Source organism: Bufo bufo, chromosome 2, assembly GCF_905171765.1.
Source record: "Bufo bufo chromosome 2, aBufBuf1.1, whole genome shotgun sequence".
In the NCBI taxonomy this organism is placed as follows: Eukaryota; Metazoa; Chordata; class Amphibia; order Anura; family Bufonidae; genus Bufo; species Bufo bufo.
In genome coordinates, this window is record NC_053390.1 from 756272429 (window position 1) to 756416607 (window position 144179).

Genomic DNA, 144179 nt, shown 5'->3' on the forward strand with positions numbered 1-144179 from the left:
CTTAGTTCATAGTGTAATAATCGGTGAAAGGTCCTCTTTAAGGGTGTTTAAGCTAGGGGAGCTGAGGTGGTTAAGGACAAAGTCTCAGCTGTCACAGCAGAGATTTCTCTTAAACATTCTCATCCCTAACAGAAAAACCCCTCCAAACCAAACAATGCCAAAACCTTCTTTGTCTCATATCTTAGGGCGCCTTCACATGTGGCAGGTTTTGTGGCAGAAAATTCTACAACTTAAAATCAGTTCCATGGAGCTTGCAGAAATCCATGTGCTTGCCGCCCCCATTCAAATAAACAGAACTGATATTCAGTCGCAGAATTCTCTGCCACAAAATCTGCTGCGTGTGAAGGCACGCCTACTAGCCTCACATGAGCAGGAACGAAGGGCCAGCTCTCCTAGTTTAAACCTTCCAGTTCCCCCTCCATGTGTCCTTGAAAACCAGTAAGAGCTCTTTCACACAAGCGGGTTTTCCGTCCAGACCGAATCCTGACCCATTCTTTTTAAATGGGTCTGTGTACGTGCGTTTACACACATTGGGCCAGATTTATCATTACTCTGACAGCTCACTCCACTTTCACATATGGCTAAAGTCAGATTTATGATCGGCCCTTTAAGACTGTGATAAAGGTGGTTTGACAGTAGCAGTTTATCCTTCAGTAAGCAGCTTTACAAAAGTCGCACGTCTTTACGAAAAAGTCGCATGTTCTATTAAAAAGTCGCATAAGATAAGCATGGTCCTCACTGGAGTGAAATTGCGCTTTTGTTTTTGCGACTTTTAAAAATAGTCGCAATAGTAAATCTGTCTAGAGATTCATTTACATAAGAAAACACGCCCACTTTCAGAAAACTGGCGAGCATAGTGCAGAGCCAATAAAAGTCGCACATTTTTGCGCAGTTTAAACGATTCACTCCATTATTCTGACTTGAGCTAATGATAAATCTGGCCCATTGTCTTTGCATTCAGGAAAAATCACAGCATGTTCTACATTGTGCATTTTTGACACAACTCTGGCTCCATAGAAGTGAATGGGGCTTGTGTGAAAAACAGAAAGCATCTGGATGCAGTGTGTTAGTTTTCCGTTTATTTTTCATGAGCTTAAAAAAAACTGATATAAGTTGGTTGGAAGAAAAGCAAACACTGAACGCAAACGCAGACAAAACTGATTGACCCTGCTTGCAAAACCATCTGTTGTTCCCCGAACAGATCATGAAACTATTTGTATCGCTCATGTGAAAGAGGCCCATGGGGTGTAACGGGTTATGGCAAGGTCTGGGCTAGTGATATTTTTATTGCACATGATTCCTCTTATCCACAATCCGCAACATTAGCAGATTAGTGAGAAAAAAGCCTGGTGATCACTCCAACCCGCTGGCGGAAAATAGGTTCTGGGCCACCTTGCCCTGGAATGATTTGTGAGGGTATAAACTCACCAACTGCTTGCTCGTTAATCGGGTGATTGGCAGCACCTTTACACGAGGCAATTAGTGGGAATGAGCATTCCTAAGAATGCTTTGTCTTCATAATAGCCTGGTATAAATTGGTCTTTAGGTCAGGCCATCAATGTTGCTGGATCCACTTATGGCTTTGGCTCAAGAACGTCATCAAAACTAGTATGTGTGAAACCACCCTAATGGTGATAGCCATATCTAATTACTTATTCCACTTGGACCATATCTGAAGCCATGCTGCTCCCTCGCTCTGCCCGACTCTATACTAGGCTGCTAGTTTGAGTTTTACAAGCCTCCATCTGACAAACCATCAGAGAGGCAGTTTACAGATTCGTATTCAGAGTCTGGAAAGAACAGCCATGTCAGACATGGACATTTATTGGTGTACAGTCTACTACTTGCTCAGTATTTTCGTATCACTATCTGTAAACCAAAACCAGGAGTGAAACATACAGAGTCCTGGAAATACAGAGTTCATCTGCAGCACCATCAAAGGAAAAATAAAGCATATATGTAATGCACAGGTACACCGTACTAGGCCTCCAAGAGCAGCATTTTGTAGCCACTCTTTTCTCAAGCCAGTGTTTCATAACTCCATCCTGTTCCTGAGCATGGAAAGCCGGTAATTACTAACCGGTAATTCTGTTTCCTCATGGTCACGACAGCAAGACCTGAGAGGTGGACTCCTCCCCTAGGGACAGGAAACCTGGAGTACAAAAGGAAGTACTTCCCTCCTATACATCAGTGAATTACAGAGATTTAGGAAGCCTTTCAGTTAGTTAGCATCTGAAATAATACAACTTAAGCAAGACCAGAACAGAACAAACATCTTTTTTTTTGCAACATCACGTGAACACCAATTGTTACAACCAAGGTAGAAAGGGTGGGAAGCCGTGGTGCTGTCGTGACCATGAGGAAACAGAATTACCGTTGAGTAATTACCGGCTTTCCCCCATGTCATGACAGCACCACCAGAGAGAATACCAGAGAAGAAATTTAGGCTGGGACCACGGCCTGAAGCACCTTACGCCCAAAAGCTAAGGAAGAAAAAGAGCCCACATCAAGTCTATAATGACAAAATAAAATGTGCGTGGAGACGACCAAGTAGCCACCTTACAAATCTGATCAATGGAGGCACCTCTCTTTTCTGCCCAGGAAGATGCCATCGCCCGTGTTGAATGGGCTTTCAGATTATCCGGGGGAGATAAACCTGCAGAAACACAAGCCGCATAAATACCCTGCCTGATCCATCTAGAGATGGTATCTCCCCTCACTTTATCCCGTTTATTTGGCCCCGACACCTGAATAAAGAGTCTATCAGATTTCCTGAAGTCTTTAGTCCTGTCTATGTACTCCAGAACACATCTGCATACATCCAACATATGAAATTTCCTTTCTCCGTCAGCAGAGGGATTAGCACAGAAAGAGGGCAGCACAACCTCTTGGGACATATGGAAGATGTCGACCACTTTAGGTAGAAATGCTGGATCTGGCTTAAGGATAATTCTGTCCTCTAAAAACTGGGTATAGGGCTCCCTAACGGATAAGGCTGCTAACTCCCCTATCCTACGCGCTGATGTTATTGCAACTAACAGGCAGTTTTCTGAGCCAATACTTTGAGGGGTATATCAGATAAGGGTTCAAAGGGAATTACACATAAGGACTGGATAACAACTGAAAGGTCCCAAGATGGAGCACACATTGGTACAGATAACTGCAGTCTCTTGGCAGACTTAAGGAATCTGATGATCCAGGGATGATCAGTGACCTTCTGGCCAGACAATGCATCTAAGGCTGACACATGAACTTTGAGTGTGGCCCCTTTCAACCCCTTCTCCAGACCTTTCTGCAGAAAGTCCAAGATGTCCGCCATGTTAGGTCTGTCCAGGTCAAGGGAAGCAAGATTTATCATAGAAAATATTTTTTTCCAAATTCTAAAGTAAATTCTTTAGAATTCTAACATCTTTCTTACTGACTTGTAAGGTGGAGATAACCGCATCAGACAACCCTTTAGCCCTTAATGTCAACCTCTCAAAAGCAAAGCAGTCAAATGGAGATTTCGTACCTCTGGATGACATATTGGGCCCTGCATGAGTAGATTTGGAAGCTCTGGAAGGACCCAGGGATCCCCCAGAGACATAACCCTCAGACAGAAGAACCAAGCTCTCCGCGGCCAGAAGGGAGCCACCAGGATGACTCTTGCTCTCTCTTCCTTTATCTTCTTAATTACCCTGGGAATAAGTGCCAGCGGGGGGAAGGCGTACGCTAGGTCCCAATCCCAACTTTGAAATAGAGCGTCCACTGCTAGAGGCCTGTCTGCTGGTGATAGGGAGTAGAAATTGCTGACCTGTCTGTTTATCCTTGTTGCGAAAAGATCCACTTGAAGACTGCCCCATAAGGCCGAGATCTTCCGGAACACTTCTGGATTTAACTGTCCTTGACGGATCAGATTTCTGCTGAGGTAATCTGCCCTAAAGTTCAGATCTCCTTTTAAGTGGGTCACTGATATCGTGTTTAGCTGGGATTCTGCCAGAGAGAAAAACTGAAAAGACAACAACAAGAGAGGGAACAACAAAAAGTTTAATAAAATCTGGTGTGCATGGATTGAACACTTTCACATCGTTGTCTAAGATAGGGTTCTAGGGCTAGAGTAGACTGTGACAGGCAAAGGTAATAGGCAGTCAAGATATAGCGTAACAAACAAAGGGTAGAGTGCGTATAAGCTGGAGTGTATGTGGTACGATTGTAGGCCGGAAATTATCATGGACTCTGCTGTGGACTATTTCCAAAAAGGACTGCACCTGGACTCTGGGCTGGGGGAGGAAGGTTGGGAAGGGGTTCTTTGTGTTGTTAATTTTGTCCTAATGCAAAATGAAAAATTGATCTCAAATAAAAAGAAAAGACAACGACATTAGACCTGGACACCTGGTAGTTCCTTGTCTGTTGATCAGGGATACTGTAGTAGTATTATCGGACAGAATCCTTACATCTTTACCCTGGATAAAAGGGGCTAAGAACTGAAGGGCCCTAAAAACTGGAAGGGTTTCTTTGTAATTTGAGGATCTAGCTAGAACCTCTGGCAATCTAAACTGCCCATGTGCACCCCCCAACCATATGGGCTAGCATCTGTGGTTATTGCCACTGAACACTGGGGGCCCAAATCTAGACCCCTGGATACATTATCTTCCTGTAACCACCAACCTAAGGACGAGATTACCTCATTAGACAACCTAATTTCCCTATCCAGGTCTGAGTACCAACCCAGGTATTTAACAATTCGAATTGCAACCTCCTGGAATGCAGCTGACCCCATGGAACCACAGGGAAAGCGGCGGTAAAAAGACCAAACAGAGACATCCCTTTCCTAAAAGTAATAAAGGGAGCAGAGGAAACTTCCTGAATTAAAAAAAAAAAATCTTTAAAATTTTCTGCCTGGGAAGGAAGTACTTCTGAGCCGCAGAATCTAATAAGATTCTCCAAAACACTTTGTTTTGTAGGGAGAGGAGAAGATTTTTCCCAGTTGATTACCCAACCCAGCTTTTCTACAATTCCCTGGGCATGGAAATTTTGTACCTTTTCCCTTGGATTCTGCCACCAGCAAAAAATCGTCCAAGTACAGGATAAAGATGCTGTCTCCTTCTCTGATGTGAGCCGCCATCTCGGCTATGATCTTTATGAAGACTCTTGGAGCGACAGCAATCCCAAATAGCAGGGCACAATACTGTTGGTGCATCAGATGGGAATTTATATGAACTGCTAACCTCAGGAACTTTTGGAAGTCTTTGTGGGTGGGTACATGGAAATAAGAGTCTCTTAGGCCTCATGCACACGACCGTTTTTGTGGTCCGTATGAGAGCCGCATTATTTGTGGCTCGAGTGCAGACCCATTCACTTCAATGGGGCCGCAAAAGATGCGGACAGCACTCCATGTGCTGTCCGCAGCCGTTGCACCGTTCCGTGGCCTTGCAAAAAAAAAAAAAAAAAAAGCATGTCATATTCTTGTCCGTTTTCCAGACAAGAATAGGCATTTCTACAATGTGCTGCCCGGACTGCAAAAAACGGCACGGTCGTGTGCATGAGGCCTTAAGTCTAGAGATGCCATATAACAGTCCTTTGTCAATAGATTTATTGCTGACCTTAGGGACTCCATTTTGAACCGATGGTAAACAAGAAACTGATGCAGAGGTTTCAGGTTTATAATTACTTTGAACGTTCCATTTGTTTTTTTTACAAGGAAAAGAGTGGAATAAAATCCTTGACCTATTTCCTCTACCGGAACCGGAACCCCTTTTTCCATCAGGGACAAAACCTCAGACTCCAGAGGAGACTGACCTGAGGGCCCCGAAGAGCACTTTGTGACTATGTAACGGGTAGGTGGCAGACTGATGAACTCGAGACAGAGACCCTCTTTTATAATCTCTAGAACCCACGAACTTCCTGCTATGAACTGCCACTCTGCAAAGAAAATTTTCAGTCTGCCACCCACCCGCAAGACCCAGTCATTGGGAACTGGGTTTCTTGAAGGTGGAGGGGGGGTTCTTTGAACATAAGGCCACTACTTTTATGGGACCCCCTCCATCTGTTGCCTGCTTGGCCTCTGCCTCTAACCTGATCCCCCCCTTCCCTTAGCACGAAAGGGCCGATACTGTCTAAAGGACTGCGGAACAGGAAATCCCTTCCTTTTATCTCCTGTTTTTTTTCCAATAAATCAGTGAGAACGGAACCAAAAAGGAACTTGCCCTCACATGGAGCCGAGATCCCCTGACCAGCTCTTCACTCAGAGTGCTCGCATAGCAAAGTTCATTAAGGCTGCAGCCCTAGCTGACAGCCTCTAGGTATCAGATGAGGAATCTGCCAGAAAAGCGGCTGCCTTCTTAATTGCAGGGAGGGAGGCCAGCAGCTGATCCCCAAGCACATTATTTTGGATGTCGGTTGAGAGTTGATCAATCCACAACATCATGGACCTAGCTACTGAGGTACTCGCTATGCTCGGTTTAAGCGCTGCCCCAGTGGTCTCCCAAGCTCTCTTAAGGAACCCTTCCGCCTACTTATCCATGGGCTCTTAAAGAGTCCCCAAGTCTTCAAAAGGCAAGGAACTTCTTCTAGAAATTTTGGCTATAGCCACATCAATTTTAGGCAGACGATCCCAAGGTTTGGTCTCCATCTCATCAAAGGCATACTTCCTTTTGATGGCCCTGGGGATAAACTACTTCCTGTTTGGGTTCTACCATTCTGATTTAATAAGCTGGGACACAGTCCGGTGAATAGGAAAAACTTTCCTTTTCTTTATCTCAAGTCCTTCAAAAAGAGATTTTTGTATAATTTACCAGTAAAATCTTTCTCGCTCTTCATTGGGGGACACAGGAACCGTGGGTATAGCTATGTCCTCTAGGAGGCGTTGACACTAGTAAAAGCTGTTAGCTCCTCCCCTGGCAGCTATACCCCCTCCAGCCTGGAGAGAGAGCTTCAGTTTGTGTACAAGAAGTAGGAGAAGCAAGCCAACCAAGAAAAAACACGGAACATCAACCATGCTGAAAACCCAAACAGCGTTCTAACCAGCAACAGCCACATCTGTGTTTAAACAATAATACTGGGTGGGTACTGTGTCCCCCAATGAAGAGCGAGAAAGAGATTGTACTGGTAAGTTATACAAAAATCTCCTCTTCTCGCCCATATTCATTGGGGGACACGGAAACCGTGGGACGTCCAAAAGCAGTCCACAGGGAGGGAAAAAACACAGATCCATGGAAGCAAGCGTCCCTGCAGGCATCTAAGAAACTGCCGCCTGCAAGACCATGCGGCCTAAGGCAGTGTCCGCCGATGCATATGTATGCACCTGGTAAAATTTAGTGAATGTATGTAAGGAGGACCAAGTAGCCGCCTTACACAACTGTGCAGCCGAAGCTCAATTCCTCCGAGCCCAAGATGCGCCCACCGCTCTGGTGGAGTGAGCCGTGATACCTAAGGGCGGAACCCTGTCCCGGGCGCGGTATGCCTCCGCAATTGCAGCCCGAATCCAACGTGTGATTACCACCGTGGAGGCTCCCAATGCCTTGCGAGGACCCTCTGGAATGACAAAAAGGGAGTCCGTACAGCGGAAGGGAGCGGAGGCTGATAAATAGATCTTCAGAGCTCTGACAACATCCAAATGGTGCAACTCTTTTTCCTTAGGGTGTGAAGGAGAGGGACACAGTGAGGGAAGGACAATTTCCTCGTTGGTATGGAAGTCGGTGACCACCTTCGGAAGAAAGGAAGGAAAGGGCCAGAGAACTGCTTTATCCTTATGAAGAACCAGGAAGGGTTCTCTACAAGAAAGCGCCGCCAACTCAGACACCCGTCTGATGGAAGTGATAGCTACAAGGAAAACCACCTTCCAGGACAGGAGTCGGAGAGAAATTTCCCACAGGGGCTCAAAGGGGGAAGCCTGGAGCTCTAAGAGGACTAAATTCAGATCCCAAGGCGGTAAAGGAGGATGGTACGGAGGAACCATATGTGCCACTCCCTGAAGAAAAGTTCTTACAGGCCCGAGGGGGGCCAGAGGACGCTGGAAAAAAAATGGAAAGCGCCGAGACCTGACCTTTTAAAGAGCTAAGGGCCAAACCAAAAGGTCCAACCCTGATTGAAGAAAGGACAGGACCGTGGGGAGAGAAAAAGGAAGAGGAGGAATGTTTCGGCTTTCACAGAAACCCAGGAAGGAGCTCCAGGTCCTGTAATAGATCCTGGACGAAGCAGGCTTCCTAGCCTGAATCATAGTGGGGATAACATCCACCGAAAAACCTCTTCGCTTTAGAATGGCGGTTTCAAACGAAGAGACCTTAAATGCTTATGGAAGACCGGTCCCTGCGAAAGCAGGTAGTCTCTGAGTGGCAGTGACCAAGGAACATCTCCCAGAAGGAGAACGAGGTCAGCGTACCACGGGCGACGGGGGGCCAATCTGGGGCGACGAGGATAGTCGGAATGCCCTCCATCTTGATTTTCCGTAGAACCCTGGGCAGGAGGGGGAAGGGGGGGGGGGGGAAACACAAAGGAGGGCGAACCCCTGCCAAGCGATCAGGGCGTCCACGCCACAAGCTTCCAGGTCCCTTGCGCGGGAGAGGAAGGTGGGAAACTTCCGATTGAGCCTTGAGGCCATCAAGTCCACGTCTGGGCGACCCCAACAAAGACAGATCGCCTCGGATACCTCCGGGTGGAGGGACCACTCACCCGGATCTATTGTGGTCCTGCTGAAGAAGTCCGCAGTCCAGTTCTCCACACCCGGGATGTAGATCGCTGAAATTGCCGGTACATGGGCCTCCGCCCACTGTAAGATCTCGGCAGATTCCTGCATCACCGCAAGGCTGTGTGTTCCCACCTGGTGGTTGATGTACGCCACCGCCGTGGCGTTTCCGACTGGACTCCGACGGGGCGACCCCTCAGGAGGTGGGTCCAGTGCCGGAGGGACAGAAGAATCGCCCTGAGCTCCAGGACATTGATCGGGAGCTTGGACTCCGACCGAGACCATGTGCCTTGGGACTGTCCTGGGAGGGAACACCCCTCCCCAACCCAGTAGACTGGCGTCGGTGGTGACAACCGTCCAGGAGATCGGAAGGAAGGACTTTCCCAGAACTGGAACCGACAGCCACCAACGAAGGGACGACCTCACCTGAGGAGAGAGGCGGATGGGATAGTCCAGGCTCTCTGAAGATTTGTCCCAGGAGGACAGGATCACTGGGCAAAGGGAATCGCCTTGAAACAGGCGACCATCTTCCCTAACGTCCTCATGCAGATTCGAATGGATGGAAGTCTGCAGTCGAGAAGAACCCTCATGGAACGGTGTAAGGCCAGTCGCTTGTCCGGAGAAAGGCGAATCCGTGCCGCGTCTAGAAGCATACCCAGAAAGACCAATTGTCTGGAGGGTGTCAGAGATGACTTCTGCAGGTTGACCAACCAACCGAAACGTGCCAGTGCTTCCAGCGTGATCTGTACGCTGTTCGATGCCTGAGAAAAGGAGGGGGCCTTGACGAGGATGTCGTCCAGATAAGGCATAAGGAAGATGCCTCTGTAACGGAGCAGGGCAAGAAGAGGAGCCAGGATCTTCAAGAAGACCCGGGGTGCGGTTGCCAGACCGAACGGGAGGGCGACAAACTGGTAATGATAGTCTCCTATCGCAAACATCAGGAAGCGCTGGTGACTCCACACGTTGGGAACGTGGAGGTATGCGTCCTGGATATCTATGGCCGAAAGGAATTCCCCCTGCTCCAGAGAAGCAGTTACGGAATGAAGGGATTCCATCCGAAACCGCTTGAGACGGAGAAACTGGTTTAGGAGCTTAAGGTCCAGGATTGGGCGCACAGAGCCCTCCTTTTTGGGGACCACGAAAAGATTGGAATAGAACCCCCTGAATCTTTCTGATGGAGAAACAGGAGAGATGACTCCCCGATCCAGAAGAGACTGGATGGCCTAGAAGGCGGCTGCCTGCTCGGGGTCCCGTGGAAGACGGGATTGAAAAAAATCTGTCTGGGGGAAGAGACAGAAACTTGATTACATAACCCAGGATACAATCTCGAGTGCCCAAGCGTCGGAGACATGGGCCCACAGACGTCCTGGAAGAGGAGGAGGAGGCCCCCCACCCTGTTGGGCGGGGGCGCACCTTCAGGCTGAAGACTGCTTAGCTGCAGGAGGTCGAGCAGCTTGAGCTGCGCCCGAAAGGACCGTTTCTTACGTCGATCTTGAGAAGTAAACCCGCCTCCCCCGGCGGAAGAACCAGTCACGGGGCGGGAACCAACGAATCGACGAAAGGGCCTGCCACGTGAGGAACCCCAAATGTGAGAGGCCCTCCTGACTCTAGGCTATAGAAGATGGGTGCTCTTGCCCCCAGTGGCCTCAGAAATAATTTCATCCAGCCGAGAACCAAAAAGTCAGACTAAAGAACGCTTGGAAGTCGCGTCAACTGCCCACACCTTCAGCCAAAGCTAGTGGCGTAAGGTGACTGCAAGAGACGCCTCGCAGAGGAACTTCCCCGCCTGGATGATCAGCTGCGCCAAGGATCGGAGATCCTGAGCAGGGACCTTGGATACCAAGTCCTGGTCCAACTGGTTACCCCATTCAGAGATCACCTTCGCCACCCACGCGGAGGCGAACACGGGCCTAAGTGCTGACCCTGTAGCGGCAAAGAGGGACTTAGTCAAGAATTCCATCTGACGATCTTAAGCCGACTGAAGGGAGGATCCATCGGCTATGGGAATAGCCATATTTTTGGCGAGCCGCGCCAATGGTGGTTCCACCTTGGGAGGGGACGCCCACGCTAAATCACAGTCCTCTGGGGATATAGGATGTCCAGTTTTTTGGGGGCGGTCACCCGAGCAAAAGGCTCTGGAGGGTGCATCTGAGGGAGGTGCAGCCGGCGCCAGATTCTCAACCAAGCGACTAACTATAGATAGGGTGGATTGGGAGATTTGAGCAAGGGTTTCCACCGCCTGAGAGAGCGTTCTGGCCCAATCGGGTAACTCAGATGCCAGAGGGGGAGCAGCAGTATGGGCTGAAGGGGGGGCCCTGCCTGGGCGTATGACAAGCATTGCAGACAGAATCCTGTTGCCCGCAAGGGAATTTTGCCTGACATATAGCGCAGGCATAATGGATAGCTATTGGCCGCGGAAAAACCCCAGAAGGATCAGACATTGTGTGACCAGGAGATATCTGAGACTGGAGGGAAACCGTGACCTGAGGAGAGGAGCAACAGCTCTTACCAGGACCAGGAGACGCTGTCCGAGAAGTCCGGAGAGAACTGGCTGAGCGCTGAGGCGACAAGAGAAGGCCCTGCCATCTCAGGTCCTGCATCCCTCCAGAGAGCCGCTGCGATGCGCGTGCATGTCCATTAACCCCCACATTGCCGGAATCACCCCCTCGCTATGTCCCCCTGTGCCAGGGCAGCACCATAGAGCAGGCTGCCGACCGTTCGTCTGTGGAGCAGAATCGCCGCCGGCCCAAGTCATGGAGTTGCACTTGTAAGTGCTCCCGTCTGAGCTACTAGGCTCCGCCAACTACCAACCTGATGCGGCCCATGTCTGTGTCCCAGCGCTGCTGAGGAGCACAGGATGCCGCCGCTGAATAACAGACACCGCGCGCCTGGTCTTCTGCCACTGGTGGGTCTCAGACATGGTGTGACCACTTTCAGAGTAGATATGCTACGGTGCCCTTCCATGGGAGGGAGGTAGATAGTGCAGAAAGAGCGGGTGAGCGGCCGTGGGGGGGCATCTGTCCAGCCACCCTCTTCTCCAGCAAGGTCACCCTTTCAGCTACTGGCAGGAAGCTGGAAGAGGGATTGGACGGGTGACCCTTCAGCTGGTGGGATGCAGAGGAGCGAGGCTGCCCTGGTCCCCTTGTCGGGGAGGAGGCAGCGTGGCAGACCAATGCTGGTGTGCTCCCCCGGGAGAACAGGGAGGCTAGGCGACCGCTGTTTCCCATCTGAAAGAGAAGGGGGGAAAAAAAAAAAAAAAGGTCTTGCCTCCTATTGACACTAGAAAAAACTAAAGCTCTCTAGTATAGCTGCCAGGGGAGGAGCTAGCAGCTTTTACTAGCGTCAACGCCTCCTAGAGGACATAGCTATACCCACGGTTCCTGTGTCCCCCAATGAATATGGGCGAGAAACATGATGTCCTGGATAGACCTCTGTCTCCTAGCCTCTTCTAGCCCCATAGCTGATCTTACTGCCTTGACCAACTGATCCGTATCTTCACACTGAAACAACGGTCTTCCTGATAAATCATCCTCAGACACCTCTTCAGCATCTGAATGAACCACAGTTAAACAGTCCTCTTCGTCAGATGTAGCCGTTACAGGCGCTGACCGAAAACCTCTTAAGGAGGCCTTCATCAGATTTTTGACCATCTCCTGCAACTGCAGTGAAGGAGTTTCTTGTTCCATAACTTTATTTAATACAATTAGGTTTGCTGTAGTCAGCAGCAAGACTTACTCCACACATGGCGCAGTCCTTACTTCTAGACCTTTTAGATGTTCTGGAACCCTCGCCTATAGATGGGACCTTGAAAGAAGATTCCGAGCGAACCTTCTTGGAGCTTGTATCCTTGCTGGAAACATTAATTTTAGACACAGCACCCCCTCCTTGAAGCAGATCACACCTAATGGCTGTTCACTTGACACACGGAGGCCGACTGCAGCAAAAAGACTTTCTTTTATATCTGCCGCTGAGAGCAATTGCGTCTGACGTTATAATTCTGCACCAAAGTCATCCCCCCTTCTCCCAGCCATCATCATGTGACTCAGACCACACCTCCAGATGGCCGCAGACACTGGAGCTCCGGACCCTCTCCTAACTCCACCGGCCTACAGCTTCTCTTCGGAGTCTCCCCCCCCCCCCCGAACACAGGTGAGCTTACCTTAACTACCGCGGTCTACCTTGGAACCGCAGCAGTGGAAAGGAGCAGGCAGGAAGTACTAGGACCTGCTGCTGGGGAAGGTGAAGGAACAGACTCCACACTAGGAGCCATATGGGAGGACCCAGCCACCCTGAATTTTCCAGCCTCCCAGCCATATACTCAACACAGCCACCAGGCTATGGAACACTCCAGGCTTCCTAGGGACACTGATGTAGAGGAGGGAAGTACTTCCTTTTGCACTCTAGGTTTCCTGTCCCTAGGGGAGGAGTCCATCTCTTTGGTGGTGCTGTCGTGACATGGGGGAAACTACATGTAACCACAAACATACAAGCACCTGGGTCCAAATGCTTAGGGGAGCCAAAGATCGTCATTTTTTCGTAAAAGATTTAGGCAGCGCTATTACGGTTTTTCCTTGTAAATGCTGTAGACCTGGATAGTACTGTCTTCCTGTGCAGAGCCGATACACCGGGCAAACACGACTTTAGTATGGGGATGAATGATCATTAGTACAATTGTTTGTCTCAATACAGTTTCATTATTTGGCGGCAGAGCAGCCTTGTTACCCGACAGCTCGGTCATTTGTCAGGTGACCAGGCAGCACTTTTTACACAGGGCAATCAGGAATGAAAATTCGTTCCCAAGAACTGTCCTGATAATCTTCCCATGTAAACAGGTTCTAAGCAGTGAAAACAGGACCTTCCTGATAGAAAAGCCACAAAGCGTGGCTGCATGGCTCAAATAAAAAGATGAATATTTCATATAGTGTGTTTTCCTAGAAGCTGTGAAACCAGAGAATTATGGTGTGAGAGACTAGACCAGGGATCAGCAACCTTTGGCACTCCAGCTGCTGTGAAACTACAATTCCTAGCATGCAAACATGCTCTGCTGTTCTTCACAGAAGTGAATGAAGCATTCTGGGAGTTGTAGTTTCTGAACAGGTGGAGTGCTGGAGGTTGCTGATCCCTGGACTAGACCTTTCCTTCACACTGTGTAAGAAAGTGGACATTGAGTTGCACATCGGCGCTACGATTCCAATATTCTGTTCTGACATAGGAACAGAATACTGGAACCATCGGATCCGGCACGCGTCAGACACTCATTCACTATACTGTCTGTCTGTCAGGTTAGTGCCGTGAAACAGACAATATGTGAGGGAGGCTCCTGCCGGAACCGCCGCCGAGGTGCACTTAACCTTAGGAATGTGAGCGCCGACGTTCTTCATTAATAAGGAATAGGACACACTTGTCTGTGGAAATAGAGCATTAACAAAATTTAATGTGTAAAATTGTCAAAAATATATACACAAATAAAACAGTTACAAGGATTAGACACAATGGTATAAAAATGTAACCTTGCTGCCAAGGTCTAGGAGAATAGAGTGCACCTTGAATCCAGACTAAAGATCTGGTTCACATTAAGCAAAACTAATGACGGAAAGCTTTTTAACAGCTGTTAGTTACTGTGTATTATGTGGCTGTGCTTTATGTAATAGCGAGACATCAGGAGAAAACATAGGAGGTAACACGGGTCTGCATTTAACCTTTATTCAGACTACCCATATGGCAGGAAAAAAGTTTTTTCTTTCCCAAATAAAAACTTGAGCATAATCCTAAAAATAAAAATCATAAAAACAATTGCTGCTGAAAGATTTTATTGCTAAAAAACCAGACGCACGCTTGTACCTCCTCACAGACTGGACAGAAAGCTGGCTTCTTTCTAAGACAAGTTTTACAAACACTTGAGCAGTTTACCAAACTAACGATAGGACACACGACGCTGGAGGGAGAGAGACGAAATGGGGTCACCCAGCAACCCCACTTGTATTTAACCATTAGCATGCCAGAAATGCTGTAAAACAGGAGGACATTGTTTTTTTTTCCCCATCTCTGCAAAGCCAGGATTTAAAGTGGACCTGTCACCTATATAGAGTGGAGGCCATAATTCACGAGGACGATTCACCAGGAATTTGTGACTCGTGAATTAAGCTTTGACTTGGGCGTCATGCAAATAGGTTGTATGGAGTCGTAACAGGGCACCCATGCGCTTCTGCCTGGCCCTTCACAAGCAGTAAAGAGATTTCCTTTCTGCCCGATTTGATATAACCCAGGCAGAAAAAAATAAAAAAAAGCCATAATCTCGAGAATTTATCTTCTAGGGGTGAATAACTCCATCATAGGACACCCCACATGGTTGCACAGGGAGTCCTTGTACCTCCGTACGATGGAGATGGGGCGTCATACGCCTCTTGCACATGGCTCTGCCAAGTCCATGAGACGTTAGAGATGAATTGGGTTTTTAAGAAAAGCAATAGGTGCATTCACACAGCATTTGCAGTGTAGACTGGAGGTGTACGTCAGCAGAACTACCCGACGGCTGCTTCCAACGCATGCCACTATATAGGAATATAGTGGCACACATGCCCCCCACAGACTCCCAAGTAAAAATACATCACAAAGTAGGCTTGTCTCTGTATAGAATAGCATAGCCAACTACACTATTCTGTACAGGTAAAATAAAATTGTTTAATGTGCACCAGCCCAACAGAGGCCAAAAAGACAGACATTCTGTTGGCCTCCGTTGGGTCGATGGGGGCCTATGGATATGTTTGACATATATGCCAGGAGCCACCCTGGTGCACAAGTCAAACATCCACTGCAAAGAGTGAATGCTCCCTCACTTGTACAGACTCCACTGCATGTGGTAAGTACTTTTAGGGTGCCTGCACACTGTGTGAATTATGCAGAGTAAGGCCTCATGCACACAGCCGTGTTCCGCGGCCGAGAGTGGTCCGTGGTAACCCGGCCGGGATTCCTTCTGACAGCAGGAGCGCACGGCGTCATTGGTTGCTATGACGCCGTGCGCTTCATGCCGCCGCTGCTGTACAGTGATACACTCGTATGATCTATACGAGTGTATCACTGTACAGCAGCGGCAGCATGAAGCGCACGGCGTCATAGCAACCAATGACGCCGTCCGCTCCTGCTGTCAGAAGGAATCCCGGCCTGGTTACCACGGATCGCTCTCGGCCGCGGAACACGGCTGTGTGCATGAGGCCTAATAGAGTACCAGCAAAGCGTATGAGAACGGACAAATCTCATGCACACTTTTTGTTTTTTCTTAGGTGCGGAAATTGACTTGCTGTGCGGATTTTGAAACCTGCAGTATGTCAATTGTTGTGTTTTTTTGCGCAGATTTCCCCCCTTTAAATAGAAGGGGGAGATCTACAGAAACACTGCATCAAATTGGCATCACAAATGCTTCAAACCAAAATAGATGGTGTGGATTTATGTGCAGATTTTCTGCACTGTATGCAGCCACCCTTAGGACTTTTCTTACATGACTGTATACAAGGGGAAAAGAAGCGATTACGACCCTTAGATACATTCATGTGAATGACCCCTGCAGTTTGCCTGCTGCTCTCATGTAACAGACTGGTACAATTCACAGCTTATTCTGGGCGTATGTGAACTAGGGCAATCCCGTATGTATGAATACAGTTAGTCATTTAATCCACGGAGATGCACCCAGCTTCTAAAAATAAAATAATAAAAGTGTTGGGTTATATTCTCAATGACATACCACAAAGAGAAATCTCTCAACAACATCTGAAAGAATATTTCAATTTCTCAACCAAAGGGATATCTGGCAAAATAAAAAATATATATATACACATTTCTTCAATACATAAAAGGCACACACACAAAGGAAATACAATACAAATTTGCTATCTTAGAACATGAATCATTTGCAAACTTATTTGGTATATATCAAGCTTCCATAATACAACTGCTCGGGTTTTCATACAGAGGACATATTGTAGTACTACAAAAAAAAAAAAAAAAATTTACGATAAACTAAAACAATTATCCTTGGCGCTGGAGTGATTGGCAAAATGTACACAGACGAATCTGACACTTTAACATTGAAGAGTTATTGATTAAAGTCATAAAAAAAAAAAAAAAACGGGAGATATAGAAGTACACTGAACACAAATCACCCAGTAGCGGAGTAAAACATGGCCGATACCAACGTGTCCATCCATTCAGCTTAGACGGGTTTGCCAACTCACATTCTACATAGAGGACCACACACAGGCACAGTGCAGCAGACCATCAAGAGTACAGTTGCTGGGAACATTATGGAGCACGGGCTATACATCTGAGATATATAGGAGGACACAAACTATGGAAGACAGCCCTAGAGACACAGCATCATCATAATCTAGCTCAGGCAGGCACAACATTACGCGTCAATGTCTTGTAGTGTTTGGGTCATATCTGCTGGTGATATATACAAGAGACAACATGAAGTAACAACATTGCTGGTCTAATGGTCTAACCTTCTGCTTAGCCACTCAAAGGTTGTAAAGATAACAGCCGCAACCCCCCCCCCCCCCCCCCCCCCAATACCACGAAAATAAAATAAAAAGTCCTTTGGTAATTATAATACAAAGAATTATAACAATTTGCAATGCTGAACCAAGTGAAGACACAACCGATTCCCGCCTACAATCCAACCCACTAGACATTCACGTCACTAGCGCAAAGGAAAGACGAGACAACATGGATTCCAGTAAACTATTCACAGGAAAGGAGAAGCCGAGAGATAAGGCCACGATGGATTCAGTTCTTGGTCAATGACAAGAGATGAGGGCAAGGCAGTTTCTTTCTAGAAGCGACGAATAACCAAAAACAGCATATAAAAATACAAGAAAAGGCTAATGCCAAGATATATTCCCGCAGATCAGACAAAATTAAGCTGTATTTTTTTTTACTTCATTTGCACCACATATAGAGGATACACCTTAGACACAGACAACAAAACACCACATCAGATTATAATGCTAGTGAAAAGATTGGATTTTTTTTTCTCATTTTTTTGCTGGTTAATGACGATAAGAAGCACACCGAGAAGGCACGTGATGCTACGTAAATTAGCAAAATAAAAAAATTAGGCTTAGTCAAATGAATGACCTTGTAAGAAGGCTTCTTATAATGGGATCTGTTTAGGGACAGGCACAGTGATAGGTAACGCAACCTAAAGTATAAGAAAGGGGTAAAGAACTAAAAGGCAAACAGAGATGTCTACCAGACATGGTCAAGGGCAACGTGCAGTCTTCCACTGCCTTGAGGACAGATACATATGGAAAAAGGTATATGAAAAAAAAAAAAAAAAAAAAAAAAGATCAGGCTAGGCATCCTATGCCAGAAACCAGGACTATGCTACAAAATCAAGAGAATCAGTAAACGGTTTGACCTAATGAGTAAAATCCTAAGCCAGACAAAAAAAATAAAAAATTAAAATGATCAATTAATTGAGTTGAGTTGTCAACAAAAAGTTCACGACATGCGGATATATTAAAGGGCATCTGTCAGCAGATTTGTACCTATGACACTGGCTGACCTGTTACATGTGCACTTGGCAGCTGAAGGCATCAGTGTTGGTCCCATGTTCATGTGTGCTCGCATTGCTGAGAAAAATGAGGGTTTCATATATAAAAATAAGCCTCTAGGAGCAACGGGGGCGTTACCGTTATACCTAGAGGCTCTGCTCTCTCTGCAACTGCTGCATCCTCTCCGCTTAGACAGGGCCAGACAGACGTGATCACACATTTACACTGCCTGGCCCTGTTAATCAAATTGCAGAGCCTAACACCCCCATTGCTCCTACAGGCTCATTTTTCTCAGTAAAGTGGTCACATATGAACATGGGACCAACACAAATGCCTTCAGCTGCCAAGTGCACATGTAACAGGTCAGCCAGTGTCATAGGTACAAACCTGCTGACAGATGCGCCCTAAAGCAGCCCGGGTACCCTCAGAGTGAACAGCACTGAGGGGAAAACACATATCAACTGGACCCACTGACAACACTAAGATACGTGATGTCGCCCCTACCTGTGAATTGATAATCTGCATTGTGCTGAGTATCCGTGTCAGCAGCATGTACCAAGACTAACAGACACTCCCACGGCATACTATTATTTTTAGAGGGGTTGCAGGAGATTAGAAAAACATGACTGCATTCACTTTCTTCTTAATCTCAGTCAACGCCATACATTTTGCATAGGAGGTCCATCCAGACAATTTACAATCAAGAAGCAGGGTCTCCTCAGCAGTTGACCTATGAATGGAACTGTTCTAGTGCAGCAACTGTGGGGCGTCACTGAACATCCAGAGTTTATGTCAAATCACTAAGACTTATCTTCAACGATAAGGCTACGTTTTTTTTGAACCGGTCTCTATTTAGGATAACTATACTTTCAATAGTTATGGTAATCGGTAAAGTACTCTCCTCCACCACTTGATCCAGGGAAATGTTTCTCAAGAAACCTCAACAATTCATTACTTTTGGAAAAATTGTGAGGACAGCTTCTCACATCCCATTCTGCCAAGAAGGACTTGCAGTCAGCTTTACAGTTCCCCAGCAGCGGCCACTACAGGCGAAGTGAAGTATTACATGGCAGTCATTCAATGGTCTGTTGGCAATTGTACGGGTCATAGAGGGGGCACTCGAGTGGGGGACACGCCTCTAACATCCAAATGACTTCTTTAATACTACATAGGCGATTTAGTGTAACTATCAGTACTTGCCACAGACTTATTTGGGAGCTGTTCAGTGATTTCTTATACCTGAAATGGAGATACCCTTATTTAGCAGTACCATAGTCACAGTGCAGGACATAGCAATGGGTTATGGATCCCAGGTAGAAAGCTCAAACATCACACTGTCTTAGGCATCTGCTGTCATGACTGGAATAAAGTAGGGGAGGAAAGTGCTTTACTAAGTGCTTAACAAGTCTGCTAAAAAAAAAAAAAAAAAAAAAAAAAAAATAAAAAAAGCCTCGGAGCCGACAGAAGATTGATAATCTTGTCAGTGCTATCCAGACTTCTATAAAATAACTGACCTCATCCATATACAGCACCATTTGATATCATACCAAAGCTAGGAGAAAAGACTACAGTTCTACACTCTTGCACACATGTGGTAGGCCTGTGTTTCAATGAATTTGGAACCTCTTAACCTCTATAACATTTGCTATAAAGTTTACAACAATATGAAAAAGCCTGTACCTACATAGGGGTCCTAGTATCATTGTCGACCCTCATTACGCTCTTACGTAGGAAATGATTGGCACAACAATGTGCTTCTTTCTAAAGTTTAGTGAATGACTGCATTGTTAATGGTCATATTGTTAAAGACCATGTCCACCGTCACAGCCAAAGCTTTTTTTTTTATTGCATCCGAAATTTAAACTGAAACTACTGTACAAAAGGTCCTACAATCTCCTAAAGTTATGGGTTTACAGCTTCTATACAGTTCTACTCATCTCCATGGTAACAGACTACAAACAAGATGAGTGTAGTCTTATTAAGTCCAACTCCCCTTCCATCCATCCTCTACAGTAGGGGGCCACAGGATCAGACTACTAACAGTTGGTTTATAGTCTGTTACCACAAAAATTACAGTTCTGTATAGGAATTGTACACAGACAATGATTGATTTTTAATTAGGACTATTCGCAATCTTGCTTCAGTTTAAATTACAAAAGCACAGGGCCAATATCTGAGCTTGTTCAGTCAAATATCTGGCTTAGGGCTCATTCAGACGACCGTGCCCTGTTTTGCAGTCTGCAAAACACGGATGCCGCCCGTATGTGTTCTGCAATTTGCAGAACAGGCGGCCCATTATAGAAATGCCTATTATTGTCTGCAAAGTGGACAAGAGTAGGACATGTTCTATCTTTTTTGTGGGGCCACGGAATGAAGCAACGGATGTGGACATCATACGGTACGGTGTGCTGTCCTCATCTTTTCTGGCCCCCACTGAAATGAATAGGTCCGCACCCGTTCCGCAAAGACGGTCGTGTGAATGAGCCTTATTGAGTGCATGAGTGCAACTGACCTAGCATATAATTTGACAGATTGAATTCGGCTTCCAAAGAGTGGGGAATTTCGAATCATTTTTGCATCCAGCAATACAGTAAAGGTTATTTTCAGATACAATACGCTAACTTTTATCTAAAATAGACCAGGCGGAACGTCTGCGGGCTGCAGCCTATCAATTCACTCAAAACAAGGGATGCGACATCGAGGGGAGTAAACCGTCAACTGATAGGCTCGCACAGATTACAACCCACAAAATGACTCTCCCCCCCCGAACCTAGAGACAACTATCTTCTATAACCAGTGCAGAAAGATATTTGGTAACCTGCTCACTTCTCAGCTTCATCTTATTTTACTGTACAGGTTTTAAAGTCCCATAGCCTAAAAGCCTGTAAGGCAAAAAATAATAAAAAATGTAATAAGACACTTAACTTACACTTAATACATGTTATGTACAAGATATAAAAAACCTGAACCTCAAAATGAAAAAAAAAAGTTATTTCTTTAACGCAAAAATAATTAAATAAAAATATCCGTATCTGATGTATGGAGTTGAACGATATGAAAGTGATTGTTTAAATGCCATGTGTAGTTTGCATGTTTTTTTTTGGGGGTATTCTGGACCATAAATAGTCTCTATAAATACACCAGCTTCTTCACTGACCAGAGATATTAACTCTTTTCAATAAAAAGCCTACAAGAAAAAAAAAATCATATATACATTTACATACATGGGGGGGGAACGACTACCCAGTGTGGGTCTTCAGTTGCTGCTCTTCGAACTATTAGGCATTAGCAATATGAGAAGATCCCTTTCAGCAACAACTGGAAAGCCACGGGTTTACCACTCCTGAACGACACCGAAAACTGGGTATATCAGACAATGACTGAATAGAGTACTATTCATATACACGCGCTTGTATTGCAGGCAAGGTAGAGGCATCTTTTTTTTTTTTCCTTTTTTAAAGCTTTTGCACAAACTTCATATAATCTTAAAATAAAAAATAAAAAAATGCTGGCCTTTACAAATTTGACATGCCAAAATAAAAAAAATATATATAAAATGAAAACAAAATTCCAGCCATTGACCAAAAAAAATATAAAATCATTTTTTTCTTTTTGTAACCGAAAGATTATAATTAGATTGGAAGCTTGGAACCTGATTATACTTTTGAGAAAGGAAAAAAAAAATAAAAAAAATCTGAAAAAACTATTTGGTAACAAAAGTGTACCATATGTCATGACTTAAAAAAATAAAAAAGTTATGGTGAAAATGTACCTTTTACTAAAGCTTATACAAGTTTCTTGGTCCATAAAAACTATAGTCATGCATTCTAGTTGGAGGTTTCACCTCCGAGCCACATTCTCTATTTCTGGCCATTATTTTTTTTTCTTCTGAATGAAAATACGGCTTAAAATAGATTTTCAGTGGTGATTTGTATCTACATCATTTTTTTTTTACCCATTTATTATTGTGGCTTAAAATTTTTTTGCTCGGCACTTGCAAGTTCAAAAGGTTCGGGCAATATGAACAATTATGGAGAAACGATTTTCCTGTAAAAAAGCTCAAAATTAATGTTTGAAATAAAAATAATAAAAAAAAAGGGAAGGAAAAAAAAAACTAAAAAGGAAAAAAAAAAAAAAGTTCATTTTACATGTCCTTCCATGTAAAAACTTAAAGTCAGCTGAAGTCCAGGTAAAAAAAAATAAATAAGTCTGTGGTTACAACACAACGGCTGCTGCATTTGATGGGACATTGGTAGAATTTGTGCTGACGCTTGTGTAACTTCCCTCGCTGTTCGTGTTTGGATCGCTGGCTGCCAGGAGGCTTGAGTTGGCTCGCAGGATCGCTCCAGCTGCACTACAATGAGGCCGAGGTCCAGGCTCTGGGGTGTATGTGAAAGTAAGGCTGGTGGAATATATTATGCCATCGTTCCGGACCAATGTCACCGGGACCTGCACTGGCTGGCGAACCCACCTCCAGCCCTCTCGGAAAGCGGAAATGTCAGGGACGACACACAACATACTTTCTGCACACCTGGGTGGAGGACACAAAAACAGCAGTGTAGTTAGAAGAGAATTTCTGTCTTTGATAGAACATTCTTTGCGACAAAGTGGAAGGAGGGTGCCTTTCTTTCTCTCACTATGGCATACAGCACCAAGCGAGCTGATGGTGTATGACTGCTACATGAACTAAAAAATAATTTGACAAATTAAAAGAATAACCTGTCACCTCTCCTGACAAATTTTAGTAACTACTTGCATACCCCATGTAATAGCAATTCTATTCTTATGAATATATTGTCCCATTCCTCTACTACTCCTAAAAGAACAGCATGAATTGCCAATAAAGGTCCAACTGGGTGTCCGTGCACAGTGACACTGGCAGCACTGATTGGATAGTGTTGGACGGTGCAGGGACACCCCCCCCTACTGGTAGCACTCAGCTGGACCTTTCTTGCAGAATGCTAGCAATAGGTTTATAATATACAGGGGTGGCACGATATCGTCATAAGAATAGATCACATTTCTATAGCGCCAAAATATTCCTCAGCGCTTTAAAATCAGAGGGTTCAGGTACAAACTAAAATGTATTACTAATCAACAAGCAAGTCAACAGTGAAAACAAAAAGGTGAGAGAGCTCTGCTCACAAGAGCTTACAATCTATGCTTCTTTTGTACAGTGGCACAGCCCTCTTAACAAAATAAGGAAGTAGATGTAAAGGTCCATGAGGCAGTCACTGGCCAATATCTGTAGTGGTCCCGAGTGCATGGGGTGTGGTGGATACAGATAGATCAGGTTTAGAGGAATAATTCTGAAGGGGAGAGGGGTAAATGCAGAAGAATTAGATCGGGGGATTTGAATGGCCACACTGAAAACTTTTGGAAAGGAAGGGGGGGGGGGGGTTGCTGGGGGTGTGCCTAAAACTGGAGAGCTTTGTGGGTGAGAATGAGAACTTTAAATTGAATCCTATACTATATGGGTAACCAGTGGAAAGATTGCCACAGGGCGGAGGCATCGGAGTAGCTGTTAGACGGATAGATAAAGGCTACTTTCACTTTCTGTGTTTTTTCTGTCTGGTTTGGAGATTCGGCATGGGATCTCAAAAGCACAGCAAAACGCATGCATTTGAATAATACAACCATCTGTATCCAGGCAGAACAGATCCGGTTGTATTATATAAAAACAAAAAAGAAACTGGATCTGGCGCCCATTGACTTGACAATGGTTTTAGTTCCAGATACGTTTTTTTTTCAGTTTCCCATGCCACACACGATTTTGTGTCCGGCATGGGAACACAACAAAACGGAATTCTGGTGCACTCTGTTCCCATTGACAATGAATGAGGACAAAACTGAAGCGTTGTGCTGTGGTTTTGAGACCCCGTGCTGGATCTCAAAACCGGACAGCACAACGCAGATATGAAAGTAGCCTAAGCCTGGCTGCTGCATTCAGGAGCATAGATTGGAGAGGGGAGAGTCTGGTGAGGCAGAGGCCAATTAATAAGAGTTACAGTAATCGAGGCGGGAATGGATCAGGGTAACAATGAGGGTTTTGGTTGTTTCCACAGTAAGAAAGGGCGGATTCTAGAGATGTTTTTGAGGTGCAGGCGACAGGAAAAAGGCAAGAGATTAAATATAGGGGTAAAGGAAAGCAGTGTCAAGCATAACAAAAAAACTGTTACTTTCTTTTTTTGTTTTGATCAGTTTTACAGTAGGATGCAGCAGGGAACAAACACTATGCAGGCTCCTTGTTCTGTTGAACAGGATCCAGACCAATACGGATTTTTGCACAACCAAAGTCGTCAAAGGCAATAAGAATAACCATCCCGGTCCTCTGGTCTCCAGAAGGAAAGAAGTTGTAATGTTCTGATATAAACCCAGTAGTGTTAAATTAAAGAGAACCTGATGTTGCTATGCAAATTCATGTCAGACCCCTGTTTTGCACCCGGGGGTAGAGTTCCGCTCACTAAAAGTGCCAGATATCACTTTATGATTGATGGTGCTTATAAAAGTGAAAAATGGAACACAGAGCTACAGAAAATACATGAAATAAAAGTCAAAACGTACCTATACATTGTCTCTGCCTCCACATCCCCAAACCAAACTCGCAAATTTGGCGTGAAGTTCTGACCTGTTAGTTCCAACATTGCTACATCTCCACCTCCATTCAGCTGCAAGACAGGGACAGAATAAGTATTTCTGCAAACCTTACAGATACCAAACCTAAATAAATGGCTGAGAAACGTCATCTGTATATGAGACCTATATACACTGCTCAAAAAAATAAAGGGAACACTTAAACAACACAATGTAACTCCAAGTCAATCACACTTCTGTGAAATCAAACTGTCCACTTAGGAAGCAACACTGAGTGACAATCAATTTCACATGCTGTTGTGCAAATGGGATAGGCAACAGGTGGAAATTATAGGCAATTAGCAAGACACCCCCAATAAAGGAGTGGTTCTGCAGGTGGTAACCACAGACCACTTCTCAGTTCCTATGCTTCCTGGCTGATGTTTTGGTCACTTTTGAATGCTGGCGGTGCTTTCACTCTAGTGGTAGCATGAGACGGAGTCTACAACCCACACAAGTGGCTCAGGTAGTGCAGCTTATCCAGGATGGCACATAAATGCGAGCTGTGGCAAGAAGGTTTGCTGTGTCTGTCAGCGTAGTGTCCAGAGCATGGAGGCGCTACCAGAAGACAGGCCAGTACATCAGGAGACGTGGAGGAGGCCGTAGGAGGGCAACAACCCAGCAGCAGGACCGCTACCTCCGCCTTTGTGCAAGGAGGAACAGGAGGAGCACTGCCAGAGCCCTGCAAAATGACCTCCAGCAGGCCACAAATGTGCATGTGTCTGCTCAAACGGTCAGAAACAGACTCCATGAGGGTGATATGAGGGCCCGACGTCCACAGGTGGGGGTTGTGCTTACAGCCCAACACCGTGCAGGACGTTTGGCATTTGCCAGAGAACACCAAGATTGGCAAATTCGCCACTGGCGCCCTGTGCTCTTCACAGATGAAAGCAGGTTCACACTGAGCACGTGACAGAGTCTGGGGACGCCGTGGAGAACGTTCTGCTGCCTGCAACATCCTCCAGCATGACCGTTTTGGCATTGGGTCAGTAATGGTGTGGGGTGGCATTTCTTTGGAGGGTCGCACAGCCCTCCATGTGCTCGCCAGAGGTAGCCTGACTGCCATTAGGTACCGAGATGAGATCCTCAGACCCCTTGTGAGACCATATGCTGGTGCGGTTGGCCCTGGGTTCCTCCTAATGCAAGACAATGCTAGACCTCATGTGGCTGGAGTGCGTCAGCAGTTCCTGCAAGACGAAGGCATTGATGCTATGGACTGGCCCGCCCGTTCCCCAGACCCGAATCCAATTGAGCACATCTGGGACATCATGTCTCGCTCTATCCACCAACGTCACGTTGCACCACAGACTGTCCAGGAGTTGGCAGATGCTTTAGTCCAGGTCTGGGAGGAGATCCCTCAGGAGACCGTCCGCCACCTCATCAGGAGCATGCACAGGCGTTGTAGGGAGGTCATACAGGCACGTGGAGGCCACACACACTACTGAGCCTTATGTTGACTTGTTTTAAGGACATTACATCAAAGTTGGATCAGCCTGTAGTGTGTTTTTCCACTTTAATTTTGAGTGTGACTCCAAATCCAGACCTCCATGGGTTGAAAAATTTGATTTCCATTTTTTTATTTTTGTGTGATTTTGTTGTCAGCACATTCAACTATGTAAAGAACAAAGTATTTCAGAAGAATATTTAATTAACTCAGATCTAGGATGTGTTCTTTTTGTGTTCCCTTTATTTTTTTGAAATATATATATATATCTCTCTATCTATCTATATCTATATATATCTATCTTGCAATGCTGGAGTTCTCTCCGTGCCAGCTGTGTTGTGTAGATTGGGACAGAAGTAGGACTGTGCTGCTGGAGGCCTGGAAAATGTCCGCATCAGTTCTGCAATGTTGCAGATAGGCTGTGGACCCATTCATTTCAATGGTTACAGTAATGTGCTGTCCGCATCAGTATTTATGTTCCGTGGCCCAGCAGCAAAAAAATAATAATTAGAACATGTCCTATTCTTGTCCATATTTGTGAACAAGATAGAATATCCTTCTCCATGATAGAAATGCCTATGCTGCAAAATGCAGAAGGCACATGGCCGGTAGCTGTGATTTGTGGATATGCAATTTGCTGTCTGCAAAAAAGGATACAGTCCTGTGAACGAGCCCTTAGGCAGGACACTAGCACTACACACAGATACAGCTTTGTGTGCATCTCCCCCATCATTCCATAGTCTATGAGGAAGGAGCCGTGCTCCATTATATCCCATAGACTGTAATAATCAGACGACATTTCTCTGTTAATTAAACCTTACTCTTTGCAGCAGCCACAAAGCATCCCCCACCCCGTTGTACTGTCTGAACAGGAAGTTTGTGTGTAGGCAGATTAAAGCAGAAATCCCCTTTTGTTATCAGAGGAGTCTGATCTATCAGTAATTGTGTTTCATCCAACGCAGAGTTTCGGTTTTCCATTATAAAAGGTGACTAATGTCGTTTACACCACAGCACTATAATGTTTGCAGTCAGCCCTGTACTTCTATTTCTGTACAGTATTCATGTAGCTTCATTTAACTGTCAGCTCCTGGAGCATCTCTTTGTGCATTGTGATGTTTCTCTATTATTCCTCCTGGAAAAGTATACATTATTATACAACTGTGTGTTATTATTCCCCTTATTAATAGGGTGTGACACGGTGTGCTGATGACTGGATCAGATTGTGTCAATTAATTAAGGGACGTCAACTAATTCATACATGTCCAGGAACAGCAGCAGATCCACAGGTTAAAAGGGAAAAAAAAAAGTTGCAAGGAATATAGGTTTCATTATGGTATCCCCATGTGGAAAAGCATGGCATACGCACAGGCTATGCCATAAGTGTCCTTCAAGAATGGGGTCCTGTCTCACATAGGTGTTGTGTTTTTTTCTACGGATGTTCCGAAAATCATACTCTTGGCTCCTGTGGATATACCATAAATGTCCAGATGGGAATAACCGTTTAATTTCTAACCCCAAAAAAAATTATGTACACTTAATTCAGTTTTTTGAGGCAAACTCCTGCATACATGTCCTTCAATTTGGATCCATGTTCTGCTTTTTGCTCAAATTTTTTTTTTTTAAATTAAAAAGAAAAAAAAGACTGCACCCAAAACAGCATGTGTGAATCCAGCTTAATATAGCGTAGTATGGATGCCAAAGATTTGGTGCTAGGAATGAGACTGAGGGTCTACGCAGGTAAACCTTTTCCAAACAAAACCTCTAGTGACAAATCCTGAGGGGACCTGGCCAAAATGTTGCCACCCTGATATGGAGCAGTCATGTGTGTTCTCCAGCTTCTCACACAGGAGCAGCTGTAGGACAGCCTTAATCTGTTAGCTATACTGACACTTATGGCGCAATTTTTTGTCACTCCGACACCCAGCTCCCCCGCCAAGCCGGTGTATGAAGTGTGCCATCTCCAGTCTCTTCCTGCTTGCTGTAGATATAGATGCGATGAGCAGGAAGACAGACAGGAGACAGCACGCGCCTTCTCTTCCTACAGCTGATACTCTGATACTGAGGATAGGTCATCAATATTAAAAAAGCCAGGAAAACCCCTATAAAGGCTTTATTATACAGCCGAAGACGCGGACCCTGAATAGCATTTCTGTTCAATGGAAGGCCTGAGGAAGCACCTCTGCACCCCTGATGCCATTGCATTGGATGAAAATAAAGACCATTTGGACAATATGGTGAGTGCCATCGTTACTCTTGCATGTTGGAGTATTTCTGTTCAATATTCTGAAACTGAGCATTAAACATCGGAGTATTAGAGATACTTGAAACCCATTCCCCAAAGCATCCTTACCTGAAGACTTTCTACGACAGGCACAGGGGTCACGGGTGCGTGTACTGGCCCCATGCCTTCATAGAACGTGTATTCTGCCTTATCCGTGCTAATAATTGTCCATGAAGCACCGTCATTTATCATCTCTTTGTTTGGCTCTTTGGGGCATGGAGTGGCCTTATGGTGAGAAAAAAAAATTATAATTTCACAGTCAGATGCACAAAACGTTAGACAGCCGCAGAGTCGAAGGTAAGTGATGAGAACACGTGGCATCAGCAAGACCCTTGGGTCCATGGAGGCATATCGTGGTAGTGGACCTGTAAGGTATATTTTCAGTCGGTATATTACAGCTCCACCTACTGACATGATTTTTACTGAGGGGTAAGGCTTTATCTTGTGGATGCATTTTTTGATCAAATATTTGTTTTATTATCCCAGTGGGGGTTTGGATCTGTTAAATTATAGCATGAAATTGAAATAGCCCAGTTTATTGCTCTGAAAGTGCCAGCTAAATAAAAAGTGCACAAACTGGGGTCTCGAAACACAGATGCTGCTACTTATTTATCCCTGTGAAATTTATGACAAAAATAATGATTTTTTTCTGGTTATTCCTCCCTTCATCTCCTCAATTGTGTCCATTTTTTTTCTCAGAACTTAAACTGAGAAATATATAAGGAAATATTCTCTACGTTTCCCAAGAACCCAGCCATGTCCCCACTCCTCCTCTTCACTGTCCTGTATGTGGCTATAAGACCACCTGAAGGAGCAGCAGCATTCCCCCTGCCATCCACCGACCAAAGATGGAAGAGATCAGCAGGAGACTTCTACAAGACTGTGTGAGGATCATGCTGAAAATGATCAATTTTAAGGCCCAGTTCACACGTCAGACATTTGGTTAGTCTTTTCCATCAGTGACTGAGCCAAAACCAGAAGTGGAGCTACACAGAGATAAGGTACATAGTTAAGACTGTTGAAAAAAAAAAGACATAAGTCCATCAAGTTCAACCAAGGAAAAGATGGGGATGCGAATCCCAGAAGAAATGGTCTAAAGGAAAGATTTGCATCTGCTCTGTGTTAATAACTTACTCCTGTTTTGGGCTCACAACCACAGATGGACATTATTGACCAAAACACTGAAGTGTGACCTAGTCCTTAGCGTTCTTAACTTGTGTAGTCCGGTTATCAGAATATTTACCAAAGTTGTAAGGAGGGCAGTTATCGAAGAAAGAACAGAAGCTATTTACAGGAGAAGCTATAAGGCAAACACTCACTTGAAACTGGATTATTCGTTCCTGAGAAAGGCATAGGTACATTCTCTCTGTGTCCTTCAGGTAGAATGCACATTTGTGGAGCTGAGAAACAGGATCATCTGCATCTAACAAGGCCGTCTGTTTATCCACCTTCCGGATAATCTGCAAAATACGACACACGTGTGACAATGGTATTCTAACAAACGCCAGATGAAATGTGTTAAAGGGAGTCTGTAAGCACATTTATGGCTACCAAGCTACTCCTAATGTAGAGCAGGACACCTAGGAACATGTCCAAACCGCAGCGAGCATACACTGCACGTGTCAGGCACCGATCTCAAACAGGATGGAAATTACATCCTATAAGGCTGTGCAATGTCAATTAAATCAAGGGATAGGGGTTATGAACATGTCTACCACACCATCAGAGAATTTGATGGGATTTGGAAAACCCTTAGAGCACCAGATCATTTACATACAGAATTAATTGTTTTCTTGGATATTAGGCCCCTTTCAAACGAGCGAGTTTTCCGCGCGGATGCGTTGCGGGAGGTGAACGCACAGCATCCGCACGGAATCCTGACCCATTCATTTCTATGGGGCTGTTCACATGAGCTGTGATTTTCACGCATCACTTGTGCGTTGCGTGAAAATCGCAGCATGCTCCTCTTTGTGCGTTTTTCACGTAACGCAGGCCCCATAGAAATGAATGGGATTGCGTGAAAATCGCATGTATCCGCAAGCAAGTGCGGATGCGGTGCGATTCTCACGCATGGTTGCTAGGAGACGATCGGGATGGAGACCCGATCATTATTAATTTCCCTTATAACATGGTTATAAGGGAAAATAATAGCATTCTGAATACAGAATGCATAGTAAAACATCGCTGGAGGGGTTAAAAAAAAAAAATAATAATAATTTAACTCACCTTAGTCCACTTGATCGCGTAGCCCGGCAACTGCTTCTGTCTCCTTTGTTGAATAGGACCTGTGGTGAGCATTCATTATAGGTCAAGGACCTTTGATGACGTCACTCCGGTCATCACATGGTATGTCACATGATCTTTTACCATGGTGATTCACCATGGTAAAAGATCATGTGACGTACCATGTGATGACCGGAGTGACGTCATCAAAGGTCCTTGACCTATAATGAATGCTCACCACAGGTCCTATTCAACAAAGGAGACAGAAGCAGATGCCGGGCTACGCGATCAAGTGGACTAAGGTGAGTTAAATTATTTTTTTATTTTTTTTAACCCCTCCAGCGATGTTTTACTATGCATTCTGTATTCAGAATGCTATTATTCTCCCTTATAACCAGGTTATAAGGGAAAATAATACAATCTACAGAACACCGATCCCAAGCCCGAACTTCTGTGAAGAAGTTCGGGTACCAAACATGCGCGATTTTTCTCACGCGAGTGCAAAACGCATTACAATGTTTTGCACTCGCGCAGAAAAATCGCGGGTGTTCCCGGAACGCACCCGCACATTTTCCCGCAACGCCCGTGTGAAAGAGGCCTTAAGGTGGTGTCCATGAATGTGTTGACAGGAAATAAATGACTACTTACCAGCCTAGGGAGTGCCATGCCCGTAACCGAACATACAAGTTTTACTGTCTGGCCATAATGTATGTAACCATCACGCACTGTGAATTCCTCTCCTTCAGATTCTTCATCGTCCACTAGAGAAACCACATAGAAATATCTTACAGCCCCAGGAGATGGTTATGTAATAGCCGGAGTCATCAGTGACCCACTGTCCTTACAAGTCAATCATACGTCAGGCATTACTAGCACCTGTTATGTCAGGTGAAGCTAGGACCAAAACACAAGGCTGCACTTACAAAGATGGATGTAGAACGCTCCCCACTGTTGCGAACTGGCATGGAAATTTCCACCTTCAACGTGCAAATATCTTGTACTGACCGTCTGTGATCGCAGGCGGTTGAACAGTGCCACTTTTGTCCCTGATGCAATACATACTGCAAGAGAGAAATGTCCCAGAAATTACAGCACAGCCGATGAAATACTGCAGACTATTAGGCATCTTTCGCACGAGCGTGATGGATTGGCTCCGGATGCATTCAGTGAAACTCGCACCATTTTGCAAGCAAGTTCTGTCAGTTTCGTCTGCGAATGCGTTTTTCATGCGCGTGATAAAAAAACTGAAGGTTTACAAACATCTCTTAGCAACCATCAGTAAAAAACGCATCACACCCACACTTGCTTCCGGTTGCAATGCATTTTTCACTGAAGCCCCATTCACTTCTATGGGGCCAGGGCTGCATGAAAAACACAGAATATAGAACATGCTGCGTTTCTCACGCAACGCTGAACTGATGTGAAAAAAAATACACAGACCCATTGAAAACGAAAGGGTCAGGATTCAGTGCGGGTGCTATGCGTTCACGTCACGCATTGCACCTGCACGGAAAACTTGCTCGTGTAAAAGAGGCCTTAGACTTTAACCTCAGTCAGTTAGCACAATAATACCTTTATAATGAGCGACTTTTTTGCAAAAATCTGGCTTACTGATCACATTAACCACCTGTTTTGCCCGAACTCCGCTCCGGCTGTTGGAAAAGTACTTAATTGTTCTGTCGGAGCTGAGCATGGGCAGAAGTGGAAGGGGACTGCTTTAGCTGCTCATATCTCATGATTGGTATCAGCTAGAGACGTGGTCTTGTTTGAAAGCTGGTATTCCAGGCTTTTATACAACACCAAAATGACAGCATTAGCCAAAGATAAGAAGGAGATATCACTGTTAGAAATCAAGTCGGCAATAATGGCTAGTAAAACCTGCTTTTGCCTTCACCTGTATTCACTGCGTCCCGATTTCTAACAGTGATATCTTCCCAAGTACCAAAGATTATTCTGGTATTGTTTGAAAGCCCATATCTCTAGCTGCTACCAAATCAGAGAAATGAGCAACTAAAGCAGCACTCCATGTCAGTCTGGAGGAGGAGGGGGAGCAGCTGCAGGTACTGACCCACATAATAAAGTTATGTTATTTTTACCACACAGTGAACACCGTAAATAAATTCCACAAAATGTAAAAATTGCTGCTTTTTTTTTTATTTCCCCCTAAAAATAAATTAATAAGTTATTTAATACACTATATATACACCCCAAAATGGTTCCTAGAAAGCTTACAACTCATCTCACAAAATAAAAAAATAAATTTAGAAGAAATAAAAAAAAGAAAAAAATAAAAGTTATGACTGCTGGAATACAAAAGGAGGAAAACTCCTATTTTTGGTCCTTAAAGGGAGTCTGTCACCAAAATATGACATTGTACACCACTTACATGGCTCTCTAGCACACCTATCCATGATTCAAATGGTACCTTTATAATTTTCTTCTGAGTTTCACCAGCAGGAAAAACGCACTCTAATCCAAATGCAAATGAGGGCTCACAAGTGCCCAGGGGCGGCGTTCTGTGTGTAGGTGCCCAGGCTGCTATGCCTTCTTTTTACATTACTCCTCCCCTGCCTCTTCCTTGGCCCGCCCTGCAAGTCCCTTGCGTCATCCACAGGACTGGCCGATATACCGTGCGTGCGCAGTGCACCGCGGCCTCTAGTTTGCTTCTGGTCCACCCTCTAGTCACTGGTTCCATGCCCGTGCTGGCGCATGTGCACTACATGTAGCGATGCCGTGCCCACAATTGGCATCACAGTGCGCATGCCCGTGCCGGCGGTGCACTGCGCACACACGGTATATCGGGCGGTCCTGTGGATGACTTAAGGGACTTGCAGGGCGGGCCAAGGAAGAGGCAGGGGAGGAGTAACGTAAAAAGAAGGCAGAGCAGCCTGGGCACCTACACACAGAACGCCGCCCCTGGGCACTTGCGAGCCCTCATTTGCATATGGATTAAAGTGCGTTTTTCCTGCTGGTGAAACTCAGAAGAAAATTATAAAAGGTACCATTTGAATCATGGATAGGTGTGCTAGAGAGCCATGTAAGTGGTGTACAATGTCATATTTTGGTGACCGACTCCCTTTAAGGCTAAAATTAATTATGTCACTAAGGGGTTAAAAATAAAATCATGTCCCCTGAGTTGTGTCAAGATTTACTGCAGACACATTTAAAAAAAGAAATAAAAAAAAAAAAAAAAAAAAAGAAAGACTTTTTTGGGAGGGTTTTTCCAATGTTAGGGCTCATTCAGACGGCCGTATGCTGTCCGCAAAAATACTGAATGCTATCCGTTTTTTTGCGGATCCGCAAAAAAAATGAAACATGTCCTATACTTGTCCGTGAAAATCAGGACATGGCCCCATTGAAGTCTATGGGTCCGCAAAAATACTGAATGCTATCCGTTTTTTTGCAGATCCGTTTTTTTGCGGATCCGCAAAAAAACGGATAGCATTCAGTATTTTTGCGGACAGCATACGGCCGTCTGAATGAGCCCTTAATGTGACTTTTAGGTGGTTAATACATACACCTAAAGTCTAGTGGGGTCATTTATCAAACTGGTGCAAAGTAGAACAGGCTTAATTGCCCATAGCAACCAATGAGATTCCACCTTTTATTTTCCTAAAGAGCTGTGAAAAATGAAATCTGATTGGTTGATATGGGCAACTCAGCCAGTTCTACTTTACACCAGTTTGATAAATGACCCCATAGGTTCCCATGGAATTAACAGGGCACAAAACAAAACCACAGTCCCAGCTGACATGATAGAGGGCTAGTAGTAAGAAACATTACTGACGACTGAGCCACCGTGATGTCCACGGGCTTTTAATTTAATACACACGTATTGTAAGCATTTACATGACAATATCACAACTTCCATTAGGGAATGATCACACAGCGGTAGAAATCCAAGGCTGACCCTCATATTTCTGCATCTTGCATGCCGCGGGTCCGCCCGCACCTTAAAGGGAATAAAGGGAATGTGTCATCAGAAAATGACCTATTGTTTAAATCACTTTTTTTGATAAAACTTTTTTATTTTGTTTTTTAATTTTTCATGTCACTATGTAAAAAAAAAAAAAAAAAAAATCCTAAAATAGTTTCGTTTTCCCACTGACCACTAGTAATAAAATCTTTTAAAACTTCCTGTTCTGTACAGGTCACTTTTCAGCAGTCATCACATTATCATTAATACAGTGACAGTCCAATGTATAGGTAACACAGGATCCACCATTCACAATAGGTGATAGAGCTTATCTGCTCCCTCCTGACCTGGTCTACAAAACTCTCCCATATAAGCGACATCCAGTCTACTGTCTATGTGGATGCTCTCAAAGAACGAGAAGTCTTTTAGGCTTAGTGGCCAGTGCGAAAAATGCAAGATTTTAGGATTTTTATAAAATATTAGTATAGTGCAATGAAAAAATGAAAAAATTAAAAATGTCTAAGATAAAAACTTGATTTAAACAATAGGTAATTTACTGATGACACATTACCTTTAAAGGGGTTGTCCACTTTTAACTATTGATGACCTATCCTCAGGATAGGTCATCAATATCAGATCAGCGGGGGTCCGACACCTGGCACCGCCCACCGATCAGCTGTTTGAAGAGAAGGCAGTGCTCTGTTTACCTGCTCACTGCAGTGTAATTACAAGCATGGCGTCCCCATTCACTTCTAGGGGATGGCTCGGTCTGTTCAAGTGAATACTACAGAGTAGTCTTCAACCAGCTGATCGGTGGGGGTGCCCGACACCCACCGATCTGATATTGGTGATCTATTCTAAGGATAGGTCATCAATAGTAAAAAGCAGACAACCCCTTTAGGGTCCATTCAGTGGGGGAAACCAACATGCAGACACCCTCCACAGTTAACAGTGGTTCCACACAGACATGTCCCTTCTTGACTTGGTCTGAAAATCTGCATGGAAATCATCCAAATCCTATTAAAAGGAAGCGCCGATTTACGTTGACAACAATGGAAGACATATTTTGTGGGATTCTTTGCAATGAAATCTAGAGACCAAAACCTCTGTGTAAATGAGCCCTTAAAAGGGGGTTTGTGTTCACGGCTAAAACTTTTAGAGGCAAGAAATGACATAAAAGCAACACTATGACCAATACTGACCCAGTAACATCCCCCGTAGCTCCAGCGCTGCCCATTAGTTTCTGTGTGCAATACAGCAGCAATGACATGCCTGTCAAACCACGTGACCACTGCAACAAATCTCAGGGTTCAGTGGTGCAGGGTACTGCGATTGGCTGAGGTGGTCACGTGGGTAGACAGGCATGTCTGCAGTAAAGTATACAAAAACTGGCAGGGACCACAGGAGCGGTGGTAATGGGCAGCAGGAGATTTAACAGGTGAGTACTGGCCATTTGTTTTAATTTACCTGGAAAATTCTTAAGAATAAGGGTTAACCCTAGGGATGAGCGAATAGACTTCGGATGAAACATTCAAAGTCGATTTGCATAAAACTTTGTTCTAATCCTGTACGGAGGAGCAGCTCTGGGTTCTGAGCGGAGAGAATGTATCAGACAAGCGGAGGAAATAGAGTGGTCCCTCAGGATCACCATGGCCATGTCTGTAGTGGCGGTCCAGCAGCTCCTCTTTAAGGTACAGTGTGGTACTACATGTTCTGTACTGCCCCCTGTCTGTACCAGGATGAGCTGCTCCTTTCAATGTCAGGTAAGGGCGGCTGCATGTTATTTTTCTGGTACATCAATGTACTATGCAAGACCCTGAAGAAGCTCCTGTCCTCACCATGGAAAGTGATTTACATCTTCCAGCAGATATTCCTGACTGTTATACAGAAGGACTTGTTTTACATGTCAGGGGTTCTCTCATTTTTTCTGATTTTAGGATGACATTTTTGGGCTTTGGAGCCAATTACTGGTTTTCCAGAGTTCAGGACTCGAGTTACAATGGTTCCAACATACAATGGACGTCCCGGAACCAACTCGAGGGACCACTATTTACAATGATCCGGACTGATGGTGGAGATACTTACAGTCTGCATTCTTCAGTGACTGCTTCTTTTTCGATGGCTTCGAGATGACCTTGATACGTTTGCTGAGGAACACACCAATGTCGTCACTATTCCCGTAGAACATTTTTACCGATAACATGAAGTGCTTTCTCTTGTCAGAGTCAGATATGTACAGGGTTTTGGCAGTGCAATAGTTCTGGGGGGAGAAATTAGCACATTTAATAAAAACTAAAATACGTAACCTCTTACATAAAGCAGATGCCTCTAGCGTAGAAGGATCTCCAGTCCAACACTTCATGTGTGATATATCAGGGGACCTTCTAAACGACTCTGTTCTGGGAGCTTTACATCCCGTGGATCTTTCACAGAACTGACTCACACAGCATTATAAGAGCGCACTGTCTGCATTTAAAGTTCTCCATTGTGTCTGGCCCTAGAGAAAAGGCTTGGCTTGTGGTTACTTTCAGCTCCTATATCACATCAGTGTGTGCTCGTATTCATTACGGGGACCCTATATTATATGTAAGAGGGTAAAGCTGCCAGCAAGAGAGGAACGGTCCCACTATTGACATGTCTGTCTTAGTAAATGCTAGTCTTCCCCATAAAATAATCCTGCAGCATCTTTTCCCATAACTCTGCAGTGCGCCATTTCTCTGTGTGAATACTCTCAACTGGGAATTACTATTAACCTTGTAGGAAAGGTTTTCACGGTCCCCTTCTATTGATGACCTGTTCACATCTGATTGGCAGGCGTCTGACACTCCGCTGATCGGCTATTTTGCAGTAGCTCCGAAAGTCAATCCTGGAATTACAGCTCTGTCCATTGTGTTAGTGGTCCCCATTCACCTCAATGGGTAAGCAGCTCTGCCCACTACACACAAGGGTGGGAGCTGATTGGCAGAAGTGCAGGGTATAGGACCCCTGCCAATCAGATACTGATGGCCTATCCTTAGGACAGTCCATTAATAAAGAATCAGAAAGACTCTTTAAAAGGTTGTTCCCCTACACAGTCTGACACTGTCCAAACATTGACCTTCTGTCTGATTTTTAAAAAGGATTTTCCGATAACTTTTTTTTTTTACTGATGACCTATCCTCAGGTGGGGCCTGACGCACGGGACGCCCGCCGATCAGCTGTTTGAGAAGGCACCAGCTTCTCCAGGGCCATGTGACATTAAAGGGGTTCTCTGGAAATTAAGAAAGTGAAAGTTCTTAATTACTACTTCATTATAAATATATTACCAAATACCTTTTATTAGTTATAATAGCTCGTTTTGTCAGGGGAGCAATCATTAGGAAAAATAAAATGCCCACCATCCTACTAGTACACACAAAACCTGTCCTGATTACACAGGAGGACAAGTCAAAGAGCTGCGTCAACTTCCTCGCTTACTTGTCAGGGGTTATGATCCTGAATACAGTTTAATATGATCTTCAGCTGAATCTCTGTAGGAATGGAGTTCATTAGGAGATATGAAGTACAGAGGATGGTGGGGGTGTAGATAATGAGCAGCAGCACTTGTCTCAGTCTGTCCTCTCTGTACTTAATGTCTCCTCATGAACTCCATTCCTACAGAGATTCAGCTGAAGATCATATTAAACTGTATTCAGGATCATAAATCCCTGACAAGCAGAGAGGAAGATAAGGCAGCTCAGTGTTGTAAAGTAACTTGTCCTGCTGTGTGATTAGGACAGGTTTTGTGTGTGCTAAAAGGACCGCGGCCATTTTATTTCTCCTAATTTGATTGCTCCACAGACAAAATGAATCATTAAAACTAATGAAATGTATTTGGGAATATATTTATACTAAAGTAACATTTAAGTATTTTGATTTTCTTAAATCCCGGAGAACACCTTTAAGTTGATCGGTCACATGGCTTAGGCGCAGCTCAGCCCCAGTGAAGTGAATACCTAACACACCCAATATACAATGTATGGCACTGTGCTTGGAGAGCAGAGAAGGCCGTGGCGCTACTGCGAGAGACCCTGCTTTCTCAAACTGCTGATCAGCAGGGGTACCAAGTGTCAGACCCCCATTGATCAGATACTGATGACAGAAGATAGGTGATCAGTAAAAGACTCTCGGAAGACCCCTTTAAGGTGCATACCATATTGATAAAGGGAATGGTAACAACCAATTGTCCATACATTGATACCCTTACAGGAGGAACTACAGAGGAACAATCCAATGCAGACAGTCTGGTCAAAAGAGCTGCAGGTCCTTTGCCAAAAGACTCACGGAATCCGACATCTACTCAAGGAGTGAGCGAAAAGTCTTCTCATCTATGACTACTTACCTTTCCTTCCAGGTTCAGCTGCTGCATCTCTTGCTCACTGTTCCCGATGCCAATGAAGGCACAAGGCTGGGACTCCTGCTCAGAGCAGCCATCTCGCTCCATCTGTTCTTTCTTTTTCTTCCATCCGCTACCCATGAGATAGACACAAGGGGGAGGGCAAAAAAACCTGCAAGGGGTTAAAAGTAGAGTTAATAATCAGAAAGGCAGTCCGCATCAGATCCAAGTCCAAACTTTGGCAAGTAGTGACGCAGAGGCAGGAATATCCTTGACTGGACAGAATTGCTGAGTCTTGGAAAGTGGGGTCGGATGCTTTGGGGAACTACATCAGTGGGCAAACCCGCCTCATTGGCCACATTTACTAATGCGTATGCTCCTAGATTCTGGCGTAAATTACACCCATAGCACAGTTTTAATGTATGTTTTTTGGCTGACCCATTGACTTCTTTGGATCCGTGAACAGCATTTTGCAGCCAAGTACAGAACATGTTCTATCCTTGGCGGAACAGACATACGGATGTCTTGTGCGCTTTCCATATCCGTTCCACAAAGTATAGAACATAAGCTTTTCTTGGCTGCAAAACGCACTGAAGTCAATGGATTTGCAAAAAATTAAATAAATAAAATGTATGCAACAAGTCATCTGTATTTAGGGGATCTTCTTTTTTCGGACCTCAAAATACCTATGGTTGTGTGAATGCCGCCAATAAAGGGTGCGGCTTACTAGAAAAGGGCGCAACTGCATGGTAAGGGAGCAGGGCCTAATAAGCACCACAATTCTGCCGTAAAATTGTATCTTAAAGTAAGCCAAGCAATAGGTAGTGCGCCTATCCCTGCACCAGATGTATCACCCGGCCTGAGCCGCGGTGATGTTCTGTCTAATCTTAAACTATCTATAAGATTAGGAAATCTGCCCCATTATTTCTGAATGGAAATCTGTCCGGCAGGGAAAATGGCGCCAATTGTTCCACACACTGATCTGAAATCCATCGCAGAAACAAAACAAAAAAAAAAGGGGACATGATAGTTCTTGGGACATGTGAGTTTCTGACGCAGATTCTGGATTTTTCGGAACAGAAAAATAAAATACAGCCAGATGAATATACCCCTGTAGAATGGCACCACCTATATCTATACATGCGTAATAAAGAAACGGCATCAGTCCAGTTCAGCATGAGCTCAGCACAATTACATACCGCACACACTGTATTCTCCAGCAGGAGGAAATTACACAAGTCCCTGTGGCCCTGCAACACTTGGCTAAAGAGTCAGAAAAAGTTCATCAGAATTTCACGTCAGTGGGTAGCGCTTTCCTATAGCCACTAGGTGGCGCACTTGCATACATTTTTTTTTAGGTTTTATTAGGAGGTGAAAACAACTAAACAGTCAAGGTCAAAATATAACATAACTGATATGGAGTCAAAGGTTTTAAAGTTTTATCTTGAAGTGCTCATGGATCTACAGACACAAACTAATTTCAGCCTCTAGGGCGGAAACCAGGAACAATCTGAAAATATGCCAACTTAGGCTACTTTCACACTTGCGTTCGGGGCGGATCCATCTGGTATCTGCACAGACGGATCCGCACCTATAATGCAAACAATGGTATCCGTTCAGAACGGATCCGTCTGCATTATATTTCTGAAAAAAATCTAAGTCTAATTGTTAGTCAGACGGATCCGTCCTGACTTTGCATTGAAAGTCAATGAGGGACGGATCAGTTTGAAATTGCACCATATTGTGTCAACGTCAAACGGATCCGTCCCCATTGACTTACATTGTAAGTCTGGACGGATCAGTTTGGCTCCGCCTGCTGAGCGGAATGGAGCCAAACTGATGCATTCTGAGCGGATCCTTATCCGATCAGAATGCATTAGGGCTGTACGGATCCGTTCGGGGCCGCTTGTGAGAGCCTTCAAACGGAACTCACAAGCGGAACCCCAAACGCAAGTCTGAAAGTAGCCTTATACAGCGGTATATTTTTTTTTACTGTCGTATAGCTTACAAAAAAACACGCATACACACAGAGCGCACAGAAACCCCCGTGCAGATATTGCCCTGGTCGGATAGTCCAAATGTAGATCCACCAGGTCACCTTAAATATGCTGACACGGTATGGAGAAAGCAAATCAGTGCTGAGAAGAGTGCTCGGGGACATGTCCTATTAACAAACCGTCTTGTTCATAGATTTCAAGGAGGAATAACAGAGGAAAGACAATGCACACTCCAAAGAAAAGATGCTCTGGAGTTATTTCACGGAGAATAAATGTACTTAAAGGCGTTGGCCCATCATAGACAATGGGGGCATATCGCTAGGATATGACCCCATTGTCTGATATGTGCGGGCCCCACCCAGGTTCTACATTTTGAACCTTTTCATTATAAGAACCTGGTCATATGTCCTCAGGTCTGACTCCTTGCTCTAATGTGTAAACAGGAACTCTGTCTATCCCCCAGTGGCTGACTTCCTGTGAACTACAGGATGACATCATCACCAATCAAATCCCTCTGGGCTCTGACTCTAAAGCACCAACGCCCCCTTGATGTTCCTCTGTATATCCCTGTATTCTGGTGAAGATTTAACGTCTCCCCTATCTAAAGTACTAGGGGTGCCGATATATAGTAGGTGAATGTATACAGTGATTAGCTGCAGCTATATAAACCTGCTGACTCACACTGCCTGTCTGTACCATCTGTGTGTGCCAACTCTCCAGTGTAGGCTTCACTCTGGTCTCCCTGCATGTAAAAGCTGACACGGGAGGGAGAGATGACAGGACAGAGAGGTCGTAGCTGCATCACATAGGAGAACATAAAGACCATGCAGTGTGAGGGGATAGCAGCTGTGTCACTGGTCTGTCATGGCTGCCCTTCGAGCACTGCAGAGTAATAAGACTCCCTCCCTCATCTGTGTCGTAGGGATTAGTTAGGAAAACCATACCTGTGGGGAAATGGAATCAAGATGGCTGATAACCCACAAATTACACCTCAAATAAAACAAGAATACACAAGGCATACATCATAGCTTCTATCTTATTCTTTAATAGCCTAACCTGCACTATACAGGCAAAATAAATTAAAAACATCTCAGAGTGCTTCTTTAAAAGAAAGGATCGGCTCTGCAGATATATGAACAGGTATCAATCCTGCTTTCTTATTTTAGGACTTCAAAAATAGCAATTTTAGTGGTTAAATACCAAAACGAATGAAAACCTCGAAAAAATTCCCTCCACGTGTCACAGCACTTATTCTGAAAGTGTCTTGTCCGACAGGGAGTAAAGCCACGTCTACATGTTGAGTTCTGGCGATGCGCACAAAACCTGCGGCTCATCCCAAAAACGCGGTGACTGCCTCATTCAGATGCAGGTAACATACGGCCGCTGCATTTTTTTTCCTGCTGCCCAAAATCAGAGCTGGGAAACAACTACAGAAAAAGCCATGGGCAGCTACACGGCAGACAGCTATTCTCACATGCAATGGTTAAGTCCGGCAGTATTGCGCCCGTCTGGTTTTACAATTCAGACACAAAACACAAGATGAGGCCTCCCGGCTCCTCTGTGCTCACAAAACCAGAATTCAATGAGACAGAGGCGAGGAATTTACAGCCGGCAATGTCTGGAGTCCCTAGTGGTGACGCTAGTAAGAAATACCCTGCTCAGACACAGAGCAGGGCCGTGTTAACCATTTCAGAACCAGAATAGCCTTCATTCCCTTTAATTACCAGGCAAGGGTTGAGCAATGATTTTGGGTCAAAGGCCACAAACGGCACCTAGGGGATCACATCAATCCAGAAGGCCTGCAGAGCTACAGAAGGACCATCCCGACATGTCAATAAATTGTGAGGTGTACAAATAGTCAAAGAGAACCAGTCATCACATGCCAAAAGTTTTCATCACAGGGGGTTGGGGTGCCGAGTTTCCTAACGTTCAAGACAGTCCATGGCTAACAGGGGTCCTATAGGGCCAGGAGTGGCGAGCCCCTGCAGGAGGTCCTTCTGGAAAAACGAGCATGTGTGCCACTACATATCCACAGCATAGGCCATGGGTTTCTGATAAGTGCAGGCTTCAGAGACCTATGTTAAGGATAGGTCTACACGACGACATTCGTCGCGTGACATTTTGTTGCACCAATGTCGCGCGACAATTTTTATAATGGCAGTCTATGGTGTCGCACTGCAACATGGTGAGACGCGACAGTGGCAGAAAAACCATTCGAGATGGATTTTTCTGCGACTGTCACGTCTCAGCATGTCGCATGTTGCAGTACGACCCCATAGACTGCCATTATAAAAATTGTCGCGCGACATTGGTGCAACAAAATGTTGCGCGACAAATGTTGCAGTGTAGTTGTGCCCCATCTGTCGCGCAACTTATTGTCGCGCGACAAATGTCGTAGTGTAGACCTAGCCTAAAGGGGTTGTAATATTAACATAACTTATCCTCTATCTACAGGGTAGGGGTAAGTGTCTGAGCAGCAGGGGTCTGACCCCAGGGGTCCCAAACAATCAAGACAATCTGGGTTTGTGCTTCGCGACTACCTTGAACTCTTTGGGACTGCTGGAGACAGCACAGGACAAGCACTTATCTGGAAGCCCTGTAACGCTAATTGGAGAGGCAGCATGCACGCCACTCCACAGGAGCACGGGCCCCTATTCTCATGATTGGCAGGGGCCCCAGTGGTTGGACCCTTACCGATCAGACACTTATCCCCTATTCCATGGTTCAGCAACCTTTGGCACTCCAGCTGCTGTAAAACTACAGTTCCCATTATGCACAACCATTCAGCTGTTCTTGTAACTTCCACAGAAGTGAGAGGAGGATTCTGGGAGTTGTAGTTGCAGAACAGCTGAAGTGCCAGAGGCTGCTGCTGACCCCTGCCCTATTCTGTCGATAAGTTATCCTTATGGGAAAATCCGTTTATGAAGGAGATGCCCTGTCCCACCTGATGAAGTCCCTGCCAGTTCCAAGCGGAGAATGAATAGGGAGGTGCCATGTACATGAATCTTCTACCACTACAGCTGTACATTTATGCAGATCTACAAAACTTTTATACACTGGGGCAGATTTTATATTATCATAATGAAATTCTTAAAAACAGTCAAAAAGGACCTTTCACTACTCCTGACATGTCCATTTTAATAGCTTCATACATTCCCCATGTAATAACAATCCTGGATCATCTAATCTTATGGCTCTATGTTGTACAGTTCCTTTATTATTTCTACTAGAAGTTATGAATTAACTGCTAGCGGTCTGCAGTAAGGGTACAGAGGGGAGGTAACCAGTTAGGGGGGGTGTACCTGCTCAGTCTGAAAATGGCAGCACTGATTGGATAGAATGAGACTGTGCAGGGACCCCCTCCCCCCCAACTGGTTACCTCCCCTCTGTACCCTTACTGCAGACTGCTAGTAATTCATTCATACCTTCTAGTATAAATAATAAAGTAATGGCACAACATAGAGTCATAAGAATAGATGATCCAGAATTGTTGTCACATGAGGAATGCATGAAGCTATTAAAACAGACATGTCAGGAGTGGTGACAGGTCCTCTTTAAACTGAGCCAGGTTTAACATAGTGCCTGATGCTGGATGATTAATTAGTGCCTATTAGTTGTTTTACTTTATGACAGAATCATGTGTCAAAATGTTGGTACATGTTTGGTGTGTGTATTTGCATCCTAAACCATGCCCCCTTCATGGTAGTCCAAATCTTTTCCTATGAATCCATGATCTCTTGTTGAATGACTCGATATATTGACACAAATAATGTTTTTTGCCACAAATTACACCAGCATTTAGTAACGTTCCCCCACTACATGAAGATTAAATGAGCAGTATTACATCCATATAATAATATATAGCTGAATACAGAGGTCATATTGGAGATGGTCTCCTAATACGACGGCAAGATCAGCCGTACGGGTCAGAGTTAGACCTGTACTCTCATTACCACCCCAACAGAAAGATGCACACGCTCACTACCACCCCGGGAGAGGGAGGCCTGTACCCTCATTACCATCCCAAGAGAGGGAGACCCACACCCTCAATACCACCCCCAAGAGAGGGAGACTTGTACCCTCAATACCACCCACAAGAGAAAGAGATCCACAACCTCATTACCACCCCGGGAGAGGGGGACCCGTATCCATAACCATCCCACGAAAGGGAGACCCACACCCTCATTACACCCCACGAGAGGAAGACCCCCTACCCTCATTATCACCACAAGAGAGGGCGACTAACACCCCAAGAGTGGAAGACCTGCACCCTCATCATCACCCCAAGAAAGGCCAGTAAAGTGGTCCCAGCAGCTTTTAGCACAATGGAAATCTTAGACATGTAGTATATTGTAGGACCTGGTGGTGATCAGCTGATCGCTGTGGATCTGGCACCTAAAACTGCTGAAGGACACGTAAGAAGAACTACATGTTGCCCAGTGTAAATGTAGAACATGGCTACAGTGACTCCTTTGGAGCTGCTCTTTGCAGTGCCTCTCCACTCCAGGTATATACAGCTCAGAAGTAGCCATGTGAATAGGGGTTGACTCAATTCAACTCGCTCCATTACAGTATATGGGAGGTGTCCCTGATTTGCAGGAGAGAGAAAACACTACTACTAGATGTTCACCATCTCTCACTAATCACGCATGTCCTTTTTTGGCTTTCTAGCTGCTTTGAGAACCTGGATAAAAACATGGAACAATACTAACCTCTTCTCATTGCCATAAGACTTCTGTGCAACTTTTGCATGGAGTATGAGAACGGTCTGATCGCCTCGCTCTTTTAAATAGTTCCGCATTGCTTCCCTGAAACACAAGAACAAATTGGTCAGCGTTTAGAAGTCCAAGGTTGCTGCAGGTGATGGGTTTTTCTGTGAGAGGTTTGACCAGGACGATAAAGAGTGATCTGTGGTTACCACACTGTATGAGGAGATGCAATCTGTACATCTTCACTGTGGTTTCTACAACCACCACCTCGTGTTGCTGAAGGCTCCAGGACACATGCTCGTGTTCTTCTGCTCAACTTTGTGGCTCAGAAAGTTCTCACCTAAATACACATCTTCTCACATCGATCACCACAAAGTACACGGTGACTCCACTGCTCTGGCTAGCAGCTCTTCTTCACAGTGGTTACTTGTGAGAAAGCAAATTGTGAGCAGAGGAGCACCAGGAAACCCTGTCATCTTGTGCTCTCTACACCTACCGTTTTGGGGCACACATATGCTGGCCCTCGAACTATTAAGTTTTGGAGGACAGCCAGATCCCAACTGTGAGCAAATAATGGCATTGAATATAGTCGAAGAAAACCCTGAACTCCATGGATTGAACATATTAAGCCGTTTAAGAGCGGACATTTACTCTAGGGTTGAATCATCCCCAGCCTGTAAGTTTCAGGAGGGGGCTGCATCACAATTGAGGAAAAAGACTACATGGTGCGAGTCTCACTACAGCTCACTTACTAGAGTGGGCACAGGCTGCACGAGCACTGCTAATAGGGACGCTGAACTATAGCCCGCGTTTAGGGATATGACTCCATGGTACATGAAGAATAAAATATCTTAGTTCCCCTCTGCACTACCATGCCCTATTGAATCAGGCAGAAGTTGCGAAACAAAATCAATAGGAAATGGCAACCACATACACATAGCAACCAAACAAAATATTAGATATACATTTTTGGGAAGTTGGTCTGCTTTATAGGATATTGGCCAATGGTCTATTAATGTCAAAGCTAAAAAAAAAAAATAATAATTGGCTTGCGCAGTGGAAGTGAATGAAGGTTAGACGCCATAGGATGCTTTGTCAGAGGCACGTACTAGTTTTGTAAACGGCATAATAGATTGGGCTTAATAAATGGTCACGGGCGGCTCGCGGTTCTTACACGGACAAAAAGACACCCGGAAATGACTAAGAAGAAAAACGTTATTGTTTATCATTCTTTTTTGGTCAGGTAGGCATGGTGGAAGATCTTGGTGCATCTTACAGAAAGTCTGACAGGCATGTGATGAAGCCTATGCACCGACACCACAAAAACTTTCGGTATTATTGTCAATGTGAGACATGTCACATAAAAAGCAACATCTGGCAGGAGGCAAAGTTTCAGACACCAAGGCGCACGACAAAAAAGACCAGTTCTGAACACAGAAATAATATATATGGGTTATATTTTTGCAATCTGTTTTAATTTTCTGATAAGACATTTTTTATTTTCTATGTTTTGTACAGGATTTTGGGGGCGGAAATCTTGCCCGATATGCTCTTAAAGGGATTCTCTGAAATTGTTATCAGCACGGCCACCAGCATCCATACGTAGAACGTGATCAGGACAGGTTACCTCCACTTTTATAGGTGCTTAGCCTCACTACTCTGCATGTCGGTGCTGCATTCACTTCACATTGATGAGGTGCGCTGTTAGGCTGCTCAGCCTGACCGTATATCTTATGTACAATTGCTCCATTACTACCTATTGGAGTATAGGAACCCTGTTCTACAACACATAGTAATGAAGCAATCCTCTGTCATAACTGAGCAGACTCACAGGAACGGCATGGAGGATGCAATCCTGCTCAGCCATGACAGAGGATCATACAATGACTACCTATTGGAGAGTTCCGGCACTGAAATAGGTAGTACTGGGGCAATTCTGCAGTATGCTGTCAGGTAGGGTTGAGCCAGGCATCAAAATATCAATACGTTTTTGATACTTCGATGCCCTGTTCGGCCCAATATCGACACGGTCAATTTTGCAATACTAAGCTGGTCCACTGTAGTGCAGTGTGACGAGGCACGGCCCCCCTCACCCCGCCTGTGCAGCTGCATAAGTGGAGGTAACCTGTTCTAATCACATTCTAGGGCATGTTGCTTAGGTCATATTGGTAACATTTCCAGAGAACCCCTTTAAACAGCATTCACAGATTTGTTTTACAGCAGCCATATGGACCACAGCAACTCTTAGGCCTCTGTCAGAAGGGCGTTGCGGGAAAATGTGCTGGGGCGTTGAGGGAACACACGCGATTTTTCAGCGCGAGTGCAAAACATTGTAATGCGTTTTGCACTAGCGTGAGAAAAATCACGCATGTTTGGTACCCGTACTTCTTCACAGAAGTTCGGGCTTGGGATCGGTGTTCTGTAGATTGTATTATTTTCCCTTATAACATGGTTATAAGGGAAAATAATAGCATTCTGGATACAGAATGCATAGTAAAATAGCGCTGGAGGGGTTAAAAAAATAAATAAAAAAATTTAACTCGCCTTAATCCACTTGCTCGCGCAGCCCGGCATCTCCTTCTGTCTCCTTTGCTGAACAGGACCTGTGGTGACATCACTCTGGTCATCACATGATCCATCACCATGGTAAAAGATCATGTGATGACCGGAGTGACGTCACCACAGGTCCTGTTCAGCAAAGGAGACAGAAGGAGATGCCAGGCTGCGCGAGCAAGTGGATTAAGGAGAGTTAAAATATTATTTTTTAACCCCTCCAGCGCTATTGTACTATGCATTCTGTATTCAGAATGCTATTATTTTCCCTTATAACCATATTATAAGGGAAAATAATAATGATCGGGTCTCCATCCCGATCGTCTCCTAGCAACCGCACTTGCTTGCGGATGCTTGCGATTTTCACACAACCCCATTAACTTCTATGGGGCCTGCGTTGCGTGAAAATCACCACTCATGTGAACAGCCCCATAGAAATTAACGGGTCGGTATTCAGTGCGGGTGCAATGCGTTCAACTCACGCATCGCATCCGCGCGGAATACTCGCCCCGTGTGAAAGGGGCCTTAGGGTTCTTTCAGACGAACGTGTCCCTTGCGAGAATAACGCTTCATCTGAGAGAGGGATCATGTGGTCTGCAGTACAGAAGTGCACGGCGTTATCATGATGGATACCGCTGTTTGCCTCTGCCTGACCTTTCTGTAACAGAATCATACTGACAGCTTTATGTCAGTATGATTCCCCCGTTACAGAAAGGTCACACAGCATTATCAATCATGATAATGCCCTGCGCTTCTGTAGTCCAGAACACGGATTCTCTCTCACCCAGAGCGCGATTCCTGCAAGGGGCACGTTCGTGTGAAAGAGCCCTTCCTGGCATAAAAAGTAAAACAAAACCTGCCTTGGTGTTCTAAAATTTGGTGTCTTAATGGCATTTTGTGTATGCCTTGTATTTTTATAGGAAACCATGAACCATGTATTATTTTTTACATAAAAACGTGATTTTAAAGTTAAAACTATACATATCATTTACATGACTGCAAGGTTAAGACATCTATGGAGTAAGTCACTGGACCTCCACTGATGCAGAAAAAAATAAAAATAAAATAAAAAAAATACAGGACAAGACGTCTCCATTAAAGGGGTTGGCCCATCTCATACATTGGGCTTGTGGACATATGGCTAGGATATACCCCCAATGTTTGATAGGTGCCGTTCCCACCTCTGAGACCCGCACCTATCGCTAAAAAGCCAGCAAAAGTGAAGGAGAGCGGACCTTCACTTTTGCAGGTTCCGTTCTTGAGATGGGTGCAGGACCAGTGCCTATCAGACATTGGGGGTATATCCTAGGGATATGGCCCCAATGTATGGTGCACAACTTAAAGGGGTTGGCCCATCCCAATCGGCAGTGAACTGTACTGGTTTCTGACTGTTTCCTATGGAATGGAATGCTGCTCTGGCAAAGCACAGATACAAGACATCTTAGCGCATCATAAGGCCAGGAAATTAAATGTAACGGACCTTGAAGGGCCAATAATGAATGTTCATTAACGTTTATCACTGCAGCTCGATAGCTGCATATGCATGTGGAAATAATCTCTGCTGTATGGGGATGGACATCAGTCTCCACACAGTTTGATTGCTTGACAGCAGCAAATCCCCATTTACACAAGGCCATGTGCTGCATAGCCGATTAGGTCAGCCGGCAATCGGGAAAGAGCATTTGTTCCAGATAGGTGACCCGATGATCTGTCTGTGTAAATGGGCCTCAGGGTAGCTGCCATTGTAGCATTAGGCTACGTCTACACGACGACATTTGTCGCGCGACAGATAGGGCACAACTACACTGCAACATTTTGTTGCACTAATGTCGCACGACAATTTTTATAATGGCAGTCTATGGTGTCGCACTGCAACATGCTGCGACTGCGACGCAACAGTCGCAGAAAAATCCATCTCGAATGGATTTTCTGCGACTGTTGCGTCGCAGTATGTTGCAGTGCGACACCATAGACTGCCATTAGAAAAATTGTCTGCAAGTCTGGCCGTCATGGTTTACTACAAACCACACATTATGGAGCAGAAAAACATGGGTGGCAATAGAGCAACGTGTGAAAAGAAAAAAAGTCTCATGCTTCACATGCATCAACACCTGTGATCTTATCAAGGTTTATAAGCTTCAAGGTATATCAGGCAAATAGGAAACAGTACATGAGGTTTACCTTGTGAGGCGTTTGGGTTGAGGCCGCTCCCCAAACTTCCTGTAAGCAAAAAGAAAAATATCCATTAATAGCAGAAAATATATATATCTCATCAAAAGGTCCAGTAAAGATGAAGAACACTGCAGAGAAATCACCAAGAGACTATACTAAATAAGTGTTTGTAGAGAAGCACCCACGGACGTAAATGGCCACCCCGGTAATGCAACAGCCGAACCACGACCGCAGATCCTCAGCAGTCGACTGTATAGCAAATGGAGAGAGGTAGCGGCAGCATCTCCAGTCAATCCTTTATTGGACGGACTTTACAGAAAGTGTGCCATAAAATTAAGCAGCCGCTACCTCTCTCCATTTGCAAGAGACTATACTGTCAGCAGAGAGCCAGTCTCTCTGAATGTATGTAGAATACACACACACACTCACATAGACACTACTGACAAAACGTTAGGAATATTTGGCTTGTGGATGAAATTTCAGGATGAACCTAATCTGCACTCTAATCTTTACAGGTGAATTTAGGCATCTTTCACACGAGCGTGACGGATTTGGTCCGGATGCAATGCGTTTTTCACTGAAGCCCCATTCACTTCTATGGGACCAGGGCTGCGTGAAAAACGCAGAATATAGAGCATGCTGCGATTTTCATGCTTTTCATGCTGTTCATGCAGTTGCGCAGAACTGATGCGTAAAAAAATAAACGCTCATGTACACAGGCCCATTGAAATGAATGGGTCAGGATTCAGTGCGGGTGCTGTGTTCACGTTGTGCATTTCTCCCGTGCGGGAAAACTCACTCGCGTGAAAGGGGCCTTAATGTGACCTTCTCTAAACTTTTGCATGCACTTGTCCAAATATTCAATGTTTCAGTACTTTTTGCACAACTTGCTGTTCTCTAACAAGGAGCTTAACAGAAAAATTCACAACAGATGTTTGATCCATAAATCACCCAAAAATGTCCTCCTTATGCTGTTCACATTTTGACACCATGGGACCAAGACGACACCTAACAATTAAATCAACAGTACCTCGCCATTGCAAGGCTTAAGCAGGATGTTCTCAGACGGAAGTGGCCCCTGAGCTTAGAGTGTCACATACGGTCGTCAGCAACAGAGATACAGAGAGACTGGAAGAGTCACAGAAAGGCATAGAAGTGGACACCCTTTTGCCACATCCCACACTGATGACCACTTCATTGTGAACAATGCCGGCCCGCCGCGAATCCGCTCACGCAACTAGCCTGATGAAGGGCATGTAATCTGCCCGAAACGTTGCTTCAATTCAGTCCCAAAAAGGACCTCTATGTCCGGCAAAAAATAAAAAAGCATTAATCTAATACTGGAGTGCTGTCTAAAATTACTCTATTACCTATCAGTTCCAAGAGGTGGAGCCAGGAACGCACCTAGACGCGCACCCTAAATCTACCAAACTTAGACAGAGTGCCGTGGTCGCCTTGTGATTTCTACATTGTGAACAATGCCTTGTGGAACTGGACAATGAATGCCACACAACTCCAGGCACATTTAAGGGAGGTGAGAGGAACCAAGTGCCACGTCAGACCATTTAAAACCGTTTACATCAGCATGGTCTGCGTGCTAGATGACCTGCAACGGGACCTGACCACACCACCAGGCACAGGCGTCATGATCTTGCATGGGCCAGGGAGCATCCACCCTGAAGGAGGGACCGGTGGGCCTCGGTACTGTTCACTGATGAAAGTTGATTCACGCTGAGCAGAAATGATGGCCACCAATGATATTGGAGACGTCAAGGAGAACACTATGCATCAGTCACTGTTGTCACCAGATGAGCCTTTGGTGGCAGTGGTGTTACAGTGTGGGCAGGTGTGTCTAGTCACTACAGAACTGCCCTACACTATGTGAATGGTCTAGTGACAAGCCCATACTACTTGAAGATCATCATTAATCCAGTCGTCGTGTCTCTACATGAACACAGGCCTAATTTCATCTTCATCATGGTCACATTAGGGAATGGCTGCTGAAGACTGGGGGACCTTAACTGGAGTGGCCTGCACTTTCTCCAGACATGAATCCCAAGACAATACATTGACTTGTGAACAGCAGGAGACGTTGTTGTCCAGCTGTAATTGATGCTGAAGGCCACCTGACGAGTGACTGAGACACTGACATCTTGTGGGGGTATACCCACCACTGTTAGCTTTTGTTTCAATAAATTGTTTGATTTTATTTTCAGACCTGTTCAAATTTCTTTTAAAGTCAGGACACCACCATGTATGTACAATAAATGATCGTCAGGCCCACCTTAAAGGGGTATTCCAAATGTTTCATACTGATGGCTTATCATCTGCTGGGCCCCGACACCTCTCACACACCCCATCGATCAGCTGTGTCCAAGTAGCTCCGGCTCCTCACAGGTCCATCCGTTGTGTACAGAGCTGGTACCGCTCTAATTCACTTCAATGGCAGCAGCGATGCAGTAACTGCACAGTGGACGGCTCGTAAACAGCTGATCAACGGGGGTCCCGGGTGTCGGACCCCTAATCAGGTACTGGTGGCCTATCCTAAAGATGGGCAATCAGTATTAAAATCTTGGAATCACCCTTTAAGGAAGTGGTTCTCAACCTTTCTAAAGCCGTGACCCCTTAATACAGTTCCTCATGTTGTGGTGACCCCCAACCATTACATTTTTTTCCTTGCTACGTCATAACTAATTTTGCTACCGTTATGAATTGTAATGTAAATATCTGATATGCAGAATGTATTTTTATTGCTACAAATTGAACATAATTAAAGCAGAGTAATTAATCACAAAGACATCCACAGATCCCGCTCCCCTAAACAGTGCCATCCACAGATCCCCCTCCCCTAAACAGTGCCATCCACAGATCCCCCTCCCCTAAACAGTGCCATCCACAGATCCCCCTCCCCTAAACAGTGCCATCCATCATGGCACTGTTTAGGGGAGGGGGGGGGGGGGATCTGTGGATGGCACTGTTTAGGGGGGAGATCTGTGGATGGCACTGTTTAGGGGGGGGATCTGTGGATGGCACTGTTTAGGGGGGGGATCTGTGGATGGCACTGTTTAGGGGGGGGGATCTGTGGATGGCACTGTTTAGGGGGGGGATCTGTGGATGGCACTGTTTAGGGGGGGATCTGTGGATGGCACTGTTTAGGGGGGGGATCTGTGGATGGCACTGTTTAGGGGGGGGGTCTGTGGATGGCACTGTTTAGGGGGGGGATCTGTGGATGGCACTGTTTAGGGGGGGGATCTGTGGATGGCACTGTTTAGGGGGGGGATCTGTGGATGGCACTGTTTAGGGGGGGGATCTGTGGATGGCACTGTTTAGGGGGGATCTGTGGATGGCACTGTTTAGGGGGGGATCTGTGGATGGCACTGTTTAGGGGGGGATCTGTGGATGGCACTGTTTAGGGGGGGATCTGTGGATGGCACTGTTTAGGGGGGGATCTGTGGATGGCACTGTTTAGGGGGGGATCTGTGGATGGCACTGTTTAGGGGGGGATCTGTGGATGGCACTGTTTAGGGGGGGATCTGTGGATGGCACTGTTTAGGGGGGGATCTGTGGATGGCACTGTTTAGGGGGGGATCTGTGGATGGCACTGTATGCGGATCTGTGGATGGCACTGTATGCGGATCTGTGGATGGCACTGTATGCGGATCTGTGGATGGCACTGTATGCGGATCTGTGGATGGCACTGTATGCGGATCTGTGGATGGCACTGTATGCGGATCTGTGGATGGCACTGTATGCGGATCTGTGGATGGCACTGTATGCGGATCTGTGGATGGCACTGTATGCGGATCTGTGGATGGCACTGTATGCGGATCTGTGGATGGCACTGTATGCGGATCTGTGGATGGCACTGTATGCGGATCTGTGGATGGCACTGTATGCGGATCTGTGGATGGCACTGTATGCGGATCTGTGGATGGCACTGTATGCGGATCTGTGGATGGCACTGTATGCGGATCTGTGGATGGCACTGTATGCGGATCTGTGGATGGCACTGTATGCGGATCTGTGGATGGCACTGTATGCGGATCTGTGGATGGCACTGTATGCGGATCTGTGGATGGCACTGTATGCGGATCTGTGGATGGCACTGTATGCGGATCTGTGGATGGCACTGTATGCGGATCTGTGGATGGCACTGTATGCGGATCTGTGGATGGCACTGTATGCGGATCTGTGGATGGCACTGTATGCGGATCTGTGGATGGCACTGTATGCGGATCTGTGGATGGCACTGTATGCGGATCTGTGGATGGCACTGTATGCGGATCTGTGGATGGCACTGTATGCGGATCTGTGGATGGCACTGTATGCGGATCTGTGGATGGCACTGTATGCGGATCTGTGGATGGCACTGTATGCGGATCTGTGGATGGCACTGTATGCGGATCTGTGGATGGCACTGTATGCGGATCTGTGGATGGCACTGTATGCGGATCTGTGGATGGCACTGTATGCGGATCTGTGGATGGCACTGTATGCGGATCTGTGGATGGCACTGTATGCGGATCTGTGGATGGCACTGTATGCGGATCTGTGGATGGCACTGTATGCGGATCTGTGGATGGCACTGTATGCGGATCTGTGGATGGCACTGTATGCGGATCTGTGGATGGCACTGTATGCGGATCTGTGGATGGCACTGTATGCGGATCTGTGGATGGCACTGTATGCGGATCTGTGGATGGCACTGTATGCGGATCTGTGGATGGCACTGTATGCGGATCTGTGGATGGCACTGTATGCGGATCTGTGGATGGCACTGTATGCGGATCTGTGGATGGCACTGTATGCGGATCTGTGGATGGCACTGTATGCGGATCTGTGGATGGCACTGTATGCGGATCTGTGGATGGCACTGTATGCGGATCTGTGGATGGCACTGTATGCGGATCTGTGGATGGCACTGTATGCGGATCTGTGGATGGCACTGTATGCGGATCTGTGGATGGCACTGTATGCGGATCTGTGGATGGCACTGTATGCGGATCTGTGGATGGCACTGTATGCGGATCTGTGGATGGCACTGTATGCGGATCTGTGGATGGCACTGTATGCGGATCTGTGGATGGCACTGTATGCGGATCTGTGGATGGCACTGTATGCGGATCTGTGGATGGCACTGTATGCGGATCTGTGGATGGCACTGTATGCGGATCTGTGGATGGCACTGTATGCGGATCTGTGGATGGCACTGTATGCGGATCTGTGGATGGCACTGTATGCGGATCTGTGGATGGCACTGTATGCGGATCTGTGGATGGCACTGTATGCGGATCTGTGGATGGCACTGTATGCGGATCTGTGGATGGCACTGTATGCGGATCTGTGGATGGCACTGTATGCGGATCTGTGGATGGCACTGTATGCGGATCTGTGGATGGCACTGTATGCGGATCTGTGGATGGCACTGTATGCGGATCTGTGGATGGCACTGTATGCGGATCTGTGGATGGCACTGTATGCGGATCTGTGGATGGCACTGTATGCGGATCTGTGGATGGCACTGTATGCGGATCTGTGGATGGCACTGTATGCGGATCTGTGGATGGCACTGTATGCGGATCTGTGGATGGCACTGTATGCGGATCTGTGGATGGCACTGTATGCGGATCTGTGGATGGCACTGTATGCGGATCTGTGGATGGCACTGTATGCGGATCTGTGGATGGCACTGTATGCGGATCTGTGGATGGCACTGTATGCGGATCTGTGGATGGCACTGTATGCGGATCTGTGGATGGCACTGTATGCGGATCTGTGGATGGCACTGTATGCGGATCTGTGGATGGCACTGTATGCGGATCTGTGGATGGCACTGCCATCCACAGATCTCCCTCCCCGATGCTCACAGCAGTATATTTCTAAACTAATCAGTAACTACTTTAACTTTAATCATTTCTCATTGCTGAGCTCTTTACTTGGATTATAATTTATTTGGATATGGGATATCTTACTTTGTCTTAGCTCCGGTAATAGCAGGCAGTGCGGGAGGGCGGCGCTCACTCACTGACGTCACGCGCCTGCTCCTCCCTCCCTGCTATTACCGGAGCTAAGACAAAGTAAGATATCCCATATCCAAATAAATTATAATCCAAGTAAAGAGCTCAGCAATGAGCAATGATTAAAGTTAAAGTAGTTACTGATTAGTTTATAAATATACTGCTGTGAGCATCGTGGCCCTGTATATTCTAACCCCCAGGCAAGCGTCCCTGTCACCATGGGAACGCCTGGGGGTTAGAATATACCATTGGATCGCAAAACTAACACCGGCGACCCCCCGGAAAGGGCCGATCGCCCCCCAAAGGGGTCGCGACCCCTAGGTTGAGAACCGCTGCTTTAAGGGATCAGACATTTTTATGAGAAAGTTGGGAATCGCAAGCCTAAAGAGTGACAAACGTGCCACGAGTCAGACAATTAGGAGAGCGGATGGTGTCTGGATGGCGGTAAGGTGCTAATGACAAAAGCAGTAACTAAGGCCCCTTGCAGACGAGCGATATGGATTAGGTCCGGATGCGTTCAGTTAAAAATGTGCAATTTTGCAAGCAAGTTCAGTCAGTTTTGTCTGCGATTGCGATCCGTTTTAATCGCGCGGGTGCAATGCAATTGATGAGTTTTTCACACGCGTGATAAAAAATTGAAGAATTACAAACAACATCTCTTACCAACCATCCGTGAAAAACACATCGCATCCGCACTTGCTTGCGAATGCGATTTTCACATGGCCCAATTCACTTCTATGGGGCCAGGGCTGCGTGTGAAAACACAGAATATAGAACATGCTGCGTTTTTCACGCAACGCAGAACTGATGTGTAAAAATAAAAATAACTAAATAAAAAAAAAACTCATGTACACAGACCCATTGAAATGAATGGGTCAGGATTCAGTGCGGGTGCTACGAGTTCACGCCACGCATTGCACCCGCGCGGAAAACTTGCTCGTGTGAACTGGGCCTAAGGGTTTCCGTGTGTTTCAGTGTCAGTGCCTCTGCACAGCAAAAGAAAGGGTATGTCCTATCTTTCGCTGCATCTTGTGCATTGCAGACCCGTTGCAGTCACCATGATGCTGATGCCCGTGGTTTGCGGTCCACAACATGGGGACAGTGGCCCCACGGTTGTGTGTATGAGGTCCTAACCAGCATGGCTACCATAGTGTTCTGTACCTTGTGGAGACTACGAGTCAAAGGCTCTGTAGGAACTGCTGGTTGGCTGGATTGTAGATTACAGAAGGTGAAAGGGACCGTATTAAACCAAGTCAATCACAAACTAAAACTTATACCTCCATAGCACAGTCCGCACCTCCAAGCTAAAGGCTAGCAAACATTTCCCCCATTTATCCCATGCTCGGGAAGGGAATATGAACACACAGGAGGGAATTCTTTTAAAAAGGTTTTCCTAGGTGATTTTTTTTTTTTTTTTTTACTGATGACCTATCCTCAAGATAGTTCATCAGTATCTGATCGTGGGGACCCCCGTCGATCAGCTGTTTGAGAATGCAGCAGAGCTCCATGGCCTTCGCGGTGCTTTTCCTAGGCCAGTAACATGTTCACAGTCACACGGCCTAGGGGCAGCTCAGTGACTGGGGCTGTACGGCTCCGTGCTTTGTGAGCGGAGAGAAGGCCGCGGTGCTCACAGGAACGCCAATGCCTTCTCAAACAGCAGACCCCCACGATAAAATACTGATAACTGATAGGTCACCAGAATAATAAAAAAATAAAAATAATATAGAAATAAACCCTTTTCAGGCTAGTTTCACACTAGCAGCAAGGAACTGCAGCAGGCTGTTCCGGCGGGTGAACAGCCTGTCGGATGCGTGCTGCCGCTAGTGCACGCGTGCCCCCGGACTACCGCTCCGGCCCCATTATCTATAATGGGGGTGGGCCGGAGTTCCAGCGGCAGCACGGTAAACATGCCGAGAGGCGGCCTGAATAAAATTACGACATGCCTGGTCATTAAAGGGTTAACCCATAAGCGCTTTCCCTGGTAGTAAGGGAAAGCGCTTACTGCTTTTTGCAGGGCGCCTGTAACTGGGGGCAGGAGGCGGTAAAAAGCAGCGAGCGCGGTCCAAAAAAAGCACTCATTTATGAATAGGAGGCAGGATGGAAGGACAGGTCACCACTTGAGAGGTTTTCCGGTAAAAAAAAAAAAAAAAACTTTTAGAAAAATGTTAACACGTTTCTGCAGCATGATCCCCAAAACAGAAGATTCATACTTTCCTTCTCCATTCAGACCCCAGTTTACACCCGGCTGGCTATGGACATGGTCATATACACCGCTCCAGCCAATAAAAGGCTTCACAAGCAGGAGGTCACCACTGAAGCCAGTCATTGGCTGGAGCGGTGCATGTGACCATGTCCATGGCCAGCTGGATATAAACAGAGGGGCAGCAGGCAAGTATAAATCTTCTGTTTCAGGGGCCATGCTGCAAGAACTTGTTAAATAATATTTTCTAACGGGAAATCCCTTTAAGCCCCTATTACCCTGCACGATATTGGAACACGTGTTTATAGGAACGCTCCCGCCTGATATCTGGCCTGTATAACCGTGTTGTTGATCAGCCGATAAATGAGCCATCATTCGTTCGTCGGCTGATTTGCAAATTTATCAGGATGAAAGTTGTACGATAATCGTCAGCACATCCCCCTGTGTAATCAGTGCTGCTGATAATCAATAGAACTGAACATAGGAGGAACGACTGTGGTAGTGATCATTCCGCCCCATTCAAACGAGCAACGATCAACTTTTTTTTTGTGGCCCCTTGAAATAGAGAAATGCGCAAAAAATATAGAGCATGTCCTATTCTTGTCCACGTGTCCTATAGGCATTCTCTATATAGCGCCGGCCATGTGCGTCCGCAAAATGCGGAATGCACACAGCCAGTTTCCGCAATTTGCGGACCGCAAAAAACACTTACGGTCGTGTGAATGCACCCCAAGACTTTTCAGTAACTGACTAGAGACAGGCGACCGCTCTGCAAACAAGGAACTACTGCGTCTCATCAGAAAAAGATTTTTGGTCTGCTTCTGGTTAACCTACAACGTCCCAAACACCCAACCATGTATAAAGCAAAGAAGAACTCAAAGACCACAAAGCTATTATCATTTTTTAGCATTTTGAGAACAAAGCTTTGCAGAGCACGTCAAGAACAAATGATTTAAAAAAAAAAAAAAAAAAAAAATCCTACATATACCGGTCAGCCATATCATGTAAATTAAAAGTACCGTACTGCCTTTATTTCAACTCTACACATTAAGAGCTGCCAATGGAAAAGTGGATTTTCTTTTTTAAAAGTGCCAAGGGCGAAGTCGAGGAGTTCACTTACATATGGTTACAGGAGGAGCCGAGCAGACCGCCAATTTTATAGAGAATAAAAAAAAAAAAAAAATCTGTATAAGGCCTCATGCACACGACTATGTATTTTGCAGTCTGCAAAAAACGGATCCGCAAAAAATACGGATGACATCTGTGTGCATTCCGTATTTTGCAGAACGGAACAGCTGGCTCCTAATAGAACAGTACTATCCTTGTCCGTAAAGCAGACAATAGGACATGTTCTATTTTTTTGCGGACATACAGAAACAGAATGCACACAGTAACTTATGGGGTTTTTTCAGACCCATTGAAATGAATGGTTCCGTATACGGTCTGCAAAAGAAAACGGAACGGAAACGGAAAGAAAATACGTTTGTGTGCATGAGGCCCAAATTAAATTTTATTCTAATCTCTGCTTTTATTCTTAGAAGTCAAGTGGGCGGTGCTAATCAGTGACCAAAATCCTTCCCTTAAAGGGCCCATTCACACGACCATATGTATGCAAAACAAAGATACCGGCCGCGTGCATTCCCCTTTTTGCGGAATGCACACGGCCAGCCCTATGATAGAGCATCTCCTATTCTCGGCCGCAATTGCGGAAGGGAAGTACAGATATGAACAGAACGCGGTGTGCTGTCGGCATCTTTTGTGGTACCATTGAAATGAACGGGTCCGCATCAGTTTCACAAAGTTGCGCTGCAATAGGAGTATTTCTGATAGTAAATGCCCCTCTAGGTATGTAGCACGACCCTCTAAAAGGGGTTCTCACACTTCAGCAAATGGCATTTAACATGTAGAGAAAGTTAAGACAAGGCCCGTACTAATGCATACCTCCCAACCATCCCGGTTCTGGCGGGACAGTCCCGGATTGCAGTGGCTTTCACACTGTCCCGGTACGAGGGGAGGTATGTCCCACTTTCTGGCAGCTGTCCCTGCTTCCATAGGATGCAAAGACAGTTGCCTGTAATGATGAAGCAGAGAGCCGGCATCGGCTCCCTACTCCATCATTCCTCCCCCCACCTCTTGTCTGTCCGGGGGGCGGCCAGCAGTTACCCCGGCTCCTCCTCCTCCACAGACCAGAGCAGATGATGTCCTGCTGCTGCTAAGAACAAGGCGAGTATGTGGAGTTTATTTTTTACTTTCTGTGAGGGGGCACATAACTGGGCATATTACTGGGGGCACAGCTAGGCATAATTCCATGAGGTGGCACATATCTTGGCATCATCTGCAAAGGAGGCACAAGGTGGGAATAAATACTGTGCGGTGGCATAAAGGGGGAATAACTATTATGTGGGGGCATTTAGGGGACTAGTTGGGATTAGGTGTATAATTATGTTAAGGGCGGAGTTAGAGGCGTGGCCTAGTGCAGAAAAAAATCATGCCCCTCTTCATTCATTTTGAAAGTTGGGAGCTATGCTAATGTATTGGGATTGTCCATGTTAATTCCTTTGCTGGCTGGATTCATAACCCCTGGATACGAGCAGTGTATAATGTGATGGAAAAATGAATCAAGCCTGCAAAGGAGGCCATGGATGGCACACAGACAACAACTGTGCGTGTTCAGTTTTTCACTGAAAATTTATGTTAAAATTATTTTTTTAAAAACACTGACCCACGTTCTGCCCTCGGACCTTCGGGGTTGCAAATTAGTCTACGTTTTTGTGTCTGCAAAATGGACAAGAGACTTGAATGAATCTTTACCCACAAAACTATCCATCAATCTGCTCAGCTCCTCCTGCTCTATAACACGCTGCCTCCAGTGTCTGCTCCAGCACAATGAATGAGCAATTGTAATATTGTTATATTTCAGAAAGTTTAAAAAATATATATACACACACATACACTTTTTTTTTTTTTACAATGGAACTCTATGGTGAACGGCATCAGTCTGAGGCATCCGTTTAACGAATACGATTTTTGGATACGTTAAAGGATGGGGAAAACGGGATGTGAACCCAGCCTTAAAAAGTTATCAGACGTAACTAAACTAATGGACCACACAGACGAGGAATGGGGTAGGGAACCATCAGCCTCGGTGACCAGGTTTTTTGCCTCCATCAATATCACCATCGAACATTACAGCCACATCAGGAAATCCACTACTAAAGCCACCGCTTATACAAGAAGGGAAAAGTCTAAAAGCTAATAACCGACTCCATGATGGAAGCGGTCTTCTTCCGGGTCCCGCTGTACACACACTATGACCTTATGCTGTGCGACGTCAGATCACAGTGCATCATGGACCGGAAGAAGCCGTGCGACAAACAGCGAGTCCTGGATCTGCAGTTCAGCCCGGAGCAAGCAAGGCAAGTTTACTTTTTTTTTTTTATGTCTGATTTGAGGTCTTATGGGGGTCCAATCTGAGCCTTTGATGCTGGCGGGTTTGATGGGGAGCTGATCCAAGTCTGATGGAGGTTGGGGGGGGGGGGGTGTCTAATCTGAGGCTGATGGGGCTTGGGGGTCTGATTTTGAGGTTTGATGAAGAGAGGGGGTCTGCTCTTAAAGGGAACCTGTCACCGGGATTTTGCGTATAGAGCTGAGGACATGGGTTGCTAGATGGCCGCTAGCACATCCGCAATACCCAGTCCCCATAGCTCTGTGTGCTTATATTATGTAAAAAAAAAGATTTGATACATATGTAAATTAACCTGAGATGAGTCCTGTACGTTAGATGAGTCGGGGACAGGACTCATCTCAGGTTCATTTGCATATGTATCAAATCTTTTTTTTTACACAATAAAAGCACACAGAGCTATGGGGACTGGGTATTGTGGATGTGCTAGCGGCCATCTAGCAACCCATGTCCTCAGCTCTATATACAAAATCCCGGTGACAGGTTCCCTTTAAATATTTTTATTATTTTCCTCCTCCAAATCCTAGGTGCATCTTATAGTCTGAAAAATCCGGTAGTGGCCTTTGTAACGGTATGTCACACAGGATTTTTCTACAGCGGGTGGATGAGATTGTTAATCTGTTGAATTTCCACCAACAAAAGATGGACAGAACATCTGCAGCATATTTACCATCTGAGAACATACCTCAAGGCTTCACATGTGTCTTTTTTTAATGAAGCTTTTTACAAGCATGTTTGATGGTACACCCCCCCCCCCCTTTTTCCCTGATCTTATTCAAGAGAAGCATGTGAGAGAAAAAAATAAAAAAATAAAAAAAATCCAGAAAGTACTCCATATCTAGAGCATTCTGCATAAAAAGAATACTAAAAGACTAAATATAGTGCGTGTCATAACACTTCATAGAAAAGGTGGGAAAAATTGTGTTTTTCCACATATTTTTCATTTTCTTATAGCACAAAATACAACTAAGGTGCTTTTTTTTTATTTTTTAGATTATACTGCTCTGAGTAATGGTCATTTTGATATATGGGGATATATGGTTTATGGTTGCTGGGTGCAGGGCTAGAAGCTGTGCCGAGTGAGGTTGAGCATCACTATGGAGCTGATCTGGGTCTGCCAAGATCCTGCAGCTCATGTACTTACAAGGCCAACAGCAATCACGTGATCAAGGGGACCGAAGCAGGAAGCGGTGTACACAGTGCTACCTTCTCTATGGGTAGACGGGCTTGTCAATGACAGCCATGATTCTGCAGGTGCATGATTAATATGAAGCTGTTAACTCTGTATGGATTTTCAGGAATGTACCTATATTAGTCAACAGGTGGTGTGGAAGTGGATGAATTGGCATAGAACCACATAATATATTTTTAATTATTTTTTTTTTAATTGTCAAGCAATCACCCCCAAAAAGAGGACATGGAATAGGATATATTCGACGTACACTTGGATTTTGGAAAATCATTCAAAGATTACATTACAAACTGAACAGCATCAGAGGAAACTCATTTTGAGCAAATCAAGAAACCCGCAGCTTCTTCAGATGAGGCCCTTCAAAATGTATTAACATGAGTGGCAGGAAAAAGAAAAGAAAAAATTATTTTATTTAATGAGGTTATTCTTCCACGGAATAACATATTAAATGTCCAGTAAGTCTTAACAGTAGGTGTTCGATCACTAGGATTCCCCCTTTCTGACAGATTCCCAAACTATAAGCTGTTTAGGACATATCTCTTAAAAGACTGGGGGGAAACATTTAACCTACTTGCTGAATAGAAATTGGTTACCGTATTTTTCACCCTTTAAGACGCACCTAGGTTTTAGAGAAGGAAAATAAGAAAATATGTTGTGGGGTGGGGGTGGCACACTTATTGGGGGCGGGGGAATCTGTGGATGGCACACTGTTATGGGGGGGGGGGGGGGGGGGGGGGAGATCCGTGGTGACACAAACAGGCTTGGACCTGAAGCAAGTCCAGGTGGGGCACACACCTCTAGGTGGGGTAACTGGAGGAAAGCCTGCACCTGCCCATTAGTCACATGCCCAACTCCCTCCTCTAATCAAAAGCCTGCACTTTAGTAAAATCGGTACCTCTGTATGCTTCAGATGTTATATCGAGGTGTGACATGCTCCAGGGAGAATATCTCCACACATCGTATGCACGGAAGCCATGGAGCTCGGTACGGCCATGTGCACCATAATGTGGCTGCTAAGTGAAGAAACCCAAGTCAAAGACATAACCGTACATGATACATCAAGGAGACCGGAATGAGAGGAAAAATTTGCCTGCACACAATGCTTTGGTGACAAGAGTCACCGTGTTAATAGTCCATGGCCAACACAGTCCTTGAGTTCAGACTATTATATTTATCTGAAGTTCTGAACAAAGGACCATTCAAGCCAAGCCGACTTAGAAAGCTAGATTTTCATTGACCAAATTTAGTTTGGGTTCTCCTTGAAAACCTGCAGAGGTACACCATCATCCACTGACATTCTTCCATAGGACATCAAAAATTACAATTATTCCCCTTTAAGGCTACTTTCACACCCGCGTTTGGTGCGGATCCGTCATGGATCTGCACAAACGCATCAGTTCCAAACCGATCCGTTTGTATCATCTTTAACATAGCCAAGATGGATCCGTCTTGAACACCATTGAAAGTCAATGCAGGACGGATCAGTTTTCTATTGTGCCAGATTGTGTCAGTGAAAACTGATCCGTCCCTATTGACTTACATTGTGTGTCAGGACGGATCCGTTTGGCTCAGTTTCGTCAGACGGACACCAAAACGCTGCAAGCAGCGGAATGGAGGCGGAACGGAGCCAAACTGATGCATTCTGAGTGGATCCTTATCCATTCAGAATGCATTAAGGGCAAAACTGATCCGGTTTGGACCGCTTGTGAGAGCCCTGAGCGGATCTCACAAACGGAAAGCCAAAATTACAGAGTGTGAAAGTAGCCTAATATGTGCCATAGCAACTTTTCTACACAGTAGTGATGGCATACTATGCCAAGATGCCATTCATCAATGGTGCTTTTGCTGTTTCTATGCTAAGGTGTGCGCCGTCTACTGCAGTTACTACTATCACTTTCAGCTCGTATCTAATAGTAACCTAAAATGCCAAGTCAAGGGAAAACACTCATTTTGGAAAGCTTCCTTTTTATTTTAAAAGAGGTTATTTTTGGTATTTTTTTAGTCATTTCCTTTCTCCGTAGCTGGCTGGAAGTCACGTTCATTTGGCATCATCTGTCACACTACATAGTTTAAGTTGTTGCATAGAAATAAAAAGATGTTCTAATCTCTATCTAATATATATAAATAATAATAATAATAATAATAATAAATAAATAATAAAATAATAAATAATAAAATAATAAAATAATAATAATAATAAAATAATAATATTAAAATAATAATAATAATATTAAATTAATAATAATATAATAATAATATTAAAATAATAATAATAATAAAAAAAAAATTTATATATATATATATATATATATATATATATATATATACACACACACACACACACACACACACACATACATACACATATACATACACACACACACCTAAAGAATTAGGAACACCTGTTCTATTTCTCATTAATGCAATTATCTAGTCAACCAATCACATGGCAGTTGCTTCAATGCATTTAGGGGTGTGCTCCTGGTCAAGACAATCTCCTGAACTCCAAACTGAATGTCAGAATGGGAAAGAAAGGTGATTTAAGCAATTTTGAGCGTGGTATGGTTGTTGGTGCCAGACGGGCCGGTCTGAGTATTTCACAATCTGCTCAGTTACTGGGATTTTCACGCACAACCATTTCTAGGGTTTACAAAGAATGGTGTGAAAAGGGAAAAACATCCAGTATGCGGCAGTCCTGTGGGCAAAAATGCCTTGTGGATGCTAGAGGTCAGAGGAGAATGGGCCGACTGATTCAAGCTGATAGAAGAGCAACGTTGACTGAAATAACCACTCGTTACAACCGAGGTATGCAGCAAAGCATTTGTGAAGCCACAACACGCACAACCTTGAGGCGGATGGGCTACAACAGCAGAAGACCCCACCGGGTACCACTCATCTCCACTACAAATAGGAAAAAGAGGCTACAATTTGCATGAGCTCACCAAAATTGGACTGTTGAAGACTGGAATAATGTTGCCTGGTCTGATGAGTCTCGATTTCTGTTGAGACATTCAAATGGTAGAGTCCGAATTTGGCGTAAACAGAATGAGAACATGTATCCATCCTCTGATGGCTACTTCCAGCAGGATAATGCACCATGTCACAAAGCTCGAATCATTTCAAATTGGTTTCTTGAACATGACAATGAGTTCACTGTACTAAAATGGCCCCCACAGGCACCAGATCTCAACCCAATAGAGCATCTTTGGGATGTGGTGGAACGGGAGCTTCGTGCCCTGGATGTGCATCCTTCAAATCTCCATCAACTGCAAGATGCTATCCTATCAATATGGGCCAAAATTTCTAAAGAATGCTATCAGCACCTTGTTGAATCAATGCCACATAGAATTAAGGCAGTTCTGAAGGCAAAAGGGGGTCCACACACTCACACCCTCTCTGCCCAGGGTCGGAAAAGCATTTTTACCAAACCCAAGAAGCGGGCCAGCCAAAGTAGCCACAGATTCGTAATAAATGACAAACCAAATTCTTAACTGCATCGTCACCATTTACAAACAGCTGCTGATGCCTGTGGTCAGGTGGTTGCAGTGGAAACATCTAAGAATCAGTTTGCGGTGTTCAAAGAGCAAAAAAAAGGAAGAAAAAAAATAAATCTATCTAAAATAACCAAAAAGCATTACTACAGAATTCTATGTTCTAAATCACATGAAACAAATTTGTTGCAGACTTTTTTTTTTTATTTCAGTTCTAATGTCTTGATAAATTTCCAGCAGCTTTTACAAGGCAAATCCAACAGATTCAGTCACAGGCTATCCTCAAAACACAAAAAGTAGTACAATTTCTTAATTGGTAAACCGTAAACCAAGAACACAAAAAGCATAAAATTACTAGCAGCCTTCAGACATATTACAGAATATGGACACACACTAGATAAAAACCAGACGCAAACAGAATATAAAACTGTTATAATATTCTACTAAATGCTAACAGTGAACCACAACTTAAAAGATGAACTGGCAAAAACATTCTGGTATAGCCGTCTCTTACCTGAAACCATTTCTGACCAGGCTGTGGAGCCTCCAGTCCATGGTCACCAGTTGTCTGTCCCGCCAGTTCATCAGTGGAGGTCAGAGAAGACTACTAGAGCAGTTAAGCTCTACCAGAGCTGCTCGAGATGTAACCACATATTTGAAGTGGAAGCGTTTCCTCTTTACTGAGAATCAATGCAACTACCCAGACAAGACCGAGAGATGAAAAGTAAAAAGGTCAAGGACTACTCATTTTTAAGAGGATGAAAGGATCTTCATGGGGCAGGTGTAAGTCCGCTCCACAGCCACCATCCGTTTTCATTTTGCAAGCAATAATGTAGAGAAACACTTGATAGAACCAGCGAGTACACGTCAAATCTAACCTTCCTTTCCGCATTTATTACAGTCAATATATAAGAACTGCAAGCAAAGGTTACATATACGTATTGTCCATTACTGCGGGTGTTCCACTAAGGCTGGACTATGGACGGGACGCAAACAGAGCTGTAGGGATTGTAGACACACCACACATATGCCATCCTGAAGTGGAGGTCCGCACCACAACCCTCAATTAGCCAAAAGGATGGCATAATAAAAGGGAGGGGGGAGTCTGCCACAACAAAGGAACCCATGGAAAAAAATAATATATATTTATATTTATTGAGGGAGTTTATATTATGTCTAAGGCTACATTCACACCTGCGTTGTTTTCCGGTACAGAGATAATGCAGAGGATCTCAATACTGGAAAAACCTTTCCGTGTAGTCCTCATGCATTCTAAATGGAAAGAGATGAGGGTGTCTTCCATCCCTTCAGCATTCTGTTTCGTGAACGGACAGTTTTTTCCAGTCAAAAAAATAATAATAATGGAAAAAACATTCAATGTCAATGGGTGACCAATCAGTTTTTTAGGCTCCTAAAAAACAGATCCGTCACCATTGACTTTAGGGCTGCAATGATTAATCAACTTTATTGATAATACTCGATAACTGGATTCGTTGTCGACGAATCCTGTTATCAAATAATCGGCCGATTCATTGCTATGCAGGCAGTCAGGTGCTATATGCCTGCGGCTCCCGTAAATCCCGCACCGCCGCGGTTAAAGGGAACATGAGATGAGTCCAGTACGTGAGATCAGTCAGGGACAGGACTCATCTCAGGTTAATTTGCATATGTATTTTTTATTTTATTTTTTTACACACAATAAAAGCACACAGAGCTATGGGGACTGGGTATTGCGGATGTGCTAGCGGCCATCTAGCAACCCATGTCCTCAGCTCTATACACAAAACCCGGTGACAGGTTCCCTTTTAACCGCGGCAGTGCGGGATTTACGGCACCCGCAGGCATATAGCACCTGACTGCCTGCATAGCAATGAATCGGCCGATTATTTGACAACAGGATTCGTCGACAACGAATCCCGTTATCGAGTATTATCAATAAAGTTGATTAATCGTTGCAGCCCTAAAGTCAATGGTGACTGATCTGTTTTTTGGGAGCCTAAAAAACTGATTAGTCACCCATTGAATGTTTTTTTCCCATAATTATTATGCACCGCCCCCCTGTAAAGGGAGCCCAGCACCGCCCCCCTGTAAAGGGAGCCCAGCACCGCGAGTTAGCGCATGCACAGTGCCGATGCTCTAACAAAAATCCTTACTTCGTGAAAATAACCTGCCGGAGGTCCGTGCCGCTAGTGTGAAAGCAGCCTAACCCAGTTCAAACAAAAAAACAAAAACTAAATTGTAAATTTTTGTTCCTCCCTCAAAAATTGTATGCTCCAAAATTATTCTAAAAAAAAAAACAATCATGCAAAACAAAAAAGAAGCCTACATACATTGATGGAAAAATTACATCAAATTATTCTCAATTAAAAATAAAATGCTTTAAATTATATGCAGCAAAATTACCTACCGAATAAAGACTGGTATTTTGTAAACCGCTCTTTACCCCACTGGCGGAACATGCAACAATTACGAGGCGCACGTCTCTTCATATTTGCGGAGCATGAGCCAGAGCTGAAATCTATGCCAGCAAGGGAGCAGGCGTAGAGTTCAGGTATAATATCTGCCAGTATCCTGAAATAAATTATAATAAGTGTGCCAAGTACATCCCACATTGCGGCTCGGATGCGGACCAAAACAACTGTCGTGTGCATGTAGCCTTATTAGTAATTACGCCTTTTAAATTTGGGCAGCATTGCCCAAATACACTCACCGACTCCCTGTCACTCTGTCCTAGTGTTGATGACCCGATCAAAACTCCCTGCAGACCCTGGCCTGTAAACGGTGACATGTGTCACTGTGGCCAATCACTTACATCAGTAATGACGAGTTCCCAAGTGACAAGTGTGACCAAGAAGTACACAATAGTGGCGTCTCCGAGACCAGTGGTTACCCACAATGGCACGTGACCCCACCGGGAAGTTTAGAGGACAGGGACTACAAGGACCATGGATTGGGCCCTCAGTGATGGAGCAGTGCACTATGGAGCAGGCGAGTATTTTTTTGTTTTGCTACAATATGGTTCTGGCCAAATTTGAAAGGGGTATTAAAGTACCAACTAGGCTTGAAGACCCTGAAAACTATAAGTTATGATAGGTGGATATGGGCACTTGCTCCACATTTGCCTTGCAGTGGTTCTGATAAATCCCCTTATATGCTGGATTATATTATCCGGTGGTCAGCACAGAAATTAAGTTGTCAAAGGTCTCATCATATGGAGAATATGGTTTAGCGTTAACCATGTTGCAGACAGGCGCTCAGCCCTGGAGCAGCAGTAAATCCCAATATTTGCCTAGGTCTCAGTTTCTAAGCACAAGTTGCCTGATGACGTAAAGCCATGTTTCCCCGAGACAAACAAGGGGTCTTGACGACCAACTTAACAAAAGAGGAGCAGGAATGACTGCGAGGACCTGTCCTGCCGTGAGAGTGAACAAACAAGTCCTAGATTACATACGGTAACGATACCCTTAAATCAACACCGCAAACACACATGAAATCCTAAACTGTTTGCCCAAATCAGACTGGAAATCATTCAGAGCCGCCAAGAGCCATGTCTGCTCTGAAATACGGTATATCCAGCATCACTTTACCAGGAGACGGCTTACTGTATGGCCAAGATTACACCAAATGGGCAAGAAACACATAATTAGAGTCTAGATGAAGGTTTATCATTCACAATGTCGCTTCTACCATTAATCAGGAGGGACCGCAGTCTATAGAAACACTGTTGATGGGAGGACATGAAAGCCGAGGGCCTAGCAAAGGCAGCTAGGTCTGCCACGTAGCTTAGGCTCTGCCCAAGGCCGGACCTAATAGGCTGCCTGTCCATGTAAAGCTGGCTATTCGCAAAACAGCGCTCTCCTGACTCCCCAACTGCGTGTCCATGTTCTCTGACCGACACCTCTGGCAGAAGGTTAATGTCCCCAAGAACAAAAGTATCGGACATGTTGAAATCCAACTTTTTTCTCTATTGAAATTTGCTATCAGAAGAATAGCTGGGAAAACAGCAGGAAAGAGTCGATGAGGACTAATACTTTGTGATGTTATTCCCCCAAAAACTTTTCCCTCAGGTACCTTTTACGAGCTGCAGACTGCATGGTATAGAGCAGGAGAAGCCGAGCAGATTATAATATATGTAACAATGGCTGCATTTTAATGTCCTCGCTATAGCAGCTAGACAATGTCCCCCTGCAATTCAGCAAAATCATAATGAACACTGAAAATGATAATTACACTTACCGGTAATTGGAATTTCCAGAACCCATGACAGCACCATAGAGAGATGAGTCCGCACCCACAATTCGACAGGAAGCCTCAGAGCAATCAAAAAAGGGAACACCCACTTCCTCCCTCAGTGTTGATTCCAGAGTAGATCAGTAGGAGCCGTACAAACAGAATTCCTAATACTGGTTACTTTTTTTTTTTTTTTTTTTTAACTTGAAAGACAGAAACAATTCCCATCAACCATAAGCACCAGGTAGGGAATTAGAGGGGTGCTGTCATGGGTCCTGGAAAATCAAATTACCGGTAAGTAGGGTTGTTGCGATACCAAAATTTGAATTCGATACCATAAAAAAGATTTTTTTTCTGTATCTGCGTTCACCACAGATTTTTTTTTTACATTTAAATTTTTTTTCTTTTTCACTTTTTATTTAATAACTATTTCCCCCCTTAGGGGCTAGATCCTGGGATATTTTAATCCCTTGTCATATTCACCCAGAAAGATCTCTCAGGGTGAATAGGAATTTGCACTCTCTGCTGCCCTGTGCACACAGCAGCAGGTATGTTACCATGGCAACCAGGGCTTCAGTAACATCCTGGCTGCCATGGTAACTCATCGGAGCCCCAGGATTACACTGCTGGAGCTCCAAACAGAAGCTGCCACTGCCACCAAAGAAGAGGAGGGGACCCTGTGGCCACTGCCACCAATGATTTTAATACTGGGGAGGGTTGAGGGAGGGCGCACTGTGCCACCAATGGTTTTAATACTGGGGAGGGTTGAGGGAGGGCGCACTGTGCCACCAATGGTTTTAATACTGGGGGAAGTGGTCACTGTGCCAATGATAATTAACCTTTAACCACCTCCGGACCGCCTAACGCACGGATGCGTCCGGAAGGTGGTTGATTCATTCCTCCTGGACGCATCCGTGCGTCATCTCGCGAGACGCGAGATTTCCTGTGAAGGCGCGCGCGTTCACAGGAACGGAAGGTAAGCGAGTGGATCTCCAGCCTGCCAGCGGCGATCGTTCGCTGGCAGGCAGGAGATGTGATTTTTTTTTAACCCCTAACAGGTATATTAGACGCTGTTATGATAACAGCGTCTAATATACCCGCTACCTGGTCCTCTGGTGGTCCCTTTTGCTTGGATCGACCACCAGAGGACACAGGTAGCTCAGTAAAGTAGCACCAAACACCACTACACTACACTACACCCCCCCCCCCTGTCACTTATTAACCCCTTATGAACCACTGATCACCCCTGATCACCCCATATAGACTCCCTGATCACCCCCCTGTCAGGCTCCATTCAGAGGTCCGTATGAATTTTACGGATCCACTGAGATGGATCGGATCCGCAAAACACATACGGACGTCTGAATGGAGCCTTACAGGGGAGTGATCAATGACGGAGGTGATCACCCCATATAGACTCCCTGATCACCCCCCTGTCATTGATCACCCCCCTGTCAGGCTGCATTCAGATGTCCGTATGATTTTTACGGATCCACTGATACATGGATCGGATCCGCAAAACACATACGGACATCTGAATGGAGCCTTATAGGGGGGTGATCAATGACAGGGGGGTGATCAGGGAGTCTATATGGGGTGATCACCCCCCTGTCATTGATCACCCCCCTATAAGGCTCCATTCAGATGTCCGTATGTGTTTTGCAGATCCGATCCATGTATCAGTGGATCCGTAAAAATCATACGGACATCTGAATGCAGCCTTACAGGGGGGTGAGCAATGACAGGGGGGTGATCAGGGAGTCTATATGGGGTGATCACCCCCCTGTAAGGCTCCATTCAGACATTTTTTTGGCCCAAGTTAGAAGAAATTTTTTTTTTTTCTTACAAAGTCTCATATTCCACTAACTTGTGTCAAAAAATAAAATCTCACATGAACTCACCATACCCCTCACGGAATCCAAATGCGTAAAAATTTTTAGACATTTATATTCCAGACTTCTTCTCACGCTTTAGGGCCCCTAGAATGCCAGGGCAGTATAAATACCCCACATGTGACCCCATTTCGGAAAGAAGACACCCCAAGGTATTCTGTGAGGGGCATATTGAGTCCATGAAAGATTGAAATTTTTGTCCCAAGTTAGCGGAAAGGGAGACTTTGTGAAAAAAAAAATATATATCAATTTCCGCTAACTTGTGCCAAAAAAAAAAAATTTCTATGAACTCGCCATGCCCCTCATTGAATACCATGGGGTGTCTTCCTTCCAAAATGGGGTCACATGTGGGGTATTTATACTGCCCTGGCATTCTAGGGGCCCTAAAGCGTGAAAAGAAGTCTGGGATTCAAATGTCTAAAAATGCCCTCATAAAAGGAATGTGGGCCCCTTTGCGCATCTAGGCTGCAAAAAAAGTGTCACACATCTGGTATCGCCGTACTCAGGAGAAGTTGGGCAATGTGTTTTGGAGTGTCATTTTACATATACCCATGCTGGGTGAGATAAATATCTTGGTCAAATGCCAACTTTGTATAAAAAAAAAAAATGGGAAAAGTTGTCTTTTGCCAAGATATTTCTCTCACCCAGCATGAGTATATGTAAAGAGACACCCCAAAACACATTGCCCAACTTCTCCTGAGTACGGCGATACCACATGTGTGACACTTTTTTGCAGCCTAGGTGGGCAAAGGGGCCCACATTCCAAAGAGCACCTTTCGGATTTCACTGGCCATTTTTTACAGATTTTGATTTCAAACTACTTACCACACATTAGGGCCCCTAGAATCCCAGGGCAGTATAACTACCCCACAAGTGACCCCATTTTGGAAAGAAGACACCCCAAGGTATTCGCTGATGGGCATAGTGAGTTCATGGAAGTTTTTATTTTTTGTCACAAGTTAGTGGAATATGAGACTTTGTAAGAAAAAAATAAAATAAAAAATCATCATTTTCCGCTAACTTGTGACAAAAAATAAAAAAAGTTCTATGAACTCACTATGCCCATCAGCGAATACCTTAGGGTGTCTACTTTCCGAAATGGGGTCATTTGTGGGGTGTTTGTACTGTCTGGCCATTGTAGAACCTCAGGAAACATGACAGGTGCTCAGAAAGTCAGAGCTGCTTCAAAAAGCGGAAATTCACATTTTTGTACCATAGTTTGTAAACGCTATAACTTTTACCCAAACCATTTTTTTTTTTACCCAAACATTTTTTGAAAGACATGTAGAACAATAAATGTAGAGAAAAATTTATATATGGATGTCGTTTTTTTGGCAAAATTTTACAACTGAAAGTGAAAAATGTCATTATTTTGCAAAAAAAATCGTTAAATTTCGATTAATAACAAAAAAAGTAAAAATGTCAGCAGCAATGAAATACCACCACATGAAAGCTCTATTAGTGAGAAGAAAAGGAGGTAAAATTCATTTGGGTGGTAAGTTGCATGACCGAGCAATAAACGGTTAAAGTAGTGTAGGTCAGAAGTGTAAAAAGTGGCCTGGTCATTAAGGGTGTTTAAGCTAAGGGGGCTGGGGTGGTTAATACAGGAGGCGGGTGCCGCACCTGAGGGGTTAACTGCCGCTGATCGCAGCTCCCTGTCAGAGGCAGGGTGACTGCTATGCGATTCTGTTGCCAGCACCTGCCTCCTGTATTAAAAAGGTTAAAGAGGACCTTTAATGGGTCCAAACATTGTAAACTAAATTAGCGCTGTCCAATCAAAGAGCAGAGTGTCACAGCCAGGGAGGGGGGGTGGGGGCGGACTCACCTTCTCCCTGGCTGTGACGCTCTGCTCTTTGATTGGACAGCGCAACAGCCAAGGAGAAGGAATGCCCATTGAGAAAAAGGGCAGTCTCCTCCCCATTGCCCAATGTTCGCAATTAGCATACAAAGAATATACCGGGGGCCACAGCCCCAGGGACAGGACTCATCTCAGGTTAATTTGCACATGTATCAAATCGTTTTTTTTACACAATAAAAGCACACAGAGCTATGGGAACTGGGTATTGCGGATGTGCTAGCGGCCATCTAGCAACCCATGTCCTCAGCTCTATACCCAAATTCCCAGTGACAGGTTCCCTTTAAGGCCATCTGTCCACCAGCTGAAGCTCAACAGAAGATGGGTGTTGCAACAGGACAACGACCCAAAGCATAGAAGTAAATCAACAACAGAATGGCTTAAACAGAAGAAAATACACCTTCTGGAGTGGCCCAGTCAGAGTCCTGACCTCAACCCGATTGAGATGCTGTGGCAGGACCTCAAGAAAGCGATTCACACCAGACATCCCAAGAATATTGCTGAACTAAAACAGTTCTGTAAAGAGGAATGGTCAAGAATTACTCCTGACCATTGTGCACGTCTGATCTGCAACTACAGGAAACGTTTGGTTGAAGTTATTGCTGCCAAAGGAGTTTCAACCAGTTATTAAATCCAAGGGTTCACATACTTTTTCCACCTGCACTGTGAATGTTCAATAAAAACATGGTAACATTTAATTCTTTGTGTGTTTGTAGTTTAAGCAGACTGTGATTGTCTATTGCTGTGACTTAGATGAAGATCAGATCACATTTTATGACCAATTTGTGCAGAAAGCCATATCATTCCAAAGGGTTCACATACTTTTTCTTGCAACTGTATCTTGACAAAGAATGATCAAAACTGAAGGTGATTACTGAACAGATTCCTTTGGTGCAGAATATATTGCAAAACAGATGCTTTGATCAAAGATCCCCTGGAGGCCCTTTATTACATCACCAGAAGAACTTTAGACGTCAAAATCTCCAAATTTCCTCGCAATCTGGCATCCATGATGAAACCCTACAGTGGCATCCATCCCCTGGAGGAGCTCACAGATCTGCCACAAGAGGTCCAAAGAGCCCCCTGGACCCTTCAGACCTCCTAGGGTCCCCACCGCCAGATACTACCACAAAAAGGACCCCGGCAAGTATTTATAGAGTTTGCTGGTGCGCCATACCTCTTGTAGACCATCCAGACTAAATGTTCCAGCCCATCTTCTTACTCCCAACCAGGAGCCATATAGGGCTTTGTCGGTACGCCATACATCCTGTAGGCCATCCAAGCAATATGGTGCAGCCAATCTTCTCACTCCCCACCAAGAGTATTATAGGGCTTTGTTGGAGTGCTATGCTTATTGTAGACCATTAAACTACAAATTGATAACCAGACATAGCCACAGAACTAGTTCACCCTGCATGCATAGCCACCAAGGTAGACCGCCACCGAGACATGGCGGCACCTCAGACACAGCTGATCACAGACACCCACTACGAGTCAAGTACACAGCCGCAGAAGAAGCCATCAGCCCTGCAGACACGGCCGCAGAAAAAGCCATCAGCCCTGTCTGGAGGACAGAAAACCACACTGGAGGACAGAACCACACTTTTTGATTGCTCTGAGGCCTCCTGTCCAATTGTGGGGGCGGACCCATCTCTCTATGGTGCTGTCATGGGTGAAGGAGAAAAAAAAAAAAAAAAAACACAACTTCACAATATATTCTGAATTCTTCACTTTTCCATTGCCGTCATTGTTTGGGTCCTTCTTCAACTCTGCAGCAAGACGAGTGGTCCATATGAGGGGCCATGATTGGTCTGACCACATGCACAACACTATGCTGATGTGGCAGAGGACCCGAAAAGCAACACTGAATAGCTGACTGGGGATACATCATTACTGTGTATTATAATATACAGTAGGGCTGGGCGATATTGCCTAAAATCTATATAACTATATACCGCAATATATTATTTTCTTCTGAATGTATACAAATTACATGGCCATCATCATCATGTCCCCCAGCCAACGCCATCAGCCCCATGCCATTGCCACTATCACCATGTCCCCCAGGCAGCGCCATCAGCCCCATGCCATCATCATGTCCCCCAGCCAGCTCCATCAGCCCCATGCCATAGCCATCCATCCCTGCTAATATACTTACCTTTCCTGCACGGTGGGTAGCTGGCTGAAGGAGTCAGCAGGAGACAGACTGTGTCTTCTTCCCAGCATGCACTGGGAGGGACCTGACGTCACACACAGCGTCAGCCAGCGCGCTGACTAGGTGTGAACGTAAGGCCCTGTAGCGCGGTGCAATGTCAGGAGGCCACGGAGCGGTGAGTGGGAAGCTTCCTCAATTCACTACTGCTCAGTGGTCATCTATCGCGATATAACTAAAATCTATATCGTGGCTGGAATTTATGACAATATTGTTTATATCGCCCACCCCTAATATACAGATACACACATCTAACAGAAAATGAAAAAATGCCCCTAGAAAACAATGCGATTGAGCTCAGATTGATAAAGTATAAACTGCTGGTGGTGCTTGGTCAATCATCACACAACCAAGGTGGTTCTCCCTTAATTTTGTGTCCTGAAGCAGGGAATAGGTTGAGGGAGGGTCACATTAATACTGGGTGGATTCTCCCCTTGCTACAATACAGGCTGCCACTCTGGTATGGTAGTGGTCATACAGATGCTCAGGCATGGCCAACCTGCGGCTCTCCAGCTGTTTTAAAACTACAACTCCCACCATGCCCTGCTGTAGGCTGATAGCTGTAGACTGTCCGGGCATGATGGGAGTTGTAGTTTTGCAACAGCTGGAGACCCTCAGGTTGGCCATCCCTGCTCTTTCTACTTGGACCTGTAGTTCAGCCAAGGGGGTTGTTGGCTGCTGTGTATGGGATATTCATCACCCCATCCAGTCCCAGACATTCTCAATGGGGGAGAGATCTGGCGACCAAGCTGGCCATGGGGAGCTGCGGGCATTACCTTGTTGGACCACCATGGCTTCAGAGTAAAAAAAAATAAAAAAGGCAGTAGGACTGGTTCCACGACGTCCTGGACAATAAGGCCCGCACACGCCTTGTTTGCAGCGTGCATGTAGCAAAAAATAAATAAAAATTAATTTTTTGTCATTGTGGTTTATTTGCTTGTTTCTTATATCCGTTCACTAAATGACCTGTTTCTTCAGGTTATTAGTTTGGTTTTGATTCAAAGTGAAAACAAATGCATTTTACCCTAAATAATTGTGTTTTTGTAATAGTTTTTGTTTCTTTTTATTATCTGGATACCACAGGAAATAGGAAAACGGCTGCACATTACTGGGCTATACAGGAGAAGATGCCAAAATGACTCCGCTGGTAATAACCTCAGCATTTTGGATCAGCGGTCTCCAGATGTCCAGTTTATGCAAAGTGAATGCTGGAGGCGGGCAGAGTGGGAAGTCTGTGGAGCCTCTCCGACCAATAGCTGCAGAGCAGGAAGTGATGTCAGAATGGGGGGGCATACTTTGTTAACTCCTCCTGAATAGTCCAATAGCACGCAGCCATTTTGTCTTCTGTGGGGTGACCGTGACCTATAGTGTACAGAGCCCTGGTATGTTACATGAACCTAATAGCTGAATAATGATGAAAATCTGTCTCTTTTTAACCACCTCCCGACCGCCTAATGCAGGGACGCGTCCTGCGGGGTTATTCCTCCTGGACGCATCCTCTCGCGAGACGCGAGATTACGAGCATAGCCGGCCCGAGCATGCGCAGTGCGGCCCGGGAAAAGTTAGAGGATTAGTTCGTCACCAGCCTGCCAGCCAATGATCATCGCTGGCAGGTTGCTGACTTTTAAAAAATCCAATCACAAGCCATTTAACACATTTATTAACCCCTTGATCACCCCTGTCAATCACTAGTGAAAGGGGAAAAAAAGTGATCAGTGTAAACTGTCACTTTTTTTTTCCACCAGTATTGACTGTTAGGTTTAGGATAGTTTAGGCCCCTTTGGTAGTTAGCGCCCATCCCACCGCAGTCACTGATTCGCTGATTAGCGTATCGCTAATCAGCATTGGTACTTTTATAGTATCTGTAAGTGATCAAAACTGATCAGTCAGATCTATAAAAGTATTAGTGTCACCTTAACTCGCCCTCCACCCAAAACGCAGTGTTTGCCCGATCAGTCGCCCACACGGCAGCATGGAGCTTATCATGGCAGCCAGAGCTTCAATAGCGTCCTGGCTGCCATGGTAACCGATCGGAGCCCCAGGCTTACACTGCTGGGGCTCCGATCAGAGGAGCAGGGGAGAGGGGATCCTGTGGCCACTGCCACCAATGATTGTGTGAGGGTACTTTCACACATTTTTGTACCATAGTTTGTAAACGCTATAACTTTTGCGCAAACCAATAAATATACACTTATTGCATTATTTTTTTTATCAAAGTCATGTAGAACAATAAATTTAGAGAAAAATGTATATAGAAATGTCGTTTTATTTGAAAAATGTCTTTTTTTGCAAAAATTTCGGTCAATATCAAAAAAAGTAAAAAATGTCAGCAGCAATGAAATACCACCAAATGAAAGCTCTATTAGTGAGAAGAAAAGGAGGTAAAATTCATTTGGGTGGTAAGTTGCATGACCGAGCAATAAACGGTGAAAGTAGTGTAGTGCAGAAGTGTAAAAAGTGACCTGGTCATTAAGGGGGTTTAAGCTAGGGGAGCTGAGGTGGTTAATGTGGAACTGGGCAGAAATATTGCACATTGAACGGTATAAAGTTCACATACAATATGTGGGTTACCATGAAGCCGACCTCACTTTCTATACTTCCCGTGGTCAGATAACAAAAGGGGAAGAGTTGGCAGAAAGGCCAAAGAAAACTCTCGGTAGCAACCAAAAGAATAAAGTGACTTGTATAAAAATAAAGGCTAAAAGACAATACGATCTCCATGTAGAACAAGGGGCGACAACATCAGCCATACAATCTCTGGTGCTCCCACCAGCACAGTGGGGCAGCCTTTCAGGAACTTAGCCTGCACACAAAACCCTCAAAAACTACCACCGTGGTTTTCAGGAATGCTGAAACACACAAGTAATAACCAAGAATAAGGCTACTTTCACACGGCCAGTGCTCATGTATTACCGACCACTGTTTGCGGTCATACATTTGTCTGAGGGTACTTTCACACTTGCAGCAGAGTGATCCAGCAAGCAGTTCCGTCGCCCAAACGTAGGACAACTGATGGCATTTGTAAGACTGATCAGGATCCTTATCCGCCTGAAAAATGCCTGATCAGAAAGATTTATTGAAATGCCGGATCAGTCTTTCTAGTGTCATCAGGCATTAATTTTTTTTCACCTTCCGGTATTTTGAATGCCGGATCCGGCACCAATACATTCCTATGGGGAAAAAATGCCGGATCCGGCATTCAGGCAAGTCTTCCGTTTTTTTGGCTGGAGATAAAACCGTAGAACAGTTTGTGTGGGTCTTACCAGAAAGGGAATCTCATAATTTACATAAAGAAACCTGGCGAAAATTACAGCACAATTCTAGCTCATAGCGGATATACTGGCTGCTCAAAGATGCCCCAATAAATCTGTCACATCTTACGTCAGTGCAGCCAGCGCTAAGCATTTCTGCCCCTTTGTTTCAGTGATCTTGGACACCTACCAATCACAAGTGCAGGTGATGTTACTTTGGGGTGTGGGGGTGGTTGTAAGGTCCGACTAATCACTAAAATGGATGACACTGATGCCCCCCACTACACAATGAGAATAGCCAAGAGCTGTTCTTGGCCATTTCCATCATTTGGAGAAGAAGGCTGCTTGACCTCTGCTAGATTGAAAGTTCTCCTAGCCTGGGGAGAAGAATGGGGGTCTCCCCTTTAATTGATAGTCGGGGTCCCTGTGGTCTACCCCCAATGAAAGACAATGTAGAGTGGAAAAGTCCTTTAATGACCAAGGCACAGCTTGGCCTCTCAATGCAAAAGGTGGTCCAGCAAAAAGAAAACGCCATGGCCAACAGCAGAGACAAAGTTATCTTTATTTACACCAGAAATCTATGGCCACTGAGGCATACAATTCTGTCTTTAGGTGCATGGACTGCAGGAGGCTGACGAGGCCTGAACCGGATCATAAATTAGGCATATATCCTCCAGCAGCGCAGGCGATACCAGGTCTTGATAAATCTCCCCCAAAAATCCTATACCAGAACATCCCATGCTATACCCAGCTGCCGTGTCACGTGATGACATAACGTTTACTGGAGCCATGAACACGTCCCCCCAGGACATTTATTACGGCACACCGGCTTTGGTGGTCACTTAGCAGGAGCACGGAGGTATGAAACTACCACTTTTTTTTTAAAATGATCTCTCTATTCGTATTCCCAATGCTAACCTCTCTCTCCCCCCCAAAAAAAAACAAACAAAAAAAAAACACATGATAATTGAGTAGAGAAAGCGCTGACCTCCATCTGCTGCAAAACATTTGGCTTCTTTTATATAGAGGGAAACGCATGGACGCCTGGATAAGAGAGAGGGAAGGGGGGGCTGAAAACCATCCCGGCTATATGGAGAAAAGGACAGGACCGTATTGGTGTTTAGACAGTGGAATTGAGCGCAGATTCCATGTGGATCCAACTATTTCTGACAGAAGGCCACGCTGCTGTATATGTGGCCACCACAACACAGGACGTGTCCTTTCTTGGTGTGGTCGTGGCCCATAAACCACAGACTCCCAGTGAAAACAACGGGAGGCGGATTCCATGTAATTGCCAGTGGAATTTTTGGAAAATAAAGTGGACGTGGGAGAATAATTCTATAAATGACTGGGGGGCAGCTACTTGTCTCAGAAGCGCAGGGTCTTATTGCCCTGTTGGATTAGAAAGCTAGCTTAAAAATCCTGCCGCACTTTACTCTGAGCCGCCCCAATGGGGCACAGGTGTTGTCTTCCAGATGTAGTGAAGTTAGAACTAAAGAATTAGAAAAGGCTATTAATAAAATAATAAAGATCAGAGATGGTGGTAAGTACTCTTGACTAGAGTTGTTGCGATACCAAATTTTTGATTCGGTTTCGATACCATGAAAAAGTATTGCGATACTCGATACCATTCGATACCACGCGAAAAAAATAAACAAAAAAAGCCACGTGCATTCCTCATTTTTAAAAATGGCGAATCGCGCAGTTTTTATTTTATTTTTTCTGTTCCGGCATTCACCACCTAGATTTTTTTTTTATATTTTAATAGTTTGGACTTTTCTGACGTGGCGATGTAATATGTTTATTTATATATTTTATATGTGAAATTGGGAAAAGGGGGGTGATTTATACTTCATATTTTAGTGTTTGTTTTTTTTTCACTTTTTATTTAATAACTATTTCCCCCCTTAGGGGCTAGAACCTGGGATCTTTCATCCCTTTTCCTATTCACCCTGATAGATCTCTATCAGGGTGAATAGGACTCCACACTGTCCCTGCTGCTCTGTGCTTTGTGCACACAGCATCAGGGATGTTACCATGGCAACCAGGGCTTCCTGGCTGCCATGGTAACCGATCGGAGCCCCAGGCTTACACAGCTGGGGCTCCGATCAGAAGCTGCCACTGCACCACCAATGAGGGGGAGTGGAGAGGTCCCTGTGGCCACTGCCACCAATGATTTTAATACTGGAGGGTTGAGAGGGGCCGGCGCACTGTGCCACCAATGATTTTAATGGGATGGGGGGATTGAGGGGGGGGGGCACACTGCACCACCAATGATTTTACCCTTTTATACAGGAGGCGGGTACTAGCAGATCAGCGGCAGTTAACTGCCGCTGATCGCAGCTCCCTGTCAGGGGCAGGGTGCCGGCAATGCGATTCTGCTGCCGGCACCCGCCTCCTGTATGTGTTAAAGACTGACTACTGTATATGAGTCCAGACTTTCACTATTAGGCCACACAGAGCGGCGCCCAGCGATGTCTCAGCACTCACCATTTAGTCCTGGGCGCCGCTCCGTTCGCCCGCAGTGCCCCATTACTGTCTCCTCTCCTGCTCCACATGCTGCTGATTACTATCGGAGCGATGGGAGGAGACATCAGCTTCACTAGTGGGCGTTCCTTCTCCCTGGCTGTAGCGCTGTCCAATCGCAGCGCAGGGAAAAGGAACGCCCACTAGTGAAGCTGATGTCTCCTCCCATCGCTCCGATAGTAATCCTATCATTGGGGGCGCAGTGCGCCCGCCCCTCCTCCGCCCCTCTCTTCTCATTGCCGCCCCTCCTCCACCCCCTCTCTTCTCATTGCCGCCCCTCCTCCGCCCCTCTCTTCTCATTGCCGCCCCTCCTCCGCCCCTCTCTTCTCATTGGTGGCAGCGGCAGCAGCACAGGGGGAGGGAGGACAGCTTCCTTCTCCCCGTGCTGCTGAGAGAGAACATGAGCGCGCCGATAGCAGCGCGCTCATGTTCAGAGATACTAGACTGCGCAGAAGCGCAGCCCAGTATCGAAAAAACGGAAATCCCGGTATCGTATCGAAACCGGGACAAAAGTATTGATTGGGTATCGAAATTTCGATACCCGCAACAACCCTACTCTTGACAATGACTCTCAGTGATGCCAACTAATAATCAGCAAGTTAGATCTATTTTTCAAGACCAGGGTGCGCCAGGCTGGATGGGTTCTGCGCAGCCAGTAGAGGCAGGTCACGCCATAAATTACCTGTCTCCTCTGGCAGCTCGGACTTGTCAGATTTCAGTCATTTTTTACGTCAGTTTCTGGCGTATAAAATAATGAATGTGTTGGGGCTGATGCCCCGCTACACTGCTTTTTCAGGAACCTGAGGGTTTCTGAAAGCCCATCACTGGTAACCCCAGTCTCTACCTGTTGGCCTAGTTGAAGTCTAGGTCCTCAATACTTATCACCACTATACGCACCATCTACACAGTACCTTAGTGTACAGCGGGCTCGATGGGTCCCATCAGCTGCACGGTCACAGTATATGAATACATCTGAGGCATGCGTCGCGAAACCAGTATGAATACAAACTGAGGGGAGGTTCACACTGGCAGTAACCCGATCCAGCCTAGCTGGATACTGCTGCTCAGCACCGGACCTCATGGACTATAATGGGGGGGGGGTTTGGGGTTCCTGATAGTTTGCAGCATAATTCCAGCTTTTGGTTTCAGTCTGGCAGAAAGTAGCAAAATCCCGTCAGATTCCATTATAGCCAATGGGGTCCAGCAGTGAATGGCAATATCCAGCTAGGCTGGATCTGGAGAACTCTGGAAGGCTGACCTCTGCCAAAATAGCTTGCAGGGTTTGTCCCATGAAAAATATTGTACAGTTTTTAAACCAGCACCTGAATCTGTATATTTTTGTAATTACATGTAATTGAAATTTTTGTATAGTCACCGAGTTATTCAATAAAATGTATGTGTATACCGCCACCTGCTGTTTGTTTGTTTTCTTATTTCTTTGTCCTGCTCACTGAGATGGCCGCACATGCTCAGTTTCATCCTTCAACTGCCTCCGGGGCTGTGATAGGGAGAGCATGGACACGCCCCCTGAGTTGCAGCAGTAAGGACACTCCCATTGAGCGGTTTGCTAGATTTATATCAAGCTGAGCAATGAATGGGGAGATCTCTGGATCCATGTTACACGGCTGGTTCTAGCTTTGTCAGAAAAAGACTGTCATGTACTATATCAGTGATGGCGAACCTATGGCACGGGTGCCAGAGGCGGCACTCAGAGCCCTCTCTGTGGGCACCCGCGCCTTGGAAAAAGTCTATGGTGTACCAATATGCTTTAGACTTTTCCTGCCATTCATCAGCACAGGACGCACTATGAACAGCACAGGCAGCACACTGAATGTAGGCTATTAAGCTATTATAGCTAAATGATAAAGTAAATGGAAGATATACTATATTGGTATTCAGGTTAAATTGCCGTTTTGGCACTTTGCGATAAATAAGTGGGTATTTGGTTGCAGTTTGGGCACTCTGTCTCTAAAAGGTTCACCATCACTGTACTATATCATGTTTGATATTTTTTTTTTTTACAATAGTCAGGGGATAACTCCTTTAAGTATGACCCTACCCTTATCAGAGCCTTTCTGCCAGATGAAAGATGCGGTCCCATCTGTGAACAGCAATAAATCTAGCACTGTATCAAATCCAAATCTGTCTCATTCATAACATGCAGACCTTCCCCATCCACTCATGCACCAGGCTCGGCACTAGTAAGGCAGTAAGGGGGAATTTACCACCAGTAGTGAAGTCACAGCCACTGCACTTGTAGAGTTGTTGCGATACCAACTTTTTTATTCGATTTCGATACCATAAAAAAGTATACCCGATACCATGTGAAAAAAGAAACCAAAAAAGCCACGTGCATTCTGCATTTTAAAAAATGGTGAATCGCGCAATTTTTTTTTTTTTTTCTGTTCCGGTGTTCACCGCATAGATTTTTTAAATATTTTAATAGTTTGGACTTTTCTGACGTGGCGATATGTAACAATAAATAAACGTGTGAAATTGGGAAAGGGGGTGATATATACTCAATATTTTGGTGGGGTTTTTTTTTTTTACACTTTTTATTCAATAACTATTTCCCCCCTTAGGGGCTAGATCCTGGGATCTTTTCATCCCTTGTCCTATTCACCCTAATAGAGCTCTATCAGGGTGCATAGGACCTCACACTCTCCCTGTGCTTTGTGCACACAGCAGCAGGGAGCTGACTATGGCAGCCAGAGCTTCAATAACATCCTGGCTGCCATGGTAACCGATTGGAGCCCCAGGATTACACTGCTGGGGCTCCGATCAGAAGCTGCCACTGCCACCAATGAAGGGAAGGGGAGAGGACCCTGTGGCCACTGCCACCAATGAATTAATGGGGGAGGGCACACTGCGCCACCAATGATAATTACCCCTTAATACAGGAGGCGGGTACTGGCAGCAAATCAGCAGCAGTTAACCCCTCAGGTGCCGCACCTGAGGGGTTAACTGCCGCTGATCGCAGCTCCCTGTCAGAGGCAGGGTGCTGGCTATGTGATTCTGCTGCCGACACCTGCCTCCCGTATTATGTGTTAAAGACCACCTTATATGGATCCAGAGTATTAGGCTACACAGAGCGACGCCCAGCGATGTCCCAGCACTTACTATTAGTCCTGGGCGCTGCTCCGTTTGCCCGCTGTGCCCCATTACTGTCTCCTCTTCTGCTCCGTATGCTAATTACTATCGGAGCAATGGGGTGGAGACATCAGCTTCTCTAGTGGGCGTTCCTTCTCCCTGCGCTGCAATTGGACAGCACTACAGCCAGAGAGAAGCTGATGTCTCCACCCCATTGCTCCGATAGTAATTAGTATAAGGAGCAGGAGACAGTAATGGGGCACAGCAGGCAAACGGAGCGGCGCCCAGGAATAATAGTAAGTGCTGGGACAGCTCTGTGTAGCCTGCTACTTAGTCATTGGTGGCGCAGTGCGCCCACCCCTCCTCCACCCCTCTCTCCGTTCATTGGCGGAAGCACAGGGGGGAGAGACTGCTGTCAGCGCGCTCATGTTCAGAGATACTAGACTGCGCAGCCCAGTATCGAAAAAAATTGAAATACCGGTATCGTATCGATACCGGGACAAAAGTATTGATTGGGTATCGAAATTTCGATATCCGCAACAACCCTAACTTGTATATTGTTTTCTTGAAGACATTTAGCCATTTACCTCACTGACTTTCTCAGAATGAAGGGGACAACCACCCCTCCAAACAGCTAATCCTGGGACCCTGCTGGTCCGATATTGATGACCTAGGTCAGGGATCAGCAGCCTCCGGACCTCCAGGTGTTCTGAAACTACAATTCCCAGAATCCACCTTTCACTTGTGTGGGCTTTACAAGAAGGGCCAAGCAGGTTTGCATGCTGGGAGTTGTAGTTTCACAGCAGCTGGAGTGCCGGAGGTTGCTGATCCCTGACCTAGGTCATCAATATCGTATCACTGCACAACCCCTTTAAACAAACTCACACAGCTAACCACGACCACGTTTCCAAAGTGGCAACAGCGGCATAAAATGGCAAAGACTCGCAAACATTTTTTGTGTAAAACATTGGAATATGGACAGCAGTTCTCTAGCGCAAAAGAATGAATAAATCCCCCCCTCAGGTGTCCCCAGGTCCCCTGTGTTACAAAAAGCACAGTCTTGTGAATGTGGCTTTACATAACGCTCCATTAGTCATTATGTGTGCAGCAGTAATAGACCCAATGAACTGTATTTAGCCTAGGGGGTCATTCTTAGGTGTGGCAATCAAAACTGCTCGCTGACTAATAGGCACTATGATTCATGGGCATCCAAAAACCTGGCTCATTACCAACCAGAAACAGCTGGCATAGCGCCCACCAAAAAGCTGATTTTATATACACACACGAGCACATTATAGTGCATCCCACTATGGCACCAGCAGCAAGTGGGAAACTCTTAAACAACTATTACATTTTAAAATAAAAATTAAAAATAATAATAAATAAAATATATATATATATATATATATACAAACCGGATTCCAAAAAAGTTGGGACACTAAACAAATTGTGAATAAAAACTGAATGCAATGATGTGGAGATGGCAAATGTCAATATTTTATTTGTAATAGAACGTAGATGACAGATCAAACGTTTAATCCGAGTAAATGTATCATTTTAAAGGAAAAATACGTTGATTCCAATTTTCACGGTGTCAACAAATCCCAAAAAAGTTGGGACAAGTAGCAATAAGAGGCTGGAAAAAGTAAATTTGAGCATAACGAAGAGCTGGAAGACCAATTAACACTAATTAGGTCAATTGGCAACATGATTGGGTATAAAAAGAGCTTCTCAGAGTGGCAGTGTCTCTCAGAAGCCAAGATGGGTAGAGGATCACCAATTCCCACAATGTTGCGCAGAAAGATAGTGGAGCAATATCAGAAAGGTGTTACCCAGCGAAAAATTGCAAAGACTTTGCATCTATCATCATCAACTGTGCATAACATCATCCGAAGATTCAGAGAATCTGGAACAATCTCTGTGCGTAAGGGTCAAGGCCGTAAAACCATACTGGATGCCCGTGATCTCCGGGCCCTTAAACGACACTGCACCACAAACAGGAATGCTACTGTAAAGGAAATCACAGAATGGGCTCAGGAATACTTCCAGAAACCATTGTCAGTGAACACAATCCACCGTGCCATCCGCCGTTGCCAGCTGAAACTCTGCAGTGCAAAGAAGAAGCCATTTCTAAGCAAGATCCACAAGCTCAGGCGTTTTCACTGGGCCAGGGATCATTTAAAATGGAGTGTGGCAAAATGGAAGACTGTTCTGTGGTCAGACTAGTCACGATTCGAAGTTCTTTTTGGAAATCTGGGACGCCATGTCATCCGGACCAAAGAGGACAAGGACAACCCAAGTTGTTATCAACACTCAGTTCAGAAGCCTGCATCTCTGATGGTATGGGGTTGCATGAGTGCGTGTGGCATGGGCAGCTTGCATGTCTGGAACGGCACCATCAATGCAGAAAAATATATTCAGGTTCTAGAACAACATATGCTCCCATCCAGACGTCATCTCTTTCAGGGAAGACCCTGCATTTTTCAACAAGATAATGCCAGACCACATTCTGCATCAATCACAGCATCATGGCTGCGTAGGAGAAGGATCCGGGTACTGAAATGGCCAGTCTGCAGTCCAGATCTTTCACCTATAGAGAACATTTGGCGCATCATAAAGAGGAAGGTGCAACAAAGAAGGCCCAAGACGATTGAACAGTTAGAGGCCTGTATTAGACAAGAATGGGAGAGCATTCCTATTTCTAAACTTGAGAAACTGGTCTCCTCGGTCCCCAGACGTCTGTTGAGTGTTGTAAGAAGGGGAGATGCCACACAGTGGTGAAAATGGCCTTGTCCCAACTTTTTTGGGATTTTTTGACACCATGAAATTCTGATTCAACATATTTTTCCCTTAAAATTGTACATTTTCTCAGTTTAAACTTTTGTTCCGTGATTTATGTTCTATTCTGAATAAAATATTAGAAGTTGGCACCTCCACATCATTGCATTCAGTTTTTATTCACGATTTGTATAGTGTCCCAACTTTTTTGGAATCCGGGTTGTAAAAAAAAATAGTGGTGTTTACTCACCCATGTGGATGGCAACGTTTCAGCTCATACAAGAGCCTTTTTCAAAGATAGATAGATAATTTTATTTTTTTACTTTTTAGGGCCCTTTCACACTTGCGTTCTTTTCTTCCGCCATAGAGTTCCGTCGTCGGGGCTCTATGCCGGAAGAATCCTGATCAGTTTTATCCTAATGCATTCTGAATGGAGAGAAATCCGTTCAGGATGCATCAGGATGTCTTCAGTTCCGGAACGGAACGTTTTTTGGCCGGAGAAAATACCGCAGCATGCTGCGCTTTTTGCTCCGGCCAAAAATCCGGAACACTTGCCGCAAGGCCGGATCCGGAATTAATGCCCATTGAAAGGCATTGATCCGGATCCGGCCTTAAGCTAAACGTCGTTTCGGCGCATTGCCGGAGCCGACATTTAGCTTTTTCTGAATGGTTACCATGGCTGCCGGGACGCTAAAGTCCTGGCAGCCATGGTAAAGTGGAGCGGGGAGCGGTATACTTACCGTCTGTGCGGCTCCCCGGGCGCTCCAGAGTGACGTCAGGGCGCCCCAAGCGCATGGATCACATGGATTACGTCATCCATGCGCATGGGGCGCTCTGACGTCATTCTGGAGCGCCCGGGGAGCCGCACGGACGGTAAGTATACTGCTCCCCACTACTACTATGGCAACCAGGACTTTAATAGCGTCCTGGGTGCCATAGTAACACTGAAAGCATTTGGAAGACTGTTCCGTCTTCAAATGCTTTCAGTACACTTGCGTTTTTCCGGATCCGGCGGGCACCTCCGGCAACGGAAGTGCACGCCGGATCCCAACAACGCAAGTGTGAAAGAGGCCTTATACATTCATGCTACAGGTAAGTGACTTCTGGTACTGCATAATAACCTAGTATAAAACTGCAGGACAGCACGGCTGTCTTGACAGGGTGCGCCACCTGGTGGCCGAAGCTCCAAACAAACCAGCACCTATTTTAGAGAGCCAGGCAAATTCTTTAGGCTCAGTTCAGACCTGAGCGTTTTACATCGCGTTCCTACGCGCTGTAAAACGCTCAACAAGGAGAAACCAATGCTTCCCTATGGGAATGGTTCTCACCTGGGCGTTTTACAGCACGTTCGATCGCGCTGTAAAACGCCCGACGCTCAAACAAGTACAGGAGCGTTTTTTTGGGCGCTTGTCGCGCGTTACCGTACATAGACTTTCGGGAACGCGCGACACTGTGTGTACGCTTGTCTCTGTATGCGCGATTGTAAACGCCCGTACAATCGCGCATACAGAGCGCTCCTTTCAGAACGCTCAGGTCTGAACTGAGCCTTAGGGTTCAGCTAGAGCATGGGTGCACAACCTTTTCTGGTTGGGGGCCACATTGTCAGCCTGAATTAATTCCAAGGGCCAAAAATAGAACTTAAAAGGGGTTTTACCAACTAAAATACTATATTTATGGCATACTGAACATTAGGGATCGACCGATATAGATTTTTTAGGGCCGATACCGATAATTTGTGAACTTTCAGGCCGATAGCCGATAATTTATACCGATATTCTGGGAATTTTCATTTTTGAGAAAAAAATAAAAATTCCTACACAAATCTGCTTGAAAATGAATATGTTTATTGTTAATGTGTATTTTTTTTTTTTTATAAATCTTTTTCATTTATACTTAATATTTTTGTGTTTTTTTTTACTAACTTTTAGCCCCCTTAGGGACTAGAACCTTTGTCCTATTCACCCTGATAGATCTCTATCAGGGTGAATAGGATCTCACACTGTCCCTGCTGCTCTGTGCATAGTGCACACAGCAGCATGGAGCTTACCATGGCAGCCAGGGCTTCAATAGCGTCCTGGCTGCCATGGTAACCGATCGGAGCCCCAGGCTTACACTGCTGGGGCTCCGATCGGAGGAGGAGGGGAGAGGGGATCCTGTGGCCACTGCCACCAATGAGTAATACTGGGGGGGGGGGGGGGGGGGGGGGGCGGGCGCACTGCGCCACCAATGTTTTTACTATTGGCCGGGATTGGGATGGGGGTGGGGGTGGGGGGCGCACTGCGCCACCAATGATTAATACTGGGTGGCTTGGGGGGGGGCGCACTGCGCCACCAATGAAGATAAGTCTCTCAATCATTCATATACAGGAGGCGGGAGCTGGCTGCAGAATCACATAGCCGGCTCCCGACCTCTATGAGCGGTAGCTGCGATCCGCGGCACCTGAGGAGTTAACTACCGCGGATCGCAGCTATCGCTCATAGAGGTCGGGAGTCGGCTATGTGATTCTGCAGCCAGCTCCCAGCTCCAGCCTCCTGTGTATATGAATGAAAGGCTTATCTTCATTGGTGGTGCAGCGGCCACAGCCCCTCCCCTCCTCTTATGTTCTCTCCTCTCATTGGCGGCAGCAGCAGCAGCACAGGGGGGGGGAGACACTGCTTCCTTCTCCCCTGTGCTGCGGAGGGAACACAGAGAGCGCTGTCAGCAGCGCGTTCTGTGTTCCCAATACGTTATCGGTATATCGGCAAAATAGATGCCGATAACGTTCAAAATCCTCAATATCGGCCGATAATATCGGCCAAACCGATAATCGGTCGATCCATACTGAACATACAGTATATATCATAAATGTCTAGTTACACCTCCAGGATTCCCACCTAATGGGAAAATACATGAAAGATACATATGAGCAGCCACAAGACATATATACATGACTGTTACCAGATGGTTGGGGGGCCGCAGGTTGTGCACCCCTGGGCTATACAGTCATGTCCCTCCCAAGGGTCACCGTGATAGAATAGAGATGAATGGGGTCACAGCATGTGCTGCAACCAGGACCCCAGAATCGCTAAAGATTCCACACTGCTGAGTTTTTGCAGATTCTGGTGTTGCAGTAAACGTGCGAGTCGCGCTGCAACCACATTCATTTCGGTGCAAGCACTGCTACACTGCAATCCTTGGGTGCAACAGCTAATGCACAACCAAGTTTGCAGTGCAGCCGAAGCACAAAATTCTGTTCTGGGACTGAATAAAAACTGAAAATTTTAATTTCACAATCCAAAACGCATGAGTAATGAAAGCAAAGAACTCCGTCTTCCAGGGGAGCAGGTTGGACCTTAGGCTTCTTCAAATAAGTCATCGTATAGCGGTAGACAAACAGTGCATGTGGTACTTACAGACGGAGCCTCAATCAGGATGTGTGGACAGCTCACTGGTGGCTCCTAGTTGGCTAAGGGGACGGCCATGCTTAGCAGATCTGGTTAAAAATCTGCCAAGAATTGGTGCGTTCCTGTGGCGGATCGCTGCCGGGATTGCACTGTAAAACCCACAGCATATAGCGGCCAGGCTGTGAATTGAAAAGCCACAGTGTAAGTCAGCCTGAGATGTCACCCGCTGTGAAAGGCGGTGGATTGGCGCTGTGGAGAACCCTTTACGCCAAGTGTCTGCATGTTGTGTTAGGCTTGGATGTTTGTGTGGCAGATCAGCAGTAATAGACAAGATTAGCAATATTTCCCGGTTCTCAAGTCCTCAATGTGTAAATGGTGTCGATTTTCACTGCAAAGAGTGAAATCTGGGGCAAATCGCCATCACAATAGTTTTGTGGACAGGTAAAAAGCCATCGGCCGACAAGTGACGATTTTGTGGCCTGTCCTGTTTTCGCCGGGCAATGATTGGGAATTCTTTCTGTGGCACGGCTGACCGGTAATACTACACAAGGTTACGTTAGGGAAGCTGCCCTACCCATACAGGACAGAGAAGGCTCCTGTAAGACACGCACCCCCCTCCGCCTGGCTCTAGTCTGAGGAGCGCACGCCTCTAATGCCTTCACATATAAATGACTGAAATACTCAGAAACCACAAGTCTACGGCAGGCGGGATCATGATAAATGTCTGTATAGTTTTGTGCGGTCATGGCTGGGTTACTACTGTGGGAATCCAGCAGGTGGCCGCTGCAACAACACCATCCATCATCCCTCCTATCTCCGCAGCCTGATAAGGGGAACATGCCTTCACTCTCACACAGCTCATGCCGCCAAGATCTTGCGCAAATCGTATATCCCAATACCTGGCCCTCCGACACTCCAGCTGCAGTGAAACTACAACTCCCAGCAGGCACAGTTGCTCCGCTGTTGTTGGAGTCTCCAGGATATGTAACCAATTTCAGATCGGTGGAGCTCTGACTCCTGCCAATCAGCTGTTTCAGGCGAGCGCCGCTTCCGCTTCAAAATGACCTAGGCGCCGTCTCCTCTGCAGCGGTGGCACAGTGTCATTGCAATACATTCACTTGAATGGAACGAGCAGTTATAGTTACTCTGCGCAGGCGACAATGGGCAAGCAATTCTGAGGTGGAAGTGGCGCTTGGATGAAACAGCCGACTGGCAGGGGTACCAGGAGTCAGCCCCCCACTGATGTGGTATCGATTACCCATCTCATATACTGGGGCACTGGGCGTCTTCCTTTCTTCATCTGCCTGAAGAAGGCCGCAGCACCTGTACAGCGCAGCCGCACCATCACAGGACTGAAGGAGCATTGTGTTCAGGAGGAGAAACCAGTTACACTGGAAATAGTACAAGCACCGGTGACTACGACTACTGTCCATGTGCCCAAAACAATAAAGGTGCAGATGTATAGGTTTTAGGAGTGATACGTCTGGTATGAGGAGTGAACTGCTCCATATAACATGTCGTATGGCCACAGGGAAGCCCTGCGGCATCGCATCTAGTGAACAGGGCCGCCTTCCGTCAGGCCACAAGTTAACCCTGTTCACCTTCACTAGCTGCGATGCTGCAGCCCTGCCGCGCTCTTTCACGACGCAACGTGTCACACCCAGAGTCACCATGTTGCCCCAGCCTAAAAAAAGGGAACGTTATCATTACAGTGACATAAGCCAAAGCCAAGAATTTCAGTGGAAACAGCTGACCAGCTCATTGGGGGCCTCTCGACTTCCCCTTGACTGCTAATGTCGTGGAGAGAAGGATGAGGCTGTTGGATTTCAACATGCCCGACCCATTTTGTTTATTCAACACACATTCGCCCTGGCAGAACACAGCGTGCATGTGTATGGGGGTTGGGTCGGGCGAGATGAGGTCAAAGGACAAAACATAAGGCCAACTCATCAGAAGACCGTACCACCTGTGGAAAACCGAGACCAGGCCATTGTGGTTATTCATAAGGAGTCCTTCACAACTTCTGGTCGGCGTACAGTTAAGGCTACTTTCACACTGCCGTTTCTGGGCCCGCCTGTGACATCCGTTCAGGGCTGTCACAAGCGGCCCCAAACAGATCAGTTCAGCCCCAATGCATTCTGAATGGATAAGGATCCGCTCAGAATGCATCAGTTTGGCCCCGTTCCGCCTCCATTCCGCTCTGGAGGCGGAACGGGGCCAAACTGATGCATTCTGAGCGGATCCTTATCCATTCAGAATGCAGCAAGCAGCGTTTTGGTGTCCGCCTGGCGGTGCGGAGCCAAACGGATCCCTCCTGACTTACAATGCAAGTCAATGGGGACGGATCCGTTTACATTGACACGATATGGTGCAATTGCAAACTGATCCGTCCACCATTGACTTTCAATGTAAGTCAGGACGGATCCGTTTGACTTGCACTTAGATTTAGATTTTTTTCGGGACAGAATAATGCAGACGGATCCGTACTGAACGGATACCAGCGTTTGCATTTATAGGTGCGGATCCGTCTGTGCAGACACCAGACAGATCCGCACCTAACGCCGATGTGAAAGTAGCCTTAGGACTGTGGTGGTCACCAGCAATGGACAGCAGATTTCCTGGTACTTTTACTGCTGAGAAGTTACCAGCAGGGAGGGGGGGCCAAGCGAGGTTACCAGCAGGGGGCAGGCTGTCTCCCTGACAAGGTTCTCAAAAAGGTATTCCAGTTAGGACTCGTACACACAAACATTTTTTGGCTGTGTCCATTCCGGTTTTTTTGCAGGCCGTATGCGGAACCATTCACTTCAATATGCCTGCAAAAAAAAACATGGAAATGACACTGTGCGTTTTCATGTCCGTATGTCCATTCTGCAAAAAATAGAACATGTCCCATTATTGTCTGCATTACGGACAAGGATAGGACGCACATGATGAGTAGCCATGTTCTGTGGATCCGCAAAACAACAGTTGTGTGTATGAGCCCTTCCAGCAAATAAATGTTCTCTCATCTCAGTTCTCTACCGTATCCATTCCCACACATTTCAAGACCTGCAATGAGTTCCGCCTGGGGTTGTCTCGGTTGTTATAAATACTTTTGTCCCGGTATCGGTTTGATACCGGGATTTGCCATTTACTGATACTAGGTTGCACTACTGCGCAGCCTAGTATCAGGACTTGTGCGCGCTGCTCTCAGCGCGGCCATGTTCCCTCAGCAGCACAGGGGAGAAGGAAGCAGTGTCTCCCTCCCCCTGTGCCACTACCACCAATGAGAGGAGAGAGGGGCAGAGGAGGGGAGGGGCTGTGGCCACTACCACCAATGAGAGGAGAGAGGGGCAGAGGCGGGGAGGGGCTGTGGCCACTACCACCAATGAGAGGAGAGAGGGGCAGAGGCGGGGAGGGGCTGTGGCCACTACCACCAATGAGAGGAGAGAGGGGCAGAGGAGGGGGGGGGCTGTGGCCACTGCGCCACCAATGAAGATAACTCGCCCATTCATTCAGATACAGGAGGCGGGTACTGGCAGCAGAATCACATAGCCGGCAACCGACATCTATGAGAGGTAGCTGCGATCAGCGGCAGTTAACCCCTCAGGTGCCACACCTGAGGGGTTAACTGCCGCTGGATCGCAGCTACCTCTCATAGAGGTCTCAGTACATAACTGCCATCGGTCAGCATTGCTCTGGTCACAGACTGACAGGCGACAGAAAACGCTGTTGTAACCCACTCTCTTCGGCACTCCAGCATGCACCATTTCTTTCTATGTCAGTTCTTAGAAGATGCATGCTGGGAGTTGTAGTTTCACAACAGCTGGAGTGCTGGAGGTTGCCTACCCCTGCTGTAGAGTACGGTCACACAAGGAGATTTCCGGTGGGCATGATGACATGCTCCAGATTCATAGAAGTCAATCTACGCTGCACATTTTTTCATAAAACATCACCCACTTTGGCACTCCAAAATGCTGCCGATTTGTGGCACAAAAATCCACAGCATTTACGCCACATGTGACCATAATCTTAAGGAGGGGATTTCTGACAATTTTCTGCACGTTTTTGGGCAAACAGCATTTGGTGCAAATATTTTTTTAAATTTTACACCACCAAAATGGACAGTGTCTAGCGGGAGCAGCCTCCCACGGCCCAATAGATTTATTATCCTGAAAACTGGGAGGAACGGATGCATGAAGCCAGGGAACAATCCTATGCAAAAACTGGAGTCTCCTTCAGGAATTCAGTAAGGGGAGGATGGATGGTACTGACCCGCGGACACCTCGGGCCACTACATGTATAAAATGCAGGATTCTGCTCAGGGCATAGGCCGAGATGTGAGGGGGGAATATCTGATCACTGGGGTCCGACTCCAAGCTCCTCCACTGATCATCTGCTGGAGGGGGCAGCAGCCTCTTCCGAGGCCTGGGATGTCACAATCATCACATGGGCTGTGTGCAGCTCCGTCCTGTTCAAGGGAATGGGGGCGAGCTGCAATACCAAGTACAGCCACTATACAATGTACGGCACTGTGCTTCATATACTTCAAATAGCTGATCAGAGGGGGGACGTAAGCCCACCAACACTGATGACCTATCCTGAGGATAGACCATCAATAGTCAAGTCCAGGACAACCACTTAAATAGAAGGATAACTTAGAAGGAGCATGATTTCCCATGCACAATACCATTCATGAGCACCAACATTTATCTGAAACAACCTCCAAAGTCCATAATGGTGCTGACGGCGGAGATGTGGAGCCACTGATCCCCCCCCCCCCCCCCCCCCCCCCAGTTCAATTGCAAACTGTCAGAACAGGAGAGACTTGTCTAGACTGGACCCTCTGCAGCAAATCCTCAGATGTGAGAAGTCTGAGAGCAGAGGATGGATTTAGCATTTTCCATCCAATGAACCCAAAAAATGATCTTACATCTTGGTGAGGGACTGAAAGGTAAAGTCCAGACTCCTTCGTCCGTGCGCTCCCTCACATGGTGATTGTGAGTAGGGGGTCTCTCCTCCAGAACCTGTGCCTTGGGGGTCCTTGTGATCAGATACCTAGTTTGTTAGGCTACTTGCTAGTAACATAACTTAGTCTACTTTCACACTGGCGTTTTGGCTTTCCGTTTGTTAGGTCCGTTCAGGGTTCTCACAAGCGGTCCAAAACGGATCAGTTTTGCCCCAACGCATTCTGAATGGAAAAGGATGCGTTCAGAATGCCTCCAATCAGTGTCCACTCCGCTCTGCTGCCTGCAGCGTTTTGGTGTCCGTCTGACGAAACTGAGTCAAACGGATCCGTTCCGACACACAATGCAAGTCAATGGGGACGGATCCGTTATCTCTGACACAATAGAAAACGAATCCGTCTCCCATTGACTTTCAATGGAGTTCATGACGGATCTGTCTTGGCCATGTTACAGATAATACAAATGGATCTGTCCATGACGGATGCAGACGGTTGTATTATTGTAACGGAAGCGTTTTTGCAGATCCATGACTGATCGGCCCAAAACACTAGTGTGAAAGTAGCCTCATCTGTTACAGGTTAGACCTCATACACGACCGTTTGTATTTTGCAGTCCGCAAAGTATGGATACCGTACGTGTTGCATCCACTTTTGTTTGGCTGACTTCAATGGATCCGTGGTCCGCATTTTGCAGCCAAGTCTAGGACACGCTGTATTTTTTTGCAGAAAGGATACACGGATGTCGAGAGCACATGGATCAGCTCCGCTTTCTGCATCCCTATTTCCGTTCTGCAAAAAGATAGAATATGTCTGCAAAATGGGACGTCAATGTGTCCGCAAAAAATAAAAAATAAGTACAGCACACGATCCGTATCCGTATTTTGCGGATCCACGATTTGCAGATGGATAAGCTTGCGTGCGGGAGGCCTTAATGTGCCCGTATTAAACATGAAGCCACATAACTCGGGCTCCGTGTGGTAACCTTCCACGAGACAAACATCCAATCGGCACGCTGTATAAAACCAGGCCGCACTCCATACAGCCCCTCAACACAGAGTGACCACAGCCGTCTTACTGACTGGTGACTTATCAGGAAAAGCCCCCCAGACCCTCTGACATCCATCAGGCGGCGTCCTCCTGCGGCGGGCTCATTGTCTGTATGGTGCTGGAAAGCAATTACTGAAGTAAAACTTTACAGGAAGAAGTAGAAAGTCACTCTCTGGCCCCTTGAAGGTACCTGACATTTAGAAGATGCCGAATGTAAGGTCTTCGGCCCTCTTCAGTGGCTCTGGTCAATCAGACCGATAAAACTTAAGGCCCTGTTCACAACAGCAGTTTCCTATGGGTCCCGTCAGCTCTGAGCTTTTGACTCCACTAGGATTTATTCTTCCTTCCGATCTAACGGGAGCCCATCTCCCATCTCAGCTGAACGCATTCGTCAATCGCGTCGGGGGAGATTTATTGATTTACACCGGTGCCGTCGAGGGATGCGCCTCATTCCTGAAAAGGTGGCAGCTGAGAATAGGGGACGCTGGAGAAGCAATTTCCTGATCTTTTTGGGGACTCTCCAGTCCGCTGAGGAACCCACCCGGATTCCCAGACTGTCCACAGCGTATAACCTGCATAGAGCACACCGCTCCCAAGGGGCCCTGGAAATTAGGCCCAAATTTCTGACCAACATTTTTTGCGGATCAGATGAGGACCTATTTACTGCAAAAGGGGTGCAAAAGATGCGTCAGTGCCGTGTGATGTCCACATCCGTATGTCTGTTCTGCCATCCCGTAAAAAAGAGAAAATGTCCTATTCTCCATTTGGCAGACAAGAATAGGCATTTTTAGCACGTTGGGGGGGGGGAATGGGGGACGCACGTGATCAGTATCCATATTTTTCGGATCTGCAATTTGTGAACCACAAAACAGATACAGTTGTTATGGTAAGGGCTCATGTAAACGACCGCATCTGTTTTGCGATCCACAAATTGCGGATCCTCAAAACACGGATCCCGGCCAAGTGCATGCCACGTCCTATCCTCGTCTGCAAAAAGAGGTGCTGACCGCGACTTTTGCAGCCCTATTGAAATGGGGCTGCAACGTTCATGTGCATGAGCCAGAGGGCTCGGAAACGTGAAGCGCCTGCTCCTCAAGAAGTAGGGGGATCTACAGAAGACCACCCACCATCACACTCCGGAGGGCTGGAGAAAGCCGCCATCACGTCTGAGGAGTCAGGGACGTCAGCGATGTATAGGGGCGATATGTACAGTAAAACACATGCTCAACTTTTGGCAGCAGAAATGCCCCATTCACATGTGTGGAAGAGATTTTCAGTTGCAGACAAATCTGCTGCATGTGAACTCACCCTTATAGGGGTTGTGCAATAGGAAGGGTTTTGGAAACCCCCCACTTGGCTAGACCTGTAAAGGGAAGATTACTCAGGCTGGCTTCACCCTTGCATGAAACAGATCCGTCCTCGTCAGCACAGCCGTGCACTGCCGGCCCTATTCACTATCATGGGGGCCAGCGGAAATCCAGCCGCAGTCCGGCAAATATGCCAAAGAGCGGCCGGATGAAAAATGCAGTGTGCAGCGGTATTTGTCCGCCCGCTCCTGGGCATCTCTGCGGCTGGATCTCCACTGGCCCCAATTATACTGAATAGGGCCAGACAACGCCGGCAGCACACGGCTAGGTCGAATCTGACAGGCTGTTCCCGGTAGGAACAACCTGCCGGATTTGTTTCATGGAAATGTCAAACAAGCCTTACCTGCTCCCCCTCCTGACACTCCGCTGCCTCACTATCTGCAGCAGAAACCGGACCCCTTGCATCACGTGCCGATTTGGCATTTCGTAAGGGGATCTGGTCTCCGCTTCAGCCAGTGATTGGCTGCGGCGATATCAAACCGGATGTTTACAGCGAGGGAGCCGGTAGACAAGCTTCCTTGGAGGGAGGGGGGTTGCCAAAACCCCTCCATTCTTGCACAACCCCTTTAAGGGCGAGTGTATCCTATAAAACAATATAAAAGTGATCCCCGAGCCAAACATTTGTAGACTTCCTAAAATGAAGCGTACCGACGAGCACGACGTTCCCTCCGCACCCCTCCCCCACATACAAAACAAAAAAGGAAGGGCTGACAACAGGGGGCAGCAGACTGCATTCAACCACGTAAATTAAGATGACGTCCGATTCATTTCCCAGCTGACCACGAATCAGTGCCAAATGGTCGGCGTCTCTATGGCCACTTTAAAGGGGTCCTCTGGGATTTTTATACCGATAGGCTAGGTCATCAATATCAGATCGGCAGGGGTTCCACTCCTGCCGCCAGCGATCGGCTGTCCTCCGGTAGCTCCTGCGCTGGAAACATGGACCAGAACTACACAGCGCTGGTTACTGCAGGGAAATGAATGGTAACCAGCACCTCCCAGTACAGAGCGGACAGATACGGAGACCAGCGGTGGACAGAAGTCAGCCTGCCAATGAGATATTAATGACCTATCCCATTAAAATAAAACATCCCGGAGAACCCCTTTAACCTCATTTATACTGCAGCCCACTACAAAGAAGCCACGTTATAACCTGATCCTCAACAGGTAAGAGCGGGACCAGAACAGATAGTGTTAATGGGGTCAGGACTCAGACTAGACGTAAGCTTCACACAATACACGCGGTGGTCCTCTTTATAGGAAAGGACATTGGAGGCCAGGCCAACGGTGTGATGGGTGGTCTCTGGACGTCATCGGTGTGCACTGAGCGGCAGGTGTCGGCGACAACCTGAAGACGTGGGACGGATCCCTCAGGTTCACAGGAGATAAGCGGCTGACAGCATCCCCTGCTCTACTTATGGGGTTGTCACCAATGGGGTCTGGGGCTCACACATCACTGCAAACCCTGCATCGTGTTAAAGGGGCCCTCCGACATGCACAGACCCCTGCGGACAGCTCATTATAGGGGTCCTCTGTAGGTCAGGGGTGCCCAAGATCAGAGCGGTGCTTGTAGGAGACCAATGGAGGACTGGGGACCTCCGGAGACCAGGGATGGTCATGGACCCCAGGTTCCTGACTTCTACTCCCTATGAGGGTCAGATCCCCCCTTTAATGGTACATTCCTCGGTCAAGCCTCCAAGGCTTTATGCAGTTTCGGACCTCAGTAAGTGTGACATGGGGGGGACACAGTGTGGGAAGTGTGATATTTCCCTGTGAGGTGACCCGGCTGTGCTCAGCAGGAGGAGGACGGATCACATGGCGGCCACACGGACGGAGCGGCCAGTACCGGGCACCCCCGCAGCCCGGGCTCTCCGCACACACTGCCGGCCAGACAAAGACCTGTTCCCCCACAGGAGACGGAGCGCCCAGCTGCGACCATAAAGCCCAAGTACCGAGCAACAGCAGCCGCTAACTCCTACCGCCGCCGTGAAGCCCGAGGCTCATCCTACCCGCCGAGCCTACCCCGCACAGGCTTCTCCCCAGCCGAGCTCTCCCTCCAGCCACCCAGCTCCCCCTACCTGCCGCCCGACTCCCCAGACTTACCCTGTCACAACAGGCGCCATCTTCCACAAACTCTCGCCAAAACTCCAAACCTCGCGAGAACCTAGCTGTTGTTTGGTAGAACGCCCCTGACGCCCCGCCCCTATGTGGCTTGGTCACGCCCACCAGACGTTGTGTGCGGAGTGCGGCCCCGCCTCTTTTAGCGCTGCGTTCCCACGCCGCCTGCTGCTGTGTGAGGATGAGGAGGTGTGCGGTGTGTACCTGAGCGTGGCGGAGCGGGCTGGCGGGGGAAATGCGTGGAAAAAAACCGCATGTGCTTGCATTTTTTGTGGCGAGTCTTATTTTGTGTCATTTTTTTTTACGGTTGTACAGAATAACCCTATGGAGAAAAGCATTACACTTTTTGGGGAAAATTTAGAGGCCCCTACATACACATTAAGGCTATGGGTACATGCACACGTTCAGGATTTATGTGCGCACAATCCGCACTGAAATCTGCGGCCAATCCACATCAATTGGTGCGGATTTTACTGTCCCCATTGAAGTGGATGGAGAAAATACGGACAGGAAGAATATAATAAATTGACATGCTGCGGATTTTAACCACTTAAGGACCACAGGTTTATTCCCCCCTAGTGACCAGGCCCTTTTTTACAAATCGGCACTTCACAACTTTAACGGTTTATTGCTCGGTCATGCAACTTACCACCCAAATGAATTTTACCTCCTTTTCTTCTCACAAATACAGCTTTCTTTTGGTGGTATTTCATTGCTGCTGACATTTTTTGTTTTTCTGATATTAATCAAAATAGACCGCAATTTTCTCCAAAAAAGTGTATTTTTAACTTTCTCTGGTTAAATTGTTCAAATATAATTACATTTCTATACAAGTTTGTGTCAGAATTTATTGTGCTACATGACTTTGATAAAAAAAAATCCAATAAGTGTATATTTATTGGTTTGCGCAAAAGTTATAGCGTTTACAAACTATGGTACAAAAATGTAAATTTCCGCATTTTGAAGCAGCTCTGACTTTCTGAGCACCTGTCATGTTTCTTGAGGTGCTAGAATGTCAGGATAGTATAAATACCCCCCAAATGACCCCATTTTAGAAAGAAGACCCCCCAAAGTATTCGCGGAAGGGCATGGTGAGTTCATGTATGATTTTAATTTTTTTTCACAAGTTAGCGGAAAATGACACTTTCTGAGGAAAAAAAATAAATAATAAAGTTTCCATTTCTGCTTCTGGCAAAAAAATAAATAAAAATCTCCCACGGACTCACTATGCCCCTCAGTGAATACCTTGGGGTGTCTACTTTCCAAAATGGGGTCATTTGTGGGGTGTGTTTACTGTTCTGGCATTTTGGGCGGGGCTAAATTGTGAGCAACCCTGTAAAGCCTTAGGCTGGGTTCAGACCTAAGCGTATTTGATATGCGCGTTTTTGTCGCGCGTTTTTATGCGCGTTTTTTGCAGTAGTAAACGCGCGTTTGACGCGCGTTTGTGTGATTGACTGCAGTGTCCTATGGCCACAACCGCGCGTCAAAACGCCCCAAAGAAGCTCAAGAACTTGTTTGAGCGTAGGGCGTTTTTCAGCGAGTTCAAACGCGCTGTAAGACGCTCAAGTGAGAACCAGGGCCATAGGAAAGCATTGGTTTTCATGTGTTGAGCGTTTTACAGCGCGTTTGAACGCGCTGTAAAACGCTCAAGTGTGAACCCAGCCTAAAGGTACTCGTTGGACTTTCGGCCCCTTTGCGCACCTAGGCTGCAAAAAAGTGTCACACGTGGTATCGCCGTACTCAGGAGAAGTTGGGCAATGTGTTTTGGGGTGTATTTTTACATATACCCATGCTGGGTGAGAGAAATATCTCTGTAAATTGACAACTTTGTATAAAAAAATGGAAAAAGTTGTCATTTACAGAGATATTTCTCTCACCCAGCATGGGTATATGTAAAAATACACCCCAAAACACATTGCCCTACTTCTCCTGAGTACGGCGATACCACATGTGTGACACTTTTTTGCAGCCAAGATGCGCAAAGGGGCCCACATTCCAAAGAGTACCTTTTAGGTGGGCATTTTTAGACATTTGGATTCCAGACTTCTTCTCACGCTTTAGGGCCCCTAAAATGCCAGGGCAGTATAAATACCCCACAAGTGACCCCATTTTGGAAAGAAGACACCCCAAGGTATTCCGTGAGGGGCATGGCGAGTTCATGTAAAATTTTATTTTTTGTCACAAGTTAGTGAAATATGAGACTTTGAAAGAAAAAAAAAATATCATTTTCCGCTAACTTGTGCCAAAAAAAAAAACTTCTATGAACTCGCCATGCCCCTCACGGAATACCTTGGGGTGTCTTCTTTCCAAAATGGTCACTTGTGGGGTATTTATACTGCCCTGGCATTTTAGGGGCCCTAAAGCGTGAGAAGTAGTTTGGAATCCAAATGCGTAAAAATGCCCTGTGAAATCCTAAAGGTACTCATTAGAATTTGGGCCCCTTTGCGCACCTATGCTGCAAAAAAGTGTCACACATCTGGTATCGCCGTACTCAGGAGAAGTAGGGCAATGTGTTTTGGGGTGTATTTTTACATATACCCATGCTGGGTGAGAGAAATATCTCTGTAAATGACATATTTTTTTTACATTTTTTTTATACAAAGTTGTCAATTACAGAGATATTTCTCTGTAACATGTCACATGTGTGACACTTTTTTGCAGACTAGGTGCGCAAAGGGGCCCAAATTCCAATGAGTACCTTTAGGATTTCACAGGGCATTTTTACGCATTTGGATTCCAAACTACTTCTCACGCTTTAGGGCCCCTAAAATGCCAGGGCAGTATAAATACCACACAAGTGACCCCATTTTGGAAAGAAGACACCCCAAGGTGTTCCGTGAGGGGCATGGCGAGTTCATAGAAGTTATTTTTTTTGGCACAAGTTAGCGGAAAATGTTTTTTTTTTTCTTACAAAGTCTCATATTCCACTAACTTGTGACAAAAAATACAATTTTACATGAACTCGCCATGCCCCTCACGGAATACCTTGGGGTGTCTTCTTTCCAAAATGGGGTCACTTGTGGGGTATTTATACTGCCCTGGCATTTTAGGGGCCCTAAAGCGTGAGAAGAAGTCTGAAATCCAAATGTCTAAAAATGCCCTCCTAAAAGGTATTCATTGTAATTTGGGCCCCTTTGCGCATCTTGGCTGCAAAAAAGTGTCACACATGTGGTATCGCCGTACTCAGGAGAAGTAGGGCAATGTGTTTTGGGGTGTATTTTTACATATACCCATGCTGGGTGAGAGAAATATCTCTGTAAATGACAACTTTTTCAATTTTTTTTATACAAAGTTGTCAATTTACAGAGATATCTGAACAGTGTCTGGGAGGCTGTGGTTGCTGCTGCACGCAATGTTGATGGTGAACAGATCAAAACACTGACAGAATCCATGGATGGCAGGCTTTTGAGTGTCCTTGCAAAGAAAGGTGGCTATATCGGTCACTGATTTGTTTTTGTTTTGTTTTTGAATGTCAGAAATGCATATTTGTGAATGTTGAGATGTTATATTGGTTTCACTGGTAAAAATAAATAATTGAAATGGGTATATATTTGTTTTTTGTTAAGTTGCCTAATAATTATGCACAGAAATAGTCACCTGCACATACAGATATCCCCCTAAAATAGCTAAAACTAAAAACAAACTAAAAACTACTTCCAAAAATATTCAGCTTTGATATTAATGAGTTTTTTGGGTTCATTGAGAACATGGTTGTTGTTCAATAATAAAATTAATCCTCAAAAATACAACTTGCCTAATAATTCTGCACTCCCTGTACAATGTGAATGACCTGCAGTGCAGATTTTCTGCACGCAAATCCGCACAGAAAATTTGCACACAATCCTGATTGACGATCAGGACTACATGCGGAAATCCGCATCGCAGGTCATGCACATTGTATTCTATGAGAATTTCAAATTTTTTCGGTGCAGATTTAAAAATCAGCAGCATGTGAGTTTATTTTATTTCCCTGCGAACGCCTGTGGATTTCAGTGCGGATTCTCTGCACGCAAATCCTGAATGTGTGCCTTTACCCTTAACAGAAGATGGCAAAAACTCAAAGGATTCTATAGGTGCAACCAACGCTCCAACTGTAAAACTACTTCGTTTAAAAAAAAAAACGGAGAAAGTACAGTCCACAACACTAGAATACGAAATAAAGGAATTCCTCACCTGCAGTAGCACATACCTAATCTACATCATCACCTGTCCCTGCAAAAAACAATACATCGGTAGGACAAAAAGAACTTAAAAAAAAACGAATATCAGAACATATAAACAATATTAAAAAAGGTTTTGAAACTCACTCACTCTCCAAACACTTCAAAACACACCATAGCCAAGACCCATCGGGACTATCATTTGCAGCACTAGAAAAAGTAGAAACAGACTGGAGAGGAGAAAACCACATAGCCAAAATGTCACGCATCAAATCCAAGTTCATCTTTGAGTTCAACACACTCACACCGGGAGGCCTGAACTCCGACTTCGAATTATTCGGCTTTCTATAACTAGCTCTGGAGCGGCTGCCTACCAGCACTCGATATGTGGCCGCTACCCCGTTACCACTAGAGACCACTAAAACAGCGAGCCCTCCATGAAATCATTGAAGACATGAAACATGTTCAGAATAAGCAGCGGCACCACAATATTGACAAAAACCACACAATCCAAAAAATTGGACCCTAAAAATTGGATCCAAAAACCAGACCCCAACAAAAAAACACAAGACAAAAAAAATTGAGGGGTCTGCCATCAAACATTGAAAACACCTAACAATGATAAGAACCGCATAATCTAAAAAACTGGATCTCAAAAAATTGGTTCCCAAAAATTGGATCCAAAAAAAATCACAAAAGACATCAAACCACCAAAAAGATTGAGGGATCCTCCATCAAATATTAAAAATACCTAACATTATCTCACAACGCACACCATTAAATACACCAATACCACCAACAAACCCAACAAACATTATTCACAATGTCCCTCACTAATGCCACCATTAGAAACCACCCCCCGCCAACACACAAATTAAAGCACATACTCACTACCCAGATCACATCACATCAACTTCACCTCAAAGAAGAAATAACCCCAAAAAAAGCATCACAACAACGTAACTTCACATAACACTCCCTAGACATGGAATATGTCTAAAAAAACACAAGCAATCACAAAAAACGCACCAACGTCAGAAAAAAAAGCAGCGGTACCGCAGCAATGACAAAAACTGCACAATTCTCACAAAAAATAAAAATAATAAAATCCCCAACTAGAGACTGGTACAGCAATACACCAACTGACATTAACCCTCCAAAACAAAATACAAAGAATAAATGAAGATAGACAACAACCGACACCATGAGATCCCCAATATCAAAACAGTGAAATCCAACTCAGGTAATACATCCAATAATACAGTAGGCGAGTATAAGAGACAACCCCAAAATCGGATTTAATCCGATTAAAAAAAAAAAAACGGCTCCAAAAAAATCGGACATATCCAGATCTTCAATAAAACCATTGCACCTAAAAGTTCGGATTACAAAAATCGGATCCAGTCCAGGTCTTCGATAGATCCACAAACAGGGTATGAAAGGTAACACAACCGCAGTCAGCGGGCTACCACTGATGAAGAAGGCAGCTAAGACCTTCGAAATGCGTTTGGTGACTCCCCCACAAACCCGCTAAACACATTACCTTGGAAGCGCTTCCACATAATCGACTTTACCCGAATTCTTGGATCAAAAAGACCACTCTGCGAATATTCACAAATTGAATTCAGCAAAGACAAGTGGGACGCCAGACAAGTGACGTCACACCCACGTGGAACGCCAAAGACCGGGAACAGCCATCACAGAGCGCAGCAAGGACGCTCCAGCAGCCGGGACACTCGTACCTCACAAAGAAGGTAAACCACAGTCAGGGTGCAGCCCTTCTCAGTGTGTGGGACGCCACACCAGGTGCAGCACCCGACTGATATATTATCCCCACTTTTTTGTTATCCTTTTACTGTGACCAACAACAGTGTCCGGCCAGCAATCCCTAAACAGGGAAACATTGCATTTTTTCCTCTGCAACATTTTATATATTTTATAGACATTTTCTATTGCAAACTGCTTATAATGGATACCCACCCACCAGGGTGCCAATGAACTATTGAACTAATTGAAGGTGGAAATCACCATCAGACGACCACCGTATTGTTCCATTCTTGCATCCACCATCTCTGCAATTTGCCATTGTGCACCCCCACCTCTGCAATTTGCAATTTTTTACTTTTTCAATTTTTATCTCCACTTTTATTATTATTATCACTATTACCCCTTTAATCGATCCTCCCCTATATTATTGACATAGATTATAAATAAATACGCATTTTTACCACCCTACCTGTGTACATTGCTCTTTTAAGCGTTACCGCCAGATGTAGAGTGCCGGTTTCCATTATACTCTTCTATTGCATAACCTTCCTTTCTGATTGGGTGAATCAGTCTAAACCTAGAGCACCTATACATTGTACTGGTCAGGTGAGCCACCAGCAACCTACCTTTTCCTTAACAGAAGCCGCCTGTGGTGAATGTTTGCAGGCGTTTTTCCCGGCAGTCTATGGGTCTGTTTTTTTTTCAATGTACCATGAACACAGTCATCCTTTTTCAGAAAGGCAGCTATGAAAAAAAAAAAAATAATTCACCACTGTGAATATAGCTTAACAAAAATGTCAGTAGAAAAAAAACACTTGTGTCTCCTGCTTTTCATATTTCCCATAGACTGCCATTTTTACTGCAAAAAAACTAAACAAAAACGCAAATAACACAAAAGTGCACAAAAACGTCATAAAAAACCTATGTGTGAACCATTCCTTAGGGCTAGTTCACACAGCGTATTTTGACTGGAATATTTCAAGGATTCTGCGCCAAAATTGTAGAGTCGCCGAGCGTGAGAAAATTGGAGACGCTAGGGAGGATTGGGCACATGTTTCTATAGAAAACTGTTCTAGGACTTCACTTCTCTTAGGCCTCATGCACACGAGCGTTGTTTGGGTCCGCATCTGAGCCGCATTTTCTACGGCTCAGATGCTGACCCATTCACTTTCATGGGGGAGCAAAAGATGCGGACAGCACTCCATGTGCTGTCCTCATCCGTTGCTCCGTTCCGTAGCTTTTCTATTACGGGTGGCCCGTTCCTTTCCTCAAATTGCGGAACGCACACGGACGGCATTCATGTGCATAAGGCCTTAGGTTGTGTTCGCTTCTCTGTCAGAGCCTCTGTCATAGATTTGTGAAAAAATGGTGGACAAAAAAGCACAGCATGCAGCGCTATTTTATCCAGTAAAATGACCCGATAGAACTGTTAAGAGAGTACTAAGGTCACCATCCAGACCAAAACCAGAACCCCAAAACTTCTACCATCCTTCCAACATCACTCAGGTAGTATGAAACTAAGGCTACTTTTACACTTGCGGCAGGACGGATCCGACAGGCTGTTCACCCTGTCGGATCCGTCCTTCCGCTATTTTGCCATGCAGCACGGCAGTGAACGGCAAAAGGCCGCCGGACTAAAAGTCCTGCATGTCCGACTTTTTAGTCCGGCGGCCTCTCACCGCGAACTGCCGTGCTGCGCCGGAGCTCCGCCCCGTCCCCATTATAGTCAATGGGGACAGAACGGCGGCAAGGCGAACTAGCGGAAGGATGGATCCGACAGGGTGAACAGCCTGTCGGATCCGTCTTGCCGCAAGTGTGAAAGTACCCTAAGGCTACCATTGGTTCTTCACCAGAGCCCACCGCGATGCCGAATAAAGTTTTCTCTTAAAATATGTCCGTGGCATAGATAACAGAAAACTGGTGCAGGCACACTAGTGGCAGACCTTCCAGAATGACCAGGGAGGTACAAAAGGGGAGCCAGCAAGCAAAGTCAAAACCAGGAGAGACAAAACGCAGAACATGAGGGTTAATCCAGAGGCAGGCCAAGGTCAGTTACTAGGAGAGTCGATATAAACAGGAACAGCAGCCACAAGGAAAATCCCCAAACAAGCCAGTATATACCAGGAAGTAGCACAGTGCAGAGCTTGATACAAACAAGATTTACAGGCAAATCAAATAGGAATCAGCAGCCTTAAATCCCCCCTGGCAGTGGGATTGGACATAGAGTAAAAAACCTGATTGGTTTGGCTTCAGGTCACACTGGCAGGTCGAACCAGCCAGGACTCAACCTTTTGGCATAGCACCCCTATCAGCACAGCAATGCATAATGGTTTAGATGGATGAATTCCTGACAGGAACCCATTATAGTCAATGGTCTCCATCTAATTTTTGCTTGCAGTCTATTTTTTCAGTTCCTATAATGGAACAGAGGAACCAGACAGATATGTGAAGAAAGCCTTAGATACCTTTTGTACATACCTTACAGCAGTGGTCCCTAACTAGTGGCTCAGGAGCCACATGTATCTCATGACCCCCATCTGTGTGACTCGCCATGAAGTCCTCAGTTATGGCCATAAGCACTGGTTTCGACACAACACATCACATTTGCAATACATATCCTAACCCATTTTGGGTAGTAGAATGTCTTACCAATGGTTCCAATCGTACACGAAGATATCTGCAAATGTTTGCAATTTCAATGCCTTATTGTTCCATCTTTATGTGCTGCCTCAAAAACCTCAGTGTTTATATGGCGTTTTCATATTTTACTGTCTAACGTGGACGCATGGCAAATGATGCAGTGAGAAATGCAGCGTTTTAAAAAAAAAATATTCAAGAGCATTACGATTTTTTACTGAACGTGACTCCCAACTACCAACGCTGAATGTGCCTCGCAGTGTAGAAAAGTGTGGGGACCTCAGCTGTGGCGCCATGTACGCTATACACATCATATCGCCATACCACACGATTCCAGGATACGTTTGTGTGTCTGAAGCCTGACAGGTAAGCTCCTGTTGTTTCACTGGGTAAATGTTTCATCACATAGTGTTTGTCATGATGTTTCCCTTATCTCAATTGATATAACATATGCTAATACTGTATAAATAAAGGCTATTAGGATTTGGTATTTATGTAGTATATTTACTTTTAGATCATAAAACTGCAATCTTAGCAAGTGTTCTATAGCAGTGTTTTCAAGCCTGCAGTATACAGCACTGGCCCAGGGGTACATGGCAGGTACCCAATGTCTTGGGTATGTTCACATAGCAGAAATCTAATGCGGAGAAATCAGTAGCTTAAAAGAAAACCTGTCACCGGGATTTTGTGTATAGAGCTGAGGACATGGGCTGCTAGATGGCCGCTAGTACATCCGCAATACCCAGTCCCCATAGCTCTGTGTGCTTTTATTGTGTAAAAAAAAACAATTTGATACATGTGCAAATTACCCTGAAATGAGTCCTGTATGTGAGTCAGGGACATGACTCATCTCAGGTTAATTTGCATATGTATCAAATTGTTTTTTTTAGACAATAAAAGCACCCAGAGCTATGGGGACTGGGTATTGCGGATGTACTAGCGGCCATCTAGCAACCCATGTCCTCAGCTCTATACCCAAAATCCCGGTGACAGCTTCCCTTTAAAACAAGTTGCTTTTGGTGGCAGATTTGTCATTTGATGGCAGTTGTAGAGGAGTTTTTAAAAGCGTTTTAGAAGAATTTTTGGTTGATATTTTCCTGCTTCCCCTTTGACATTTATGGAATCCACAATCATATCGGCCTCTAGTAGCGTCACTTCCAAGCTTTTTTCACATCAGCTACTGACAAAACCTCTAGGGTAAATGCACACGATCAGGATTGCGTGCGGAAAATCCGCACCGTAGGTCATGTACATTTTATTCTATGAGAATTAGAAATTCTCATGCACACGATGCAGATTTTGTCCGGGTGGATTTTGACCTACGGTGCGGGTTTTAAAATCCACAGCATGTCAATTCATATAATTTTTCCTTTCCAGGTTTTCTCCATTCACTTCAATAGGGAGAGTAAAATCCGCACCAAATCTGCATGCAAATCCGCACCAATTGATGCGAACACCTGCAGTTTTTAGTGCGGATTGTCTGCACATAAATCCTGAACGTGTGCATTTACCCTTAAGCCCCTTTCACACGGGTGAGTATTCCGCGCGGGTGCAATGCATGACGTGAACGCATTGCACCTGCACTGAATCCTGACCCGTTCATTTCAATGGGGCTGTGCACATGAGCAATGTTTTTCACGCATCACTGGTGCGTTGCTTGAAAATCATGTTCTATAGGCCTCATGCACACGACAGTATTTTTTCACGGTCCGCAAAACGGGGTTCCGTTGTTCCGTGATCCGTTTTTGTTTCTGTGTGTCTTCCTTGATTTTTGGAGGATCACCAGACATGAAAAGTGAAAAAAAAATCTAAGTCAAGTTTGCCTTGAAAATGATAGGAAAAAAACGGACACGGATCACGGACGCGGATGACAATCTTGTGTGCATCCGTGTTTTTTCACGGACCCATTGACTTGAATGGGTCCGCGATCCGTTGTCCGTGAAAAAAATAGGACAGGTCATATTTTTTTGACGGACAGGAAACATGGATCACGGACGCAGATAACAAACGGTGCATTTTCCGAGTTTTCAACGAACCCATTGAAAGTCAATGGGTCCGCAGAAAATCACGGAACAACGGACACGGAACACAACAACGGTCGTGTGCATGAGGTCATATTTTTTTCATGCAACGCTGGCCCCATAGAAATGAATGGGGCTGCGTGAAAATCGCATCCACAAGCAAGTGCGGATGCAATGCGGTTTTTTTTTTACGCATGGTTGCTAAGGAGACGAGGGATGAGCGACCCGGGACCCCATTTACATGGTTATAATGGAAAATAATAGCATTCTTAATACAGAATGCTTAGTAAAATGTGCCTTGAGGGGTTAAAAAATAAAAAACATAACTCACCTCATCCACTTGATCGCACAGCCGGCATCATCATCTTTCTTCTTCTTTCAGGATCTGCAAAAGGAACTTTGCTGATGTCATCGCGCTCACCACGTGGTGAGCACGATTACGTCATCAAAGGTCCTTTTGCAGGTCCTGAAAGAAGAAGAAAGAAGACGATGCCGGCTGTGCGATCAAGTGGATGAGGTGAGTTATGTTTTTTATTTTTTAACCCCTCAAGGCACATTTTACTAAGCATTCTGTATTAAGAATGCTATTATTTTCCCTTATAACCATGTTATAGGGGAAAATAACACAGTGATTAGACTTTAATGGGGTTGCTCATCCCTATCATCTCCTAGCAACCATGCTCAAAAATCGCACCACATCTGCACTTGCTTGCGGATGCTTGCGATTTTCACGCATCCCCATTCATTACTATGGGGCCTGCGTTGCGTGAAAAACGCAGAATATAGAACATGCTGCGATTTTCACGCAATGCAGAACTGATGTGTGAAAGGGGCCCTAGTGTGTATACGTGTACCTATAGGGGTGTATGTATGAATGTCTTTATGGGTGTATGTACATGTGTACACCCTTTTTTCCACCGGTCGAGTGCTGCTTTTTTTCCACACAAAAATCCACACAGAAAAACCGCACATAACCCGCATCGTGTGCAAGTAGCCGTACTGGGAAAAGACATTTGTCCAAAAAATGCCATAAAAAACACAGCACACGTTGCCACTTGCATTTTTATAAAGCAGGACAAAAAAACAAGGTATGTCTATGGGAAAAAAGTTCATGCAATGAGGTAAAAAATGTCAGACCCATATCATGCTGCTATTTCAAAAAAATGCCCCTCAGGGGTGAAAAAAATCCAACTACAGAAATGCGTCTGTTTAATACTTTCCATAGACTTACATGCAACATCTGGAGCTGGTGGTTGTTGCATAAAAAATGCAGCAAAAAAAAAAAATCAAAAATGTCCACCGGGGGACAGATGGATTTTATCATGCCTGCGGTCCAGAATTCTGACCTTGAAAAGTTGCAAAAATAGAGATTTGTGACTTTTTGGGCTTCCTTTTGCAAAAATGTTGCAACATTTACTTTTGAAAACTGGGCAGGGAAGTGGGCACGGTCAGCCTGTCGGGCTGCTTCAAGCCAAGTTTATCAAGGCCTCATGCACACAAACGTATTTTCTTTCTCTGTCCGTTCCGTTTATTTTGCGGACCATATACGGAATCAGTCATTTCAATGGGTCCCCAAAAAAACAGAAGCTACTCCGTGTGCTTTCCGTATTTCCGTACCACAAAAAAATAGAACATTACAGACAAGGATAGTACTGTTCTATTGGTACGGACACCGTTTTTTTTCCTTCAAAACTGATGTTCAAAATTCCTCCATGACAGATCTTCCCCATAGTGTCCAGTGAAATGAATATTACATGTGAGCGATTGATCTCTGGTCAGTGTGCCATCAGTTTTTGTTTGTCTTCCAAAATGTATGCCAAAACCAGGAGCAGCTCGTAGTCCATTCATTCCTTGTCAAGCGTTCTACGATCTACGCCAACCACAAGTGTTTTGTGTGCACAGTTCTTGCCAATGTTCCAGACGCTAATGATCACAAGTGCATGAGAACCATAGCATGCTGGGTCGTCAGAGCGGCCATAGCTCGAGTTACATCCTGTAAGGTTGGAGAAAGACACACGTCCATCAAGTTCAACCTATTAGTTTCATGCTGTGCTGATCCAAAGGAACAGAAGACAACCAGCATGTAACCTTATCAGAGAGCTGCTAGCCTGCAGCAAGCTTACTGGGAGGAAGAGTGGGGGCAGGGCAGCAGGATTCTCACAGCCTCAGACACAACAGGCGTGGGAACTTTTGAGGTCTCGCGTGAACTCCTGCCTACCTCTCCTGACAGTACAGCTCTCGCGAGAGGGACCTGGGACAATAAAACTTGTCCTTAATCAAGATGAGACAGGAGATACGGTCATTACCCTGCACATAGTGCACTGACTGATGAATGTCTGAACCCAGGAGAACCGCCGGTGGCTACTAGATTTACAAGAATCTGGCTGAATTACCAGTTTCATTCATCCAGTTTGTTTTCATTTGCAGTTTAGGCGTATATTCAGCCCAGATTTTTACTTGATGTGGATTTGACCCAGACCTCACCCTTTGCATTGCATTGAAAATCCGCACAAACAAATAAGGCTACTTTCACACTAGTTTAAGTTTTCCGGTATTGAGTTCCGTCATAGGGGCTCAATACCGGGAAAAAAACTGATCAGTTTTGGCCCAATTCATTGTCAAAGGAGACAAAACTGAACAGAACGGAATGCTCCAAACTGCGTTCCGTTTAGTTGCGTTTCCAGACCGGAGAGCAAACCGTAACATGTTGTATTTTGCGTTCCATCCTGGAAAACTGATCAAGACGGATCAGTCATGACCCCCAATGTAAGTCACTGGGGACGGATCCGTTTTCTCTGACACAATCTGCCACAATAGAAAACGGATCCGTCCTCCTTTGACTTTCAATGGAGTTAATGACGGATCCGTCTTGGCAATGTTAAAGATAATACAACCGGATCTGTTCATAACGGATGCAGATGGTTGTATTATCAGTAACGGAAGCATTTTTGCTGGACCCTGCCGGATCCAGTAAAGACGCTAATTTGAAAGTACCCTAAGGCTACATTCACACCTGCGGCGTGTGTTCCGGCAGAAAACAGTCTGCCGGAATTCTCATGATCTGGCACTGCAGGATAAAAACGGAATACTCGCTGGCCGCATTAGGTATAATGGGGTCCTTTAGAGATCAGGCCCCATTGTGGCAAATATGCAGAGAATCGGCTAGGCACAAACCTCTGCCAGATCAGGTGGGTCTGATCTCTGCGTCACAGATGTGAAAGTAGCCTAACATGCAGAGAGTTTTAAAATCTGCACTGCAGGACAGATCCACATATACACTACTCACAAAAAGTTAGGGATATTTGGCTTGTGGGTGAAATTTCAGGATGCACTCTAACCTTTACAGGTAAACATAATGTGACCTTCTCTAAACTTTTGAATGCACTTGTCCAACTGTTAAATTTTTCAGTACTTTTTGCACAACTTGCTGTTCTCTAAGGCCCCTTTCACACGGGCGAGTATTCCGCGCGGATGCGATGCGTGAGTTGAACGCATTGCAACCGCACTGAATACCGACCCATTCATTTCTATGGGGCTGTTCACATGAGCGGTGATTTTGCGTTGCGTGAAAATCGCAGCATGCTCTATATTCTGCGTTTTTCACGCAACGCAGGCCCCATAGAAGTGAATGGGGTTGCGTGAAAATCGCAAGCAAGTGCGGATGCGGTGCGATTTTCACGCACGGTTGCTAGGAGACGATTGGGATGGAGACCCGATCATTATTATTTTCCCTTATAACATGGTTATAAGGGAAAATAATAGCATTCTGAATACATAATGCATAGTAAAATAGCGCTGGAGGGGTTAAAAAAAAATAAAAAAAATGTAACTCACCTTAATCCACTTGCTCGCGCAGCCCGGCATCTCCTTCTGTCTCCTTTGCTGAACAGGACCTGTGGTGACGTCACTCCGGTCATCACATGATCCATCACATGATCTTTTACCATGGTGATGGATCATGTGATGACCGGAGTGACGTCACTACAGGTCCTGTTCAGCAAAGGAGACAGAAGGAGATGCCGGGCTGCGCGAGCAAGTGGATTAAGGTGAGTAACATTTTTTTTTATTTTTTTTTAACCCCTCCAGCGCTATTTTACTATGCATTCTGTATTCAGAATGCTATTATTTTCCCTTATAACCATGTTATAAGGGAAAATAATACAATCTACAGAACACCGATTCCAAGCCCGAACTTCTGTGAAGAAGTTCGGGTACCAAACATGCGTGATTTTTCTCACGCTAGTGCAAAACGCATTACAATGTTTTGCACTCGCGCTGAAAAATTGCGGGTGTTCCCGTAACGCACCCGCACATTTTTCTGCAACGCCCGTGTGAAAGAGGCCTAACAAGGAGCTTAACGGCAAAATTCACAACAGGTGTTTGATCCATGAATCGCCCAATAAATTTCCCGGTTCAATTAGAATTGGTATTTAAACAGTCCTCCTCATCATGCTGTTCGCGTTTTGATATCATGAGACCAAGACTACACCTAACAATTGATCAACAGTACCTCGCCATTGCAAGACTTCAAGCAGGATGTTCTCAGACGGAAGTGGCCACTGTGTCACACACTGTCATCAGCAGGTTGCAACAGAGATACAGAGAGACTGGAAGTCACAGAAAAGCATAGAAGTGGACGTCCTTTGGCCACATCCCACACTGATGACCGCTTCATTGTGAACAATGCCCTGCGGAGCCGGATGATGAATGCCACACAACTCAAGGCACATTTAAGGTAGGCGAGAGGCACCCAAGTGTCACATCAGACCATTCGAAACCCGTTACATTCAGTGTGGTCTGAACTGGGGCTCATCCATGAACAGAACGCCTCTCCAACGTGCCAGACGCCATCGAATGTGAGCATTTACCCACTCAAGTCGTAACGACGAACTGCAGTCAGGTCCAGTCCCTGATGAGGACGACGAGCATGCAGATGAGCTTCCCTGAGACGGTCTCTGACAGTTTGTGCAGAAATTCTTTGGTTATGCAAACCGATTGTTGCTGCAGCTGTCCGGGTGGCTCGTCTCAGACGATCATGGAGGTGAACATGCTGGATTGGAGGTCCTGGGCTGGTGTGGTTACACGTGGTCTCCGGTTGTGAGGCTGGTTGTAGGTACTGCCAAATTCTCTGAAACACCTTTGGAGACGGCTTATGGTAGAGAAATGAACATTCATTGCACGGGCAACAGCTCGTAGACATTCCTGCAGTCAGCATGCCAATTGTACGCTCCCTCAAACGTTGCGACATTTGTGGCATTGTGTTGTGTGATCAAACTGCACATTTCAGAGTGGCCTTTTATTGTGGGCAGTCTAAGGCACACCTGTGCAATATTCATGCTGTCTAATCAGCACCTTGATATGCCACACCTGTGAGGTGGGATGGATTATCTCGGCAAAGGAGAAGTGCTGACTAACACAGATTTAGACAGAACAATATTTGTGAGTAATGGATCTTTTGTGTATATAGAAAATGTTTCAGATCTTTGAGTTCAGCTCATGCAAAACCGAAAGTGTTGCATTTATATTTTTGTTCAGTGTACGTAGTAAACCTGTCTTTGTTGCCCATAGCAACCAATCACAATACAGCTTTTATTTTACAAAAACACTATAAGGGTACGGCCACTAGGAGCGCCCGTGATACGGTCAGGTTGCGACCATGCTGCAGTCAAGAGCCAATTAGCCCGCAACTGTCTTTTATTTAACTAATGAAGACCGCACTGTATAGTTAGGCTGGTTTCACACGGGCGTTGCGGATTGGGGCCGGATGCGTTCAGAGTGCGTTCAGTGAAACTCGCACTATTTTGCAATCAAGTTCAGTCATTTTTGTCTGCGGTTGCGTTTAGTTGTTCAGTTTTTTCCGCGCGGGTGCAATGCGTTTTGATGCGTTTTTCACGCGTGCGATAAAAAACTGAATGTTTATAAACAACATCTCTTAGCAACCATCAGTGAAAAACCCATCGCACCCGCACTTGCTTGCGGATGCAATGCGTTTTTCACGCAGCCCCATTCACTTCTATGGGGCCAGGGCTGCGTGAAAAACGCAGAATATAGAACATGCTGCGATTTTCACACACCGCAGAACTGATGCGTGAAAAACAACGCTGTACAAAGCACCATAGAAATGAATTGGTCAGGATTCAGTGCAGGTGTTATGCGTTCACGTCACGCATTGCACCCGTGCGGAAAACTCGCTCGTGTGAAAGGGACCTTAGTCTTCATTGTTAATGACCGCTCGGCACCTTTAATACTGCAAGGCCATTAACAATGAAGACCGACTATACAGTACGGTCTTCATTAGTTAAATGAAAGGTAGCTTTGGTTAATTGGCCGTGTGGTTCTTGACCGCATCACAGCCACTACGTGCGGAGATCCCTTTCACACCAGCGAGTTTTCCGGATGCGATGCATGTTGTGAACGGCCTGCATCCTGATTGAAACCCTTTCATTTTAATAGGTCTGTGCACTGAAACACTGAACGCAATCACGGACAAAACTGATTAAGGGCTTGTTCACACGACTGTGTGGCTTTTTCAGTGTTTTGCGGTCCGGTTTTCAGTAGTGTTTCCGGTTCCATTCCGTTTTTCCATTCCATTTTCCGTATGGCATATACAGTATACAGTATTTACATAGAAAAAATTAGGCTGGGCATAACATTTTCAATAGATGGTTCCAAAAAACGGAACGGATACGGAAGACATATAGAGTACATTCCATATGTGTTCCGTTTTTTTTGCGGACCCATTGACTTGAATGGAGCCACGGAACGTGATTTGCGGGCAATAATAGGAAATGTTCCATTTTTGAACGGAATGGAAATACGGAAACGGAATGCATATGGAGTACATTACGTTTTTTTTCCGGAAACATTGAAATGAAATGAAAAAACGGCCCGTATATGGAACGCAAAAAAAACATCAGTTTTTCCCTGAACAGACCCTGACACAATCCGTATCACTCGTGTGAAGAGGCCTAGGAAATGTAAGCTGCGCAGTGACTGGTCGCTATGGGCAACAAATACAGTTTTCCTTTTAGACCGTTTCCCAAATCTGTTGTCGTGTGTCTTGAGATAACAGGCGCGACATCCATTGAGGTGGAATCTGCCTCAGACAGGTGCTGAACGTTGTTTTGTGCTGTTGTTATTGTCGCTATGGGAACCCTCAGCTTTGGGCGACTGTTAGAACCACACCTTGTAGTGTACAGCACTGGGGATAACCACCGCACCATTACAGATAATTGTAATAGGCCAAGAACGGGCTTGAGAGGTTATATATTATTAATATAGTTCTGCTAATTAATCTTCAATTATAATCCATTAATTTGTAAGCACCGCACTAAGTAGCGGCCCTGTGGCATCCATGACAGTAGTAGTAGTGTGAGCTTTCTGGACCTGCTGTGCAGAAATGTGGTGATCTGTTTGTGTCTCTCTCTCCACATCGCATTATATAAGGAAAGAATATCGGATCATATGTATGATATTAATGGGGTGATTTATCAAACTGGTGTAAAGTAGAACTGGCTCAGTTGCCCATAGGAACCAATCAGATTCCACCTTTCATTTTGGACAGCTCCTTTGGAAAATGAAAGGTGGAATCTGATTGGTTGCTATGGGCAGCTAAGCCAGTTCTACTTTACACCAGTTTGATAAATGACCCCCTAAGTATTTATTAACCTTGGGCTCACACTGTGGATTTTGGCAATTTCAAAATCCACCACAAATTCCATGGCAGAAGCCCTCTGGTTTCCGTCACAATTTTTCCAATTTAAATGCGCATTGGCCCCCTATTCAAGGGGGCCAATCCGGAAGCGGATTCCTGTCACGGTTCCCTGTGGTGTCCATTTTTGGCGCAGTCTGAAAAACCATATATAAATAATCAGCAGCCCCATGAACCACAATGTGGACTCTTATTGAAAACAATGGGAGGTGGTTTCGGCACGGATATCATGTGGTTTTTGGCATGGAATCTGCCCTGAAATCTGCTGACAAAAACCGTTGTGTGAAATCACTCAAAGGGGACATTCACAAGACTGTCGGCCGTATGCGTTTCGCATTTTGTGGATCAACACATCCCGTCCTTTGTTAGAAATGCCTATTGTCTGCAAAACGGACAATAGGACATGTTCTAATGTTTTTGTGGGGCAGTGGAATGGGCACACAGTGTGCTGTCTGCATCTTTTGCGGCCCTATTGAAATGAATGGGTCCACATCCAACCCGCAAAAAATGTGCCTGCCTCCTTAGACTGGGGTTATCCCATGATTATTGTAAAAGATAAAAATCAGACATCATATAGTGCATGACAGTCTCTTTCTAACAAAGCCAGAACAAGCCCTGGGAGTTCAGTATTGATGACCTATCCATCAACATCTGATCGGTGAGGGCTCCCGGGCACCCCTGCCAATCAGCTTACCAAGCGCTGCGCTTTTCATTGTATAGCGGCTGTGCACGGTATTGCAGCCCAGGCCCATTTACTTGAATAGGACTGAGGTGCAAAAACTGTAGGCCATGTGATCAATGAACTCTGGGAAGAGGCTGCGGCGCTCCACTTCAAACAGCTGATTGGCGGGGTGCCAGGAGTCAGACCCCCATAGATCAGATACTCATAACCGATCCTGAGGATAAGCCATCAAAATTGAATTCCTGGAAACCCAAGACTTAGGGTTCATTCACACGTCCGTAGAATGGGTCCGGATGCGTTCCGCAATGTTTCGAAATGGATCCGGACCCATTTATTCTCTATGGGGCAGGAATGGATGCGGACAGCACCAAATGTCCCTCTTTTTGACCAAAGTCTCTCTATTTCTTAAATGTCCCTCTTTTTGACCTGGGCAATTAATGCATAAATTTGCAATACTAAATTTACTAAATTGCTCCTTACTAAAGTGTCTGTATGGTTTTTAGCTGTATATTATACCATAACTTCATTATTTTGTGCAATTTGGACCTTATAATATCTATAATTTTCTGATTTATGAGCTAATATTTAAATGAATATTGAAGCGCAAGAAAAAAATTGTCCCTGGGGCTCTACATGCTGTAATAAAATAAAGGAACTAACGCTGGGTTCACACCTGAGCGTACTCTGTATGCGCGATTTTATCGGGCGTTTACATACGCGGGAGGGAAACAAGCAAACGCCCATTGTCGCGCGTTCCCGGAAGTCTATGTGCGGGAACGCGCAACCATACGCCCCAAAGAAGATCCTGTACTTCTTGGGGCGTAGGGCGTTTTACAGCACGTTCCTACGCGCTGTAAAACGCTCAGGTGAGAACCATGCCCATAGGGGACCATTGGTTTTTGCCTGTTGAGTGTTTTACAGCGCGTAGGAACGCGCTGTAAAACGCTCAGGTGTGAACCCAGCCTTATACCGATCCCCAGCTCCTGCAGTTCTGACGGAACCGGTATTTGTGCTTTGGGCGGAGTTAGAGGCGTGGCCTAGTATGGAAAAAACTGCACCTAAAACCGTTATGGGCGCTGCACATATTGTCCCTCTTTGCGATTTTCAAAAGTTGGGAGGTATGTTATGGTGTCCACATCAGCCATGCTTTCACCAGTGAACGCGAGTTTGCTTGGGATCTGTGGCACCCTTACACAGGGCAATATGGCCTCTTTCACACAAGCGACTTTTCCATCAGGATGCAATGCAGTGGCGAACGGACGGCATCCGGACTGAATCCTGACTCATTCATTTAAAGGGGTTACGGTACATGAACATGGTTTATCACTGATCATCTCTGCTTTCAGGATAAATCACGGCATGTTCTATATTGTACATTTTTCACGTGAACTCTGGCCCTATAGTAATGAATGAGGCTTGCATTAATAACCGAGGGCATCCAGATGTAATGATAGTGGGCACAGAAGTTATACTGAATGCCCACCATGGTGCCATTGAGCATTAGTTTAAGGGTTAATTTATTTATGTCTTTACTATTTTCCCGCCTTTTGTATTTTAATATACAATTCCCTTTACATTTTCTGAGGTAATTCTAAGTGAGGATTCTGATTGGTACCTGGTTGCTCACCTGTTGCTGAGGTACCTGTTTTCTGCCTCTTCCTGATTGGTTGTGGTTATTCTTGGGCGGGAAAATTGAATATTTAAAGAGGATCGCAGCAGGTCCGCAGCCTGTCCGCCGCGGAGCTTGGATGAAGAGGACGTCGTAGCCTGGAGGCAGAGGTCGTCGTCTGAAGCCCTGGTATATTGCCGGCGTAGCTGCAAAAGAGCTATTTGCTTCGTCGGCATCTCCAGGCGGAAGCGAGCGGCGGAGGGGCAGTAGCCGAATATAGCTGTAAAGAAGCGGAGAAGTAGCGGCGGACTGAAGAATATTAAAGAAAGCGGAGTCAAGTAGCAGTGTGGCGTTTGAAGGAGCGAAGCAGCGCCGAGGCAAGAGGTTCAAGTAGCCGAAGATTCTGAAGTAGAGTCCGCTTACAGTCCAGCTAGAAAGAAAGCCAGAACTTACCGTTCCTGATGGAAGAGCTCCTGCAGAGACTGATTCATCGCGCCGAGTCAAGAGGAGGGGAGGCGTGGCTTCAGCGATGTTTGGAGGACGGCTGCTCGGCTGAGGAAGAAGATGCGCGTTCACGTGACGTCGCGCGGCGTGATGACGTCAAGGAAGAAGCGACGGCGTCTGTGATGTCATCAAGAAGCGCGTCCCAGTGCGCTGAATCGCGTTCTTCAAAACGGATCAAGCGGCCGAAGAGGGCTTATTCGCCACCAGAAGCAAGTTCCAGGAAAGGTAGCAGTGTGCGCTCCTCCTCCAGATGTGCGGTATCGCAACCTGGGGTTTTGAGTAGAGCGCAACTGCCGGCCTCCAGCGCCCCCAGCATGGACCAAGGACCGGAGACTGGTGAGGAGATATGTGGGCAGAGCTTTGCTTTGCCCACCAACATAGGAAATAATGATAGTAAATTGTTAATTAGCTTAGCTAAATTGTTTTCGGAATGGGCTGCAGCTAGTGCGCCTGTTACAGTAGATCAGCCTGCGTCAGTGTGGAAGGATATTTCAGCTGATGCAGGTGCTGATATTGTGATCAGTAATAAGTCAGCTAATAGTTTAGTTTTAGATAATGGAGCTGGCATAAGTGAGACCTGTTTAAAGGAAGCGTTGACATGTGACGGCTCTCCTTTGGGGTTTCATTTATCTCAGTCGGTTAAGGAGAAAATTTGGAGGAGGGAGTACATTGATATTTTATCGTTGCTCCCTTCTGCAAAGGATTCATTTAAAATTGAGAAGAAATCATTTGAGAAGGAGGAAGATAGGAAGAGGGTTGCGCCAAGATCTTTTAATAATTGGCTACAGGCCTTTTTCATCTATTCTTCAGTATTTTGCGCAAAGCATCCTAATAGTAGTGTTGGTCTGTTTCAGCATATGGACTCCATTTTAGAGGCTTACCGCAATTTTGGGGGCTTCGCATGGTTTACATATGATGAAACTTTTCGTCAGAAATTAGCGGTACATAGTAACATGAGTTGGGGATCTAAGGACGTGGGTCTTTGGCTTAGTTTAATGTTGCCGCAAAAAAGTGGTTTTCAGGTTAGGTCTAATTCAATGGTGTCTGGTGCTGTTGCGAAAAAAGGTGTTTGTTTCGCATATAATGAGTCAGCGTGCAGATGGCTGAACAATTGTAGATACAGGCACGAGTGTTCATTTTGCTCGGGCGCACATCCTGTTTTTCGGTGTTTTAAGAAATCTAACCAAACCGCTGTACAAAATCAATCAAACAGAGATTTTTCAAAAAGCGCAGACACCAGTGAAATGGGAAAAAATGCTTCCATGGCTAGATTTGTTTCCAGACCGTCTGAAGGCGGAGCTAATTCATAGAGGTTTTGTTAATGGTTTTTATGTACCTAAATTTACTGGGAAAGGTTGTTTAATAAATGATAATTTGCCATCAGTTAGGAAGCATTTAGATATTGTTGAGGATAAGATTGTGAAAGAGTTGAGAGAAGGTAGGATAGCTGGCCCTTTTAATTCCCCCCCTTTTTCTGATTTTAGGGTTTCTCCTTTGGGAATTGTACCAAAGAAAAATCCTAATGAGTTTAGATTGATCCACCATTTATCATATCCAGCTAAAGAGTCTTTGAATGATTCTTTGGACAAGGATATAGCGTCGGTAGCTTATACTTCTTTTGATGATGCTGTTTCTCTTATACGTACAGTTGGGGAAGGGTGTTTTATGGCAAAGGCAGACATTAAGGCCGCTTTTCGTCTTTTGCCAGTAGATCCAATAGGTTTTAATTCATTAGGTTTTCATTTTAACGGTCAATTTTTCTTTGATAAATGTTTACCAATGGGGTTTTCTTGGTCTTGTTTTTACTTTGAGTCATTTTCTTCCTTTTTGAACTGGGTTGTTATTAAAGAGTTGGGTTCTATGAACGTTATACATTATTTAGATGATTTTTTATTTGTTGGTAATTTTAGTGATTGTTCTCGTTTATGTGAAGGATTTTCACAAATTTGTCAGTATTTTGGTATTCCATTAGCACAAGAGAAATCAGTAGGGCCTGGTCAGGTGATCGAGTTTTTAGGTATTATAATTGATTCCGTTAATATGGAAGTCAGGTTGCCTATGGAGAAAATTGAGAAAGCGAGATTGTTAATTAAGAAAATCGTTTCAGTAAAGAAAGCTCAGCTGAAAGAAGTGCAGAGCTTATTAGGTGTACTGGCTTTCGCGTCAAGAGTCATTCCAGTAGGTCGTGTCTTTTCCCGGAGGTTATATATGGCGACGAAAGGGTTAAAATCTCCATATGCTCATGTTAGGATAACCAGAGTTCTTAAAGACGATTTAGCAGTGTGGGATGAATTTCTAGTTCATTTTAATGGTCGTTGTGCTTGGCAGGAAGAATTCCGGGAGGCAGGCTCATTAGGTTTATTTACGGATGCCTCAGGTTCATGGGGGTACGGTGCATTTTTGAATGGCCAGTGGTCTGCTGAACCATGGCCGGATTGGTGGGTTGAGTTAGGTTTGAATAAAAATTTAGTGTTGTTAGAATTGTTCCCTGTAGTGGTTTCATTGGTAATTTGGGGTAATGTGTTTAGGAATAAGAGAGTTTTAATTTTTACTGATAATAAGGGTGTGCTATTTGCAATTAATTGCTTGTCTTCTCATTCAGAAGTAGTTGTTAGATTGTTACGTTATTTGGTTTATTGTTGTTTAGAGCTTAATGTTTGGTTGAAAGCTAAATATATTCCTAGTAAAGATAATAAAATAGCTGATTCACTTTCCCGCGCACAGTGGGAAAGATTCTTTTATCTAGTACCACAGGCAGAGAAAACTGGAATTCCGTGCCCAAAGCGAGTTTGGAATCTTATCCGGACGTAATCAACAGTTTTATTAAGAAGTCTGTAGCTCCGCGTACATGGGAAGTATACTCATTAGCGTGGAAGAGATGGTGTCAGTTTTGTATAGTTTTTAATCTTTCATGTTTTAATTGTGATTTGGATGTATTTTTTTCAGTTTCTTTGTTCTTTGTTAGATAAAGGTTTCAGTTATTCAGTTTTACATTCATCAGTTGCAGGTGTGTCGTTCTTTTATAAAGTAGCTGGTTATCAGTCGTTTTCAAATCAATTCATAGTGAGACAATTTTTGAAAGGTGTTAGAAGGTCATTTATAAAAGCTGATGTTAGACGACCAATCACTTTTGAGTTACTCGGGTCTTTAGTGTCAGTATTAGAAGGGTGTACATATTCAATTTTTGAAGCGATTTTATTTAAAACTGCTTTTGTGGTGATATTTTTTGGGGCACTGCGAATAGGAGAGTTAGTAGCAGCCAATAGAAGGTCTGTGTCGCCACTAGAGGTTAGCGATGTTAAATTATTTGTTAATTCAGTTGAATTTTTTATTAAAAAATCAAAAATGGATCAGCTGGCGAGAGGCACATGGATTAAGTTAGCTATGTTGAACGAATCACGGCTGTGCCCAGTTAAAACAGTGGGTGATTTTCTCAGAGTTAGACCTCAGAACAAAGGGTCATTTTTAATTCATGAGGATGGGTCAGTTTTAACAATTTATCAATTTAATGCGGTATTAAAGAAATGTTTGGAATTACTGAATCTAGGTAAAGAGAAGTATTCGTCTCATTCTTTCCGAATTGGCGCAGCAACAGTTGCTGCCGGCCTGGGATTAAATGAAGCGATAATTAAGAGAATTGGTCGATGGGAATCTAACAGATTTAAGTTGTATGTTAGGCCTAATCTGGTTCTTTAATGATTTTGATCTTTTTCAGGTCCAAAGGAGATGGTTATTTGGATTCTGGGCCATTCTTTTGTGTTCTGGGCAGAAAGAAGGGCTGCGGAGCGTAATTATTTGAAGAATAATTGTTTTGGTTCTTGTTTTATTTCCATTTTTTGGTTGGGTTTCAGGGGTTTAAAATGGTACCAAATCATTCCGATATTGAGGGGTGAGTTGGTTTCATTACCACATCCAGATGTTTTAATAATTCATGCTGGTGGTAATGATTTAGGCAAAATTAAGACCTTGGATTTATTAGATCATATGAAATCAGATATGTTAAGTATTAAATCTATGTTGCCTGATGTAACAGTGATATTTTCTGAAATTATACCAAGACTGATTTGGAGAGGGGAGCAGTTTGGTTTTATGGAAAAAATAAGGAAGAGGATTAATAGAAACTTGGAAAAATTTCTTCCTAAACTGAATGGATGGTCTTTAAGACATACTGAACTAGAAGGTTTTGTTACAGGCCTTTATCGGAATGATTTGGTTCATTTGTCTGATATAGGAAATGATATTTTTAATTCAGGTTTGCAGGACATGATAGAGAAGGCCGTGGTTTTTAGGGGGGGACATGTGGGATAATTCCCTCATGTCTGGTGGGTTAGTCACCCAGCTTTGCTGGGGGGATAATTTGTGGACTTATGAATTTTTAAAATGAGTATTTATTTATTTATTGGTTATTTATTTATTTAATTAATTATTATGGTTATGGTATTATATTGATGTAACCCTTAATAAAAGACCACGGCCAATTTCTACCACAATTTTGGTTTGTGTTTATTTTATTAGTATAAGATTTATTTATTAATTATTATATATATATATATGAGTATTGCTCATATGGCACCATGATAGTGGGCACAGAAGTTATACTGAATGCCCACCATGGTGCCATTGAGCATTAGTTTAAGGGTTAATTTATTTATGTCTTTACTATTTTCCCGCCTTTTGTATTTTAATATACAATTCCCTTTACATTTTCTGAGGTAATTCTAAGTGAGGATTCTGATTGGTACCTGGTTGCTCACCTGTTGCTGAGGTACCTGTTTTCTGCCTCTTCCTGATTGGTTGTGGTTATTCTTGGGCGGGAAAATTGAATATTTAAAGAGGATCGCAGCAGGTCCGCAGCCTGTCCGCCGCGGAGCTTGGATGAAGAGGACGTCGTCCCGCCCGCCCTCCCTGTTATTAAGAAGAAGAAGTCGTGGTCTGATATTGAAGGGGGGTTAGTCACCCAGCTTTGCTGGGGGGATAATTTGTGGACTTATGAATTTTTAAAATGAGTATTTATTTATTTATTGGTTATTTATTTATTTAATTAATTATTATGGTTATGGTATTATATTGATGTAACCCTTAATAAAAGACCACGGCCAATTTCTACCACAATTTTGGTTTGTGTTTATTTTATTAGTATAAGATTTATTTATTAATTATTATATATATATATATGAGTATTGCTCATATGGCACCATGTGTTTTTGACTGATGTTTGTTTGCTAGGAGATGTTGAGTGTTATTCTACAGTTTTTCTTCACATGCGTGAAAAATGCATCAAAACCTGATTGCATCCGCTCCGAAAGACTGAAACACCGAACGCAATCACAGACAATACCGATTCAACTTGTGTGCAAAACCATCCGTTTTTCCCTGAACAGATCTTGACAGAATCCGTATCGCTTGTGTGAAATAAGCCTTGTTGGGAACGAACGCTCACATGAAGTTCATTCTCTATAGCAGACTTGTCTAATGGGGTCTGTGTGCCCCAGGTCAGTCAGGGCAGATTGCTGTTAATAAAGTGATAGACATAGTGATCTTATGCAGGGGCGCACCACCAATGAGGCGAGGTGAGGCGATTGCCTCAGGCAGCACCAGGTAGGGACAAGCGGGGGGCAGCGGAAGGGGGATTATCTGTTTCTGCAGTATAGTATTGGGAAGCACAGTGGGCACAGTATGTGGCGCTGTATTACCCTATATGTTTTGTTGCTCTGTATGTAATGTTTTCCAAGTATGTCTTTAACGGTAGGGCTGGAGGGAAGGGGTTAGGTTAAGAAATAGTTTGGGGCGCTGTTTGAGTTTTCACCTCAGGCAGCAGAAAGGCTAGGTGCACCCCTGATCTTATGCCTTACTTGACTAATAAATGTCTATATTCTGGGATATAAGCAGAATACAATACATGGCGTCTGGTTACACGGTCTGCATAGAATGGATGCTGTCATGTACAGGTGGTATGGCTGTGGAATTTCCTACAGGAGGTGGTGATGGCAGAAATATTACCAATCATTAGGATATAATCATTAACAGTAGCTCAGATGACGATACGACCCACATGTTGAAAAGTTTACAGGAGCCCTAGGTCCGAATGTCATTCTCAACTTGGCTTCCTGTGTATCGGGTGGGAAAGTCTACAATGTATGCTTCACCGAGAGAGAAAGCGAAAAAACACGATGAATAGATGTAAACATTAGGGTGTATTCACACACGATAGATATGGTACAGACATGGATGTGACTGTGCAGAAATCCATGCAGGGAGAACACTATTCAGACCTGTGGATATTGTCATTATATCGGCAACAAATCTGCCTGGATTTTGGAAACCAAATCAGTTTATAAAAGTGGAGGAGCTGCTGCTGGCCAGGATTTGGACACATTTATGAAAAAATCTCTACCTCACACAGACCCTGGTAAAGAATAAGGGACACCTTTATGAGAGAAGAAGGCAGGTGTGGTCATATGGCTTTTTTGCAACATACGTTAGAAATTGGCCAAAAAGACATCACTTTTTATTCAATGACTAGTGATTACCACTAAGGGCCATGAAATATATTGAAGCAATAGTAAAGCAAACTTTGTGATGAAGCAGATTTCAATTAGTCGGAATCGATTGTTTTTAGTCAATGGACAAAATGGTCATTATTATTAACTATCCTAAAATTATTTGGATGGTTAATGATAATGTCTATGTCCCCCCTTAAGGGGTTAATGCAGCTTTCACCAGCTTTTTCCTTTTTGTGCTGTACATAATGAAAGAACTCCTCTCACTCGCTCCCTGCCGCTCGGCTCCAGGGCAGAGGTTTTGGGGATGCTTCTGGTCCCAGGCATGTATACTTCCAGACAGGATCACATGCACTGCTGCAGCCAATCACTGGCTTTAGTAGTTACACGTCCCTCAGCGCTATGTCAGTGCTGGGTGACATGCTGCATGGGCACATGTCACTGCTGAGGCCAGTGATTGGCCACAGCAGCACGTGACTCTGTCCAGACGTGTACATGACTGGGACCAAAAGCATCGCCAAAAGGTTCCGCTGGCTGTGCTGAAACCGAGCAGCGGAGAGCAGGTGAGTGGATTTTTTTCTTTAGGCACAGCGCTGTACTGACCAATAGTAAAACATTGATGAAAGCTGGAATACTCTATTAAAGGGGTTGGCCACCTTTTCGAGGGGTACCCAGCTGTCAACATCCACTTTGACACTGATGCAGCCAATTACTGGCTGCAGCCGTGACCTGCCCCCCTTGTGTAAGGTCAATTGATCATGTAACGCAAAAGAACCAGGTCACCACTGCAGCCAGTGGTTGGCTGCGGCAATGTCAAAGTGGATGTTGACAACGGGGGACTAGGGTGAGGCAGCTGAGGACAGGAAGCGAAGGAGCCATGACCCAGTGGTAAGTATGTTTCCCTTTTTCATATCTGTCACCAGTTCCCCCCCCCCCCCCCCCCAAAAAAAAATAATAATAATAAAAAGGTGACCAACCCCGTTGCTGGTTCCTGGCTCCTTCACTCCCTGTCCTCAGCTGCCTTGCTTGGTACCCAGCTGTCAACATCCACTTTGACACTGCTGCAGCCAATCACTGGCCACAGCCGTGAACTGCTTCCACTTTTGTTAGGTCAATTGGTCATGTAACACAAGGGGGGCAGGTCACCGCTGCGGCAATGTCAAAGTGGATGTTGACAGCGAGGGACCCAGGCGAGGCAGCCGACGACAGGGAGCAAAGGAGCCAGGACCCAGTGGTTAAACCGAGGTCTACACAGAGTCTTCAGATATACTTTCCAGTATAGCATCACTAGAGATTTCATATTAACCATGTCAGGGTCCTTGAGTTTAGCACTATCATTTATGGTTCTGAGCCCGGTATTGCTGTAATTTTTGGAACCTGTTAATTGCTGAGAATAGGGGGAAGGCAGAAGTGAGGACGTAGCTCCAGGTGCTGGTATGCGTCTGAGCCTGTGCATGCTCTACAATATATTCCTATCTACAAGCTGTGATACTGCAGCTACGGCTTATGTCAGCAAAGCATGTAGTGTGAAGCGATTGACAGACGGGCGAGAACCTGAGGACCTGCCTCATGCTCAGAAAATCTCCCCAGCAGGACTCATCTGCACCGCTCCCGTCTTGTATGGACACTTAATGTGCTCACAGGCCTCTCGTTTCTTGGCTCAAGCCACAAGTTATCAGCGTTTGACGCCCGCTGTGAACTGTTCCACCCAATCTTCTGCATAAACATTCTCCATGAAATCACTTGCTATTCATAGATTATGATGGGTCTTTGGCTGTTTACAGTTTTTTTTTTTTCCATTTCGAGACATCTACAAATGAAATCTTCCAAATAACCAGATAAACAAGAGACTGACTAAAAACAGCTTCCAATTCTGGAGGCAAAGCCTAGAGTTTCTAAGATGACTTCTGAAACATCTTGAGGCCAATTGGGTATGACCGGAACATTGCTAGCATTGGTCAACCCCTCGGGTGAGCACTGATAACGGCACAGTTTATACTTTAGATGGGTGATCTCTAGATTTACAATATGGGTACGTACCAGGCAGGACAAGTCTACGGATAGGTGAGTATAGGTTGCACATTCAGGTGGTACTGACCATCCTGCCATCCAATCCATATCCAGGAAAGAAATATGAACTTTGGGAATTTTCTTCCTTAAAGGAGTACTCTAGTATTTTAATAATGATGGCCTATTCTCAGGATAATGAAATAGATGCAGTGCACATGCCAATGTGGATCAAAATGATATCCTTTTTAATCTTTAATGAGATATTTTTATATAATTTCCATTGTCTCAGCAAAAAAAAATGAAAAAAGGGGAGAACGGTCATAATTTCAAGAATTGTTTCTCAGCATGATGATGATGACGACATTTTGGTCATGGTGACCTTTTTCAAATCTCATCACTGGACATAAATGTGAAGGGGAGATGCCGAGACCAGGGTAGAGCACAATGGCCGGAGGGTAACGGAATGATGTCACCTTGGGCCAATGAGAGTGTGTTCTGTAGAACAGGTATTTTCAGGATAAGCCATCAATATCAGTTTGGCGGAAGGCCTACACCCTGATCCCTACCATCTGTTGTTTCAGAATTGGTGCTGGAACTGCGTTGTTCCGTCTATTGTGTAGTGGATGTAGCTGGTAACCGCAGCAAAGGTCTCATTGAAGTGAATTGAAGCAGCTCTGCAGTTACAAGCTCCGTTGACTGCACAAATGAAGGAGCTGTGTAGTTCCTGTGCAGACCTTCGGCGCAGGAGTTACTCTGAATTAGCTGATAGGTGGGGGGTGCGAGATGTTGGACCCCAGCCTACTGTCAGATCCAGTGCAGAGGTCAGGAGGGATTAGACAAACTGTGATATCACCTATTGTAAATAGTGGATCATGTGTTATCTATATATAGGTGATGTATGTCATTGTAATACTGCCTGTAATGATAAGAAGATAACGGCAGTAAAGTGATCTGCACAGACCTATTATTAGATTTCGCCAATGCGACTTAGAATTTGCAGATGGCGAGAAGACTTTTTAGTAGGACATGTACTATTTTTGATCGTTTTCAGATGGAATCAATGATGTGATTGAAATCACTGGGACTGTTTTTATCGGCTGTTAAAGGGGTTATCCCATGAATAATGTAAAGAATGAGACCTCAATCAGACATCATATAGTACATGACAATACCATTCTAATAAAGCTAGAACCAGCCCTGTACCTCACATGGATCCAGAGATCTCCCCATTCATTGCTCTGATAGATTTATATTAAGCTGGCAGCTCAGGGGGTGTGTCTTTTCTGCTGCAGCTCAGGAGGCGTGTCCATGCTCTACCTATCACAGCTCAGGAGGCAGTTGAAGGATGAAACTGAGCATGTGCGGCCTTCTCTGTGAGCGGGTGAAAGAAATAAGAAATTAAGTGGCACTATACAGATAGATTTTACTGAATAACTCAGTAGCTATACAACATTTTTAATTACCTGCAGTTACAAAGGTATTCTGATCCAGGTGCTGGTTTAAAAACTGTAGAATATTTTTCATGGGACAACCCCTTTAAGACAGGAGTGCACCCGTCTAATGGCTGTTAAAAGCAGGTACATGTCACGCTGGGAGCACAGGTCATTTCCTGCTGCATCCAGTGAAGAGCAAGTGTCCACTCACATGCAAGTGGATGAGGATAGTATTACTATGGTTTTTTTTTAAACAGGAGAATGGGGACCAAAAGGGGGATTGAAATAGTAGTATCCTGGGAGTTGTAGTGCTAGTACTTAGTCTGGATTGCACTGGCTTGTGCTGGACGGACATTGAATGTTTTGATTTCTCACGTTCACAGATCTGCATCTTCCAGGAATGCTACAAAATGATAACTCAGAATCAGACTCAGAATACTGGGAGCCACTAATGGAGAAATTACTAATACTGGAGGTCACTAATAGGGGCATTAATAATAATAGGGGGCACTAACGGGGACATTAATAATACTAGGGGGCACTAATCGGGTATTACTCATAAATAAATAAAATAGTCTCTGGTACGTTGCCTTTTTCTGCGTCGCAGGTCCCAATCGTGAAATGGGTACAGTTCACATAAATCTCAATCCTTTTTCCAGTTGGACCGCGCTGCTCCAGAAGGCAGGAAGAACACCACTTTAGACTCCTTCCAACAATCCGTGGATATAGGGAAGCAAAAGGCCACAGAAAACAGCAGAGTCTCCACTCATTCGCCTCTGTCAGATACCAAAGGATAGCCACAATAGTGAACTACCATCACATAAACGGAATAACAGTATTTATTATACTCACAAAAGTGAATAGAATACAAGCAGTATAAAATGCCCCTGACAAAGCTCTTCGAAGCGAAACCCGGGTCGGGTGTATGCAATTTTATACTGCTTGTATTTGTGAGTATAATAAATACTGTTATTCCGTTTATGTGATGGTATTTCACTATTGTGGCTATCCTTTGGTGTCTGACAGAGGCGAATGAGTGGAGACTCTGCTGTTTTCTGTGGCCTTTTGCTTCCCTAAATCCACGGATTATTGGAAGGAGTCTAAAGTGGTGTTTTTCCTGCCTTCTGGGGCAGCGCGGTCCAACTGGAAAAAGGGTATTACTCATACTGATGGCACTTTGGAGGGGGGGGGGGGGGGGGGGGAGGGGGAGAATTTGAAGTTCAGGTGGCACTATGGGGGACAGAAGGCACTGCAGGGGCTGGGATTAGAAAAAAAAAAGCCAACTAAAGTCATCCATTTTGAATGGTCGTTATGGCTTCAGAAATGTTTGAAATATAACCATGAAAAACTGACACCATGTCCGTTTTTCATGGCCATTTTCTTCACTGTTGTGTGAATGTAGCCTTAGGCTAAGTGGCCAGTGCAAAAACTGCTGGATTTTCTGTTTATTTTTTATCTATTTAAATATAGAGAATGACATGGAAAATGAAAAATAACCAAATCACCAAAAATTTGTTGAAAATATTTTTAACATAGAAACACCATGTAAACAATAGGTCATTTTCTGGTGACACGTTCCCTTTAATTATTTTATTCTGGCCAAATTATCTGCTGGACAAGTGATCTGCACATTCCTGTTAATACTTATCTTCTGTGTACATAACAGAGGCAATGGTTTCCCAATCAGTAGCTGCTTAGACATGTCCTAAGGGGCTGTCTGGACTACAGAACACTTTAAGCTAATGAGATGGATACTGCCCTCAGGACCCCCTCTGTTGTCTATAGCAAAAGGTCTCATCCAGCCGTCTGGTCTGGTGGCCACTAGTGTCCACTCACAATAATGGATTTCAATAAGGGCTGTGCTACAGTATGTCCACCCTGCAGCAGGCGGATTTACACTGCTCAGTTGTTGGGCCGATTATCGGGAACAAACCTTAGTAGGCATGCTCGTTCACGATAATCGGCCCATATAAAGGTATCGGGAGAAATTATAATCAATTATATCAATCATCATTTTTGAGAAGCAGATTGTATTGTATACACAGTGATCTGCTGCCCAGAAGTAAAGAATCCGTATGAGGATGAGCGATTGCGGTAGCCATTGCTCGTCCCCATACATTTGCGGTGATTGCTGCATGTAAAGGCAGCCCTTGCCTCCACTGATGAGAAGGCAGATATCGGGAAGGAATTGGTCCTTCCCGATAATTGCCTGCTCAAGTCAGTGCATTTAAATGCACCTTTGCAAACTGGCTCATCTTGAGCTATCCACAGATCACAGATTTGTGATTGGCTTGATCTGCTATATGATTAGCGGAGGACTAGCCTCTCTAAGGTGAGCTTTTTTTTCTCCCTGGCTGTGACGCTATCCGCTGTGATGGGATCGCGGCACAGCCAGGGAGAAGGAGACGCCCATTGAGAAGCCCTGGCGTCTCCTCCTCCCTGTACCGATGCTCAGTATTAACATACTGAGCGGGAAAACTACAGCGGGCACAGCGGGGCGCAGAAGCAATATTTAAAAAAAACATTCAGGGTGGCAGCATCAGCGAGTAAAGGTATTTATTTAGAATAAAAAAAAACTTGAAAGGTCCTCTTTAATCATATCGCCATGCTCGGGACGGTGATACAGTTAAATATTATGGCGGGGCAGCAGTATTTTGTGCTGTACTATGGTATTTTGTTCTATTGGGGTGGTATTTTGTGCTGCACTAAGGTATAGCTAGCCCCACCCACTTATGTTGCCCCACCTTCTGTCAGTTTGGACCCACCTACAACATGGCGCCACTTTTACGTTTTTTCTCAGGGCCACTTTAAGTTTCCAGTCCGTCCCTGTGTATGATAGGCTATTGCCAGAATTGGACTACTTCTTCAAGACATCAAGCATATATGCTTAGGATTCCTGCACAGATATAGGTATGTTGTAATACTAAAATATTGTTTTTAGAGCAAAAAAAAAAAGTTCTCCATTTTTTTAATTATAATTATTTGTATTAAATTTAAAATAATGATATCGCTGCTATTTTCCAGGATTAAACACATTACTACTTCCTCTAGCTAGCAGTAAAAGCCTAGGTGGACTCTATCCATCACAGAGAACTGACCTCTCCATATTGTACAGCTCAGCTAATATCACTCTTCCTTTCAAGTGATGCCAAGGTTTGGAAACACAATACAGGATCATTAGTAACACCTAGTTTGGGGACATTCTCCTCACATCCTGCCAAACAACGGCTTCCACTGCAGCTGTGGTTTAGGACACTGACCATTTCATTTCACTCCACAAGCCATGATGTAATGTGCACATTTTGGACCTCCAAGGCAGACACTCCTCTTATTGAGTACTATGGGTGTTATGTGATACAGTTGAATGGTTTGACATGATGTAGGCCCCTTTGGATTTATATTGGACGCTACATGATAGTTAGTCCATCCTCCCCTGCCACCATTGTCTTTATATTGCACATTTAAAGGTGTTGTGTCATCTCAAACATTGGTGGCATATTGCAGAGGTGCGGGTCATCCCCTCTGGGCCCTACTTCTGTCTTCAGAATGGGACCCACGAGGTTTGCACGTATTAGTTGATTGACTAAAACAATAGTTTGTTGTTAACTTTCAACCAACAAATGTTTGTTTTGGTTGAAATATTCCATTTTGATCAACTTTAGACTAATGTGTACCTTTAGCTTCCACCATTAACCCCCGTTTGTCAACTCCTCACTTTGTCCATGTCTTGTCTTGTCTTTTGTACTTTCTTCCCCCTATTAGATAGGGCTAATTAGATTCTGAACTGTTGGCTTATATATCGATGGTATATTACCAATGATAATTATACAACCTGGTACTTTACTCTGCTGTAATTGTTCGTATCTAATAAAAATACAGTTAACCGGTATTTAAAAAAATATATAACCTCCCTTCCCAATTTTACATATAAAAAATAAATAAAGAAAAATCATAAATAAACATCATTGGTATCGCCAAGTTAGAAAATATCTAAACTGTTAAAATATAAAAATGTCACGTGCTGTGAATGTTATAATGGAAAAAAAATAGTATCAAATTGGCCAATTTGTTGTTTTTTGGTCACCTTGCCCCCTTAAAAAAAACTGAATAGAAAGCGATCAAAAAAATCATATGTACCCGAATGAAAAAATAACAGTTTGTCCCACAAAAATGAGTCCTCACACAGCTCTGTCGACAGAAATGTAAAAAAGTCCTTTTTTTATCCACAGTGAATGCCATAAAAACAAAACCCCAAAAACCATGGAAACATTGGGTTTAAAGGGAATGGGTCGTCAGAAAATGACCTATTGTTTGAATCCTGTTTTTATGTTAAAATGGTTTACCAAGTATATTTACTGATGACCTATCCATCATCAGTATCTGATCAGTGGGGGTCCGACACCCGGAACCCGCAGCGATCTGCTGTCTGAGAAGGCACCAGTGCTCCTGTGAGCGACGCCACCTTCTCCCTGCTCATCAGGCACAGCGCCATCCATTTGATAGTGGCTCTTCAATGGGGCTGAGTTGTGCCTAGGCCATGTGACCGATGTGCCTAGGGAAATCTGCGAGAAGGCCACGGTGCCACTGTGAGCTCTGATGCCTTCTCAAACAACTGATCGGTGGGAGTCCCAGTTATCAGACGCTCACCATCAGATACTGATGATCTATCCAGAGAATACGTCATCAGTAAAAATATCTTGGAAAACCCCTTTAAACACATTAATAAAGAATGTTGATGATGTTATTTTCCATGTTAATATTTGTAAACAAAATCCATAAAATCCTTTTACACTGGCACTTCTTAAGTGCCACTTCTCGGACTGTACAGATCACTTTACTACAGTTATCTGCTATTATCTGTCATTCTAATCCTGCCTGTAATGATATCACCTCTGTGTACAGATAAGACAGGATCCACTATTCACAATAGGTGATTGTCACATCTTATCTATTCCTTCCTTGTACAATGAGCTCTGCACAGGGCACTGGGCAGGCCTAGAAAACTCTCCCATAGAACTCAATGAGGTCCCCTTCTGACCACTGTGTCTATGGCCCATGGGGCTGCCGTAAAGCAATTTATTTAATGCTTTCTAAATGCTGTTAAGAACAGCTCAGGCAAGATGGCCGCCCCCATAATCATGTTCAGGAAATAGAACAAACAAATTTGCAATCAGAAAATAAAAAACAAATTTAAAAAAAGGAGATGTGTCACTATCTGGTTTTAACCTACAGATAAAATTTTGGTGACAAATTTCCTTTAAATAGTGCCATTAATAAATCAACTTGTTCTCCAAAAAATAAGCCCCATATTGCTATGTGGGTGGTAAATTTTAAAAGGAATGGCTCTTAGAGTGCAGAAAAGTAAACTAAAAGCGGAAAAATGAAAATTGTCCCAGACCTTAAAGGGTTAAAAGGTACCTGTTTGGAGTTCTTACCATGAGTTGCTATCATCTACATTGGTGCTAAAGAGATATGTCAAAACATACCAATATGTGGCAGCAATGGGAGAGCATTCCTTACAAAAATGCATGTGGATATCTCTCTGTATGCGATTCACAAGTATACTAGAAGGATCTACTAGGGCAGTGGTGGTGAACCTACGGCACGGCGGCCAGAGGCGGCACTCAGAGCCCTCTGCGTGGGCACCCACGTCCTGGAAAAAGTCTATGGTGTACCAATATGCCTTAGACATTTCCTGCTATTCATTAGAGCAGGGCCCACTATGAACAGCACAGGCAGTGCTGAATGCAGGCCGGCTATTATAGCTAAGTGATAAAGAACATGGAAGACATACTATATTGGACTGTAGTGTTCAGGTTAAATTGCCGTGGTGACACTTTGCAATAAATAAGTGGGTTTTTGGTTGCAGTTTGGGCACTCGGTCTCTAAAAGCTTCGCCATCACTGGTCTATGGTGTACCAATATGCCTTAGACATTTCCTGCCATTCATCAGAGCAGGGCGCACTATGAACAGCACAGGCAGCACTGAATGCAGGCCGGCTATTATAGCTAAGTGATAAAGTACATGGAAGATATACCATATTGGACTGTAGTATTCAAGTTTCATTGGCGTGTAGGCACTTTGCGATAAATATGTGGGTTTTTTGAGTTACACTTTGGGCACTCAGTCTGTAAAAGGTTCGCCATCACTGTATTAGGGTATCGTTAGCAAGGAAGTGTCCTGTGATGGCAACACTAATCCATCCTGGTATACCACTGCATGTGTCTATCTATCTATCTATCTATCTATCTATCTATCTATCTATCTATCTATCTATATCTATCTGTATGACTGTCTGTCCGTCTGTCTATTCGTCTATCTATCTACAGTATTTTGGCTATTAGGGTTATAATGACAGCTGTACTCTAATACATATTTTTCAAGATAATTCTCTCCCTGACTTGCAGACAGTCCCATGGTGGTTTGATAATACAGTATTATGCATTTTGGAAAGTCTGACCTGCTGTTCTCTGAAGACAGAGCTTGGCACGAAATGTCATGTAAGTGACCACAACAGGCCGTTGTGGTGTCACTTCTGGTAAGCCAGTGGAGACTAGAGGAAGCTGTACAGGTGTGCAATAGATGATGATGTATCGTCACTATGGATAGTAAGTGAGAAGTCTATCTGATATCATACATGCACTATGGTTGATATTAGAGGAACAGTATATAATTAGTGTGTAAGCACAGTATATACACTATAACTGGTGCTATAGATGGACTTTTACTACTAACTTACCTACTAACTTAACTAACTACTAACCGCTACACTGATGCTACTAGTCTGTGCCAGTCACTTCACTGGTTGCCCATCCACCACAGAATACAGTTCAAACTTCTCACCCACAAAGCTCTCCACAGTGCTGCACCTCCATACATCTCCCCCCTCATCTCCATCTACCACCCTACTCGTGCTCTCCACAGTACTGCACCTCCATACATCTCCCCCCTCATCTCCATCTACCACCCTACTCGTGCTCTGCACAGTGCTGCACCTCCATACATCTCCTCCCTCATCTCCATCTACCACCCTACTCGTGCTCTCCACAGTACTGCACCTCCATACATCTCCCCCCTCATCTCCATCTACCACCCTACTCGTGCTCTGCACAGTGCTGCACCTCCATACATCTCCTCCCTCATCTCCATCTACCACCCTACTCGTGCTCTGCACAGTGCTGCACCTCCATACATCTCCTCCCTCATCTCCATCTACCACCCTACTCGTGCTCTCCGTTCTGTTGGTGACCTAAGATTAATAACCTCCATAATTCGTACCTCTCACTCCTGTCTTCAAGACTTTTCTCAAGCTGCACCTACTCTCTGGAATACTCTGCCCCGAAATACTAGGTCAATCCACAACTTCTCCACCTTCAAACATGCCTTAAAAACACATATTTTCAGGCAGGCTTATCAAGCTACCTAAACTGACTATTCCCCGACTAAACCTCTCCCCCACCAACTCCTCTGGCCTAAACTCGATCCTCTAGTAGTCCCAAACCTGAAGCAGATCGGCAGGCACCACTCCTGTCAGTTCAATAATGGCTCAAATCCTACTTATCACAATCAACTACCTTATGTGTCACCCCCAATTCCTCATAGATTGTAAGCTCTTGCGAGCAGGGCCCTGACTCCTAGTGTTTCAGTTGTATATTAGCTAGTTACTTTTGTTTTGTAAAGTGCTGCGGAATATGGTGGCGCTATATAAATAAATATTATTATTATATTATTACTAACTTGAACTATTATCTCGGCATACGTCTGGCTGGAAGAAACACGATGGTAAGAAACAGGAAAAGCGGTGGATAAATCAATAGGACTATATTGCTGTCAGATGATCCTTTGGGTTATCCAAATATACAAGTATAGGGCATACTAAGAGTATAGAAGGAGCCAAACTGGAACGAGGCTTGGTAAGTAATTAGGTTTATAAGGCAACTTGTGGATCTGGTTTCTCAATGCTGTGATTGGCTGTAGCAAAACAAATTGCACAGTCATATTAAGAAGTCGGTGTAGTATCAGCAAGTGAACTATATAGTTATATAGTATATTATATAATATGCTAACCTAATGTAGTCAAAGGCACTGTCTGTGTCATCAGATGTGATGGAAACAATGGGTCTCAATGGGGTCTACCAACCACTAGTGTTATCCATTCTACGGCTGAGCTTCGAGGATTCAATAGTGGTGTGAACAGAGCCTAATTTGGTGAGGTACAAATAATAATTCTATTTGTACCTTTGTTTTATCATAAGACACACAACTTTTTATTTATTTATTTTTTATAGAATATGAAATAAGATTGTGGTGTAATAAAAGAAGCTTATCAAATAATATGACAATTTGGTTCCTCATAGCTTATTTCTGCAATCGCCAATGTTTGTTACATACAGTGCTTGGGTTTTTAGCTGCCATATCCTTAGCCGATTGCCAGCTGATCCTCTAATAAAGAAATGGGACAACACCTTTAGGTTATATTCACATGTATCAGATTTGTTGCAGTAATTTCTGTCATTATTCCATCACGGGTGTACACTGATCTCATAGAGCCCATAGCAAAACTTACTTACTATGTGCCCCCTGCTCCACCCAGTTACCCAATGCACATGCATCAGTGCAATGCAGCCAATGCAGAATGCAAAGCACGACGCCACAGATTTATGATGAATTTAAGTTTTGTTTGATCAATTTATTTTTTTATTAAGCGGTCAACATTTTGGCCTCATCCACTTTATCTGACTTCTATGTCAGTAAAGTACAACAGGTGTTTCATAAATGTAGCACTCATTCTGAACAGCATATTTCTCAATGTGTTCTTGCCAGACAACTAGCGTAATATATATTGATAAATCTCCTTGCTAGCTATTACAAAGCTGGCAGCCACCACTAGAGGGAGCTCAGTGCATAGGAACTTATATAGTTACAACTGCCTGAAAAGGAAGCTGTAATAATCCTTTCGCACTGAGGTTCCCCTAGTGGTGGCTACATGGCGACGCAGTGTTTTCACATTGAAAAAAAAGGAGTTCAGCCCAGGGTTCCCTGTAGCAGTCACGTGGTCTGCCTCCATTGAGGGTACGCCACTGTGTCCCATTCATCTGAATAGGGCTTACAGAAATTCATGTGTTTGCCAACAAAACAACCCCATTCAGATGCATGGACTCAACTTTCACAGAGAAGTCTGTGAGACAACGGACACGTGTGAATAAACCCTTGATGAACTCATTTCTGAGTAAGATCCTTCTGTTTTTGGTAAGCAAATTGTGACATTTAAAAGAGATCTTTGCACTGTGGTCCTCTCTCTCGCTCTTGTACGGCTTGCACTGTGTGTATGAGGTGTAGCTGCTGTTTGACGTTTTTGTATAATCTTCACTGATCTACATGGTTACATCATATCCGTCTGATGACAGAAGGGGCAGAGCAGTGGATACAATGAATATACATAGGGCTCCACCCTTATATTAATTACTATGTGTGTGAATTTACATGTCACGCTTTCTGTGTCCTACTTTTCTCAGTACACTTTTAGATTGTGTTTTAGGAAACGGATGGAAAAAAAGCTTTAGCAAGAAAACATTACTCACTACCAACACCTTACAGCATGCACAAAACATTAGGCCACAATTACTAATGGTGTCTCATTTATAGACAGTGCAAACTTAAAGTGGTATTCTACTTTGAACAAACCTTTAATGTATTGTAGGGGATGTATCAAAAGTTTAGATCTGTGGGGGTCTGATCGCGATCTCTAGAATGAGGGGAGAGAAGCATGCACATATCACACAATTCTGTCTAGCTTCCCGTCAAGGAAAGAGAGTGCCATATGCGTGAGCTTCTTTCTCCTCATTCTAGAGATTTGGAGGGGTGGGGGTCTCAACACTCAGACCCCCACCGATCTAAACTTTTGATATGTCCCTACAACATAATAAAAGTTTGTTCAAAGTACAGTGTCACTTTAAGGTCCATTTGCATGGACCCACTGATCAGGCAATTATTGGAAACAAACCGTTTGTCCCCCATACTTGTCAGCTCTTCAGAGGAGGTGAAATCAGCATTTACATGCAGTAATTATCTATTCTGCATGGGGGTGAGCGATCTCTACTGTGATCGCTTGTCCCTATATAGATTCATTGGGGGAGATTTCTCATTTCCCGGCACCACTTTTTTGGTGTAAAAAAGTTGCAACTTGGGACTTTTTACAATTAAACTTCCACCAAATTTTGTTGCAAGAGGGCCAGCGGGTCTGCCACATTTATCTTAATTTGCGCCAATTTTCAGGTGCAAATAAAGACAAAAATCTACGGCAGCTCCAAGCTTGATTTTATTCTGGCGCATGGACCACTGGAGGATGTATCTAATTTATGACAAGGACTGTGCCTCATCATATATTAGGTGCATCCTCCAGCAGAGCAGGAGATTTCAAAGGCCAGCTGATAAATGGTTTGCTGCCCGGAAACGATAATTGAGTGTTTGCATCTTCAGTGCTTCACCCAGTGAATGAACTGGTGATCAGTGGCAAAATCAGCTTTAAAATCGCCCCTTGTTAAATAAAAGACCAGACGGTCTTAAGATGTGCTAGATTTATCCCAGTACCTGATGCTGGATGATAAGCTTGGTGCATCTTTAGAACTTGTAGTCTAAGTCTACACAAGTTGGCTTACTTTACGCCACAATTTCGATGCATTTTTTGGCACCCATTGGGCAGATTTAGTAATACTCTCAAACTTTGCACTGTCTAGGAATACAAATCCCAGTCTCAATATTAGACAAATTTACTATTCAGGTGCACAGAGAAAATTTGTCTGATTCAGAATTCTGTCAGCGCGCTAAAATTTTGTCCACGTTTCAAGGTATTTTTGCCATTAACTGAAGAGAAATTGCCACACCTATGCAAATTGGGTTTAATTCTCCGAATGTACCTCCTGGGTGTTATCAAAATGTGATCATATACCCTGAGCAATATAACACCAAACAACAGTCAATAGAATAAAATTAACATAATTTTTTATTAGTCAGTCAATTATAAAACATATGAATTGCTAAAACCAAACATGCACCCACATTTAAAAAGGTGCCATAGTGTGTTATATAAAGTTTACCACTATAATGAAACAATATCCACAACGCACATCAAATTACAATCCACCCCCAACTCAGTAATACACAGGCAGTAGTGTTCTAATATCATAAAAAGTCTCAAATAAAGGTAAATACCGACCACAGCTGGCACCTGATAGGGGAAAACTATTAGATAATGATACGTACCCTGTGGAGCCCCCCGGAATGAACGGAGAGCCCAGTCAGGCATGGGTGCATCTGATTCATTCATTTCTATGGCAGTTCTTAAGATAGTTGAGTACAGCGCTCGTCTATCTCCGGAACTCCCATAGAAATGAATAGAGCGGCTGCGCACATGCCCAACCAGGGGATGCTCTGTTCATTTTGGGGGTTTTATGGTGTACAAGGTCCCCACTCTCATGATCAGTAGAGTCCCAGAGGTAGTAAACCCACTGCTCTAATAGTTATCCCTGATCCCGTGGATAGGGGATAACTTCACATAACCAGAATACCCCTTTTAAAGGGATTATCCCATGA

The 144179-nt window shown here is 44.9% G+C and overlaps 1 protein-coding gene across 2 annotated transcripts; it reads right to left on the reverse strand.

The window, feature by feature from the left end:
- Positions 1-22346: 22346 nt before the first annotated feature.
- On the reverse strand, positions 22347-101592 carry RBPJ (recombination signal binding protein for immunoglobulin kappa J region). 2 transcript variants are annotated; one of them, XM_040420558.1, is made up of 11 exons: positions 101538-101592; positions 50505-50543; positions 45774-45869; positions 39071-39236; positions 36796-36970; positions 31718-31855; positions 31443-31555; positions 29891-30031; positions 28641-28796; positions 24778-24881; positions 22347-22744 (listed from the first exon to the last, which is right to left on the reverse strand). In XM_040420558.1, exons 1-11 carry the CDS (start codon positions 101555-101557, stop codon positions 22429-22431), a joined length of 1464 nt encoding a protein of 487 aa, XP_040276492.1. In that variant the 5' UTR covers positions 101558-101592; the 3' UTR covers positions 22347-22428. The 2 variants fall into 2 exon arrangements, with proteins under 2 accessions (XP_040276492.1, XP_040276491.1); XM_040420557.1 differs by lacking the exon at positions 101538-101592 and adding an exon at positions 67373-67491.
- Between the last annotated feature and the right edge of the window lie 42587 nt (positions 101593-144179).

Excerpts from the sequence above, each read along its gene's own strand:
- RBPJ (XM_040420557.1), bottom strand. The coding sequence starts at position 67,443 with ATGAACTGGCGGGACAGACAACTGGTGACCATGGACTGGAGGCTCCAC. Across the intron at positions 45,870-50,504 it reads CAACCCAAACGCCTCACAAG|GGAAGCAATGCGGAACTATT; the intron begins GTAAACCTCATG and ends CTTGTGTTTCAG. Across the intron at positions 31,856-36,795 it reads GTCACTGAAGAATGCAGACT|TATGTATTGCATCAGGGACA; the intron begins GTAAGTATCTCC and ends TCTCTCTTGCAG.